General features: G+C 37.6%; 6 protein-coding genes and 1 pseudogene across 8 annotated transcripts; 6 read left to right on the top strand and 1 right to left on the bottom strand.

Annotated features, from left to right (window-relative positions):
• Positions 1-6,122: 6,122 nt before the first annotated feature.
• LOC107805051 (thaumatin-like protein) lies at positions 6,123-8,327 on the top strand. The gene is made up of 3 exons (XM_016629028.2): positions 6,123-6,308; positions 6,395-6,772; positions 7,800-8,327. The coding sequence occupies exons 1-3, from the start codon at positions 6,242-6,244 to the stop codon at positions 8,099-8,101; spliced, it is 747 nt and encodes a 248-aa protein (XP_016484514.1). The 5' UTR covers positions 6,123-6,241; the 3' UTR covers positions 8,102-8,327.
• A 36,691-nt stretch (positions 8,328-45,018) lies between these two features.
• On the top strand, positions 45,019-47,670 carry LOC107805054 (uncharacterized). Its single transcript, XM_016629030.2, has one exon. It carries the CDS (start codon positions 45,077-45,079, stop codon positions 47,165-47,167), a length of 2,091 nt encoding a protein of 696 aa, XP_016484516.1. The 5' UTR covers positions 45,019-45,076; the 3' UTR covers positions 47,168-47,670.
• Positions 47,671-72,440: 24,770 nt separating this feature from the next.
• On the top strand, positions 72,441-77,059 carry LOC107805053 (uncharacterized). The gene is made up of 9 exons (XM_075251437.1): positions 72,441-72,866; positions 73,383-73,431; positions 73,640-73,728; positions 73,859-73,915; positions 74,010-74,072; positions 74,254-74,319; positions 74,839-74,925; positions 75,942-76,035; positions 76,365-77,059. The coding sequence occupies exons 1-9, from the start codon at positions 72,762-72,764 to the stop codon at positions 76,838-76,840; spliced, it is 1,086 nt and encodes a 361-aa protein (XP_075107538.1). The 5' UTR covers positions 72,441-72,761; the 3' UTR covers positions 76,841-77,059.
• A 4,555-nt stretch (positions 77,060-81,614) lies between these two features.
• LOC107821840 (calcium-binding allergen Ole e 8-like) lies at positions 81,615-82,274 on the top strand (annotated as a pseudogene).
• Positions 82,275-105,392: 23,118 nt separating this feature from the next.
• Positions 105,393-108,177, top strand: LOC107821852 (ras-related protein RABA6a). The gene is made up of 2 exons (XM_016648310.2): positions 105,393-105,805; positions 107,667-108,177. Exons 1-2 carry the CDS (start codon positions 105,588-105,590, stop codon positions 108,115-108,117), a joined length of 669 nt encoding a protein of 222 aa, XP_016503796.1. The 5' UTR covers positions 105,393-105,587; the 3' UTR covers positions 108,118-108,177.
• Positions 108,178-124,434: 16,257 nt separating this feature from the next.
• On the top strand, positions 124,435-130,844 carry LOC107792264 (golgin candidate 2). 2 transcript variants are annotated; one of them, XM_016614457.2, is made up of 10 exons: positions 124,435-124,697; positions 124,856-125,998; positions 127,167-127,277; positions 127,439-127,498; positions 128,155-128,212; positions 128,698-128,741; positions 128,854-128,946; positions 129,511-129,636; positions 130,081-130,128; positions 130,223-130,844. In XM_016614457.2, the coding sequence occupies exons 1-10, from the start codon at positions 124,644-124,646 to the stop codon at positions 130,586-130,588; spliced, it is 2,103 nt and encodes a 700-aa protein (XP_016469943.1). In that variant the 5' UTR covers positions 124,435-124,643; the 3' UTR covers positions 130,589-130,844. The 2 variants fall into 2 exon arrangements, with proteins under 2 accessions (XP_016469943.1, XP_016469944.1); XM_016614458.2 differs by lacking the exon at positions 127,167-127,277 and having other exon boundaries at positions 124,453-124,697.
• Positions 130,845-131,308: 464 nt separating this feature from the next.
• On the bottom strand, positions 131,309-143,577 carry LOC107792265 (uncharacterized). Of its 2 annotated transcripts, none has more exons than XM_016614459.2 (10): positions 143,422-143,577; positions 143,261-143,330; positions 134,879-134,946; positions 134,378-134,439; positions 133,479-133,560; positions 133,076-133,309; positions 132,731-132,859; positions 132,595-132,656; positions 132,401-132,517; positions 131,309-131,573 (listed from the first exon to the last, which is right to left on the bottom strand). In XM_016614459.2, exons 1-10 carry the CDS (start codon positions 143,458-143,460, stop codon positions 131,525-131,527), a joined length of 912 nt encoding a protein of 303 aa, XP_016469945.1. In that variant the 5' UTR covers positions 143,461-143,577; the 3' UTR covers positions 131,309-131,524. The 2 variants fall into 2 exon arrangements, with proteins under 2 accessions (XP_016469945.1, XP_016469946.1); XM_016614460.2 differs by having other exon boundaries at positions 131,309-131,567.
• Between the last annotated feature and the right edge of the window lie 602 nt (positions 143,578-144,179).

The following is a 144,179-nucleotide window of genomic DNA, read 5'->3' as shown; positions in this document are numbered from 1 at the left end:
TTGAATTAATCTCTTGATTGAAAGTTTATTTTCTTGAGAACTTTTCAAATTTTGGAAGTAATTTGAAGGAATAAAAAACCAACATTCTCTTAGCCGGAGTGATTTGGATTCTTTTGTGAATATGGATTGCTGTGAAATTATCTATTTTTTTGACTATTTCTGCCACAAAATTTGAGCAACGATCTTTGACTAGACTAAAAACTCGTTAGTGGGGAAACCTATAACATACATCATATAGAGCCTGTTTGGATGAGCTTAAAAGTTGGTCAATATGTTTGGCAGCCAAAAAAATGGCTTAAAAAAAGTTAAAATCTGCTTTTAAAAAATCAAAACCAATAAGTTGAAAAATTCAACTTTTTCGAAATTGGCTTAAAAACCATATTGTTTTGACCGAGGATATTACATTCTTTTCCCTTATAATTTTTTCTAATCCCGAAATTACCCCTCAGTAGAAAACCTTAAAACATACTATCTTTTCTTTTCTCTATTTTTGTTACAGCATCCTCTGCTTTCTTCTTCGTCTTCTTCCAAAACTTTCCTCTCTTTTCCTTTCCTTTCTTTCTTTACACTTTCATTCATTATTTTTCCCTCTTTTTCCTTTCCTTTCTTTCTTCCCGAGTGTTGCTCCCTTCCACGTCATATTTCTTATGTCAGTTATAATCTTCGTTCTTCATCTTGCCTTGCTACTGTCATTCTCCAATATTTGTCAATTTCTTGAAGTTCTTAACGTGAAGCAAACAATAGTTTTTTAAATAATGTTTGATACATTTCAATATTTTATAAATATTGTTCTTTTAACTTCTTTTTTTGGTTCCATAACATTTAATTTTTTGGTCGTTGAATCCTTCTTCTTTTTTTAATTGGTGTAATTATATTCTAAAATCAAATAATTCAATGAATTTATGTGTTACCCCTGCATTTGAAGCTATGAACGGAAAATATAATATTATAGTCATCATCTTCTTTATAATGTTAACAACGTTAAGGATATTTCAGCCATTTTAATAAGAAAAAGTGCTTACCAGCACTTGTTTACCAAACACTTCATCAGCTTGTTTTCAGTTTCAGCACTTTTATCCAAACACGTAACTGTTTATTTATAAAATAAGTTTTAGCACTTATACACTTAACTTAAAAGTCACTTTTTTAAGCTAATCCAAACGGGCTCATAATGTACGTTGTACATTCTCTCGTATCTAAAGTCTTAAACAGAAAAATGAGTAATCTTGTGACCAATAAAACGTCAAATGAGCTATTATATGAGTCTACATATCAAATCGAAAACCAGAATTCTTTTTGGATAAAAAAAATCCAAAAAAACATTTCCTAAATGTTGTCCAGAACATTATCGTAATCGGTCAAGCTACTCGTGAATATTTGCAAAAATACCGTTTCCCCATTCAATTAACGTGAGACTATGTTTCTAACACAAACCAAGTTAAATCAGCAATGGACTAGTTGTGGTGCGAGATCTATGTCAGTCATATTTTAATTAAGACTAGTCCAATGTAAAGATTTATTCCAGACACAATTAATGGTATACTTAAAGAAGTCATTAGATCTGGGCTCAATAAGGACAAGAATTCCTATAAGAATCTCTTTGGAAAATGGGAAGTTCAGAATAGAGAAATCACAAAACCTGACTACTTAAGTGCATACAATATTTTATAGAGTGCCGCTACTGCTCAGTGCAAATGTGCATCCACACCGTCATTCACTATATCGTGATGTGGAAAGGTACGTACTCATTTTACTTTCTCGAAATGTTATATACTCCCTAACTTCGCCTTTCATTTTTTACCTATTTAACTCAGTATCATTTATTTCTCCTTAAAAAAATATTACGATAATTTATTTAGACAAGTATTGCAATAACTTATTATTGGATCATTTACTAGAGCGATGATTAGATTTGAAAAAAGATAATTAATTATTTTTTCATTTGATTTTTTTAGTAGATTGTTAACTAAATGAATATTTGAGAGAGATACAAGGTATTTTAAATAAATACTTTTATAATTAAGACCAGAAAAAAGGCCAATAATGCCCCTCAACTATGGGAAGTTGAGCAAATTTGACCTTATTTTGAATTTAGTCTCAAATATGTCCTTATCATTAGTGAATTGATTTAGATTTGTTCTTAACTATGACAAATAAAACAAATTTACAATTCGTTTGATTATACATGTAAATAAACACGTAATATGAATCGGAGGAATTAGTACATTCTTCTTAGAAAAAGTTTGTAGATTTTGAATTTCATCGAGAAGACAAATAAAAATTTGAAGTAACATTAAGTTTAAATATGAGATAAATTAAACATTAAACAGACACAAACTCACATATAATGAAAGTTGAACGTAGGACGAAAATGGACTCTACATTTGATATTAGTTTAACTTATACCTGTTACTCGGGCCGGGCTGACCCGTTTACAATCCGGTTCAGCCCGGTACTGTAGCATGGGGATGGGTTGGGCGGGGAGCGGGTTTCAAACGAACAGTTTTTTGATACCGGTGCACCGGAACCCGCTAAGCCCGTTAACGGGTTACAACCCGGTTCTTAATGTTTTTTTTTTTGTTTTTTTTTGTTTACCGTTGCCAACGGTCAAATTCAAATATGACCGTTGGCCAACGACCTTTTTTTGCAAAAATGGTCATTTCGGCCTACCCTTAAGAAAATAACCCTCACACCCCTAATATTTGATAAATTATAATTTTAACCTTTTAAAAACTATAAATAGCCCCCTTCTTCTTCATTTTTCCTCACAATTCACTCTCTTACTACTCTAATTCTCTCTCAATTCTCTCTTGATATTATTGATTATTGTTCTTAAATTCTCAATTACTTATTATTTCAAGTTTCATCAAATATTTAGTTTAGCCATTACAAAATTATTATTATTATCAAATATCAAGTATTCAAGTGAAGTGTGGTATCAACTATCAAGTATCGATCTATCAATTGAAGTTTGGTTTTTTATATCAAATTTAGTGCGGCATCCGGAATTCCGGTACACTCGTTCTATATCTTTCTCTTCTTTGGTGTACATTTATTTTATTATTTAGAATTATTAATTTAATTTACATAATGGATATATTTAGAGCAGCCAAAAAAGCTCGCACTAGTAGAGGTGGTAGAGCAACCAAGAACCTCATGTTGACATGGATGAACTTACAAAAATGATGCATAGCATGTGATGTACTATTTCTTTTCTTTTTTTTATAATTGTTGTAAATTTTTAATTTGCAAGTTCGAAAATAACAAAATCAAAAAAGAACTTGCAAATTAATTTGAAGTATTATATATTATTCAATAAAAATATTAAATAAAAGTTTTCGGAGCTTGATCCTTACATATTGCCTATTGGTCTTATTAAATAATTTTTTGTAGCCACTTACTTTCAAATTTCAATTTTAAAATTGTAAAATTTAAATTTTAAATTTAAAACTTTAAACTTCAAAGTTTAATTCTAAGCCTTAAAAGTTTGCAAACACTTAAGTATCAATAACATTGAATAAGAAAAATAAAATTTACTTAAAAAAAAAAAGCACGGTCCAGTCCAGCCCGCTAAGCCCGAATCCGGACGGACAAAAAAACCCCGAAAAAGTACAGTCCACTAACCGCCCGCTGACTCAACCCGCTAACAGACGGGCTGATTTTTTTTGTGTCCAACCCGCCCGTTAAACACCCATAGTTTAACCCAACAATGTGGTAAATTTTACACCGTTAAACAGGAGAAAAATATCAGAGCGTGTGATGTACTCGCTAGTGATGAATTAGTCCTTGTTTAGAAGTGAATGTGGCAAAAAGTACAGTACAGTATTGATCACATTCGTTAGTACTTAATCAGTTTTAATCGTTAGTACTTAAACCTATTTGACTTGATATGAAATTTATTTTTTTTTATAAAATTTGTAATGTAAAATACTATATATATATATATATATATATATATATATATATATATATTATATGACTTTAAATTATTATATAAATATAAATTATTTTCAAATATAAAAAGAAGTAATTTTTTTTTATGGAGTACGAACGGAAAAGGAAATAAATTTACAGAGATTAAAACGGAGGGAGAGTATGTTTTGTTTTTATATATAGGAAGATTTTGATTTGATTTGCCAAAATGGATGGTTGTGGTTGGGGGTTGTGCAATTGCATGTCTAGGAAAATGAGTGAAGTTGGAAAGAGGGAAATAGAAATACTCTCTGCTTCAGTTTATACTAACTTATTTGGTTAGAAACGAAATTTAAGAAAATAGAGAAAACTTTTAAATTTATAATATAAAATGAGATATATATATTTTGTGTGGTTATAGATTATTATATAAAATTAAATTATTTTTAAATACAAAAAAAAGTTATTTTTTTTGACATAAATTAAAAATAAAATATGTTCATGAATTGAAACGGAGAGATATAAGTGAAGCATAAGAAATGCAGCAACAGAGTATGAATGATTCCTTGAGGCATGTGATTTTGCTAACTTTTTTTCCCCCACTCTGACAACCCTCGATGTTCGTGCACTTTTGTCATACCCCCCAAACCCTCTCACTCACTGCCCCGCTCTTATGGCTACTCATCCCCTCGAATGGAAAAGGATACGGGAAAACTCTTAAGTTATTTTATGATAAATTATTTCGTGCTTACTTATTTTGGGATAAATTATTTTATTATTTTATAGGAATAAAAAAATATCATAATTTCAAAATAATTAATTTTAGAATTAATAATATTAAAATTTTATTATAATTAAATATAAATAAACTCATATTAAATTTAATCTCGAAATTAATTATCAATCCGTCTACCAAACAAACCTATTTAGTATTAATTAAGAAACAAGGTTCTGCGTCCTTCTTATCAAGACAAGGACAAAGTTAAGAAATATCATGTTTAACATTAATTAATGTAAATATGTTTTCTTTGAAATAGTTTAAAATACATTGGAATAAATTAGCAGGTACTAATGTTAGTTTTTAGGCAAATGGAATTGTTCCAAAATAATTACTCTCCCCGATCCTTAAGAAATGATTTTTTTACCTTTTTATTTTGGCCAAAACTAAATATCCTTTTACATAATCAAGAAAGAATTCACTTTATTTTTTCAAATTTATTCTTATTTATTTATCCATAGAAAATCTATGACAACATTAAACAGGTTCAGCAACTAATATACTATACACTAAGACGTGAGAATAACTTTCTCACATTTTTATTACGTTCCCATGCTGAATTTGTACTGTAGTCATATTTATCAACAATATAGAAATTAAGCTTCCGTTTATAAGATAATTTTTTGGGGGTATATATTCAAATTTTTAGATCCATTTGATTTTTCATAGACGTTTTTAAATTGTAGCAAAATTTAAAATTATATTTTGAATAATGAAGTGACTTGAGAAGAGAAGTTGAAAAGTTTACGTGTTTCTTCTGTGAGTGCCATTGTAAGTTGGAGTATAATAGAGCTATGACAAGTGCTACTATAACTACATGCAAATTTTAATTAAGACTAGTTTAATCACTATGCCTATTTTTTTTAGGAGTTAGTATTTTTTTTAATGGATAAATTAAATATAAAAAATTCACTTATTATGAAGAGGAAATAACATCTCAGGAAAAATAAGAAGTTGTCTAGCTAGTACAGATGTACAATTGTCTCTCCCGTTTCTCCTCCCCCGGATTGAGCTCTCCTTTCTACCAATGATTTGAGGATTAGGTAAGAAATTGAAGAAGGAAAAGTAGAAGAGTAGATAATAAGAAAGCAGTTTTAATTCCGTTGCTTTATGTTCATCGTTTATTTTGAAGAAAGAACAATGCAGTTAAATTTGTATTTTGAGTTGAAATGCCTAAACATAGGATACCATCTCAATAATTTTCCCTCTCTCGAGTTAATCTCGACGCAATTTTTTATTCTGATTACTCTTAAAAGAAAAATAAATTAAAGAGGACTGGAGGGCCTCCTGAGGTCTTTAATCTATTTTTCCGTTTTTTAAACTTTTACAGCTAGCAAGTTCACCTTATTCATTCACAAAAGGCCCACTTATATTACCACTTACTAGCTTTTGCTATATCACTCTACCAATTTTATTCAGTCAGTATCCAAAGTAACCCTACTTTAGTATCTGCCCGTTTTATTTTGTTTCTTATTGGTTTTCTATAAAAAGACCCATTTCTATTAACCATTTCCACTGACTCACATTTTTTCTCACAGCTCCAGCTTAGCCATGGGAGAATTTCTAAGACCCTTCTTCATTTTGGCCTCTGTCACCATTATTTTCTCCCTTATTTCAGGTACACAACAATTTGTTGTTCAAGTAACTGGGTATTTGTTTTAATTTTTTTTACTAATGTCTTTTTTATTTTATTGTTTCTAACAGTAGAAGTAACTGGTACAACAATGACAATGTACAACAAATGTAGCCACCCAGTTTGGCCAGGGATACAGCCAAGTGCAGGCAAGCCGATTCTGGCTCGTGGAGGGTTCAAGCTGCTCCCAAATAAGGCTTACAGGCTTAGCCTACCGGCTGGGTGGTCCGGTCGAGTCTGGGGTCGACATGGCTGCTCTTTTGATGCATCTGGACAGGGGCGTTGTGCTACTGGGGATTGTGGTGGTGCGCTCTTTTGTAATGGTATTGGTGGGACCCCTCCAGCTACACTCGCTGAGATTACTCTGGGTAATGACCAGGATTTTTATGATGTGAGTCTCGTAGATGGCTACAATCTTGCCATCTCCATTACTCCATTCCGAGGCAAAGGTGAGAATCCCTCCTATTTCTTTTGACATGTCTGACATTAAAGTGTTTGATTGACTTATTTGTCCTGGATTAGTGCTTTTATGCTTCCTATCAGTCCAAGTTATGTTAGTTTCGTAGCAGGTGTACTTTCGACATTACATATTATTAGTCCCACTCCATCCCCTTTCCGTTTATTTTTTCTCGAGGATTAGGTGAGTAGTTTTAGATTTACGAATCTATGACTGAATCTTTTCTGGGGTTTCCACTGTCACCTTTGATTTCGTCTTTACTAGTAACGTTAGCTGGTATATTTCGTGAAAATAGTGTAAGCCCGCACATATGTCAAAATGTAACACCAATCCATCGGTTTTCACATTTTTCCTAAAATTAAGTGGGCGTTATAATTTTGGGTTGTTTTTGAAGTTTTATGAGTGATTTGAGTGAATTTTAAAAAATATTTTTTTTTTTTGTAGTTTTTCAATTTTTTGAAAATTTTCAAAAATGCATCTTCCAAGTTAAAATTGGAAATTTTACGAACAAACGCTAATTTCGGAAAAAATAATTTTTTTTGAAAAAAAGAAAAAAAATTTCTTATGTCCAAACAGACCCTAAAAATAAAAATAAATATTAGCGAAATCTCCAGTAGTAGAAGTGGGGACTAGTAGAACAGGCAACTCAATTTCCCATCTCTTTGAGCTCCTTAAAGGGGCAGCCATTTGCACTAAATTTCCATTATGCGCGGGATCCGTCAAAAGTTCAGACCAGAAGTGTCTATTGTATCTCGGCTAACCCTACCTTCCTGCAAGAGTCCTTTAGAAAACAATCTCATGTATTATCACTTTGTTAAGCGACAAAATTTATGGAATCTATATAGAGTCCCTATTCAATTCACTGATGTGGCAGTGACAAAGCTTGAAATTGCTTAAAATGCTGTCTAAAATCTTTGCAGTCACCATCATGCTTTAAAAATCTATTTGATGGATTGTGATATTTCACTTGTCTAAGTAATGTCACTATTAGAGCTTACACCAAAAATATTTATTTGCAGGGAAATGCAGTTATGCAGGGTGTGTGAGTGACTTAAACACAATGTGCCCAGTGGGTCTACAAGTGAAATCTCATGACAAGAGGCAAGTGGTTGCTTGCAAAAGTGCCTGCGCTGCTTTCAATTCTCCAAGATATTGTTGCACTGGTACTTTTGGCAATCCACAATCTTGTAAGCCAACTGCCTACTCAAGGATTTTCAAGACTGCTTGTCCTAAAGCTTATTCTTATGCTTACGATGATCCCACTAGTATTGCCACTTGCACTGGCGGTAGCTATTTGCTCACTTTCTGTCCTCGCCATTAGTACTCTTGTTTTTTTCAACTCTTATTATTAGTAGTATATCAAGTTAAAATATATAGTCGTCATTTTAGTCTTCAACTTTTCTATCTAGGTCAGATTCCTAGCTACGTCTATCTTACTACTAGTACTAGTATATTGTATTATTATCATCATTATCACTTGTGGTAGACTTTCTATTTAAATTGGTAGCAGTTAATTGTTTTTGATATCATTGGTGCAATTATTCCTCGACGCTTTAATTTCGGATTGATATTTGGAGCTTTGACAGTTTTTAAAATATCAACTCACTTTACAAGAGTTTGACTTTTGAGCAAGACTATATAAAATATCAAATTAACATAGTCTTGCATAAAATTAACCGTTCATAGTTATTTTTTTTGTGATGATGGTGACTGGATTAGCTGGTGTTTCTCGGTTGTATTTTTTCAACTATTTTGTCAGGTTTTTCAATTATTTAATCGGTACATGCTACTTAGCATAAGTACCATGGTAACTTTTTCAATCAAAGCTTAAGAATATGAGAACTATTCATAGTAGAATTTGATTTTGCAATATAGAAAATGAATCAAATAACTTGTGTTAGACAATCACAGTGTATAAATTATTTACAAACATCAAGAATCTTTTAATTCATTTAATCTCATTTATAATGGTGTAAAATTAAATCAAACATTAACAAATTATCGATTATATAAATTTTTATTGTCCATGTTACTTATTTTATTCTCATTTATTAAGGTGTAAAGAAATTTCAAACCTCCATATATTCTACTTTGAAATGCTTACTCCTATTGAATAGTGGGAAAAGTAAGTTGAATATAACCAAAGAATCTTGTAACGTGTCATGTTGGGCTAAGGAGGGTAAAGGGCAAAAAAGGGACAGAATTGTTGTAGTAATGGGGTCGCAGTTTATTTCATCTGGAAAATCTTCTTGCCTCTGCCTTTCACTGTTCTTCTCGTGCTCGTTCAGAGAATCAAATCGTTGGCGACTTGCAAACATCTTTTCCTTTTTCTAACTTTATTAATTAAAAGCTATAATAGCTCTAAGGCTTTTTCTATCTATTTCTTGTGCGAAACTGAATTTCGTTGGACTCCCGCCTAGGATGGTATTTAAATTTTCGTTAAGTTAAAGCTAGTTGAAATTTAAAAAAAAGTTTTTGAAATTGTGTTGAAAAATAATTTTTGGAAGTTGAAGTTAAATTAGATATTATATAACGGAGTATCATTCTTTAACTGAGCTGAATACTAGTAACATTTTAACAAATTCAGTTAGTGGTTTTTGTCACAAATTACACCCTTATCCTACACCTTCAATTTTCTATCGTTGTTAGTTTTTATTTTTTATTTTTTATTTTTTTGGGTGGAGGTATTACAGGCTTGGTGTTTGGGAGGGTTGTTTTTGCCAATAAAAATAGGTCGCCGAAACTAGTGGCGACCTACAGTTAGGTTTATTTCCTCCGACCCAGGATATAATAAGCTTAGATTTACTCACACAGGCTTCACTAATAGGAGTACTAAATTAATAATTTTAGGACTTGATTCTGGTATTTAATTTATCAATCTGTTTTTGTAAAAAAAAGTTACATAACTAGAAACTAGATGTTTATGAATGATTACTTAAGTAATTAATAATTACCAATAAAAGATATTTATAATTATTTTAATTTTTAAAATAGAAACCCCAAAAGCAGAGACCAAAGAACCGACATGTTGTTGAGGACACGTCTCAAGACAGAGCCAACTGATTCAGTGGTCTTCAAACATTGTGGTAAAAGAAAAATACATTTCACCGACCTACTAACCACACTAGTAGCTTGTTTGGTCTTGCTTTTTATTGGTCAAAAGTATTTTTTTGGTTGCCAAAAGTACCTTTATTCCAATATCAGCGTGTTTGGTCAAACTTTTAGAAGGAAAAAGTGTTTTTGAATAGAAGCATAAGTAGTTTTTGAGAAATAAAAAAAAAATAGTTTCACAAAAAGTAGTTTTTTAAAAATACTTTTGAGAAAAATATATTTAGAAACACTTTTTAAAAGCTTGACTATACACTAATGACTAATTGCTACTCAAAAATAATTTATTAATTGATTAGCCAAACACAAACTGCTTCTTACGAAAAATACTTTTTTGAAAATCACATTTCAAAATAAGCTTATTTTAGAAGTACGACCAAACAAACTATAACAACTTGTTTGGATGATTGTTACCTATTGTATTGTATCGTATTGTTACTTTAAATACAATATTTGTTTTGGTTGTTATTTAAATTTTATTTTGTCGTCTCGTTCAATCCGTCGTTACGTCGACGAAATATGCCACTTTATTAACAACCGATTTGATGTGGTTGCGTCGTTATCTTATCTTTTTCTCTTATCTCACCCTTCATTATTACTAAATAATTTTATTTTATCATTTACACTACCTTTTTATATAATAAATTTATCCTGTATCATATTTTTTCTTTATAATATTCCAAATTTATTCTTCATATTGTTGGTGCATGATATGAAACAAAGGTAAACGATATAATCTATTCAAAAATTATATTCATAAAACGATATAGTACAATACAATATGATATATTATGAAACGATGCGTAACAAGGAGGAAGTGCACAGTTGGCCAGTAATAAAAGATATATTTACTTTTAAGCCATTGTTTAAAATGTCTTTAGTATTTAGCCACTACTTTAATAAACTATTACCCGCCCGGACGAAAATACCCCTCTGCTATAATAATTTCGCTGAAACCTACGCTCCTTATTTACTTGATAACTTCACTCAGCTTATTTACGTGCATAGAACATAAATAAGCTTTTTGGGATTGCAGAGAATTTCGCTCAAACTTTGCCTGTGATCGTCCAAATTACAGAAGGTTTTCTACTCCTTTCTCCTCCTATTTCAAACTAGAGAATTCAACTTTCTCGTCCAAATTTCACTATAAAATTACAGTAAGTTCTAAAATTTCAGATATCTCTATAGGCTTTTGTATGTTTGTGTAGATTTTATTTGGTTGATGGAGAATAAGATGCAAGGGATTTGATATTTTTTTTTCCTTTTCTGGATTGCATTGTATTGATAAAATTTTCTGTATTTACAACTTGTATTGATAAAGTTAAGGACATCGTGTCCTTAACTTTATGACTGTTGTTTAAATATTGAGGGCAAAGTGTCTTGTATTTGTAACTTTTATTGATAAAGTTAAGGACATTGTGTCCTTAACTTCATGACTGCTGTGTAAATATTAAGGACAAAATATCCTGTATTTACAACTTGTATTGATAAAGTTTAGGACATCGTATCCTTAACTTTTATGGCTACTGTGTAAATATTAAGGACATAGTGTGTCACACCCCCTTTTTTCACCTCACTTAACCCTCTTAAGATAATAAAAAGATTTTGAAGCTCAAAAGGGTTTTTAATTATGAAAGTGACAAAAGATCGTGTTCAAAAAGATTTTTCAGAGTCGCCACCTGACATTTGATTTCGGTGTGCCAGGTCATCGTTTCTTTTAGAAATGATTTTTCTTTAAAACACTTTTAGACTCTAAAACTGACTGCACCGGAGATTCTAAGAAAGGGGGTTCATTTGACTCGGGGAGAAGGTGTTAGGCATTTCCCAAGTCCCGTGAAGGTCACGGTTGCGACTTGATCGAGTTGGATTTAAAATATTCAAATTGAGGTAAAAACACACAAAAAAGTAAAAATAAACACATAAGAGGCTCGAGGTCGTCCCCACCTAATAAAATAAAATAAAATAAGTCTTACTATCCTATCTTATGCCTCCAACAATGATTCCACGACCTCCATTTACATTTACTTCGGGGCATTCCACGGATAAAAGAGTATAAAAATATATACAAACTCTGCGAGGCATTTCCCGGATGAATTAATAGACTAAATGGGTGACCACTCACCTCAAAAGAAAATAAAACATAAACGTCCTAAAAGTTTGCCTACCCAGATGTGGTCGGCCTAAGCATGCTACTAGCGGAGAAATAAAGAATTAATAATAACTGAATCGAAATACTAAAACACGTCACATTGAATGCAGTTCTGTTTTCTTTCGATTTTCAATTCCATAGCATTTTTTATTCAACTTAACTAATAACTCATGATTTGATTCATTTATCACAAATTATGCTCTATCATAGTTGTTAATTTAAATGAGCAATTTGACTTTTGAGTATCACTAAGATGTCCTAGTGAGGCAACTTCAAATCATCCCAAAAGAGAAGAACAACAGTCAAGTCAGAACCATATAAATTGCAAACACACGCATCATATTAAGAAGGATGGAGTAACAAAGAAAGAATTGGACCTTCTATTGACGAATCCAAAGTTGTGACTCAAAAGACAAACCGAAAAATGATCACAATCTGAGCAGCAGGCAGGAATTCGACGACCTCGAATGTCTTCAACACCCAACTTCGACCAACTCAGCAGAAAGGGATTTAAGTATTCTTGAGCAGCAGAAATCTTTCCCGATGGAGTAATAAGAATCTCCAAATCAAATCTGGAATTTAAAATACGAAAGAACAACCTTCTTGATAATGAAATTAGAACCTAGAGGGAGGTTTCTCACGGGGTTTAGGCAAATAAAACAAAGAGAATAACAGGAAGGAGTTCAGTTGTTGAAGGTGTTGTCTTTGGTGTTATGGTTGGAACAGTGGTGATATAATTTAAGTGTAAAAGCAATGAAGAGGGTGGAAGATTTTGAGTTGTTGCAGCCGTGTGGAATTTATGTATGTGCACTCTCTCAATAATTGAAGGAAATGAAGGGAAGTATAGACATTGCTTGTGGCTTGGAGAAAAGTAATCTGCCGGTTCTGATTTTTCTTCCTCTGTTTTTCGTCCGTGTTCTCCTCTCTGTTCGTATCCTTTATCTCCCTAATTGTCTCTCTATGTTTTTCTATCTTCTCCCTCTGTTGTTGGACTCTAGTCTCTCCATCTATGTCTATGTGTAACCTAGGTCCTTAGTTCTAGGTGGAGGGATCCCCTAGGGTTTCAATAATTGGATATTTATATGGAGGTGGTAAGGGATGATGGCCATTGGATTAGAGAAAAATAGATGGCTAAGATTAAATCTTGCATTTTAAGTGGAGAGTGGGCTAATGGGTTGGAAAGAATGGATCTTTGTCTTGCTGGGCCGCTAATATCCGAAAATGAGCTCCTAATTGACCCAAATTCAATTCTTTCTCAATGAGCAAAAATAAAAATAAAAATAAAAATACTACCAAAATATACTAATTAATCTTAGTTAATAAGAATAAACTATTAAAGTGAAATATATATTAAAATAAAAATATATTTAGTATTTTTTAAATGTTATAAAAAAGGTAGAGAAAATTATGTTAAAGTAATGGTAAAAAATTAAAAATATTATCTTTATAAAATACTAATAAGCTTAAATAAATAAATAAAAAGATAAAATAAAAAGATATATAATAAGAGAAGAAATATTATAAAACTATTTCTTGTGTTTTTAAACATATGTTTTAAAATAAAAATTAAAAGTTGATTGAAATCCTATTAAAATAAAAAATAAGTTAATATTTTTAAAATATTGCTTTTAAAAGTTGCGCGGGGTCAAAACTTATGTGCTTACAGCTGCCTCTCTTTGCTTGTAAACACGAAGAGTTTTAGGAGCAAAGAACAATAAGCAACGTAATTGATTTATGACCCGACACTTATTCAAAAGAAAATAAAGATTGCTAAAAAGATTGTGACCGAGCCCTGGTATTGAGCTGCCTACATATCCTTGGCCATAAAGGAATCAGGCCACATGTAGTTCAGAAGTAAGAAGAGTGATGGAGTATACCGAGGTGGAGAGCCGATTGAGGCGCCGTCGAGGTTCCGATCCGCGGTTCCTGTCATTACATTAAAAATAAAAGGAAAAATTACTACGAAAATAAAAGAAAAATACAAGATCATATCTACTTCTTGTCTCGAATCTTCCTTGAATATCCACTTGATCCTTCAACATGAAACTGAAAATTCACCCTAGTCTTCAGGTGGGCATCCTGCTGACTTGAATTTGAAGAAAACTAGAAGATGGCCCTGTTCTTCAGGCGGGTATCGTGCTGCTTGCACTTGAAATAAACTTGAACTTGGAGTAGACTTGAGCTTGCAAACCTTATCCTTCAAGCGGCTCGTGCTACTTCTGATTTTACTTAAAGACCGGAGGTCGACCCTATTTTTCAGGTGGGTTCCTGCTGCTTCAGACTTAAATTTGAAACTGAAAATTGACCTTGTTCTTCAGGCGGGCTCCTGATGCCTCCCTAACTTGAACTTGTAAACTGAAAGTTGACCCTATTCTTCAGCCGGGCTCCTAATGCCTCTCTGACTTGAACTTGTAAACTGAAAGTTGTCCCTGTTCTTCGGGCGGGATCCTGATGCTTCTCTAACTTGAACTTGGAAAATGAAAGTTGACCCTGTTCTCCAGGCGGACTCCTGATACTTCTCTAACTTGAACTTGAAAACTGAAAGTTGACCCTGCTCTTCAGGCGGGCTCCTGATGCCTCTTGAAAGTTGAAAGTTAAAAGTTGACCCTGTTTTTCAGGCGAGCTCCTGATGCTTCTCTAACTTGAACTTGGAAAATGAAAGTTGACCCTGTTCTCCAGGCGGGATCCTGATGCTTCTCTAACTTGAACTTGAAAATTGAACGATGGCCTTGTTCTTCAGGCGAGCTCCAGATACCTTTCTAACTTGAACTTAAAACCGATTTCTGACATATTGACCCTCGTTCTCCAGGTGGGCTCCTGATGCCTCTCTGACTTAAACTTGTAAATCGAAAGTTGACCCTGTTCTTCAGGCGGGATTCTCCTGATGCTTCTCTAACTTGAACTTGAAAACTAAACGTTGGCCCTGTTCTTCAGGCGGGCTCCTGATTCCTTTTTGATTTGAACTTAAAACCGATTTCTGAAATATTGACCCTCATTTTCCAGGTGGGTGCCTGCAATCAAAACAACACAACAAACAAAATTTTCTGCCCCAGTTTGCACTAGGAAGATTTGTGAGTTGTTAGCAAAACTATAAATCACCTATGCTATTGATGCAATGATGAGAGTAAAACTAAAGACTCGACTAGGATGTGTGTCTCCTGTGAGTAAAACCAAGAAAAGTTAACTAGCAAATGCGTCTGCTAAAAATAAAACCTGAATGACCTAAACTAGGAAGTGTGTCTCCTAAAAGAATAACCTGAAAGATCCAGATTAGGAAGTGCGTCTCCTACGGGTGAAACTTGAATGAACCAAACTAGGAAGTGCATCTCCTAGGGGTGAAATCTCAATTTAGAAGTGCGTCTCCTAAAAGTATATTCTGAAAGACCCAGACTAGGAAGTGCGTCTCCTAGGGGTGAACTTAAAATACTCAAACTAGGAAGTGCGTCTCCTAGGGATGAACTTAAATGACCCACACTAGGAAGTGCGTCTCCTAGGGGTGAAGACTTTAACATAAAATTAGGAAGTGCACCTCCTAAAGAAATAGAATCTGAAAAACCCAAACTAGGAAGTGCATCTCCTAGATTTGAGGTTGAGCTTGAGAAAAACTATAAACTGAGCTTGACTAAACTTAAAATTGACCCTATTCTCCAGGAGGGACCCCTGAACTCAAGCAAAACTAAAGATTAACAACTTAAGAAAACTAAAAACTGACCCTATTCTCCAGGTGGGACCCCTGAACTCAAGGAAAACTAATGACTAACAACTTAAGAAAACTAAAAACTGACCCTATTCTCCAGGCGGGACCCCTGAACTTAAAGAAAGCCAAAGATTAATAACTTAAGGAAACTAAAATTGACCCTATTCTATAGGCGGGACCCTTGAACTAAAGAAAAACTAAGATTAACAACTTAAGAAAACTAAAAGCTGATCATATTCTCCAGGCGGGAACCCTGAGCTCAAGAAAAGCTAAAGACTAGCAACTTAAGGAAACTTAAAACTAACCCTATTCTCCAGGCGGGACCCCTGAACTTAAGGAATGCTAAAGATTAACAACTTAAGGAAACTAAAAACTAACCCTATTATCCAGGCGGGACCCCTGAACTTAAGAAAAACTAGAGATTTAAAACTTAAGAAAACTAACAACTAACCCTATTCTCCAGGCGGGACTCCTGAACTTAAAGAAAAAACAAAAAACTCTTCCGGCTGGGGAGAATGCCTAGGAGGTATGATCTTCTCAACTAGGGGAATGTCTAGCAGGTAAAACCTTCTCAAATAACCTTTGTGCTGACAAAATTTGGGCACGCCACCTAAAAGTTTCAAGCTTCCAAGCTTTGATTTGGACATAGTCTTCGTCCCTCTTTCAAACAAAGAAAACTTGTGAGTTTAAAATATAGTGGTTGGTTTGTGGCCTTGATGTTGAGGGAGATTGCTCCTACACTTGCCATGATAACTTTGATTTCAACTTGGAAGACCCTGCTTGTTATTGGCTAACCACTTTTCTGTCAAACCTTACCACAGAAAACACCTCTGATCTATTCGAGCCCTATACACTTTGCCCGTTGCATTGTGCTCATGAATTGATATTTACCGAACCTTTGCACTTCATATGAATCCCAAAGCACGTCAATTGTCACCAACTCAGTGTGCATACTACTCTTTCCTGACTTATGCCACTTTGGTGTGCTAGCGAGACTCCGCTTTGTGCAATTAGAAAGTTGTAGCAAATTTTGAAGTTATTTCTCACTTGTTTTGACGAAACACACTCAAAAAGAGGACGTGAACAAAGCAAGAGGAACGGAGTAAGGTACAATGTAAAGAGATGATATCTAACAAGAAAATTACAAAGTAGAAACTCATCATATGTGGATACCAACTCTAATGGCCACGACATGCACTTTTGGATTAAATAGCCTAATCTGTCAAGCAAGTCTAATCTTCCACTCTTGTCCTACCTCTAAGCTGTGAAACTGGGCTTCAATGCTCCAATTGTCCTATCTAATTCACGATCCTCAGTTGACTTGTAGTACCCTGAAGGGTTTTCACCATCAAGCCTCTCTCATTTTATTCTTTCTCTCGACTCACTGTCGCCTTATGGTGCCTATGAAGGTTTTCACCGATAAGATTCTCTCATTTTGTTCTTTTCTTATTATTTCCTCTGGTTCTGCAGATGACAAGGCATTAACCATGGTAAAAATATCATATGCTCCTGGCATGTCCAGCTCAGCACTCTCAAAGATTATTTGGAAGGTCTTTTTTGGACTGTAATGTGGCTTTTGGACAGGGTTAGAAGGAAAGGATATCATAAAGGCTCAAAATAACCAAGACAACAGGGTTAATTTATTTACAACTTTTGGAATCCATTTTAAAACTTTGCCCAGTTTCTAAAACAAAATAATTTGAATCTTTTTTTTTTTGAACATGGAATTTCTAAGAAAACTGGCTACTCTTGACTTCGTGGGATTATAAAATATTTTATTTGATGCGACCGAACCGTAAGACTGCCTACGTATCTTATGATGACAAGAATCAGGTCGAACGTAGTTCAAAAGACTACTCTTTGTTGTTGCTATTTTTCTTTTTTCTTCTTTTCCCTCTTTTTTTCCTCTTTTCTTTTTTTTTTTTGAATTTTTCATTTGGAATGAACTTTCTGAAAGAAACCTTACGGGAACATGACTTTTTTTTTTCCCTTTTTTAATTTTTTTTTAATTTTTAAAATGTCTCTAACTTGATTCCAAATGAGGGGAGGTCAAAGAAATCAACACTGGTTCAAAAGGGTACCGAAGGGTATAAAATATTTGGGTAGCTGAAAGAGGGCCTCCCAATCTCTTAAAATGTCAAGTACAACACATGCAACTTGAGGGTGAAAAATGAAGATCATACACAACATTTCTTTTGCCGCTTCGGCATTAATATCACTGATATGCCTTTCATCTCTCTTTAGTGCCCTGTCAAGTACAGAACTCTCGATGGGTGACTTCTTCCTCACAATGGATACCCTCTATCAGTTTGGGACAAGCTCCCTTGGCTTTATCTTGTAACTTGAGATGCACTTGAACTCAAAGTTCCTTGCTTTAAATTGTCCAGGACGCACTCTTTTGTAACAAATTCTTGCTGTCCTCTTAATTGACCAAATTGTCTGCCTCAGTCTCACACAATTTGGGATTTAAATGATCTCAAAATGTCTGAATCTTTACTTATTTTCCCTCAAATGTCCTTGTCATCTTCAAACATTGTTTCATTATTTCATGATTAGAATAACTTTTAAGATCAGACTAAGAATTACGCGTGCATGTCGTGTAACTAGAGTCACCATGAAAAGAACTATAAAAGAAAAAGAGAACTAAGCAAAAACTGACTAAATATAACAGAAAATATGAGATTGTATTAGACAGAAGGTGAAAGGGTTTGAAAAACAAAACAAGCAAAATAGACATGGGCTACATCCCTGGAAGGCTCTTATATAACACTAGACGAGTTACTACAACTAAACGAACTAGGAAAAATATGAGGAAGAAGAGTTTGAGCCACAAAACAATATCCAGATTACAACCCTAAAATAACCCGGACGACAGAAACGACGACAAAATAAACTACCAAGACTCCTTCATGGCTAACCAAGAAAGCACTGCCTTTCCAATTTCCAAGCCCGACATTTTAGCCATTGAGTCGCACATCAACATTACTAGGACCTTCACAAATCTCCATCACATTGACCTCAGAAAATTGCTTTTGGGTCCCTTTTGCCACCTCGTTCTTAAGATCAACTTCTGGAACCGAGACTGATAGTGTTGAAAACTTTGCGGTAAGTGGCCTTCCAAGAGATTTAGAAGAGTTCTCACATTTCTTTTAAACACAAATCATGCCCACCATATGCGTCTCATTATGAACAGGCAAAGGACTTTGTCTAGTATCCGCTGTATCTGGATTTTACACGGTAATGTCACCTGCATCAATAAGCTTCTGGACTGTTCTTTTTAGATACCAACACTTTTCTATACTGTGCCCCGGGGCATTAGAGCAATATGCACACCTTTGAGAATAATCAAAATTCTTTGGGAGGGGGTTCAATATTTTTATCTGAATCGGCTTCAACATGTCCAATTGGCTTAACCTTTGGAACAAACTAGCATATGATTCTCCAATAGGAGTGAAAGCCTTTTCTCTTTGCTGTTACCTTTTCATTTTGTACTCCGGCCTCGGTTGGAACCTCTTGCGGGTAGGTGGTTGACACGCTTGAGGAGGCGGGTAAAACATTTATGGAAGTGGTGTAGGCCAGTGTGAGTCATGTGGATGTGGAACATATGGCGGTGCATTATGGATAGAGTAGTAGGAAGGTAAGGTATGACTTTCGGGATTTTGTGGAGAGAAGTAGCATCGGAGAGGATTATTTGGAGTACGGGGATATTCATGGGGTCGATGTTGAGGTTGAAAGCGTTGAGCAGGAACGCCCATTGGGACTTGTCGTTGGAAGGGCTCAACAACATCAGGAGGGCTATTTTTGGGAAAGGTAGTTGGAGGACGAACGGTGGAGCTACTAGGGAGGTTAGGAAAGTTGTGATAAGCGGGCAAGTCCAGAGAATATTGCGGATCATTTGACACTATGGCCGGAGCTTAGGTAAGGGTAGCATCTAGGAAGCTAGGTGGTGGCTGGGGTGGTGCCTTCCCAATCATCCAAGCCTGATACATGTCCGCCATGTATTGTCTTAACATCCTTACCTCTTCAACCAACCCAATGTCCTGTTCAACCAACTACTTTCGGGTACCAGTATCGACCAACTCAACTCTGTTGTCGTCCGCCATTGCCTTTTGACTTTATGTTGTAGGGAAGAGTTACCAGTTTAAGAACCACAAACCAACCACCCTTCTGCTATAATGAAGCAACAAAGAGGAACAAAGTGAAGTCATCATGTTAGTGTTAGGGCATTTAACATAAGATAATCTCACATTATGTGCAATGCACCTAGTCACAGTTAACGGTTCTAAAATGACTTCGAGGGTACGAAGGTCATAGGGCATCATCCCAATTTTCTTGTTCTAGCCTCCCTCTTTTCTTTCCTCTTTAACACTCCTTGGTTTGCTCATTTTCTTTCCTCTTTTTTTTTTTTTTTTTTTCTGATTATCACTCTTTTCTTTCCACTCACTTCTCACATCCCCCTTTTTTTCTTCTTTTTTTCTTTTAATTTCTAAAATGATTCGATCGAACCCGATGTAGGTTGCCTACGTATCATGTTCCACATGAATCAGACCAAGCGTAGTTCTAGAAAAGTAATGGACAGAATAAACAAAAAAACAAGAATCTTTTTGGATTTTTTCATTTATAAGTTTTTTTTGGTTTTTACATACAAAATAGGAAATACGATAACAAAAGACTCGACGAGCTCAACTAGACTATGACAGACTCCGACACCCCCTAAAAGACTAGATACTACTGTACAAGACTAGAAACTAAAAGACAACATGAATGACAGACTCAAAACATAAAAGTATCTTCAAGCAGCTTAGGTATGCAACGACCTTGATTGGAATGGTCCTGAGGTGTCTGTCATGCTCGAGCTCTGGTAAATGGATCTATACCTGTATGAAAAAAATAAGACCAAATAGAGTTAAAGACTTAGAACACTATGTGAGACAATAACACTTCCTGTTGGACACATGCAAGACATGATTAAGGATATTTTTGCAAAAATAACTTATGTGGCCAAAAGGTGGCTAGAAGTGAAAACTTAATTAGGACGATCTAAAACATGGAAACACCTCATGAAGGCCCATAAACTCTCAGTAATCACGATAATTGCTTTGTGAAAATGACCCCACTTTGCAAAAATGGCCTATGTGGCCGAAAAATGGCTAAGCATGCAAATTCAATAGGAATGGACCTTAGACAGAGAGGACACATTGTGATAGACTTATGACTTTAAGACATGGGTTAACAAGCCACTTTTGCAAAAATATTCCTATTTTGCAAAAACGATCGATGTGACCGAACGTGTCTAGACATGCAAGATTTGGCTAAGACCCCGCGAAGCCAAGAACCTAAGACTCACTAGGAAGACCGGACCCTATGTGGGCTGCCTACGTATCCCGCCCCGAAAGACGAGAATCAGGTATGCGTAGTTCGGGAGGATTGGATATGGGAGAAAGCTTTGAAAAATACAATTAATTTGGAAAAACTATGTTTTGTCATTTTTGAAAATGATAAGAAAGTGTAAAATCTTTTTGCTTTTTTTCTTTTAGAAAACGGGGTAAGAAACTAAAAGTGTCAAAACCCTCAATATTCTCTCTTGCTTCATTTTTCACCCTTCTTTCCCAAACATCAGTCCGCCAAATGACCTTTCTACCCTCAAAGATGCAATATTTAGCACATAGGATGATTGAATGTCTTTTTGGGCCAGCAGGCCCATTTGACACAATTTGGACAGGTTTCCTACAAAGTACACGACACCTAAGATCAGGCCCTGCTAGGTCATAATGATATGATGCAAATAAAAATGACCTAACGGCTGACCTACGTTTGGGGTTAACTAACAAGGCAATTCGGGGGAGCGTATGGTCGATAGTGGCTGCTCAAGCTTTCCACCCACTCCATACGTCCGACGGCTCCCCCTCCTAAAATAAGGGTGACTCAACAAAGAGTTCGTGTACGCAACGCGTACTACGAGACTTGTTGCAGAAAGAATTGACCGGGTGATGCATATGATGACAGTTATAAAGCAGTAACACATAAAGGAAAAACTGTAAACACATAAAACAACTAGCAAATAAAATAACATAAACAAAATAAAAATAAAGTAAAGCAAAAAAACATAAAAACCTCAACCGAATATTCTAAAAAGCCAACAAGATCAAGTACTAACTCGAACCTGCAAGTACTTAGCAGAGTCGCCAAAGCTTTCACGCCCCTTTTTTCACCTCACTTAACCCTCTTAAGATAATAAAAAGATTTTGAGGCTAAAAAGGGTTTTCAATCATGAAAGTGACAAAAGATCGTGTTCAAAAGGATTTTTCAGAGTCGCCACCTGATATTTGATTTCAGTGTGCCAGGTCACCGTTTTTTTTAGAAATGATTTTCCTTTAAAACATGTTTAGACTCTAAAACTGACTGCACTAGAGATTCTAAGAAAGGGGGCTTATTTAACTTGGGGAGAAGGTGTTAGGCATTCCTCAAGTCCCGTAAAGGTCACGGTTGCGTTCTTGATCGAGTTGGATTTAAAATATTCAAATTGAGGTAAAAACACACAAAAAAGTAAAAATAAACACAGAAAAGGCTCGAGGTCGTCCCCACCTAATAAAATAAAATAAAATAAATTTTACTATCCTATCTTATGCCTCCAACGATGATGCCACAGCCTCCATATACATTCACTTCGGAGCATTCCCCGGATAAAATAGTATAAAAATATATACAAACTCTGCGGGGCATTCCCCAGATGAATTAATTGACTAAAAGGGTGACCTCTCACCTCAAAAGAAACTAAAACATAAACGTTCTAAAAGTTTGCCTACCCAGATATGGTCGGCCTAAGTATGCTACTAGCGGAGAAATTAAGAATTAATAAAAACTAAATAGAAATAATAAAACACGTCACATTGAACGCAGTTCTGTTTTCTTTCGATTTTCAATTCCATAGCATTTTTTATTCAACTTAACTAATAACTCATGATTTGATTCATTTATCACAAATTATGCTCTATCACAGTAATTAATTTAAATGAGCAATTTGACTTTTGAGTATCACTAAGATGTCCTAGTGAGGCAACTTCAAATCATCCCAAAAGAGAAGAACAACACTCAAGTCAGAACCATATAAATTGCAAACACACGCATCATATTAAGAAGGATGGAGTAACAAAGAAAGAATTGGACCTTCTATTGACGAATCCAAAGTTGTGACTAAAAAGACAAACCGAAAAATGATCACAATCTGAGCAGCAGGCAGGAATTCGACGACCTCGAACCTCTTCAACACCCAACTTCGACCAACTCAGCATAAAAGGGATTTAAGTATTCTTGAGCAGCATAAATCTTTCCCGATGGAGTAATAAGAATCTCCAAATCAAATCTGGAATTTAAAATACGAAAAAACAACCTTCTTGATAATGAAATTAGAACCTAGAGGGAGGTTTCTCGCTGGGTTTAGGCAAATAAAACAAAGAGAATAATAGGAAGGAGTTCAGTTGTTGAATGTGTTGTCTTTGGTGTTATGGTTGGAACAGTGGTGATATAATTTTAGTGTAAAAGCAATGAAGAGGGTGGAAGATTTTGAGTTATTGCAGCCGTGTGGAATTTATGTGTGTGCACTCTCTCAATCATTGAAGGAAATGAAGGGAAGTATAGACATTGCTTGTGGCTTGGAGAAAAGTAATCTGCCGGTTCTGATTTTTCCTCCTCTGTTTTTCGTCCGTGTTCTCCTCTCTGTTCGTATCCTTTATCTCCCTAATTGTCTCTCTATGTTTTTCTATCTTCTCCCTCTGTTGTTGGACTCTAGTCTCTCCATCTATGTCTGTGTGTAGCCTAGGTCCTTAGCTCTAGGTTGGAGGGATCCCCTAGGGTTTCTATAATTGGATATTTATATGGAGGTGGTAAGGGATGATGGCCATTGGATTAGAGAAAAATAGATGGCTAAGATTAAATCTTGCATTTTACGTGGAGAGTGGGCTAATGGGTTGGGAAGAATGGGTCTTTGTCTTGCTGGGCCACTAATATCCGAAAATGAGCTCCTAATTGACCCAAATTCAATTCTTTCTCAATGAGCAAAAATAAAAATAAAAATAAAAATACTACCAAAATATACTAATTAATCTTAGTTAATAAGAATAAACTATTAAAGTGAACTATATATTAAATTAAAAATATTTTTTGTATTTTTTAAATGTTATAAAAAAGGTAGAGAAAACTATGTTACAGTAATGGTATAAAGTTAAAAATATTATCATTATAAAATACTAATAAGATTAAATAAATAAATAAAAGATAAAATAAAAAGATATATAATAAGAGAAAAAATATTATAAAACTATTTTTTGTGTTTTTAAACATATGTTTTAAAATAAAAATTAAAAGTTGACTGAAATCCTATTAAAATAAAAAATAAGTTAATATTTTTAAAATACTGCTTTTAAAAGTTGCGCGGGTCAAAACTTACGTGCTTACATAGTGTCCTGTATTTGCAACTTGTATTCATAAAGTTTAGGACATTGTGTCCTTAACTTCATGACTGTTGTGTAAATATTAAGGACAAAGTGTCATGTATTTGCTACTTGTATTGATAAAGTTTAGGACATCGTGTCCTTAACTTTTATGAATACTGTATAAATATTAAGGACATAGTGTCCTATATTTGCAACTTGTATTGATAAAGTTTAGGACATCGTGTCCTTAACTTTTATGACTACTGTGTAAATATTAAGGACATAGTATCCTGTATTTGCAACTTGTATTGATAAAGTTTAGGACATCGTGTCCTGAACTTCATGACTACTGTGTAAATATTAAGGACAAAGTATCCTGTATTTGCAACTTGTATTGATAAAGTTTAGGATATTGTGTCCTTAACTTTATGACTACTGTATAAAAATATTAAGGACATAGTGTCATGTATTTGCACCTTGTATTAATAAATTTTAGGGCATCGTGTCCTTAACTTTTATGAATACTAAGTAAATATTAAGGACATAGTGTCATGTATTTGCAACTTATATTGATAATGTTTAGGACATCGTGTCCTTAACTTCATAACTACTGTGTAAATATTAAGGACATACTGTCTTGAATTTCCCATTTTCTTGACTTGCATGATGGATACAATATGTATTATAGTTACTTTTAATGGAAGATGGACTGCAGACTATAAGTATCTAGATCATCAAACAAAGCTTGTTCTAGTAACTCAGGCAATTCGATTTGAAGATTTCGTCAACCAGGTCTTTGAAGTTATTGAATTGGATTGAGACAAATTTGAAGCAATGATATGATTTGATATCAACCTAGGAACAAGATAGTGAATGCTTGTATCCAAAGATTTAGATCTTCACATATGTATAAAGTTACTAAAAAGTCATTCACTCTTCAAGGGCTGTCGTTTCATTGTTGATATTTCGGTAAGGGTTTGTGGCTGTACAAGCACCTTTGAACATGTCAATATAGAAACTCAATAAGACAATCAAGACAAATGCCAACAGATAATGAAAATAGATGTGGTTGAACCTGAACCAATAATTGAAGAGGTGCTTCAAACATTTAATTCTATTCAAGTGAAAGGACAAAATATTATAGAGATTGACAACCAACAAGCTTTGGGTATTCAAGTCTTAGAGAGTGCACCAGTAATAGAAGAAGTTGCTGAAAGATCCTCTACTCAACTAACTAGGCGAAGGTCAAAGTCGAAACAAAAAGAATCCCCAACTACAATATTAAGAGAAAATGCTTCGTTTGATGAAATATGACCAAAAAAGAGAGGATAATTAACTGTTTTTCGAATATACCAATTAAAGGACATTTTGAATTCAAGGTTGTTAGATCAATCTCAACAAGATATTCTTTAAAATGCAATGATGAAAAGTGTGGGTGGTGTGTGGGTGCTTTCAAAATTAAAGATTCAACACTATGCAAGATAGTAAAGATTGAGAAACATCATGACTGCTCAGTTAACACTATGAAAACCGATCAAAGGCATGCAACTTCAAAGTTGATTAGTGGTTACATTATTGACAATTTTCGAGACCTAAGGTTTGAAGTTACACCAGCCTTTGTCATGGCAGAAATGCAAAAATTGCATGGACTAGATATTGGATATCACAAGGCGTGACGTGCTATTCAACGTGCTTCAACTTTAATAAGAGGAACTCCTGAAGAGAATTATGAATTGTTGTCTTCATATTTGTACACGATAAAAAGTAAAAACCCGGGAACATACACTAACATAAAGATAGACGACAACAACAGGTAAACAATCAAAAAAAGTTTATTAGTCTGTTTTAAACTTTAGGACATGGTGTCCTTAACTTTGATGTTTGTACTGTAAATATTTTAGGACATAGTGTCCTTAAATTTGATGTGTGCAATGTAAATATTAAGGACATGGTGTCCTTAACTTTGATGTGTGCAATGTAAATTTTAAGGACATGGTGTCCTTAACTTTGATGTGTGTAATGTAAATTTTAAGGACATGGTGTCCTTAACTTTGATGTTTACACTGTAAATATTTTGGAAATGGTGTCCTTAACTTTGTTGTGTGTAGTGTAAATGTTAAGGACATGGTGTCCTTAACTTTGATGTGTGCATTGTAAAATGTTAAGGACATGGTATCCTTAACTTTGATGTTTGCAGTGTAAATATTTAGGACATGGTGTCCTTAATTTTAATGTGTGCACTATAAATATTAAGGACATGATGTCCTTAAATTTGATGTGTGCAGTGTAAATGTTTAGGACATAGTGTCCTTCAATTTGATGTGTGCAATGTAAATGTTAAGGACATGGTGTCCTTAACTTTGATGTGTGCAGTGTAAATGTTAAGGTTATGGTGTCCTTAACTTTGATGTTTGCACTGTAAATATTTTGGACATAGTGTTCTAAATTTTGTTATGTGCAGTGTAAATGTTAAGGACGTGGTGTCCTTAACTTTGATGTGTGCATTGTAAAATGTTAAGGTCATGGTGTCCTTAACTTAACTTTAATGTGTGCATTGTAAATATTAAGGATATGGTGTCCTTAACTTTGATGTGTATAGTGTAAATGTTAAGGACATGATGTCCTTAACTTTGATGTGTGCAGTGTAAATGTTAAGGACATAGTGTCGTGTATTTTTACCTTTTGTTGTTAAACTGTATTTTCAGGTTTCTTTATATGTTTTATGCATATGGATCATCAATAGCTGGTTGAAATCATTGTAGACCGGTGATTGTTGTTGATGCAACCTTTTTGAAGTCAAAATATCGTGGCGTTTTAATGATTTCAGTTTCAAAGGATGCAAATAACCAAATATTCCCACTAGCCTTTGGGATTGCAGAATCTGAAAATAACAACTCCTATGAGTGGTACTTGTAAGGACCCGTAAAAATTTTATCCAAAAATTTGGGGTTTCGTGGTCCCAAGTTAGATTCGTGAGAGGAAAATATTTCGTAGAAAACGTATTTTTGCGGCCCATTATGCGGCCGCATAATCACTCTGCGGACCGCATAATGACCGCAGAGTGAACCAGTAAGTTTGGCCAACTTGAGGTCAGTTTTGCGGTCGATTATGCGACCGCATAATCGATATGCGGACCGCATATCGGTCGCATAATTCCTCTTGGGTTTCTGCGAAGGGAGTTCTACGGTGCATTACGTGACCGAACAAGTATGCGGACCGCATACTAGTCGCATAATGTAGCCGAAAGTTTAGGCCCCTGAGGGCCATTTTTACGGTCACTTTGCGGACCGCATAACCATTATGCGGTCACATATGCGACCGCAAACCTGTGTCGGGGCACCATTTTTCTTAATTTAAAACCCGACCCCCATTTCCATTAAAACACCCATTTAGCCTATTTTGAAGCTCATTTCTGATATTTCTAGTGTGAGAGAGAGAGAGTTCTAGAGGGAGGGCCTAATTCCCATAAATTAATCTTCAACCATCACTCAAAGCTTGGAAATATTCAAGTAGAGTACCAAATTCTTCATCCAAAAAGGTAAGACTTCATCACCCCAGCTCTTAATTTCAAACATAGCTATAATGGGGTATTAATAAGATGGTCAATGGGTATGAGGGTTGTTCATCTTGCATGCATGTGATAAAGAGTGTGGGAAAAATAAAAAGTGAACTAGAACCATGAACGTTTTTCTAATTTTGGGTTCAATTTGTATATTGCAAAAATAGATTGAGGTTGCTAAGGGTTCCGGATAATTTTAGAGTCTAAAGAAGCGCAATTGAGGTATGTATGGCTAACTCTCTTCTTCCTAGAATCGAACTCTTGGTGTCCGAATGATGGGTGTAAGTTCTAACTTGATCATACTAGAATTATTTGCCTTAGTGTGTTGGATTGAAAGATTCATGTTCCCTAATTGTTTTAGATGGTTACCATGCCATCATACTATTTGAGAACGTAATTATGATTTTTCAAGCTCCTTCCCTTATTTGAACAAATGAAAAAAGGAAAGACTTGAATTGTAAAATGTGCCCAAGGGCCAAGAACTACTTAATAAATGAGGCTGTTTGTGCCATGTAATGAAGATGGGAAAAAAATGTGAATTGAGTGGACAGTTGAAAGAGGTTATGTCTCAAGTGAGATGACTTAGCCGATCGGGCCGAGATCGGACGCCATGCTGTACACATGGTGGCATTTGTATTGGGATTATTGAATTACATTGTGGATATGGATATGTCTCACTTGAGATGGCTTAGCTGGTCGGGCCGAGACCGGACTCCGTGTAAAAATACGGTGGCATTGTGAGTTGTGGCTTTGGCACTAAAGATTATTAATCTAAAAAAATAGAAAGATTGAATTGGAAACTACGTGATCCTTACTTGGTGTATTTTTTGTATTTCTATGAAGTACTTATTGATTATTATGACTGCCTTCTCTTTGTTTCACTGTTCATTCTACTAAGATTGGTGTTTGCCTTACATACTAGTACTATTCGACAGTACTAACGTCCCTTTTGCCAGGGGCGCTACATCTTTGAATGGATGTAGGTGCTTCCATCGCAGATAGTGCCGATCACAGATAGTGGTGCTCTCTTTCTCTCCTCACAGCAGTCTTGGTGAGCCCCATTTCTCCTAGGGGTAATGTAGTCCTTCTTTTGTATAAGTTTTCATATTTTGAGGTATAGCCGGGGCCTTGTTGCCGGTATTGCCATGCTGCTCTTTTGTACTCTTAGAGGCTCCGTAGACGTTTATGTGGGTCATGTATGTATGTTGGGGTGGTCGTTGGATCGAGTTGTATTTTGGAAACTCAACTATGGCATAATTTATATAAAAAAAATGAACTAGCAATGTTTATATGTTTATATAACTGATCTCTCCCCGGTTTTTACAAATGGTGATGTGATCCCTTTTTGGATTATGAATGAGTTGGGTAGGAAAGGTTTAATAGGCTTGCTCGACAGGGTTCACTCGGTTGAGCGTCGGTCGCGCTCCCCGAGGTTGGGGCGTAACAGTACTTTAGTGAGTTTCACAATGCAATTGGGAGCCGTGACAATTTAATTTTTTTTATCAGATAGACATCAATCTATTGCACATGCTATCGCAAAGGTATATCCTGAAAGCCACCATGGGATTTGTATCTATCATTTGGAGAAGAACCTAAAGTGAAGGAAAGTGAAAAGTGAGGTCATAAAACTTTTTCAAAGTGCTGCAAGAGTATACAGGCGCAAAGAATTTGATCTATACATGTCAGAGATAGCAAAAGTTGATAAGAAGACTTTTGACTACTTAATGGAAGAACCACCGGAAAGGTGGGCGCGTTCTTGTTATCCACGACGAAGATATGACATGCTCACAACAAACATAGTTGAGTCAATGAATTATGTGCTATTAGAAGCAAGGGAGCTGCCTATATTGAGAATGATTGATTTCATCCAAGTGAAGCTACAATGTTAGTTTTATGAAAGAAGAAATGAAGCGGAAGGAACTTTTTATGATGTTTCATGTTGGGTAGAAGAGGAATTGAAGAAAAAGATAGATTTAGCTTTTACTTTAAATATAAGTGTTATGTTCTTACTTTAGCTTATTATTTTAATAATAATTTAACATAATTTACTAACTTGTAGTTTTTCAACTTTGAAGGTCTTCCCTGTTGATTCATGGCGTTCTAGAGTTGAGGAAGAAGGAAATACTTTCTTGGTGGACTTAAACAAAAGAACATGTGATTGTTTTCAGTTTCAATTTGATGAATTACCATGTATACATGCAATTGCTTTCAGTTTCAATTTGATGAATTACCATGTATACATGCAATTGCAGCTGTCGAGAAGAGAAATATCAAGATGTCCAATTTCTGCTCAGACTGATACTTAAAGGAATCTTGACTGAAAATATATGAAAGACAAATACATCCTGTAGGACATACAGATTCTTGGATTGTACCAGAGAGTGTTAAGTCATAAATTATTAAACCTCTAGATTTCAAGGTCCCGCCAGGTAGAAGGCAGAAGAAAAGGCATATTCCAGCTACGCAATCATCAAAAATAACATTCAAATGTGGTCTTTACAGAAGAATTAGTCATAATAGAGCATCTTGTATATATTCTCCGACAGTCCACCTATTTTCAAGAAAGCATATAGAATTATAGATATTCTGGTCCCGCCAGGTAGAAGGCAGAAGAAAAGTCATATTATTCCAGCTACCGAATCATCAAAAATAACATTCAAATGTGGTCGTTGCAGAAGAATAGGTCATAATAGAATATCTTGTATATATTCTCCGGCAGTCCACCCATTTTCAAGGAAGCATAGAGAATTATAGATATATCCACTTATGTTTATCTAGTCTTTTAAGTTTTGATATAAATTGGATTCATTTAGATTATTTTTATTTGAGCAAGTAAACTTTAGCAGATGGTTATATAAAAAATGTCCTGAATTTTCAAAGTTTCTTTGTGTTTACGTGCTCTTTGTTTCTTTATAAAACTTGATGCTTGCAACTTGCTACATCTTATTTTTAAAATGGGATTGGTACAAGTAAACTTCAGGATATAATTTTTTGAAACGTCCTGAAAGTTTGAAGTATGAATCTAATATTAAGGCCAAAATTTCTAAAATGTTCTTAACTTCTGGAAATCTCAGTTTAGTGTCTAGATTTTCAGAAGTTTAGGACATTTCAGAAAAATATGTCCTGACTATTATTTTCATCCTGCAACAAATCAGGACATTTATGAACATTATGTCCTGAAGTTCTACAACAATCAATATGTGTTGCTTTGTCTATTCCACCTTGGAAACAAATAGGAATCTTTTGCAATAGCTCTACTGTAGCCCCCCGAAACATTTTAAAATATTTAAGCGCTATTAAGAAAGTTGATGTGCTCTAATTATATTATTTTATGTGCAGACAAGGACTATTAATATGATGGATATCAATTAGATATGATAATAAGTATATGAGATATATTATAAGTAATCTGGGTCTAAGGAGAGCCCTATGTCTAAGTCAAGTTAGAAATTACATGATAGACTAAAGTTCCAAATGAGTACGCACAAGACCAAACTTTGGATGAGCATATCTACATATATATAAATGGTTATGTGATGTAAAATCTATAATCGTTTGTCATTTGGACATTCCTACATGAAGTTATGACCAAATTACCAAAGGCTGACGGAGGAGCGTGCGGATGCGAAGCATCCGAGGCCACGTCTGAAAGAGAGGCTGACAATAAAGTATTGCCACAGCGTCCAAGTCCACATCTGAACTTCAAAGAGGAGTGAAGTGGGGATGCGAAGCATCTAGGGCCGCATCCGAAACCCAGAATTCTGGGCTTATAAATACAAAATCGGGGGAAGAGGGTATTTTGTGTATTTGGGGGTTAGGGTTCTTAAAGTGAAGGGGTGATTTTGAGCTCAAATCAAGTCCAATCAACCAAGGTAAGTTGTTAATTATGTTTTGGGATGATTATTACTCAATATACATGAGTTCTAATATCATTCTTACATCCAAATACTAGATTTCTTCATCAAATCCTCAAAAACACAAAAATCACCAAAGTTGTAATTTTTCAAGATTGATCTACTAGAGGTAATTCCAATGCTTCAAACTCATTTATTATGAGTAGTTACAAGTATTTGAAGCATTTGTTATAAGTTTTAATGGTTGAAAGATTGGATTATAAAACTCTAGTTCGTGGCATGAATAGTACTTTTGAGAAAATAAGGGAGAAGATGAATGGTAATCTTGACGATGAAATTTATGAATACGATGAACCTATGGAATTATTTGTTAGCAAAAGATGGAAGTGATCAACTAAGTAATCACCCGAATTGTATATTTTTCAAGTGTTGATTATGGAAGATGATGAACAGTAACTTGGTGGCAATGGACAATTGATATAGTATCATTAAGGACTCTGAATGGGTATTAAAACATAAGAATGAAGTTGAATGGTCTAGCATGTAAAACTATTTGGCGATTTGAGTTGTTGGAGGTGTGTAGCCAACTTGTGAGCCATATATGGATGTTGATCAATATCTTAGGTCATATTTTGATATAATTAGGATATCTAATTATAGATATCGACTTGTTGGTGATGTTGAGCATTTTAATCAACATTGGAATGATGAGGGAGGATTGAAAGCTTGTGAATGTTAATAAAGCGAAAGCGAGGTAAGTTGATTAAAACTTACTCTTCTTGAGGGACTTTCTCTAAAAGCATGTTTCGAGTTAATACTTAAGTTGTTTGCAAATGTTCTTTCGTGCTTGTGGGGATAAACAAGTACGGATGTATCCATGTACTAGAATATTATGTTGCATATGTAGTGTCATGCCATTTTATAAAATTTTATTTTAAATCTTGTTGGCAAAGTGACAACCAAGGTAAATGTTATAAGTTTTTATCAAAACTTACGTATTGACAAGAGTATACATATTTGAGTGCTAAAGATAAGTTTTCATGGAAAGTATTTCTTTTGAAAATTGACGAACAGAATAGCACTTGTGGTATCTTTTAAAGATTGATGTTAAATTGATAAAGGTTTTAGCATGTAAAAGGTTATTTATTTAAATTTTGTTCAAAGGATTTAGATTTTCTATAAATGCTATGATTTGATAAAAATAGATCATTTGAGGCTACTATGTTATGAATCTAGTTTGAAGTATCAAATGTTTTGGGAGTTACTTGTGTTCACCGAGATTGACTTCGGATATATCGTGTTCGTTGTCATGAAACTACACTTGCCGGTGTAGGCGTAGATGGCCACTTTGTGTTATAGACTACGATAGAGTGCTCTCCCTCGAGAGAGTACTATTTTGTACTATTATTAGCATGGCTGAGTCGATTCGTACGGCATTACGATGAGACGACCTAAGCAAGTAGGCTATATAATACTTGCCGCTAGGTACATAACCTAGTTGACCTTCTTGTGTCGGTGATGGTATAGTGCTCTAAGTGAAAGGTAAGGATGATTTCCTCATGTTTATGCCTAAGGAGCCGAAAGTGATTTCGATGACTTAAAGCAAATGGAATGATTTTGTACAATTTTATCCAAAATCTTGGATTGATGTAAATATTTTAAAAGTTTATATTGTGCGTTATATCTCACTTGATTATTATTTAAAATAACAAGGGTCGTGAATGGATAAAAATTCTTATCGTTTTATATCAAATATTTGTGCATTGTTTTTATAAAGTTTGTCCCAAGAACTTAAGTTAGACAGAGTCTATGACACTTATTGAGTACCGATGTGGTGTACTCAACCCTTAGGGGCCCCCCTCCAGGGCCCTGCTTACTTTTCATGTTTCAAGATGATGTATGATACATGGCATGTGGTCAGACCAGGATGACTCTCTTTCCGAGGTATTATGAAGCACCACTTTTATTTCGTGGTAGCTATCATGTTCTTCCTTATTTTATTTTGTTGGAACTACTCCAACTGTTGGTTCTATTCTTTGGTATATAGACTCCATAAATAGTTATGAAAGGTAGTAGTAACGGAGTTGTAAACGACATACATGAAAGTATATTTATTTTACTTAGTCTCATTGTTATTATCATGAAAGGCTTAATGTGTGATTTTGAATTGAAAAATATTTTATCATTTAACTTGAAAATGTATATGATTTTCAAGGATCTTCTGCAGTTAAATTGGTTTTCATGCATATGATTTGGGTGAATCACATGGTTTGATTCGCTCGGGTCGGGTACCATCTTGAAAACATATAGGAATCTTTTGCAATAGCTCTACAGATTTGCAAGACTGTGCAAATCAACAATAACTGGACGGAATCTGAAAAACTTCTGGACAATTTAATCAAACATTGGCAGTTTAAAACTGTGCAAAAATGGACATACCAGTAGTTAACAGAAAGAACCAAATTGGACTAATGAAATTGTCAATTATCAAGCTGCAAATTTCATTAAAACTGGGCAGAACTTCTGAACTGGGACAGTTGAGTAGACAATAGCCACTCAACTGGGACACATTGACCTGTTTCAGCAATTAAAAATTCAAAAGGCTCACATTAACCAACAACAATATATATAAAGAGAGAAATTAATAACATGATGCCTTCATATTACTGCTGAAGCTGTTATTTGCCAAAGCTGCGACCAAAAAATTATGCTATGCAAACAAAAAAAAGTGGCTTATGAACAATTTACAGGACATTTCATAAATATACTATTAGCAATTCTACTACAGTTGACTTTTTATACTACTACACTACAGCTCCTTCGGGCAAAAAGTTTTATTTTCACTATCATAGTCGTTGCTGACTTTTTCTGGTGGTGTTTCATAACCAGAAATTCTTTTCCACTCTCCATGTGCCCAAAGATTTGCTGCAAGTTCTTTTCTGAAGTTTAATATGTCCCCAGGTTGGAATTTCTCCACATCCTTTCCCATCATCAACAACTCGACATACTTGATTAGGAATGCACCACAATCAATCCTAAAAAGAACGTTAGCATAAGGAGTCAATTAAACAATATCTTTAATAAATAAATCTAAACTACATATAAATTATATAGCAAATGATAACACTTACGATCCAGTTTGTTTCGGTGATCTTTGCCACTGAATGTCAAATTTATTGAATGCATTTCCAAAACACTTATGATTTTTCTCAAACTGTGAGAACTTTAGCAAGTGGGGGATCATGCGCGCATACATTTCAATGTATTTCGATCCACCCTCATATGGTTCACTATTTTTGGAATCGTACACATTAATCTTTTTCTCATTCAAGTCCAATACCCCCAAAAGAAAATGTGTCACATCATCATTATCTGTTGAAGGTATCCGACATGGAAAAAAGATTTTATCAGCCTCTATCCAAGTAATTCCACATCTACGATTGTCACCCCACACATATGGTGTGAGAACCAATTGATTATTACCACACCAAAACTCATCTGAAGCATCTTCACTGAAATCCTCATACACAAGTAGCATATAGTTATAAAAAACTATATTTGTAGTTGTGCAACGAAATGAATGGGCGCAAGGGTGATAGCATTCCTTCTTTCTCAAATAATACAAGTCAATGTCAATATGCTTCGTAAAAAGGTAAAAAAAAAGAAAAACAAATCCACCAGTCATAAATAATTAAAAAATAATAAATTAAGAAGAAAGAAAAGAAATGCCTTGTAAATTATCAAACCTTATCATCAAGTACATAGCTACTATCTGAAAGCTCAAGGAAGAACATTTTGCTACTGATTTTTTGATTGTACAATTTATATGGATTCTTTCTCACACCATTATCCTCGGCATATATATCAGTTTGTCCCCTGAAAATTTGAAATAATAACAAAGTTAGAAAGCTTATAAATTAGTCCTCAATTAAAGACATTTGGTCCTGAAGTTAGAGTTGGAAGTTCAAAAATTAAGGACAGGTAGTCCTAAACTTAGAGTTGGAAGCTCATAAATTAGAGACATTTAGCCCTGAACTTAGAGTAACAAGTTCATAAGTTAAGGACACTTGGTCCTGAACTTAGAGTGGAAGTTTAAAAATTAAGGATAGTTGGTCGTGAAGTTAGAGTTGGAAGTTCAAAAATTAAGGACAGGTAGTCCTAAACTTAGAGTTGGAAGCTCATAAATTAAAGACATTAAGTGTTGAACTTAGAGTAACAAGCTCATAAGTTAAGGACACTTGGACCTGAACTTAGAGTGAAAGTTTAAAAATTAAGGATACTTGGTCCTGAAGTTAGAGTTGGAAGTTCATAAAGTTAAAGACACTTAGTCCTGAACTTAGAGTTGGAGGTTCATAAATTAAGGACAGTTAGTCCTGAACTTAGAGTAACAAGCTCATAAGTTAAGGACACTTGGTCATGAACTTAGAGTGGAAGTTTAAAAATTAAGGACACTTAGTCCTGAAGTTAGAGTTGGAAGTTCATAAAGTTAAGGACACTTAATCCTGAACTTAGAGTTGGAAGCTCAAAAATTTAGGACAGTTAGTCTTGAACTTAGAGTAACAAGCTCATAAGTTAAGGACACTTGGTCCTGAACTTAGAGTGGAAGTTCAAAATTTAATGACACTTGGTCCTGAAGTTAGAGTTGGAAGTTCAAAAATTAAGGATATGTAGTCCTGAACTTAGAGTTGGAAGCTCATAAATTAAGGATAGTTAGTCCTGAACTTAGAGTAACAAGCTCATAAGTTAAGGACACTTAGTCCTGAACTTAGAGTGGAAGTTTAAAAATTAAGGACACTTGGTCCTGAAGTTAGAGTTGGAAGTTCATAAAGTTAAGGACACTTAGTCCTGAACTTAGAGTTGGAAGCTCAAAAATTTAAGACACTTAGTCCTGAATTTAAAATTAGAAGTTCAAGACACAAATGTAAGCAATTAAGAAATAATGAATACATTTAGAGACTTACACTTTTTTGCGACCTTTCCTTTTCTCCTTGCCCAACCACCCAATGAATTTCTTCAATAACTTTTCATCATCTTTGGCATAATGAAAAATACATGTACGAGTATATTTTGATTTTATCCAGCCCGTGTACTCGGTAGTATTTTCATTGTGCGACATCGATGTTCCTCTTTTGTTTATCTGTTCAAAAGGAGATTTCAATTGCCAACTAAGCTTTTTATTCCTTTTCCCTCGACCAAGTTCTTCTTTAACATTTCCTTCAATATCCATAGACAAACCCCCATCAATGCTCATTTGTGAAGTCAGGGGAGTAGGAGTAAGAATAGCAAATGATGGACCATCAAAACCAATACTATCTCTCTTCTTTTTTCTAGTATATTGGTTAATGACTATATTTTTTTTTGCTCTGCAAGCAACACTACATATATATTAGTTTGCTGCAAGTCCTCAATTCTAGGGCAAATTATCAAATGAAGAAACAAAAAATCAGGACATAATTTTTGAAATGTCCTGACAATTTGAAGTATGAATCTAATATTAAGGACACAATTCTCCAAAATGTCCATAACTTTTGGAATTTCACCTGAAGAAATGAACTTAATACCTGTGTTGGCCACCCTGTCTTCTTGTATTTCTTTACCAGACAATGGAGCTGAGATATTTCTTATGCTTGTTCCATCCATTGTATTTTCTTTATCTTGCAATTGTTCTCTATGTTCTTCGTGTCACGACCCAAAATCCCACCCGTCGTGATGGCGCCTATCTCAATACTAGGCAAGCCGACAATTTCAATAAATCACGTATTCTTTTAAATTTGAAAAGAGAATGATTAAATTCAGCGGAAGAAATCTCACAAGTACAAATATAAATACTCCCAAAACCTGGTGTCACTGAGTACATGAGTATCTAATATGATTACAAGTCTGGAAAATACGGTCTATAATAGTCTGAGACCAAATACAGTAAACAAGGAAATAGGGAAGGACAGACAAGATCTACGAAACATGACAGCTACCTCAGAATCTCCGAAAAATCAACTGCGCAAAAGGATCAACAACCGCTATAACACCTGGATCTGCACACGAAATGCAGGGTGTAGTATGAGTACAACCAACTCAACAAGTAACAATAATAAATAAGGAACTGAAAATAGAGACCAGCTACACAGTTATAGTTCATTTTCAGTAATTCCAGCAGAGAGTAGACATGCTTTCAATTTCATAAGTTTAAGTCAAATCAATTCTATACAGTTCAAGTGCATGTATTCCGGTTATAAAATCTTTCAGAAAATTTCACAACAATGACAGATAGCAACTAAGTGCAACAACAAATGGAAAGCAAGTACAGCCTCCCAGGACAACAATCACTCACTAGGCTCCCAGCCCTCATCACTCACACTCAATGGGTACCCGCGCTCACTGGGGGTGTACAGACTCCGGAGGGGCTCCTACAGGCCAAGAGCTACAATCCGCACGGACAACTCACGTGCTGCACGGATAACTTACGTGCTATAATATCCAGTACAGACAACTCACGTGCCATAGTATCCTTACCTCACCGACAGGCCCTCGTCCTTACTCAGTCCTCAACCTCCCTAGTCTCTCGGCTCTCGAAAATTACAAAGATCAGCCCAAACAAAGATAACATAGTATATCAACCAAATCAAGAAAGACTGAGGTATGATAAGCAAGTAAAATCATGACTGAGTACAAGACAACAATTAGCAAATAATTCAGCAAGTACACGACCTCTGCGGGTCCCAACAGTACTATCACATAGCCTAAGCATATTTTCTAACATGATTTACAGTCAAATTTCTTCAATACATAGAGAGCATATAGCTAACAACAAGTTATTCAACTTTACAGTTTCATGAGACGGACCAAGTCACAATTCCCTCGGTGCACGCCCACACGCCCGTCACCTAGCATGTGTGTCACCTCCAAAATAATCACATGATACAAAAATCCGAGGTTTCATACCCTCAGGACCAGATTTAAAACTGTTACTTACCTCAAACCGTGAAATTCTTATTCCGCTAAGCCTTTGCCTCATGAATTGGCCTCCAAACGCCTCGAATCTTGACACAAATAATTCGATTTAGTCAATAAAATTTATTGGAATTAATTCCATAAGAAAATACTAATTTTCCATAAAATTCCAAAAATTAGCTCAAAATCATCCGTGGGGCCCACGTCTCAGAATCCGGCAAAAGTTATAAAATATGAACGCCCATTCAACCACGAGTCCAACCATATAAATTTTACTCAAATCCGACATTAACATGACCCTCAAATCTCCAAATTAAACCAAGACGATTTTCACAATTTTCCAACTTAATTCACCTATTAAATATTAAAAACAACCATGGATTCGGGTAATTTAACCAATATTGAGTTAAGAACACTTACCCCGTTATTTTCTCTGAAAATCTCCCAAATATCGCCTCTTCCCGAGCTCCAATCCGTCAAAAATGCAAAATGGGACATAAACTCTCTGCCCAGTCATTTGCTCTACGCGATCGCGAACATTCCCATGCGATCGTGAAGAATAGTTTTCCACAGCCCAGTTTTAACCCTACGCGATCGCGGACTTTCCCACGCGATAGCGATGCACAACATTACAGACCTACGCGATCGCGGACTCGTCCACGCGATGCGAAGCACAGAACGAGTGACTTCTACCTCCGCTCCACTTACTCTACGCGAACTCGACCTTCTTCACGGGTTCGCGAGTCACAAAATCCCAGAGCTACGCGATCGCATCCCCCTTCACGTGATCATGAAGCACAAAACTCAACAGACCCAATTAACCCTACGCGATCTCGGATATCCCCACGCAATCGCATAGAACAAAACTCCATTGCCCAACTAAGCCTACACGATCGCATCCCAATATTCGCGATCGCGAAGAAGGTTTGAAACACCAGAAATCAGCAGCTACCAGCAGTGCAAAAATGAAGGAAAATAATTCGAATACCATCCGAAATACGCCCGAGCCTCTCGGGACCTCATCCAAATATACCAACAAGTCCTAAAACATCATACGAACTTAGTCGAGTCTTCAAATCACATCCAACAATACTAAAAATACGAATCACACATAGATTCAAGCCTAATGAACTTTGAAACTTTTCAATTCTACAAACAACGCCGAAATCTATCAAATCACGTCCGATTGACCTCAAATTTTGCACACAAGTCATAAATGACATAACAGACCTATTAAAATTATCAAAATCGGATTTCAACGCCGATATCAAAAAGTCTATCCCCCGGTCAAACTTCCTAAAAATTTAACTTTCGGCATTTCAAGCCTAATTCCTTTACGGACCTCCAAATAATTTTCCGGACACACTCCTAAGTGCAAAATCACCATACAGATCTATCGGAATCATCAAAATTCAAATCCGGGGTTGTTTACACACAAGTCCACATCCAGTCAACTTTTCTAACTTAAATTTTCAATTATGAGATTAAGTGTCTTGTTTCACTCCGAATTCCTTTCAGACCCGAACTAACTAATCTGGTAAGTCATAAATCAACCGTAAAGCATAAATTGAGCAGTAAATGGGGAAATGGGGTTATAATACTCAAAACGACCGGCAGGGTCGTTACACTTCGCTTGCAAGTTCACAAGATTCTGCAAATATTTACAAGAGCTAACACAATTAGTACTTGTTACTAATCTTTGACTAAAACTAACATGTATATGATGAAAAAAACTTCGTCTAACCTTTTGCAACTGTCAAGATCATGCCAGTTAAATCATTATCTTGACTAGCATTATTTTGACTTCCAAAATTGTCTCTAAGAGAGAGAGGTGTAAAGACATCATATGTTCCTTCTACACATGTGCAAACAATCTCAGTTATGCTTGTTCCTTGGGTATTTTCTATATCTTGAGATTGTCCTCCACTTCTCGCTTTTGAAATTTCATCATCTTGATATTCCATTCCATCTTCCTTTCTTTTAATTTGCTCTGCAAGCAAAACTGCAATAATTAAGAAGGGAAAAATTAGCAAATCATGCCAGAATGCGGCCTTGTTGAGAGTAAACTCGGTACTAATTTACAATCAAAACAATCAGAGATTCCTCACAAAATTGGGGCAGAATTTCTGACTCTTAAATCCACACACAAAAATCTCAGTAGCAAGATAGCAATGGAAACCCAGTTACCGAGCTTCTCTAGTTAGAATTCAGTTGTCGATCAAGGTTTCTAAAGACTATAAATCAACTTCAGTATATCAATTTGAATACCAAATTTTCAGCTTCAATACATACAGAGAAATCAACTTAACTCAACAGTCCTTAAACCAAAAATCCCAGTCAGTTGAAACAAAGAAGAAATTCACTAGTTAACAACATCAAGGAAGAAATATTTAAGCACTCCCATAAAATCCAAACGAGCATCCAATGCAGCTGAAAGAACAAAACTATACTTCTACCACCATTTCTTTTTGTATCATATATTCAAAATAATCTAATTTTCCAAAGAAAGAACTTAATACCTATGTTGTCCACCCTATCTTCTGATATTTCTTTAAGAACTGACGGAGTTGACATATCGTATGTTCCTTCAGTATATTTATCTTAAGATTGCACTCCATCTTCTTTCCTTGCAGCTTCAAAAGATTCTGTAACATTTACAATTAATACTTGTTACTAATAGTTTACTGAAACTAACATGCAATAGATCATGAAAATTTCATCTAACCATGATTAGCATCATTTTGATTTCCAAAATTCTCTTTAAGGGAAAGAGGTGTAGATAGATCGTTGTAACGACTACATATTTGCATACAATCTCACTTATACTTGTTCCCAATGGATTTTCTACATCCTGAGATTGCACTCCAGATTTACAAATTATTTTTATTACACTTCTCTCTTTTGGATTTTCCTGATCTTGACATTCCACTCCATCTTGAAATTCCACTCCATCAAAAGATTCTACACACATTTGTAAGCGCAAAACAGTTAATATTTATTACGCTATTGAATATAATTTACAATGACAACAAATTCAAAAACTCTATCTAGCCTTTCCTAATTCTGATGCCCATATCAGTTTCATCTTCTAGATGCATATCTCTATAAAAGCTTTCATAACGATCTTCTAGATGTACATCTGTATCGTCACATTAATCATTAACTGCATCTTTGCTAATTGGAACACTAGGTTCTCTCTCTTTATTCCTTTCATGAGGTTTCTCAAGAAGCTTCAATAAAGTATCAACCTTTGACACTAGGTTTTTCTTTAAATCCTGTGAGATAGTATTCAAAATAAGAATCAGAATGTTTGCTGCTTATAAGTTAAGGACACTTAGTCCTAACCTTAGAGTTCCAAGTTCAAAAAATAAGGACATGTAGTCCTGAATTTAGAGTTACAAGTTCAAAAATTAAAGACAGGTAGTCCTAAACTTAGAATTACAAGCTCAAAAATTAAGGACAGGTAGTCCTAACCTTAGAGTTACAACTTCAAAAATTAAGGATACTTAGTCATGAACTTAAAGTTACAAGCTCAAAAATTAAGGACACTTAGTCCTGAACTTAGAGTTACAAGCACAGAAATTAAGGACATGTAGTCCTGAACTCAGAGTTCCAAGTTCAAAAAATAAGGACATGTAGTCCTGAACTTAGAGTTACAAGTTCAAAAGTTAATGGCAGGTAGTCCTAAACTTAGAGTTACATGCTCAAAAATTAAGGACAGGTAGTCCTAACCTTAGAGTCGAACACGCAATGGAAGAAGTTGAATCCTTTTTTCTAATAAAGTTATTTTTTGATGTATTCTAACACTTTCTGCCTACAAATCCTTTTTGAACTTCTCCGATAATCTCTAAATCAAAAACCATAAAAGCAAAAAAGTCTCTTAAGCAAAAATAAGCAAATAAAAAATTAATGGTATTCAAAGAGAGAAAACTTACATTAACAATTTCTTTAAGCAAGCCTTCATCAAATTATGTTGAAGGCATTGAACTTTGATCTTGAGATAATTGCACATGCACATTAGCGGGCTCCGCATCTTCTTCAGAAGAAATAAATTGTACCATCTCGAGCAACTGAAACACCTATTATATTTGGGGGGGGGAGTAAGTATTTAGAACCAAAATACATAAACAAAAAGATAGCTAATAATCCTATTAACTTACTTTTTCATTATGGAAATACTTTTTACATAGGTTTTTGATGTATTCTAACACTTTCTGCCTACAAATCCTTTTTGAACTTCTCCGATAATCTCTAAATCAAAAACCATAAAAGCAAAAAAGTCTCTTAAGCAAAAATAAGCAAATAAAAAATTAATGGTATTCAAAGAGAGAAAACTTACATTAACAATTTCTTTAAGCAAGCCTTCATCAAATTATGTTGAAGGCATTGAACTTTGATCTTGAGATAATTGCACATGCACATTAGCGGGCTCCTCATCTTCTTCAGAAGAAATAAATTGTACCATCTCGAGCAACTGAAACACCTATTATATTTGGGGGGGAGTAAGTATTTAGAACCAAAATACATAAACAAAAAGATAGCTAATAATCCTATTAACTTACTTTTTCATTATGGAAATACTTTTTACATAGGTTGTCATAATACGGAGAATTCATATCTGAATAACATAGCATCCGAGGGAACCCACATTTTCTGAAGTTCACAAATGGTTTTTCCTGAAAAATTGAGAATACTTCCATAATCCAAACACAGAAGGCGAAAGGGAAGCCAAGTATAGTATAATTGTTCTTCTCTTTATCTTTCTGTTTCTCTCTTTCATTCTCATTCTCATTCTCATTGTCTGAAGTATTTTGTTTGGGCTTCAAGTAATTCTTCAATGATTTGAGTAACTTTTCATAACGAAGAGAGCCCCAATTGAAAGAAGAGCAGAGTTCATCGTCATCAATGATTTCCATTACTCGCTCAGACACATTCCGAGTCTTGCGTTTCCCCATCAACACAGATTCAACAAAATAAATTATTGCCAACTTCACCGCATCGTCGTCACTGCCTACAAATGATGCAGTTGTTCCGGATGGGTGACTAGTAATAAAATGCCACAAATTGCCTAACTCAATTCTATCCTTTCCAGAGAAGTAGACTTTAGAAAGCCTATTATCTCTTTCACTAAAAAATTTGAAGTCCACTAAAGAAGAACACATCAACCCAGTAATTATCCGGAAGGCTTCACGTGTAAACTTCACTTGATGATCAAAAACCTTAAATGTCATTGAGTTTGTGTCATTGCTTACAATTTCAGAAAGCAACACACAATGAATAAGTTTGCCACATAATTTCACACCTTCCAATCGAAAAAAGTTTTCGAAAACACCATCTCTCAACTTCTTTCATTGCGTGTTCGACAAGAAATTTTTTATTATTTCTTTATACTAAAAATATCCTTTCCAATAGCTCATCAAATTACGCCAATCATCAAACTCGAAAACACGATCTCCTTCCATTAGCACACTACAAAGAAAGAAATAGAATGTAAATATTAGGACTATTTTTCTAAAATGTCCTTAATATTTAAACTAAAAAATAAAAATTCAGGATCTAACTAGATGCATCTTTAATAGAAGCATAGTTAAAAATACAAGTATTTAGCAAAATTCTTAAACACAGTTAGCATACAAAATTATCTTTAGCCAAAATTCTCAATGACTGAACTACTCTGATTGCATATTACATAATCAATATATTGACTGAACCACAAACACGATTCTATGTCAAAAGGTTCTCAATAACTTTCTCAGAAAATTCACTTCGTATTCCTCAGCGAATCAAGTTATAATCATTATTTTGGACATTTTTACTTTTACTGCTAAGACGCATATACTTGATCACAAACACAGCATTATGCCCCAATGTTATCGCTGAATTAGAGATATACAAAAAAAAAAATACATAAAAGCAAAATAGAAAACATACAATTCGATTCACGAAAAATATCGACAAGTTCATTGTAGAGAAGATGACAAAGGAGTACAGATGACGTTGGACAAAGGATGTGAGCTCAGGACTAAACCCAGTACTGACACAGCTGCAATCTTCGGGACTGAAATTTCTCCTGTGATATGGCTTATCTTCCCTCCAAGAATGAAATTTAATGTATTTGATGCAGAGAAGATGGCAAAGACTTACTGCATGTAGGTAGAGAAGTAACGAGATGAAGTTCTGGAGAGAGAAGCGTGGGTTTTGAAATTTTGATAAAGGGTTTGGGAAAGAAAAGAGATAGAAGAAAGGGTAAAAATATCTTTTCATATTAATTTTAATAGAGTAGCGGTTATTTTTGCTCAATATTAGAATTGTTGGATAAAAATAAATACCGCCTTAAATAGTGGCTACCCACGCCATTTTTACGCGTAACAACCATCCATAGAAACTGCAAATTGAGCATGGGCCGACCTCATGGGCCGAAGGAGCGAAGTAGACTTTGAACATTGGACCAACAAGGTTCATTTCTATCTTACAGTATTACTCATTTTTAAGATCATTTGAACAACTAAACTTCCGGAGGAGCGACCTCATGTGCATTAGTACTGTATAATGCGCTTTTGCAAAATTCCATTTTCTGGCAAAACCTGCACTTCATCTCTTTCGCTCTTCTCCACCTATCTTTCACCTTTTGTAATTCAGCCCAATCAGCTCCATTTAACTCCTCAACAACAACAACAACAACAAAGCGCTGAAACACAGGAATTTGAAATTGGTCGGAACTTGATCGATGACAGAACTTACTGGACCAGACGAATTCACAAGCTTTGTGCTATTGACGGAAATGTTAACGAAGCTCTCCGACTCCTCGACGAGCTTCGACTTCACGGCTACCGTCCTGACTCTCTTAATCTCACCAGCATCGTTCACGCTCTTTGTGATACTCACCGCTTTTCCGAAGCCCACCAGCGATTCCTTTTCGCCGTTTCCTTCCATTATACTGTCCCCGATGAGCGCACCTGTAATGTTCTCATTGCTCGCTTGCTACATGCGGCTACTCCACAAGTGACTTTACGTGTTATCTCCGCTTTGTTCTGCCAGAAACCTCAGTTTGTGCCATCGTTAATGAATTACAACCGTCTGATCCATCAGCTTTGCGGTTTTGGGAGAACTACAGATGCCCATCAGTTGTTTTTTGATATGAGAAAGAGAGGGCATTCTCCTAATGCTGTTTCTTATACAACTTTGATCAATGGGTATTGTGACGTTGGTGAGGTTGGGGAAGCAGAGAAGCTGTTTGATGAAATGTCTGAGTGTGGAGTTATACCTAATGCGCTGAGTTATAGCGCTTTGATTCGCGGGGTTCTGAGAAAGAGGGATGTGGACTATGGAAAACAGCTGATTAGAAAGCTTTGGGATGTGATGCTCACTGAAGAGGATATGCATGTTCAAAATGCAGCATTCTGTGATGTGATCAATTCCTTGTGTAGGGAAGGATTCTTCCATGAAGTGTTTAATATTGCCGAAGATATGCCTCAGGGTGAAAGTGTGGCCGAGGGTTTTGTATATGCCCAAATGATAGATTCTCTTTGTAGATTTGGAAGGTATAATGGGGCTGCTAGGATAGTTTACATGATGAGAAAAAGAGGGTTGAATCCTAGCTTAGTGTCATATAATTCGCTTGTACATGGTCTCGTCAAAGAAGGTGATTGTTTCAGGGCGTATCAGTTGTTGGAGGAAGGGATCCAATTTGGCTACGTACCCTCAGAATTTACTTACAAGTTATTGGTAGAAGGTTTGATTCGTGAATATGATCTTGTTAAGGCCAAGGAAGTCCTCAATGTCATGTTAAATAAGACATTAGACCTTGACAGAACAAGGATTTATAACATATATCTCAGAGCTCTTTGTGCTGTTGATAATCCAACTGAGCTTTTGAATGTCCTTGTAACCATGCTTCAAACTCAATGTCAACCGGATGTGATCACCCTGAATACTGTTATTAATGGCTTCTGCAAAATGGGAAGAATTGAAGAGGCTCAAAAGGTTTTCAAAGATATGAGGACGGGGAATTTTTGTGCGCCTGATGGTGTGACATTTTCAACTGTTATTAGTGGTTTTTTAAAACTCGGGAAAGTTGAAGAAGCTCTTGAGTTATTGCATAGAGTTATGCCTGAAAAGGGTTTGAAACCCAGTGTTGTGACATATAATGCAGTTATCCAAGGGTTGTTTAAGTTACATCGGTTAGATGAAGCTATGGAGGTTTTCAGTAGCATGGTAAGTGGTGGCACCACTGCTGATTGCACGACGTATACTATTATTATAGACGGGTTGTTTGAGTCCAACAAAGTTGATGAAGCCAAAAGATTCTGGAACGATGTTGTTTGGCCCTCGGGAATTCATGACAGTTACTTATATGCAGCCATTCTCAAGGGGCTTTGTCGCTCTGGCAAATTGAATGATGCTTGTGATTTCCTATATGAATTGGTAGATTGTGGGGTTACTCTTTGTGTCGTCAATTACAACATTGTTATTAATGGTGCTTGCATGTTGGGTTGGAAGAGAGAAGCTTATCAGATTCTTGGTGAAATGAGAAAGAATGGACTAGAACCTGATTCTGTAACATGGAGAATTCTAGAGAAATTGCACGGCAATGTGGAAAAACAGTTCTCTGAGGATTTGACATGTCAAGTTGGGGTGTAAGATAAGTCACTCGTAGAAGAACTTTGGTTTTAAATATTGAGTGAAGTGGAAAAAATACGAAACATGATATATCAGTTGTCTTAAACTGCTCTCTCTGGAGTATTATGATGTAATAGGATGTCGTTGATAGTAAAAGTTGTATTGGTCATGATGAAATGAGATGGTGCTCCTGATACATATCTAACCCTGGAAATATGTATGGAGGGAGCATTGGATGCTGACTAGTTATACCAAATTCAAATTGGTTAGCAGGAGGTTAATCATTTACAAGGAGCAAAGTAAAAAAGAAAAGAAACTGCAACATAACTATGAACAAGAAGTCAGAAGGGTATCGAGAAGATGGTTCATCATATCTCTGCTATATATTACTCATAGCCACCATGAAATCGTCTTATATGTTTTATATTACACATTAATCTCAGTGAACTCAATAATGAGATGTATTCCCTTCTATCTGAATGTACTATTTATAATGGTCAGGCAAAATTTGATGTTTCATTATCTGAGAGTTAATAATTACTTTAGTTTTTAGTTTATTACAGTATTGCTGAATGTGACACCCTTCAATATCTTATTTATTATTGATATTTCAATTGAACAGATAGCTATTTTTCTTCCCAAATATAAATCTGCAAAGTTTTTGCCACAATACTTTGGACTTTATGTGTTGAAGAATTTATGTTCCAAGTTGATCTAAGCACCCAACATTCCTGTACCTTTAAGCTTCTCTCCCTTTTCTTAGCTAAATAGAGAGGTATGTAATGAGACTAAGATGATGATCATTTTTATTAAAGGTGTTGCTTGTATATAAGCCATAACTGGCTCTTTTGAGGTGTTGAACATGAACAAATCAGCTTTGAGTTAGTGCAGTTATATTATAGCAGGTATATAAAGGAGAGGCAATTAAATTGCAAAGGAGAAGAAATTAAATTGCTGCTGCTGCTTTACAAACTATTCAACCGAAGAAAACTTGCAAGTAGGGAAGTAGCTGTAGTCTTAGTTCTTAATTTGCACCTGAGACATTGTTCTCTGCCTTACATTGAAACCCAATGTTGTGACATGTAACCAAAATCTAAAGCTTGGGACAAAATGTCATCCCGATAAATTACATGGTGATCTAACAAGTTCAACGAATCAACAATGTGTAATGTAATATGGTACTATGAGAAGAGCAGCGCGAGCTTCCTGTTGAGAACATGGATGTACAATCGCAAGTAATGTGGTAGATTTCACGTGAATTTTGACAGCTTGTTTGGATGGTTGTTACATGTTGTATTGTACCGTATTGTTACTTTAGATATAATGTTTGTTTTGATTATTACTTAAATTTTATTGTATCGTATCATTAAATCTTTTATTACATATACGACGAAAAGTGTCACTTTATGGAATGACCGATTTAGTGTGGTTGCGTCGTTACCTTTTTTTGTCTCATCTTGCCCTTCCTTATTATTAAATAATCTAATTTTATTTTTTACCCTATTTTTTATATAGTAATTTTACATTGTACCTTACTTTTTTTAATAATATTGCAAGCTTTTTGTATCTTGTATTATTGGTGTATAATCTAACTATATTTATTATAAAAGTATGAATATAATGTTAGTTTACAAAAATAACATATTAATATTAAGCATAATAACTCGCAATAAAAGGACATAACCGGAATTCTAGACATTAACCTTGTAATTCTATTAGTTTTAGAACATAATACACGTGAGGAATCATATATGATTACCTTTAGGAATCCTATTAGTATAATCCTAATACCTTTAGCCATGTAATCCTATTACTTTTATAATATACTTCTTAAAAATTTCCTATTACAAATTTAATTAGAAAACGTATTACTTTGTCCTATTATTAATTTAATTTGAGAATGTATTATATTATCCAAATCCATTTAGAAAAAGGAGAGCCTATATTTATTATAAAAGTACGAATATAATATTGATAGACTTAAATAACCCTAAAATATTAAATAGAAGAACTCATAGGGAAAAGACATAACTATAATAACCTATTTTTTGGACTACAATAACTTCTATGTTAATTTTTTTAATATTTAAGATTATAAAATAATAAAATTTTGTCTATTGAATTCTTCTTAAAAATATGTAGTAAGATTTAATAAAATCAATTTCGTAAGAATCCTCTATATTGGTAATATATTATCACGCCATAATATACAATACCAAAAAAAAAAATGTTAAATGGACTGCATAAAGCATTGAAATTGAGGAAAAAAATCCCCATGATAATATATTTTTACTATTATTTGAACTGCTTTCCTACTCAAATAATATTTTGTTATTATTATTATTTTGTGTAATATTGAAAAATATATCCAATTATAAAAGAACAACTAAGAAAATTTTTAAGAATATAAATATATGAGAAAGAGAAAGAAAAAGGTTGGTAAGAGTCAATACCACTAATAATTTTGCAAACATAAGGATCTAAAAGTGGAATGTCAAATCGATCTTTTTACTCTTTGAAAATAAAATTTATGGTGGATAAAATTATAATTACGGTTAAATATTTAAAATAAGAGATGAACTAATATTAAGAATCTGAATCAACAGAAAATAAATTATTTTTTATCTTAAGACCAAATAATCAAAAATTTAATTAATTATTTAGCACGAGAATCCATCTTAATTATTTTTAAATTCATCATATGAGTAAAATTATTTCTCAAGTTAAAAATAAATAAATTTAGGGTACATAAATGTATTCTATAACAATAGCGTTAAAGATTAAAAAAAGTAGATCACAAAGAAAAAAGATTAATATAGTATTAAGAAGGCCATACAAGATCCTGAACAAAAATAAGTTTTCAAGACTATATTATAAAGAGTTGACTATGGTATAACGGGATTACCCTTTGTAGATGCCTTCGCCGGAATCGAATTAATATTCATATGTCATGCGTTACTTACAAATGTCAGATCAAGAGGTATGATACTGTTAGCAATAAGAACAAGTGGTGTACCATCAACAATTTTATTATGAAGTCGTACAACTCACTTTAGATTTAATATACATCTTCAAACAACTGGAATAATCATCACAAAATATATCAAAGCAGAGCAATAATACTAAAATTTATAAGGAAAGCCAAATTGATAATATGTGATGAAGCATTTATGGCTAAGCGTCAAAGGATCGAACAATTTCCTAGAGTATTAGAGATATATTGGATATCAATGAACTATTTGGAGGAAAAGTAATAGTTTATGTAATGACCCTATCGGACGTTTTGATCTCTAGTGCATCGTTCAGCGGTTTTGAGGCCTTGAGTAGCTTCACTTCATGTTTTATGACTTGTACACGTAGTCGAAATTGAATTTCGGGAAGTTAGTAGTTGATTCGGATGGAAAATTCTCAATTCGGAAGCTTTAAGTTGGAAGAGTTGACCAAGGTTTGACTTTTGAGTAAATGACCTCGGAATCGAGATTTAAAGGTTTCAATAGGTTCGTATGGTGATTTCGGACTTGAGCGTATGTTCGGGTTGAGTATCGGGTGATCCGGGAGCATTTCAGCGCTCATTGTGAAAAGTTAGCATTTTGATGTTTTTAGAATTTTCTAAGTTTGGTTTGAAGTGAACTTTGGTGTTATCGATGTCCGTTTGAGGTCCCGAGCCTTGGAATAGGTTCGTATCGTGATTTGTGACTTGTATGTAAAGTTTGGCGTCATTCCAGAATATTAGTATGAATCAGACGCGTTCGTCGAAGTTGGAATGTTTGAAAATTAAAAGAAGGATTTTGATCATCAATTCGTAGTTTGGATGTTGTTTGGTGTTATTTCAGGCCTCGATTAGGTTCGTGTCATGACTTGGGACTGGTTGGTGTGATTGAACGGGGTTCCGGGGATCTCAGGTGTGATTTGGGGTAGTTTCGGACCAAGTTTAGGTGTTCTAATGGTGTTGGTTGCTCGTTCTGGTGTCGTGCTTTGCGATCGCGAATTGACTTACGTGATCGCGAAGAAGGAAATTGGTGACTGCCTTTTTGTGCTTCACGAACGTGAAGAAAGAGTCGCAAACATGAAGAAGGACTGGGGGTCAGGGGGACTTTACCCTACGCGAACGCGACAAGGTAGTCGCGAACGCGATAAATTGCTAGGCCGGCAGCTTGCCCTTCGCGAACTCGGGAAGACAACCATGAACGCGAAAGAGGAGTTCTAGGATAGGGGCGAGTTGTTCATCGCGAATGCGATGCAGTGGATTGCTAGGTCTTCGCGAACACGATGAAGGTCGGGCCTGGGCAGACTTGTTTTAAACCGATATTTGGCTCATTTTCATATCATTTCTTCCATGGGAGCCGACTTTGGTGCGCTTTTTTGAGTGCCATTTTCATCATCATCAATCATGTGGTAAGTGATTTCTACGCGTTGTGAGTTAAATACACGAATTTAGGCTTGTAAATTCAAGAATTTAAGTGGAAAATGTGAAATTTTTGGAGTTTGACAACGAAATTGGACATAGAATTGAGAATAAATTATATATTTGAGTTCGTGGCGTTATAGGTAATGTTTATTTTCAAACGATTTCGGAATCCGAGCACGTGGACCTGAGGGTTGACTTAATTGACTTTTCGAGCAGAGTTGGGAATTGTTATAAATTGATTAATTATGAGTATTGGAGTATATTTTTATTAGTTTCATGTTGTTTGACTAGTTTCAGATCGATGGGCATCGGTTTGATGTGTTAGAGAGGCGTTGGAGACGGTTATGAAATTTTGGAGCGAGGTAAGTCTCCTGTCTAACCTTGTGAGGGGAATTTACCCTGTATGTGTTATATTTGTTATGTGCTACATGTTGTGAGAGCAACGCACGTATGAGGTAACGAGTATCTGTGCGTATGCTAGAATTCCTGATTTGGTCCGGGTAGACTTACATTCGCGCTATGCTTTATTTGCAACAATTGAGTTATCATTTCTTGTTTAATTGCTTTAATTTACCTTCAACATGAGACTAGACTCGCGTAGAGTATCGGACTTGCCATTTTAGGTATTTAACGAGCTACGTGATTAGCCGTGGAAAATTGTGCTTCCCTTACGAATTTCTTCTGCATTGTGCGTATTCATCGGGAAAAAAAATTAAATTTCATAACTCACATGTATATTCGTGAGTGGGGTCAAGGACACATTAAGGCTTTTTATTCTAAGGGGATCAGGCCGTTCGTCTCGACTGAATTATTGTAACGCGGTCTTATGGGATCGGGCCGTTCGCCAAGGCAGGATTATTGTAACACGCTCTTATGGGATTTGGCCATTCGCTTCGGCAGGATTATTATAACACACTCTTATGGGATCGAGTCGTTCGCTTCGGCATGATTATTGTAATACACTCTTATGGGATAGGGTCATTCGTCTCAGCATGTTTATTGTAGCACACTCTTATGGGATCAGTCTGTTTGCCTCGGCATTTCATAACATACTCCTATGGGATCGGGTAGCTCGCCTCGGCAGAATCGTGCGTATTATTTGACAAGAAGCCGATGTAATCTGTGAGTTTTCCTGACTTGAGATATGAGGATCTATCTGGTGGTGGCCTTTATATACTCCTTTAATGAAATAACCGATATTTGAGGACTTATCTTTACTGTTTAGTTGAGGATCGTATCGTGAACCTATATTTGTTTTCACTGTTTAATTACCATACTTCATACTTGTCTACTTTATTATATTGATTTATTGGACCACTAGTAACTGTCGATGTCGACTAGGGATGGGCATAAAATTCGAAAAATCGAATTTCGAACCGAATTAATTTGGTATTTCGATTTTGATTTTTTCAGTATTTCAGTTTATTTCGGTATAGAAATTACCGGTATTTCGGTAGTTCGGTACGGTATACGGAATTGAATTTTTGATACTTCGGTATTTCGGTATACCGAAATAGTTTAGTCCAAGCCCAACTTTATTTTTATTTTTTAGCCTAATAACTTTAAGCTCACGCCCCAAAAGTCCAAAACCCCTAATTCCCTAATCCCTTACCCTTAGGCTTAGTCGCTTAGAGACAGACAAGAATTTCAAGAAACCCTCACGACTTTGCTTGGTTGTTGCGGCGGTCGGATTCATGAGTTACGACTCACGACTACAACCTCGGCGACAGCGATTCCTTTCATCGGTGATTGCTTGTTTGCTCATTGTTGACCTTTATTCAGGTTCTTAACTTCTCCATTTTTCATTCAGTTATGTAGCTATACTTAAGTCTAAATAGCAGTACTAAAGTGAGAACAAGTGGTTGCACTAGTGACTCTGACTCAAATAATCAGTTGGATGGGCTAGTAGAGGTGGCGTTGAAAGGGTTAATGGTAAGTTTAGAGAGGGTGATGAAAATGGCTGATTGCGTTAGGCTTAAGACGTTGAAGGGCTTGTTAGATATCTTGAATCCTACACAGTGTGTGCATCTCTTGGCTGATATTTCAATGCTTCAAATACAGATGAAGAAATGTGGTAGAAAAAGAGAAAATTTTTGCCGTTAGTTTGAAAGTTTAATGAAAAAATGTGAATATTAATATACTATAGTTTTCTTGTACAATTTCGTTAGGTTTAGCTAGTATGAGAGTAGAGGATAAGCTTCATAAAATTTGCTATAGAGTATTAGAGCTTTTGTTACTACCAACAGATTACTGTGTAATTCTACCTATATTTTTGTATGATATTCTAAAGTTTTGGTTTTTTTCCAGCCCATTCGCCTTTATAGTATTTTGCTTGTAGTGTTCTATTTAGTGTTTTGGTTTTAACAATTTGTGTTTATATTTGTTTTAATTTTGTATAGATGGCGGATGAAAGTAGAGTAAGTGATGTTGGTTCAACTGAAAGCTTACCTATTACTAATGATAGCAATGCCAACACAATTGATAGTGATACTCAATATTCTAAGAAAAGAAAAGCCATGCAACCTAGATCCGAAGTTTGGCAACATTTTGATAAATTTGAGGTAAATGGGGTCGGTAAAGTAAGGTGTAGATATTGTAAGCAAGCTTATGCTGCTAATACATCTAGGAATGGAACAAGAGGATTGAAAAATTATTTGACTAGATGCAAAGAATACCCACCTAACATTGATAAAGATAATAGTCAAATAAAGATAAATTTTCAATCTTGCCAAAATGATGGAGGAGTACTTTGGAAATTTGATCAAGAAGTGGTTAGGAGGGCCTTAATTGAGATAATAGTTATTGATGAACTACCATTTAGCTTTGTAGAAAAGGAACGCTTTATGAAGTTTATGAGAATAACTTAACCACTATTTCATCTTCCTTCTCGTAGAACAATAACAAGGGATTGTTATGAAGTTTACGGTGAATTGAAGTAAAATCTAAGAAGTTCTTTTAGAGAAGCACAACCAAAAATTTGCCTCACAACAGACACATGGACTTCATTGTAAAGAATAAATTATATGTTGACAGCCCACTTCATTGATAGGGATTGGAAGTTGCATAAAAGAATACTAAATTTTTGCCTTATCACTAGTCATAAGGGTGAAGAGATGGCAAAAGCTATTTGTAATTGTTTGCTTGAATGGAAATTATACAAGGTGTTCACTACTACTGTAACGACCCGACCGGTCGTTTTGAGCCCTAGCGCATCGTTCGGCAGTTTGGGACCCTGAGCAGCTTCACTTCAGGTATTACGACTTGTACGCGTGGTCGGAATTTTATTTCTGGAAGTTCGGAGTTGATTTGGAAAGAAAATTCTGATTTCGGAAGCTTTAAGTTGGAAGAATTTGGCTAAGGTTGGATTTTTAAGTAAATGACCTCGGAATTGGGATTTGAAGATTCCAACATGTTCGTATGATGATTTTGGACTTGGGCATATTTCCGGATCGGGTTTTGGATGACCCAGGAGCATTTCGGCGCCTATTATGGAAGTTGGCATTTTTGGAAGAATTTCCTAAATTTGGGTTGAAGTGCATTTCAATGTTATTGACTCCCGTTTGGGATTCCGAGTCTGGGAATAGATCCGTATGGTAATTATGGTATTGAGAGCACGTCCAGATGTGGATTTGGAGGTCCGAAGGTCATTTGGCGAAAGCTGGAATTTGAAGGTTTTTGAGAAGTTTGACCGGGAGTGGACTTTTTGATATAGGGGTCGGATTCCAATTCCGGAAGTTGAAGTAGGTCTGAAATGTCGAATGTGACTTGTGTGCAAAATTTGAGGTCAATCGGACGTGATTTTATAGGTTCCGGCATCGAATGTAGAAGTTTGAAGTTCTAAAATTCATTAAGCTTGAATTGGGGTATGATTCATGATTTCGATGTTGTTTGATGTGATTTGAGGCCTTGAGCAGGTCCGTGTTATATTATGGGACTGGTTTGTGCGATTGGACAGGGTCCCGGGGGCCTTGGGTGTGTTTCGGGTGGTTTCAGACCAAATTAGAGCAGTTTTGGACTGTTGTTGATGGTGTCTGGTTTCCTTCTCCGCGAACGCGAAAGAAGTCCCGCGTTCGCGAAGAGGAATTTGAGGGGTTGCTGGGTTTGGCCTCGCGAACGCAAGGCAGTGGATGCGAACACGAGGCAAGAGCTGGTCAAGCCTTTGCGAACGCGGCCAAGGCGACGCGAACGTAAAGAAGAAGGGGCAGGGCAGCTGGCCTTCGCGAACGCGATCAGAGGGTCACAAACGAGGAGAGAGATTTCTGGGCGTGAGTTTGTTGAGCTTCACGAATGCGAGGGATGTGCCGCGTTCGCGACAAAGGGTCGGACTGGGCAGTGAGTTGTTTTAAAATGGGAGTTTGGCCATTTTCACTTCATTTCCTCCATGGGAGCCGGTCTTGGAGCCATTTTGGAGCTCCATCTTCATCATCTATGTCAAGGTAAGTGATTCCCACCTGATGCAAGTTAAATGCTTGGATTATATATGAATTTAGACATGAAAATTTATAGAAATTTGGGATATTAAGAGAAAAATGTAGAATTTGGTATTTTTGGATTTTGACCACGAATTTGGGCATGAAATTGGAAATAAATTATATATTTGAGTTCGTGAGGTTATGGGTAATGGTTATCTTCGAAAATTTTTGAAATTCGGGCACGTGGGCCCGAGGGTTGTTTTATCGATTTTTCGAGCGGAGTTGAAAATTATTGTAAATTGATTAATTATGAGTATTAGAGCATATTTTGATTGAGTTGCATCTTATTTGACTAGTTTTGGAGCGACGGGCATCGGTTTGAGTTGTTGGAGCAGATTTGGAGCCGGTTATAAAATTTCGGAGTGAGGTAAGTCTCATTTCTAATCTTGTAAGAGGGAATTAATCACATAGGTGAATTGATTAAATATATGCTTCTACTTGCGGGGGCTACGTACGCACGAAGTGACGAGAGTCCGTACGTAGCTACTAGCTATGCCTATGTCCGGGTAATTTTAGGTTTGCATCATGCCTTGTTGATATTGTTATTTGATTTGTGGTTACCGTTTGCCTTGAAAAGAAGAAAGATTGAGGTTTGCGTATTAAATTGTCTTAAGAAGGATTTAAATTGAGGAAAATTAAGTTTTCAAAAAGCTTTTATTTGGACTTCGTATTTTTGAAAAGAAATTGAGGAATATTATATTAACTTAATAAATTTATATTTGACTGCGTCGCATGTATGATCCGCGAGCGGGGTAATAGATGCATCTATGGTTCGTGCCATTCGACCCTCGGCAATGCACCATTTATATTTATTTGTTGGATCGGGCCGTACGACGTCGGCATGACTTGCGCATGATTGTATTAATTGCTTCGGAAATTATAATAATTGATATTGCTTCATTGGCCGGAGATATAAATTGTTAAACGATGAAAATGAATTTGGAGAAATTTCTTATTAACAAAAGAATTGTTTACTTATTTTATGATATTGGGCTTACAGCAGTTCTACGTGATCCATGCTCAATTATATCATTGGTATATTAATTATAGCCCATAGTAAGTGTCTGAGTCGACCCCTTGTCATTATTTCTTCGAGGTTAGGCAGGATACTTACTGGGTACGCGTTGATTTACGTACTCATACTACACTTGCTGCATATTTTTGTGCAGGTATATATATGTCTAGAGGCCTTGTGGGCGCAAAGGCGGGGTCATTGCTGAGACTTAGGTGAGTTGCACTCTCTACTATGATCCGCAACCAGCAGAGTCTCCTTCAGAGTATTTATATTTCTCATGTCCAAATTTATATTTCGGACACATATTGTATTTTATTTTTCTTCCTAGTTGATGCTCATGCACTTGTGACACCAGGTTTTGGGATGATTATGGGTTGTCCTGTATTGAACTTGTTGAAAATATTATTATTTACCCTGTAAATTCAATCTTTTACTATTTAATTGAAGGAAATTATGATTTCAAAATACTAAAATGAGAACCAAATTAAGTATTTATTTTTAGCTTGCCTGACAATAGCGTTCGGCATCATCACGACCTTTAAGGGATTTTGGATCGTGACAATTACTGTGGACAATGCTTCTTCAAATGATGTCACAGTCAAAGAATTGTCTAAAAAGTTAGATATATGGAAAACTAATATGAAGAGTGGTAAACATCTCCATGTGAGATGCATGGCTCATATAATAAATCTAAATGTGCAAGTGTCACGACCCAATATCCCCTCCGTGTGACGTCGTGACGGCACCCAGTCTCTACAACTAGGTAAGCATAACATTTTGCGAAATAATAAAATGAAAATATAAATTTAACCAACTATTCAAAAATACACAACAATCCCAAAAATCGATACATCGTGAATCACAAACTACAGGAAGAAAAGTCTAGTGTCTCTATATATCAGAGTCTATCAAAAGAAAATACAAAAGATAATGGACATGAGGAAGAGTAGAAAGGGGACTCCGAGGTCTGCGGACGCGGCAGATATACCTTGAAGTCTCCAAAACTATTCCGGCTCACTAATAGTGCGGCTGATAAGGAGCACTGGATTTGCACACGAAAAACATGTGCAGAAGAGTAGCATGAGTACACCACAATCGGTACCCAGTAAGTGTCAAGCCTAACATCGGTAGAGGAGTGACGAGGCTATGTCCGGGCCCTACTAGAATATGATAATAAAGCAAGGCAAAAATGAAATATCGCAGTAAAAATAAAGACTGAAATTTAACAAGAAAGAATTCATAGAAGGTAACAGCTCAATACACAGAAATACAACAGGGGATCTCCCGAGATACCATCTCGTAGTCCCAAAATAAATATGCAGTATAGGGGAGAGCTCCCGGAATATCGTTCTGTAGTCCCAAAGTAAATATGCAGTACAGGGGAATCTCCCGGAATACCGTTCCGAAGTCCCAAAGTAAATATGTGGTACAGGGGGATCTCCCGGAATACGGTTCTATAGTCCCAAAGTAAATATGCAGTACATGGGGATCTCCCGGAATATTGTTCCGCAGTCCCAAAGTAAATATGCAGCGCAAACAATAGAAATACAACTATATCACGAAATCTTACGATTTAGACTAAGTACCAATCAAGGAAGAAGCAGAAAATTCACTAAGCATGCTGCACAAAGTTCACATAAGTAGTTAAGACACGTAGACATGCTGTATTAGACTAAACAAGATAGCTACACATATTGGAATAACTCAATTAAGAATAAAAATAGATTAATACTCATTAAAATGGTATAACTCAAATAAAAGGAAAACAGGTTAATGCTCAGTAAGAAAATCGGGTTTTTCCACAACTATCCCGTGTACGTACTCATCACCTCACGTACACGACGCTCACATATCACAATAGTTCCAAATCTTAGGGGGATTTCCCCCGCACAAAATTAGGCAAGCCACTTACCTCGAGTCAAGCTCAATTAATCGGTCACAATGCCTTTCCCACGAATATCCGGCTCTGAATGACCCAAATCTAGCCAAAAGTAATTACGTATCATAAATACAACAATAATAGACTCATCTAATTAATGAAATCAATATTTTAACGAAAATTTTGAAATTAACTCAAAAATCGCTCGTGGGGCCTACGTATCGGAATCGGGAAAAAGTCATAAAATACGAACACCCCGTTCACACACGAGTTCACTTGTACCAAAATTCACCAAATCCGATGTCTAAATCCCAATCAAAACTCAAAATTTCGTTTAGGGAATTGTTCCCCCCATTTTCCCCAACTTTTCAATCCAAAACCAAAATTAAATGAAGAAAACAACTATAGATTAATGAAATACAACCAAAAACGAGTTAGAAATCGTTACCCCAAAGCTCTCTCTAAAAATCCCTCAAAGAATCGCCAATTTCCGAGTTCCCAAGTCCAAAAATGGAGAAATGACTCAAGCCCTTGAAACTCTCTCTTTTCTGCCCTGCGAACTCGCTTCTGTGAGCCCAGAACCGTACCTGCAGTACCGCTTCGCCGGCTAGGACGCCGCACCTACAAGTTTTCATAGAACTCCAGAGCCCGCACTTGCGTGCCTAACTCCGCACCTGCGGATGCGCTTCTGCGCTTAATCGTCTGCTTCTGCGGAACCTTGGGTCCTTCTCATCTCCGCATATGCAGCTTCCCTTCCGCAGATGCGGCTCCGCTCCTGCGGCTCACTCGTCGCATCTGCGACAACTGACTCCCCGGCCTAAAAACACACCTGCGATCCCAGCCTCACTTCTGCGAGGCCGCACCTGCGGACTTCCCACCACAGGTGCGAAAACACCAGAACCAGCAACTCAAAAATTCTTCTAAGTCCAAACTTTCACCCGCTAAGCACCCGAAACTCGCCCGAGGCTCCCGGTACCTCAACCAAATATATCAAAAAATCCTAAAAAACCATACGAACTTAGTTGAGTCCTCAAACCACATCAAACAACGCTAAAATCACAATTCATCCTCTGATTCAAACTTAAAGAACTTGAAATTTTCAAATTCGACAACCGACGCCGAAACCAACCAAACCACGTCCGATTGACCCCAAATTTTGCACACAAGTCATATTCAACATTACGGACCTACTCCAACTTCTGAAATCGAAAAACGATCCCGATATCAAAAATTCCACTACCGGCCCAAAACTCCAAAAATTCGTCTTTTGACATTTTAAGCCTAAATAAGCTACGGACCTCCAAAACACAATCCGTACACGCCTCTAAGTCCATAATCACCTAACGGAGCTAACGAAATTGACAGAATTCCATTCCGGAGTCGTCTTCATACAGTTCCAACTACGGTCCAAATCCTAAGGCTTAAGCTCCCGTTTTAGGGACTTAGTGTCCCGGAACACTCCAAAAATCAAAACGAAGCCTCCCGACAAGTCACAATAGCAGAAATAGATGTGGGGGAAACAATAAATAGGGGGATGGGGGCTATTACTTTCAAAACGACCGGTCGGATTGTTATATCCTCCCCCTCTTAAAACAATCGTTCGTCCTCGAACGAGCATAGAGACATACCTGAAGTGGTGAAAAGATGAGGATAACGGCTGCACATATCCTGCTCGGTCTCCCAAGTCGTCTCCTCGACCGGCTGTCCCCTCCATTGAACCTTCACAGAAGCAATGTTCTTTGATCTTAGCTTTCTGACCTGCCTGTCCAAAATAGCCACTGGCTCCTCAACATAATATAGATTCCTGTCTAACTCGACTAAGCTAAAATCCAACACATGAGACGGATCACTGTGATACTTCCGGAGCATAGAAACGTGGAATATCGGATGAACTCTTGCTAGACTGGGATGCAAAGCACGCTCATAAGCAACCTCCACAACTCGACACAACACCTCAAATGGACCAATAATCCTTGGGCTCAGCTTGCCCTTCTTTCCTAACCTCATAACGCCCTTCATAGGCAAAACCCGGAGCAAGACCCGCTCTCCAACCATGAATGCAACATCGCGAACCTTTCGGTCCGCATAACTCTTCTGTCTGGACTGGGTTGTGCGAAGTCTATCCTGAATCACCTTAACCTTTTTTAAGGCATCCTGAACCAAGTCCGTACCCAATAATCTGGCCTCACTCAGCTCGAACCAACCCACTGGGTACCGACACCGCCTACCATACAGAGCCTCATATGGTGCCATCTGAATGTTGGACTGATAACTGTTGTTGTAGGCAAACTCCGCAAGTGGCAAGAACTGGTCCCAAGCACCCCCAAAATCTATCACACAAGCGCAGAGCATATCCTCCAGTATCTGAATAGTGCGCTTGGACTGTCCATCCGTCTGAGGGTAAAATGTTGTGCTCAACTCAACCCGAGTACCCAACTCATGTTGTACAGCTCTCCAGAATCGTGATGTAAACTACGTACCTCGGTCAGAGATAATAGATATCGGTACGCCATGAAGCCTGATGATCTCACGGATGTAGATTCGAGCTAGCTGCTCGGAAGAATAGGTAGTCATCACAGGAATGAAATGAGCTGACTTGGTCAGCCTATCCACAATCACCCAAACTGTATCAAACCTCCGTTGAGTTCGTGGGAGTCCAACAACGAAATCCATAGTGTTCTGCTCCCATTTCCACTCTAGAATCTCTAACTTCTGAAGCAACCCACCTGGCCGCTGATGCTCATACTTTACCAGTTGGCAATTCAAACATCGTGCCACATACTCTACTATGTACTTCTTCATCCTCCTCCACCAGTAATGTTGTCTCAAGTCCTGATACATCTTTGCGTCACCTGGATGAATAGAGTATCGCGAACTGTGAGTCTCCTGGAGAATCAACTCACGCAAACCATCTACGTTGGGCACATATAGCCTGCCCTGTATCCTCAATGCACAATCATCTCTAATAGTGACCTCCTTAGCATCACCGTGCTGGACCGTGTCCTTAAGGACAAGCATATGAGGGTCATCATACTGACGCTCCCTGATACAATCATAAATAGAAGACCGAGAGACCACACAAGCCAATACTCGACTCGGCTTATAAATATCCAATCTCACAAACTAGCTGGCTAAGGCCTGAACATCCAACGCCAATGGCCTCTCTAATGTTGGTAGATATGCTAAACTCCCCAAAATCTCTGCCCGACGACTCAAAGCATCGGCCACCACACTGGCCTTCTCAAGGTGGTACAAAATAGTGATATCAGAATCCTTAAGTAGCTCCAACCACCTCTGCTGACGTAAGTTAAGATCTTTCTACTTAATCAGATGTTGCAAACTCCGATGATCGGTGTAGATCTCACAAGGAACACCGTACAAATAATGTTGCCATGTCTTCAAGGCATGAACAATAGCTGCTAACTCAAGGTCGTGGACAAGATAGTTCTTTTCGTGCACCTTCAGTTGTCTGAACGCGTAGGTAATCACCCTACCGTCCTGCATCAATACCGCTCCGAGACCAATCCGCGATGCATCACAATATACAGTATAAGACCCCGAACCTATATGTGATACCAATACTGGGGTTGTAGTCAAAGTTGTCTTGAACTTCTGAAAGCTCTCCTCACATTCCTCTGTCCACCTGAACGGAGCACCCTTCTGGGTCAGCCGAGGCATAGGTGCTGCAATAGACGAGAAACCCTCTACAAATAGACGGTAATACCCCGCAAAACAAAGAAAACTTCGGATATTTGTAGCTAAGGACGGTCTGGGCCAACTCTGCACTGCTTTAATCTTCCTCAAATCCACATGGATCTCATCTCTCGATACTATATGACCCAAGAATGCCACTGTGTCTAGCCAAAACTCACACTTTAAAAATTATGCATATAATTTCTTTTCTCTCAAGGTCTGAAGTGTAGTCCTCAAGTGCTGCTCATGATCCTCCCGACTTCGGGAGTATACTAGAATGTCATCAATAAACACAATGACGAATGAATCCAGATAGAGGCGGAACACACTGTGCATCAAGTGCATAAAAGATGTTGGGGCATTGATCAGCCCAAAAGACATCACAAGAAACTCACAGTGACCATATCTGGTCCTAAAAGCAGTCTTCGGGATATCTGGCCCCCGAATCTTCAACTGATGATAACCTGAACGTAAGTCAATCTTGAAAAACACTCATGCACCCTGTAATTGATCAAATAAGTCATCAATACGAGGCAATGGATACCTGTTCTTCACTGTGACTTTGTTCAACTGGCGGTAATCAATAAATATCCGCATAGAACCATCCTTATTCTTCTTCACAAATAAGACAGGAGCACCCCAAGGTGACACACTGGGCCGAATGAAGCCCTTATCAAGCAATTCCTGTAATTGCTCCTTCAACTCCTTTAACTTAGGAGGAACCATACGATACGGAGGAATAGAGATGGGATGAGTGCCCGGCAACAAGTCAATGCTAAAATTAATATCTTTGTCAGGTGACATGCCCGGAAGATCAGCTGGAAATACATCTGGAAATTAATTGCTCCTTCAACTCCTTTAACTTAGGAGGAACCATACGATACGGAGGAATAGAGATGGGATGAGTGCCCGGCAACAAGTCAATGCTAAAATTAATATCTTTGTCAGGTGACATGCCCGGAAGATCAGCTGGAAATACATCTGGAAAGTCCCTCACTACTTGAACTGACTCAATTGTAAGGGTATCAATACTGACATCTCTCACATAAGCTAGATACGCGCCACACCCTTTCTCAACCATTCGTTGAGCTTTAAGAAATGAAATAACTCTGGTGGGAGTATACTCTAAGGTACCTCTCCACTCTAATCGCGGAAATCCTGGCATAGCCAGCGTCACGGTCTTAGCGTGACAATCAATAATAACATAATGGGACGACAACTAGTCCATGTCTAAAATAGTATCAAAGTCCACCATGCTGAGCAATAATAAATCGGCTCTGGTCTCAAAACCACTAAGAGCAATCAAACACGACCGATACACGCGGTCCATAATAAGAGAATCTCCCACAAGAGTAGACACATAAATAGGGGAACTCAAATAATCCCGAGATACACCCAAATACGGGGCAAAGTAAGAGGACACATAAGAATATGTAGAGCCTGGGTCAGATAATACCGACGCATCTCTATGACAGACCGGAACAATACCTGTAATGACAGAATCAGAAGCAACTGCCTCTGTATGAGCAGGAAATGCATAATATCTAGCCTGGCCTCCCCCTCTGGGGCGACCTATACCTCCCTGACCTCTACCTCGGGATGGATGAGCAGGTGCGGTGGCATATGGCGCTGTAATCATAGCGTGAGGACCCGGTGGAGCACGCTGTGGCTGAGAAGTATATGGAGGTGCACCCTTCCTAATCCTGGGGCAATCCCTCACCACATGGTGAGTGTCGCCATACTCAAAATAAGGTCTGGGAGGGTGTGGCTGCTATGACTGGCTCGGGTCAGGTCTGCTGGACTGGCCGCTAGGAACACCTCGTACATGAGGCACACTAGATACTGGCGGTGCATAATAATGCTCATAGGGTCTAGAAGGAGCTGAAACATTGTTGGCGGCTGGAAGAGCTGAATGAACGGAGCGGCTCACATAATCCCTACCATGGCGAGCTGCTGGGGCACGAGCCCCAGAATAATAACCAATCTCTCGAGACCTCTTGGTCTCTCTCTCCTCTCTATCCCGGGCAAGCATGCCCTGCAATCTCCTGGCAATACTCACAACCTGCTAATAAGAAATATCCATCTCTAACTCTCTGGCCATACTAATCCAGATACTGGGGTGGAGTCCCTCAATAAGCCGTCGAACCCTCTCTCGAACTGTGGCAACCAATGCCGGTGCATGTCGGGCCAAATCACTGAAGAGAACTGCATACTTTGACACAGTCATAGCACCTTAGCGCAGCTGCTCAAACTCCGCGCGTCATGAATCCCTGAGGCTCTGAGGGACATACTCTCTCAAAAACATGTTCGAGAACTGAGTCCATGTAAGTGAAGCTGCCTTAGCCGGACTACTCAACCCATAAGCACGCCACCACTGATAAGTTGCTCCTCTAAGCTGGAATGTAGTAAAAGAAACCCTTCTCGTCTCCGCTACGCCCATAGTACGGAGAATATGATGACACTCCTCCAGAAAACTCTAAGCATCATCTGTAGCCAATCCGCTGAAGGTAGGTGGGTGGTACTTCTTGTACCTCTCAAATCTGAGTTGCTCCACCTTAGAAGTTGTTGCCCCAACCTGGGGATGAGCTGGAGCTGCCGGCTGCATTGGTACAATCTCTGGAACCTGGTCGACATGAACCCGTTGCTATGAAGTACCGACGATGGGAGTCTGTGCTCCTCCCCCGGCTTGAGATGTGGCAGGAGCAAGTGGAATCAATCCACCCCGAGCTAAGGTGCTGAACATGCTCAAAAACTGGGATAGAGTCTCATGGAGGGCTGGTGCATCAACATGTATCTCAGGTGTCTGCCCTCCAACTTGAGCTACTGGGGGCTCCTCTGTAGCAGCTCGTGCGGGTGCTCTGGCTGCACCACGTGGACGTCCTAGTCCTCTACCCTGGCCCGGCCTCTCACGGCTCTAGCAGGGGGCGCGGGTGCCTGGTCATCAGATCCGCTTGTACGTGTCCCTCACCATCTGTGAGAGAATAGAATACAGAAGTTTAGAATCTTTGAAGTCAACAATTTTCACATGACAAGGAATCAAAGTAGTGAAATTTTCCTAAAAATTCCATAGCCTACCAAAGATCAGTACAGACGTCTCTGTACCGATCCGCGAGACTCTACTAAACCGGTTTGTAACTCACGAGACCTATGAACCTAGAGCTCTGATACCAACTTGTCACGACCCAATTTCTTCTCCGTGTGACGTCGTGACGGCACCTATTCTCTATAACTAGGTAAGCCTAATATTTTGCGGAATAATGAAATAAAAATATAAATTTAACTAACTATTCAAAAATACACAACAATCCCAAAACCCGGAACATCATGAATCACAAACTACAGGAAGAAAAGTCTAGTGTCTCTATACATCAGAGTCTATCAAAAGAAAATACAAAAGATAATGGACATGAGGAAGAGTAGAAAGGGGACTCCGAGGTCTGCGGACGCGGTAGATATACCTTGAAGTCTCCAAAACTGTCTCGGCTCACTGATAGTGCGGCTGATAAGGAGCATCTAGATCTGCACACAAAAAACATGTGCAGAAGAGTAGCATGAGTACACCACAATCGGTACCCAAAAAGTGCCAAGCCTAACCTCGGTAGAGTATTGACGAGGCCAGGTCCGGGCCCTACTAGAATATGATAATAAAGCAAGGCAAGAATGAAATATCACAGTAAAAATAAAGACTGAAATTTAACAAGAAAGAATTCATAGAAGGTAACAACTCAATACACAAAAATACAACAAGGGATCTCCCGAGATACCGTCTTGTAGTCCCAAAGTAAATATGTAGTACAAGGGGATCTCCCGGAATACCATTCCGTAGTCCCAAAGTAAATATGCAGTACATGGGGATCTCCCGGAACACCGTTTCGTAGTCCCAAAGTAAATATGCAGTACAGAGGTATCTCCTAGAATACCGTTCCGTAGTCCCAAAGTAAATATGCAGCGCAAACAATAGAAATACAACTACATCACGAAATCTTACGATTTAGACTAAGTACCTGTCAAGGAAGAAGCAGGAAATTCACTGAGCATGCTGCACAAAGTTCATATAAGTAGTTAAGACACGTAGACATGCTGTATTAGACTAAACAGGATAGCTACACATATTGGAATAACTCAATTAAGAATATAAAATAGATTAATACTCATTAAAATGGTATAACTTAAATAAAAGGAAAACAGGTTGCTGCTCAATAAGAAAATCGGGTTTTTCCACAACTAGCCCGTGTACGTACTCGTCACCTCACGTACATGGCGCTCACATATCACAATAATTCCAAATCTTAGGGGGATTTTTCCCCGCACAAAGTTACGCAAGCCACATACCTCGAGTCAAGCTCAATTAATCGGTCACAATGCCTTTTTCACGAATATCCGGCTCCGAATGGCCCAAATCTAGCCAAAAGCAATTACGTATCATAAATACAACAATAATAGACTAATCTAATTAACGAAATTAACATTTTAACGAAAATTCCAAAATTAACTCAAAAATGCTTGTGGGACCCACTTCTTGGAATAAGGTAAAAGTTGTAAAATACGAAAGCCCGTTCACTCATGAGTTCACTCGTACCAAAATTCACCAAATCCGTTGTCTAAATCCCAATCAAAATTCGGAATTTTCCCCCATTTTCCCCAACTTTTCAATCCAAAATCGAAATTAAATGGAGAAAACAACTATAGATTAATGAAATACAACCAAAAACGAGTTAGGAATCGTTACCCCAAAGCTCTCTCTGAAAATTCCTCAAAGAATCGCCAATTTTCGAGCTCCCAAGTCCAAAAATGGAGAAATGACTTAAGCCCTCGAAACTCTCTCTTTTCTGCCCAGCGAACTCGCTTCTGCGAGCCAAGAACCGCACATGCGGTACCGCTTCTGCGGCTAGGATGCCGCACCTGCGAGTTTTCATAAAACTCCATAGCCCGCACCTGCGCGCCTAAGTCCGCACATGCGGATGTGCTTCTGCGCTCAATCATCCGCTTCTACGGAAACTTGGGTCTTTCTCATCTCCGCATCTGCGGCTTCCTTTCCGCAGATGCGACTCCGCTCTTGCGGCTCACTCGTCGCATCTGCGACCACTTACTCCCCGGCCTAAAAATGCACCTGCGATCCCAGCCTCTCTTCTGCAAGGCCGCACCTGCGGACTTCCCACCGCAGGTGCGAAAACACCAGAACCAGCAACTCAAAAATTCTTCTAAGTCCAAACTTTCACCCGTTAAGGACCCGAAACTCACCCGAGGCTTCCGGGACCTCAACAAAACATAGCAACAAATCCTAAAACACCATACAAACTTAGTCGAGCCCTCAAACCACATCAAACAACGCTAAAATCACAATTCATCCTCTGATTCAAACTTAAAGAACTTGAAACTTCCAAATTCGACAACCGACGCCGAAACCAACCAAACCACGTCCGATTGACCCCAAATTTTGCACACAAGTCATATTCGATATTACAGACCTACTTCAACTTCCGGAATCAAAAAATGACCCCGATATAAAAAATTCCACTATCGGCCCAAAACTCCAAAAATTCGACTTTCGCTATTTCAATCCTAAATAAGCTACGGACCTCCAAAACACAATCCGGATACGCTCCTAAGTCCAAAATTACCTAACGGAACCAACGGAATTTCATTCCGGAGTCGTCTTTATATAGTTCCGACTAAGGTCCAAATCCTAAGGCTTAAGCTCCCGTTTTAGGGACTAAGTGTGCCTCCCGACAAATCACAATAGCAGAAATAGATGCGGGAGAAACAATAAATAGGGGATCGGGGCTATTACTTTCAAAACCGACTGGGTCGTTACAGCAAGATGGTTTGAGAGAAATTGATGCTTCTATCACACGTGTTAGAAATATTGTGAGGTATGTGAGATCTTCGCCTGCAAGGACCTTAAAGTTTAAACAATGTTGTGCACATGTAAAGGTAGAATGTACCAAAACATTATGTTTTGATGTTCCTACTAGGTGGAATTCCACCTATTTGATGTTGGATATAGAACAAAACTTTGAAAAGGCCTTTGATAAGTTTCATCTTTTTGATGATGGATTTTCTGCTTATGTATGTTCTTATCTTTGTGAAGATGGTAGTAGTGCAAGTCCCCTTGAATCTGATGATTGGGTGAATGTGAGGAATGTGATAGAGTTTCTTGCAAGATTTCACGAGCTCATCAAAAAAGTTTCAGGTTCACGTTATGTCACTTGTAATTCTCATTTTGAGGATGTATCTGATTAATTAGTGAGGATGGGCATTTGAGAAAAATGGCTGAGCGAATGCAAGAAAAGTTCAAGAAGTACTAGGGTGAGCCTGAAAAGATGAATAAAATAATTTTTATTGCTTCCATCTTGGATCCACGTAACAAATTTGAATATGTTAGCCTTGCACTTAAAGAATTTTTTGGGGAGGAAAAAGGGAAGAAAATAAATGCTGAGGTGTATGCTTATATGAATTCTTTGTTTGAAGAGTATCTAAAAACGTATTCAACTGGATCTTGTCCTTAATCTCCATCTAGTTCTACTTCATCTAATAACACATCTAATACATCTAGTGGGAGTGTTATAACTGCATCATTAATAATGACTAAGCTTCACTTGAAGAAACAAAAAGAAGACAATAGAAGTGGGGGTGTTAAATCGGAGTTGGATAAATAAATTAGTGAAGAACAAGAGCCTTTTAGTGAAGAATTTGATATCTTAAGTTGGTGGAAAACACATGCTCCTAGATTTCCTATTCTTTCGGAGTTGGCTCGTGATGTGTTGGCCATTCCAATTTCTAATACGGCGTCGGAATGTGCGTTTAGCACCGGTGGCCGTATTCTTGATTCATTTAGGAGTTCATTGAATCCTAAATGTGTGCAAGCTCTTGTTTGTGTTCAAGATTGGCTTAGAGAAGAGAAGAATCCTATTAGTGTTGAAGAAGACTGAGAGTATCTTGAGGAACTCGAGCTTGGTAAGCTTTAATATTTTGTGTGTATTTTAGTTCAAAATAATATATCATACTTGTTTATTTGTATGACATATTTGGTCGAATTATCTTTAGATATGGAAAATAATGGAAGCACTACTAGCATTGTTTGATGTATAGTTGCAGCTTACAATTTGAGTGGTAAGTTTAATATTCTATTTGTTTGGTGATATACTTTTGTAGTTTTGTTCTATTATCATCAAAAAATAATATTCTAACTTATGATTTATCTTTTTTGTTTTAGGTTCAAGTGCAATCATGCCCCGTGCTCCTAAAGTACGCTCTCATATTTGGGAACACTTTGAGGTGATAGAAGATAATGGAGAAGTTCACAAAGTAGAGTGCAAGCATTGTGGTCGAGTCTATAATGTTCATCCAAAGAGGGGTGGCACGTATTGTTTAAGAAAGCATATTAGGCATTGTCTTGAGCGTCTTTCTGAAATCCATATTTAAGAATTAAGACTAAGTTGATTCGAGACTATTAGTGTAAACTCGAATTCTGTTTGGCAGGTTTATGCCCTCTCTGTTTTTGTTGCAATGTGTTTAATTCTGTTGCTACTCGTTAGTAGTTGTTACTATCTTAGCTTGCCGTGATATTTATTTACTTTTTTTCCCTTTCAAGTAGTTGCTGTGAATGTGATAATCAGGTGTGCATCTGCCATGTATGTGTTCCTGCATGTTGTTAGGCAGATTTGAATGTTTCTTACACGCCTTTTGTTAGGTAGAATGGCAGAAACCTGTTTTTGAAATTCAAGGTAATTCAGCTGTAGTTCAGGGAGTCGCAAGATTACAATCTGTAGGAGCTTCTTTTGCAAGTTCTACTTTTGTATTCTGAATGTGGTTTTTGATTGTTTTAGTTTCAACCTCATAAGACCAATTTGTTTGATGTTCCAAACAACTAAAGTTACATATTACTACCTGCTTTTTCCTTTGGATTCAATTCTCATTTTGTTTATCTAATGGTTCCATTCTGTTTGCCGCAGAATGGCAGATTGTTAGGCATGGCAGATTATTAAACCGAAATCGTACCGAACCAAAATAAGAAATATCGAACCATACCGAAATACTTTGGTACAGTATTTGGTATACACAATTGATAAATCGAATACCAAAATACCGAACCAAAATTCTTAAATACCGAACCGAAGTACCGAATGCCCACCCCTAATGTCGATCCCTCGTCACTACTTCTCTGGGGTTAGGCTAGATACTTACTGGGTACACTTTGATTTACGTACTCATGCTATACTTCTGCACTTATTGTGCATGTATATATTTTTGGAGGTCTTTCGGCCGCAAAGGCGCACCTATTGCAGAGACTTTACGGTGAGCTGCATCCCATGTTATGATCCGCAGCACACAAAGTCTCCTTCATATTCATTTATGTTATCCTGTCTATTTTACATTTCAGACAGATATTGTATTGGTATTGTATTTCTTAGTAGTTGCTCATGCATTTGTGACACCGAGTTTTGGGATATCTACTTGTTGTTTATGGGTTTTGCATAATATTGTCATCTTTTATTTTTATATCTTACTAATTATGTATGTACCTATCATTTTCAATGTGTAAATTCCTTTAGTTAATAAAACTCATGATTTCAAGTAATAAAATGAGTAATTATTTAGATAGTTCACTGTTGGATTTTCTAACGGTGACATTGGGCGTCATCACGGTCTATAGTGGATTTTGGGTCGTGACAGTTTAAGAGGTAATTTTTGTCAAGTACTATCAATAGTTCCAAAATTGACGAAAGTAAAGACTGTAAAAGCTAGCTTGCCAAATTTATACTTATGGCCTCAAGTGAAAAAGATTCAAATGATAAAAAATATAAAAGTAAGAACAGATCCAACATTCAACGACTTCTTGCTTTCAGTCGGAAATGAAAAAGAGCATCCAATAAAAGATGATTTGGTTCTTCTAGAACACTTGGTTATCAACCCAAAGGGTAATAGCAATGCATTTAATAAGAAAAATATTTTTCTCATTAGATTAAAAAATAATTTGTACGATAGAAATTAAAGAGATATCTTAGCTAGCAGAAATGAATGTGTTGATCAACTAAATAAAGGTATTGCTAAGTTTTATGGTAAAAATAAAAAAAAATTTAGTTTTGACTCAGCAGAAGATGATCGATACCAACAATTACTACCAAGAATGATACTTAAATGCTTAATATCAAATGACCTTCTACCATCTAGGTTTGTTGTCAAGTTCATTATTTCTTACGTATATTAGTGTCACCGTATATATAATAGATTGAGTTAAAATTGATCTTCCATTGCATATAAGTTGATTTTGAAGAAAAATATGCTCGTCATGCTACCGAAAATTATAGATACGCCGAATAGCTTATGTAATAGTACACATATAGTATATATAAGTTTTGACAATAACGTCATACATGCAGAAATTATGATAATGATCAATGTGCTTCTAAGTATGTGTTTATTCAGAAATCAACTTTAGTCTTCAGAAACTAAAGAATAGCCTTTTAATTTGTGTAAAGATATTAATATCGACAACAAGAGTTCTGGTTATGGCACAACAACCAAAGCATTAGAAAGAAACATACACACAAAAAAATCATCTACAAAGAGGTATTCGATAAGATACCATCATATTAGATACATTTAAACTACAATATATAATTATCTAACTAACATGACTAAATTGATCATTTGTGTAAGTTCTAATGATATTCTTTCATTTTGAATTCACGTATTATGCTAATGTAATAATATTTTTCAGCATTTACATGATTGTTGTATTATTATATATAAAAAAAATTCATCAATTAAATTTTTTTCTTCATTAATATAAATAAATATTTAAATCATCATATTTTATTATTAACGTGAAACAAACCGATACATTGAAACACAACACGACAAACAATAAAATTTATCCGATCATTGTATACTGATACAATGCATAACACGGTAACATACCGGAAATGACGTCGGAATACAAACCGGAGTCGGAAAGCAATTGATCGGCCTTCTCACGTAAGCCTATCTCGCCGGCCGGAGTGGGCCCAAGCCGTTATTCTGGAGGATAGCAGAAGCCGTACTTATAACCCGACCCGATTGAGATTTTGGATATTTGGCCCTTTATTTTTGGGGCCTTTGTGTTGTTTAGTTTTTCCTTGCACAGAGCATTCTTCTTTCTGAGTATGACGACTCGTATAGCTCCGGGAGTTGGAGCAAACCTGCTGGGCCAACACGCAGCGGAGCGCAACCAAGATGCCACCGCCTATGTCGGCAACCTCGACCCTCAGGTATCTCTTTCCTTCCTTCTAATCCCCTAGGGTTTTTTCCTTCTCCACCACTCTATTCGAGCTTCCTTACCTAAATAGAAAAGCAGTTGATTCAAACACAACGCGAAGGCTCAGTGTGACACTAGGAATACATGTAAAAGCTTTTCCCTTAGCTTCTCGAAAGTATAAAATGGGTTAACTCAGTTTTAACCCCGCCCAAAATCAACCCAACATGTCCATTTGCCACCGTTAATGCTGAACATTTTCTATGGTGCGAATAACTATCTCCCGCAATAGATTCTGCTTCTCTTTCCTTTTATGCTGACAGATTTGGTAATTTTCCCTTCCAATATCATTAACCTTAGTATGACTGCTTCCTCCTATACACGAAACATCTTTTTCCAGTTGATGCTCCAATTTGATGCTGGTGTCCCTTCCACAAACTCCTCCCTGCTTTTCTGCTTTTGTTTTGTTTTGTTTTGCTTTGCTTTCAGGGTTGAATTACTCAGAAAATTGAGAATTTTTTCCTGGATTCAGGTTTCTGAAGAGTTGTTATGGGAGTTGTTTGTTCAAGCAGGTCCAGTAGGTATGTCTTAAATTTTTAACTGAACCCCCTGTCCCCATAAAAAGGGAGTAAATCAGTGGAGCTTCTTGATAAATTTTGTTTAACATCCACTTTGGTTTTAAATTTTTAATCAGAATCTTCTTATCCCTTTTTTTTCCCCCAATCTTTTGGGAAATTTAGATTCTTTTAAATCTCACTTGTTCGCTATATAAATCATTATGTGTTGCAGTCAATGTTTATGTCCCTAAGGACAGAGTTACTAATGCTCATCAGGGATATGGCTTTGTGGAATTCCGAAGTGAAGAAGATGCTGACTATGTATGTGTTAGTTGTTTTTCTTGTTACTCTCTTTTTACTTGCTAGTGTCTTGTTATCCGTTATATTCTTTTACCATGGAATTGGTTTTTGCTATTCCTTGCTTTCTCTCTCTAAAGCACTACCAATGCAGGCAATAAAGGTACTGAATATGATTAAACTTTATGGGAAACCAATACGAGTGAATAAGGTAATGATATGCCATTGATGCATCTCCCCTTTCTATAATGAATTGTCCCACATATTTCACATTTTATTTAATCTAATAAGTTATCCTCGTACAGGCATCACAAGATAAAAAGAGTGTTGATGTTGGTGCCAACTTGTTTGTTGGGAACCTTGATCCTGTAAGCAGTAGATTTCTTTGACAGTATTTTACAAACTCTTGTGCTATTCTCATCCAAAGTGTCTGGACGTAGACATAGGATATCAGCTTTTATTTAGGTGTATAACATCACCTGCATATTATCACACTGCTCATGCTAGCGGTTCTGTTAGCTTATAAATCCACTTCTGTTTTATATGCAGGATGTTGATGAGAAGCTTCTATATGACACTTTTAGTGCTTTTGGAGTTATTGTCTCAAATCCAAAGGTTAAAGTCATTTCCCTTCTACTTTCATATGATTCATGATTCTTCATTTTGCTGCTTTTAAAGATGCGTGTCTGGACTTCCTAGCCATCCGTGCTGATCAAGTCTCGTTTATTTTGTGTCCATGCTTCAGATTATGTTTTTAAATCCTAACAATCTGCTAGAGATATTGTATTTGTACATCCTCTAAACAAACATCTAGCCCTTTTAAAGTTGATTCCTACAGGTTCTCTCTTGTCCTTTCTTTTCTTTCTCCAGGGGGTGTGGGAGGTATAAAGAGATGGTCCCTTCATGTTTGCAGTGTTATTAATGATTGCCCTCCTTACTTAGCTAGTGATTCATGTTAACATGCTAGACCAGTTTGAATGATAAACATTTAAACAATGCACATATTGTTTTTCTCTATAACTATGCGTATATTGGTTCATATAGCACTCTACATTTTACTAGGACCACATAGTTTACTTGCCATTTAGAGGTGGTGGTTGTTGTTATCTTCTGATGTATTATCTTTTGTTCCAGATAATGAGAGACCCTGAGACAGGGAATTCCCGGGGTTTTGGTTTCATTAGTTACGATTCATTTGAGGCCTCTGATGCAGCAATTGAGGTAACTGTCCGTTTACCTCTTTGCTTACCAACCATAACATGTACAGATACATGATATGTTGTGAGTTACAAGTCCAAAAAGTTCAACTGTCCATTTAAGTATTAGCTATTGTTCGACTTGAAGCCTGTGCTGTGTATGGAGTCCTATCTTCTTTTAAAGTCGATTATAAATTAGGATACATTTCTAATCAGATTGGAGAAGATAGCTATTTGCATGATATGGAGCTGTACTGGGTTAGAAGTGGAGTATTTTCCTGTTTGGTTTATGCTATTAATTTATCTGGTTTAGTCATAATACAATCGCAACGTTTGACGCTTTCTTTCAATTCCAGAAAGACAGGTCAACTGGTTAAATAGTTACGACAATCAATTTTTCAAATATGATCTGAGACTGATGCATCTCCAAGTTGGTAATAAACGGGCTGTGTCTGGAAACCTTTAACAGTAAAATATTTTTGTCTGACATGACATGGGAGATGGAAGCTTGGCTTTCTTAAAAAATGTGTAATTTAACAACTGCATAGAAATAAAAAATGTACCCGTAGATATATGGTAACATCATTTTGGATCAGTGGTGCTAGTATGTGTTTTCTCTCTATTGTGCGTAAAATACTTGAAACATATACATCTTTCCTTTCTCCTCCCTACGTAGCCTCAGAGTTTGCATATGTGCTTTATGGTCTTAGGATTCTAGTAGTGCGTTCGTGACACAAATGGGGTCTGGGGAGGGTAATATGTACGCAGACCTTACCACGACCCCGAAGTATGGGTTATCTCACTGTAGTGCTAAAATACCTTAATCCTCTACATGTTTCCTTCTCTTTCCACACTCCTTGGCTTCAGAGCTTGCATTTGTGTGTTAGGTCCCAGGATTATAGCTTGACCTTGCATCCAAGGGACAGTACAACTAAAGGGAAAATTTATATTGGGCAGTCTTGAGTCTAAGAGGCTGAACAACTTAACTCTCCCTTTAGCTGATGAATCTGGACTGTGACTTACAACTTGGTGTTTCTGCAGGCAATGAATGGTCAATATCTTTGCAACCGTCAAATTACAGTTTCCTATGCCTACAAGAAAGATACAAAAGGGGAACGTCATGGCACCCCTGCTGGTAGGAATCTTCTGTGTTATAAAAAAATGAAGTTGTGAATGCTAGGATGTGGATAATTGTCATTCAATCAAGATTGTTGAACTCTGTTTTGCTTGTGCTATTCCAACAAATTTGATATATCAATTAAATTTAAGATAGCTAATATTTTGAAATTCTTAAAAGTAAGTGACAAGGTATGAGCGAGGTGGTTTTTTTAAAATGCACGAGTGGCTATTGTGCATCTTCTCTGCTGTTTGAAATTTCAGGAACTTTATTTTCTCTTTGAATTATGTAATCGTTACTTCTCCAACCACTTCTAGGAATTCTAATTTGTTGTTGATGATATGCAGAAAGGGTTTTAGCTGCTAGTAATCCAGGTACTCAGAAAAACAGGCCTCATACCATGTTTGCAAGTGGACCCCCCAGCGTTCCACAAGCCAATGGTGCGGTTGGTACTCCAGGTCCCCCACGGCCTTTTGCAAATGGTCCTATACCTCCAGCTCCTATTCCAGCAATCCGGCCACCACCTATGCAGCCTAATGTCTACCCGCCAATGCAAATGCCTGCACCACAAGCTTGGCAGGGACATCCTATGCAACCAGGTGCAGCTGGCATTCCGCAGCAGCAAATGCAATTCAGGGGAATGCCACCTCCACCGCCCCCACAGGTAGCTCCACCCCTAAATAGGCCCCCTCCACCACCAGCTGCAATGGGCGCTCAGGTTTGGCGTCCTCCACCACCACCTCAGCACCTTAATGGTGGCCCCTACCATTTGATGCCACATATGTCGATGCAGCCTCCCCCTCCACCTCCTGCACAAGGTTGAAAACTTGAGATGCCAAATTTTATACTAGCTTGGATGTCTGTTTCCTTTGACATATTTTTAAACTAGTGCATTCACTGTAAAAGGTACGTAATTGTGAGTGTCAATGTTGGGATTTCAAACTTTTAGTCGAGGATTAGTTCGACGTGGAAGTAACTTTTGCTTTTGGCGTCTGTTGGTTGTCATAAACAGAGGAAGATAGATAGTTGGTTTTAGCGTAAACACCATATGCAATCTCTGAGACGTCTGATTTTAACAATCTACACGTATATCACGAAGCGAGATAGTTAACAGATTGCAAGATCTGTCATCCGTACAGGGATCTTCTGAACATTATCTCCCTGTGTTGAAAGACATTTACAATAACATTTCAAATTATGTCAGGGCAGTTAAAAGAGTTTGTTGTGGCCCTTCATTCAGCAGCAGCTTCATGCTTCTGTTGACCACTTGATTGCAGAAATTTGCTTGTTTTTCCTAGCTCTCATACTTCATAATTGAATGAATAGTCCTTATTTATATATACACTCAATTTCTGAATGCAATAATGCTCTATGTTATATATGGTGTAATCATAATTTGCGGACCTTTGGAGTGAGGGGTGAGGGGAGAGGTGGTTTCCCGACACATATTTTAACTTACTTTTCACTTTTGTGTTTAGAAGTTACCAACTGTTTAGACAGTACATGCATATGGGCGATTTAAGTACTGGGAACTAGTTGAACGAACATAGCCAAATGCGTGAACCCATATTTTTAGGTTCTCAAAAGGATAGATTAAAGTAAAAGCCGTTAATTACGTTGTTGGTAAGGTCATCTTCCTTGCCATATATTAAGCTTTGATTCTAAAGCAGAGAATAAATTACTCTTGTAAACGTTTGCATTTTTTGGGCAAGCCTAAAGAGAAATTCTAACTTGAAACTCATTGTTTGACTTTTGAATAAAGGCGTCGGCATAGTTCGGAGGACCATTTATGACATGAGTTTTGTTATTTCAGTTAAGTTGATAAAAAAAATAGGTATATTTAAACAGAGTACATATGGTCGCTCAAAATATCGCCTAAAATTAGGTTGTATTTGTTATCTTAACAGTAATTTCTCCAATTTGCCTCATACAGCCGTGGGATACCCATATTAAGTGAGAAGACCGTGTGTAAATATATGTCACGCATATATTAAATTGATGTAAATATCGAGTGAGGTAAGCTTTTACATTATTATTGTTTGACCAAAAAGTGTAACTTTCGATTAAACTATTAAATTTATATAATGATGGGTTAAATCTAGTTAAGGATAATAACTCTGGATATAAATCTTAAAAACGTGCGGAAGGTGGGGACAGATCCCGTAAATGATTGATGACAACAAGTGCAAAGTATTCTTAAAGTAAGAGCAATAATGGAGGTGTAACTGACAATAAATAGCAATAAATGACATTCAAGTAAACAAGAAGAATGATTTACCCAATAATGGATGGATTAGACGAATATTTCTCCTAACAATGATGAGTGAGAAAGATCCAAGATTTGTTTGAACAATCCTTGGTGGAAAGATATGGAATAATATGAGCAAGAATTTTTGTCAAAAGGCAATCTTTATATTTTTATGTTTGGGAGAAAATCTTCTAGTGAAAAGTGTTCTTATCAAATGAATATTGCGTACCTCTATCATTATCTTTTCTCTTTATATATATGAGATATTTTTCTACGAAACACTAGTAGTACAAGTAAAGAGAATATGCATTAGAATATTCCCTTTTAATATCCTACCCTAATAAACTAGTCGTTACAGCTCCTGTCATCAATATTCAATCTCGACCTCGACCCTTGTCGACATTTCAATTACGGCTCTCGTCGAGTCTCGTCGTCATTTCGACTACGGCTCATGGCTGACACCTCGGCCAATGACTTTGCTGCATCCTGATCGACCTCGATCAACTCTTTTCTTAATGCCTAAATATTCTCAGGGCAGATTTTGGCCTATACAATCATAAAATCAAATGTAAACATGCGCATGATAGATTTCTTACATGGTCAAGAAATCACGTCTTTTGGATATAGTTTTTAAAAACTATATTGTTCCCAATTTACCTTTAACTTCTTCCTCGAACTGATAAAGTTCTTTCTCGCCTAAGAAATTTTATTTGATTCTAAGAACATCGTTACGTACTTAACTAAATTGAATATAGTAGTTGTCTTTTTCTTTTGTCCTATTTACTGTTTGAAGAAGGTCAAATGCTATTCAAACTATACTATACCAAGTTGGAGGTTGGAACTAAATACTAGAAACCTCATACAAAGCATTATTCTATCATTAAGTCCCTTTCATTATTTTAAATGAAAAAATTTCCTTATCATTTGCCTTGCCGCAATTGAACTAGACAGTAGACACAACACTCGAAGACCAAATTGAGCGAACGTATGCTGCTTCTATAACTCAAAAGAAATAAATTATGTTCTGATTAGAGTTGTTTGCTTGAACTTGAACTTTAGCAATCATACATTCTAAAGGGTCGTTTGATTGCGGGTTAAAATTATGTATGTATAAGTTATACATATATTAGTTATGCAGGTATTAGTTATGATGAAATAAATAATGCAGGAATTAGTTATACATGGATTAATTACGCAGAGATTATATTTTTTGAATATTTGATTTATTGTTTTACAAATTGATATACAGTATATAAATTTTAAAGTAAAATACTTATTTACTGATTTTGTCTCTAATAGATTGAGAAGAGGAAGAGCCTAGCAGTGAGGCATCACTATCTCCATGCTTGTTCTCCAAAGGGTTTGATACAGATCAATCTATAGAAGGAAGTCTTTATGTGTAAAATAATAGGGGTAAATTTATCATTCCAATATTTTATCCATGTATTACTAATACATGTATTAGCTATTCCATCTTCTACCCCGCATAAAATAATACACAGATTGACTCATAACTTATACATGTGTTATTTATGTAGAATTGTAAAATGACAACCAAACATGGTATTAGTTATGCTGAATTCTGTATAAAATAACTAATGACTATCAAACATTGTATAAGTTATGTTGCCCCCAATACATGAATAACTTTTCTCCTAACCAGCTACCAAACGAACTCTACGTGTTGATTAATAGTTGAATGGTCAAATACATATACAACCCATTCAACTTGACTCCGTTTTTTATTTTGGCACTATATCTCAACCTTGTTTCATTTTAGCCCTCCAACTCTATTTCTTATGTTTCATTTTAACACAAAACCTGAAACTAGTGCAAAAAAATATAGTGCGTGTGTATACACAAATCTGATGTGTAATAAATATCCAATTAAATGTTGCCACCTGATTTTTTCATCCTTTATTTCATATAAGCTTGAAATTTGAAGTGAATCCATGTCTCAAAGAAAATTATTTTTTCGTAATGGAATGGATATTTGTTTTTGTGGATTTCAAGTTGAACCGAAAGTATCATGGACACCAAGAAATCTGGGTCGGGTATTTTAGTATTGACCCATTTGATAAGGATGAGCAACGTTTAATTGGATATTTATTATACTTCAGATTTATATATACACACGCGCTATATTTTTTGCACTGGTTTCAGCTTTTGTGTTAAAATGAAACATAAAAAATAGAATTGGAGGGCCAAAATGGAACAAGATTGAGATATAGTGCTAAAATAAAAAATAAGAATAAGTTGAATGAGTTGTATATGTATTTGGCATAGTTGAATTAGAATGGCATAGTCAACGGACAAGTATTGAATAACAAAACAGTGGCCAAGTTAGAAGTTTATAAGGCAATAGTGATGAAAAAGAGAGGAGGTCGCTTTCCTCTATATTTAGGGCCCAACGCGTCTTACACACGCCTAATGACATGGGCATCCACTTGGCAGTCCTTCTGTCATGAAATTTCCTATCTTTTCTTTAAGGATGCCTTTATTATCATTAAACTATTTCTGGCTAATTAATCAAAGATTGAATAGAGAGAAAAGTAAAGCAGAATATAACGTTTTAGATTGCAAAGGGAGAACATATTCCATCTCTTCTTAATCATTAGAAAAGTCCGATATTTGGAAAGGTTTTTCAATCATGTATTATTCAAATCAAACACGAGTATATCAGTAATGAGAGACGGAGGGATATTATCCCACTCCATCGAATCATACATTGAAACAGATGCTCTAGAAAGACAATGAGCAATCTAATTTGTTGATTTCTTAACGGACCACAAAGAAAAAAAAAGGATCCCTTTGAGAAGAGTTTTAAAAAGAAAAGAAAATAGTTAACAATTAAAATGCTTAACTATAAGTTTCGGGTTCAAATAAAAAAAAGAAATTCTAAATCCGAAGTTCTTTATCCGGTAATGGGTCTCTACTTGAATCTACGTTACTCTTTCCGTTCCAGTTTATTTAAACTTATTTCCTTTTTGGTTCGTTCTAAAAAGAATGACCCCTTTCTAAATTTGAAAACAATTTAGCTTAAACTTATAATTTTACCCTTAATGAGAAGTTTTTATACCCACACAAATACTCTGGACTACTTTTTGATTTGTTTAGGACTACAAATTTTAAAAGACTTCATTTTTTCTTAAACTTCGTGTTCAATCAAACAAGTTCACGTAAATTGAAACGAGGAGTAATATAAAAAAAAATATATCAAAGAATTAAAAAGGGAAACAATTGAACCATTAATTAATATTAGTCTTTAAAAGAAAAGGAAAGAATTGTAACCTTTGCTATTCTTTACACAAACGCAAAGTCTTCTCGCGTGGTTCCTCATATGCTTTTACCATTCCCCTCCTATATATACACACAAACCCCGTATTTTCATCATTACACAAAGCCCACCACTACAAGTCTTCTCTTTCTCATATTCTTCTTTCAATCAACGGCAATGGCTGCTACCAACAATGGCAACAACAACAATAACTCCGTTTCCAAGCCTTCCCTTTATCTTCAGGACATGGACGAGGTCCAGAAAGTGTTCAAACGGTTCGACACTAACGGAGACGGCATGATCTCCGCCGACGAGCTCTCCGGTGTTATCAATGCCCTTGGATCTGATACATCTCCCGACGAAGTCGCTCGTATGATGGACGAAATTGATACCGACAGAGACGGTTACATTAACCTCGATGAATTTGCCGAGTTCTGCAAGGGTGACGTTAATGGCGTCGGTGACGGTGGCGTTAACGAGCTTCGTGAAGCCTTTGACCTCTACGATCAGGACAGTAACGGCTTGATCTCCGCCGCTGAGCTCCACCAGATCCTGATTCGTTTGGGCGAAAGCTGCTCGGTTCAGGACTGTACCAAAATGATCAGCTCCGTCGATGCTGACGGCGACGGTTACGTTAACTTTGATGAGTTTAAGAAGATGATGACCAACAGCAAGTAGGCCCTGGGTTTTTATTTTTATCTTTGTTTACTTTACTCTCCTTTTAGCGGCTGATAAAGGTGAGGGCGCACGGATTGTAGTGCGTCCTTTGGTAGGGTATAGTTTCTACTTCTAACTGATGATAGACGGAGAAACCGTAAGTAAACCTTAGGTTGACGACGTTAACAGTATACGTAGTGGAATCTGAATTCACTACTTGATCTGTTGTTAATGAAATTTATTTTTTATCTTTCTGTTTTTTCGTTTATTGTTAAATTAAAGTAAGCTTTACATTTTATAATCTTCTCCTATAAGGTAATAGAAAATGCAAGGAGAAATAGTTTTTAGTACTGAACCTAAATGATTTGTTTTAAACTTCAATTACCTTACAAATTTGAACTGTCAATGTTTTTTCTCACAATAAACACATCTATGTTTCACATGCTCTAGAGTCCAAATAATTATTCAACTGTAATGTAATAAAATTAGCATTACTTTAAATTTATACCTTACGGTTTTGAACTATCCAATAAATAGGAGAAGAAATTAGGGGAGTGCTATTGCACAAAAAGATACGTGTCAAGTACTACATAATAATAATAATAAATTTAGTACTTTAAGATGATTAATGCACAAGAAAAGGACACAAGCAGACAACTTGCTCTAGAGATCAAGTTTGTGAGGTAGACGTTTTCCTTATGAAACAGTGATAACTTTATGTAGTAGCCGAGAAATGTCTAACCAGTTTAGGCAAGCTATTTTTTGGCTTAAAATTTTTTTTTCGTCTAAAGTTAATGTGTTTGATCAAATTTTTCAGGGAATTTTTTTTTTTTTTAAAGTTACATATTTGACCAAAGTTTTCAAGAAAAAAAATATTTTTGACCAGAAGTAATATCTGGACGGTTTGCCCAAACTTTTAGATGACCGAGAAATGTGGTCGCGAGCAATTAAAATCTCTGGGGGCGGTGGTATGTCTGTACATATCATAACCTCACACTATTGCGAGTTAGGTAGAATTTGAACAGTTACCTATGGTACATGAAAAATACTCTCTCCATTTCAATTTAGGTGAACTCATTTGATTGGGCATGGAGTTTAAGAAAATAGAAAACTTGTTTGAATTTATAGTGTAATGAGGCACATATATTTTGTGTGGCTATAAATCATTGCATAAAGGTAAATTGTTTCTAAATAAGGAAAGAAGTCATTTTTTTTGGCACGGACTAAAATTGAAATAGATTCACATAAATTGAAACGGAGGCAGTATATGAATTATGATCCAATCTGTCCAATTAGATTAATTGAGGTTGGGCCAAGAAAGAGCTTAGGTGAGTACACCTTCTGCCATCATTATCAAAAATGCAGATCAAACAATTATAGTTTCAAACACCGAGTGTAATCAATTAAACAAAGTAGAAGGAAAAAATGAAACAAATATGGGTGTAATGAGCTGAACAAATGCAGTGGATGATGACTGGAACGACGTCAAAAGAATGCATATGTTTTTGGACATTCTCGGGAAGACGAGTTGGAGATTATGAGTGCGTCAATAAAGAAGGCATGATAAAGATTCATGGGTTAATTTGGGTTGGGCTAGAAATTAGAAAATGTGAAGGTGAAAACCAGATATCGAGCAGGTCAAAAGTGACGCCACAATGGAAATTAGAAACTATAGCAGTCATCCAATCCGTGAATATGTAGAGGGGTTGTACGGATTACATGCTTTTGACGCCCATATTATCTAGCAGCTTGTTTAGATCATGGATATGGATAGATTGTATCTTAAAATGAAATTTTTTATTATTCCGGAACAATAGATTTAACAATACAATACAATAACAATAACAATCCAGTATAATTTCACTAGTGGGGTATGGGGAGGATAATGTGTACGCAAACCTTACCCCTACTTTAGGGTAGAGAGACTGTTTCCGATAGACCCTCAGTTTCCTCCCTCCAAGAATTTCCCCACCTTACTTACCAATACAATACAATAAATTTTAAATAAACAATCAAAACAAATATTATTTTGGGATAACAATACACGTGAGGGCTAACAACCATCCCAACAAGTGGTAAGACTTCAACTATTAATGCCAATTGGTGGTAAATTAAATTAAGCGAATTGATTAATATAGCAGGCAAAGACGACGAATACTGAAAGCGGCAGCTCTAACAGAGCAGCCCGCAAGGTCAAATTAAAGGATTCCTCGAAAGCGTAACTTTCTGCTGAATTCTGCCGCACCAATTTCTTGAAAAGGTCTACCAATTGCTTATTCTGTTACTACTTCACCTCTGCGTGCTTTGAGCTGCTGAGATCTTTCTCTCTACTGTTATTAGCTGGTAAAATGTAAAACCGAACTCGGGATTTGATCGAGCATCCAACACGACAATTTGGGATCGAGAGATGGTGATAAAATTCCAGAGATCGATTCCTGCCTTGCCGAATTAGCCACCGGAATCACTAGACTTACCTTCGAGTTTACCGAGGTCATAACCGGTCCCGGGTATAACGGTCTCAAGGAACATATTATCAGCTTATTCGACAAGGCTCCGAAATTCCCGCAACTAACCGGACATTACGGCAGAAATCACGGAACATACCAAAAAAGAGAACAGTCAGCAAATCAGTGTCCTTTTTACTTTTTATAAGAACAATAGAATAATCTATATTATTATAAAAGTATGAATACAATGTCGGTTTACAAAAATAACCTTCTAATATTATGCATAATAACTCATAATAAAAGGACATAACCGAAATTCTAGATATTAGCCTTATAATCCTATTAGTTTTAGGACATAATACTATACGTTAGAACTCCTACATGATCACCTTTAGGAATCCTATTAGTATAATTACTTTTCGGCTGTCTAATTCATATAAAATTGAACAAGTAAATATATTTTATCATTTAATCCTATTACTTTTAGGATATACTTCTTAAAAATTTCTATTACTAATTTAATTTGAAAATGTATTTTAATGTCCTATTACTAATCTAATTTGAGAATGTATTATATTGTCCAAATCCATTTAGAAAAAGGAGAGCCTATATTATTATAAAAGCATAAATACAATATTAATATACCAAAATAGCCCAAAAATATTAAACGGAAGAACTCACAGGGAACGGGCATAACTGCAATAACTTATTTTTTGGACTACAATACCTTCTATGCTAATTTTTAATATTTAACATTCTAGATTTAATAAAATTTGTCTATTAAATTCTTATTAAAAATATGTAGGAAGGTTTAATAAAATCAATTTCATCAGAATCCTCTGTATTGGTAATACGTTACCACTCCATAATGTCCAATACAAAAAAAAAGTAATATTAAATGGACTGCATAAAAAGTTGACATTGAGAAAAAAAATGCCCCTACAATAATATATTTTTATATTATATTTGAACTATTTTCCTACTCAAATAATATATTTTTTTAATTAATTTTTTGTGTAATATTAAAAAATACCCAATTATTAAACTATAACTAAGAAAATATTTAAGAATATAAATGTGAGGAAGAGAAAAAAAATGGTTGGTAAGAGTCAATACCACTAATGATTCTACAAACATAAAGATCTAAAAGTGAAATATCATATCAATCTTTTACTCTTTGAAAATAAAATTTATGGTGGATAAAATTATAATTAAGATTAAATATTCAAAACAAGAGATGAAGTGGTGAACTAATATTAGATCTAAATCAACATAGAATAAATTACTTTTTATGTTAAACTCAAATAATTAAATATTTCAATTAATTATTTAGCAAGAGAATCCAATTCAATTATTTTTTTTAATTCATCACATGAGTAAAATTCTTATTCAAGTTTAAAAAAATCTTAGAGTACATAAATTTATTCCATAAAAAGAGCGTTAAAATAAAAAGTAAAAAGGATAATATACTATTAAGAATCAAAATGCTATACAAGTGTTTTAAGAAGCACAATCAAAGCTAAATACTCCCCATGTTTCAATTTATATGAATTTATTTTCTTTTCGGTCCGTGGCAAAAAGAATGACTCATTTCCTTATATGACAACAATTTACTTTTATACAATGATTTATAACCACACAAAATATATGTGACTCATTTTACACCACAAGTTCAAAAGTCTTCTCTCTTTTCTTAAACTTTGTGCCCAGTCAAATGGGTTTACATAAATTGAAACGGAGGGAGTATTAAACAAGAACAAGCTTTTAAGACTATATTATAAAGATTCAACTCTGCTATAACGTGATTATTCTTTGTAGATGCCTTCGGTGGAATCGAAATAATATTCCTATGTCATGCATTACTTGCAAATATCATATCAAGAGGCATGACACTGTTAGCAATAATAGCAAGTGGTGTACGTGTACCAATAACGATGTTATTGTGAGGCCACCCACTTTAGATTTGATATACCTCTTCAAACAATTTAAATAACCATCACAAATATATCAAAGCAAAGCAATGGTGCTAAATTTATAAGGAAATCAGAATTAATAATATGGGATGAAGCACTTATGGCTAAGTGTCAAACAGAGTTCTAGAGATATATTGGATATTAATGAACTGTTTGGTGAAAAATTAATGGTTTGGGAGGTAATTTATGTCAAGTACTACCAGTAGTTCCAAAATCGACAAAAGCACAGACAGTAAAAGGCAGTTTGCCAAAGTTATACTTCTGGCCTCAAATGAAAAAGATTCAACTGAGAAATATAAAGTAAGAACAAATCCAGTATTCAGTGTCTTCTGGCTTCGTGTCGGAAACGAATAAGAGCATCCAATAAAAGATGATTTGGTTCTTCCTAAACACTTGGTTATCAATCCCAATGGTAATAGTAGTGCATTTAATAAGAGAAATATTTCTATCATTAGATTAAGACGCAATTTGTGCAAATCGCATGATAGAATTAAAAAGACATCTTAGCTAGCAGAAATGAATATGTTGATCAACTAAATTTATAGTAAGAACAAAATATTTTCCTGTTTTTGACTCATCAGAAAATGATACCAATAATTACCACCAAGAAGAATATTTAAATACTTTAATATCATTTGATCTTCCATTGTAATAGATTGATTTTGAAGAAAAATATGCCCGTCATGCTACTGAAAAATTTAAATACGTCGAATAGCTTATGTAATAGCACACAGATGGTATATAGAAGTTTTGACAATAACGTCATACATGCAAAAATTATGATACCGGTCAATGTGCTTCTAAGTATATTCTTATCCCTGAATTCAACTTTCGTCTTCCGAAACTAAGGAATATCCGTTTAAATTTGTGTGAAAATATTTTTTAGTATGTTTATGTTTTGCAAATAGAATAAATAAAGAACAAGGACAAACATCCTAAATATTGGACTATATTTACCGCAATATATTTTCTTACACGAACAACTGTATGTTGCACTTTCAAGAGGGATATCAAGATCGACAACAAGAGTTCTGGTTAAGGCAGAGCAACCAAAGCATTAGGAGGAAATATACACAAAAAAATATTGTCCGCAAAGAAGTGTTCGTTAAGATACCATCACATTAAATTCTTTAAAACTATAATACATAATTATCTAACTAACATGACAAAATTGATCATTTGTGTAAGTTTTGATGATGTCCTTTTATTTTAAATTCATGTATTATGCTAATGTAATAATTTTTTTCGGTATTTAGATGATTGTTATTATACATAAAATTTTTCTTATTAATTAAATTTTATTGTTCCTTCGTATAAATAAATATTTAAATCATCACGTACCATTATTAACGTGCAACACACGTTCATAGATACTAGTATCTTAAAAGTAGGTTCCTCTAATATATAAAGGAGGTCTCACAATTGTAACATACACTCATAAGCAATACATTATCGTTATTCTTTAAGTTCTTATTCTTTGGTATTTTGGTGTCAATCAAAGTATATTCATTTCGAGGGTGGACAACTTTCCTAGGCTAAAATTATTCAATCCGTATGGTTTGCAGTTAATTTATCGTTTAGTATCAAATTAATCTGTATATCCTTTAAACCACTAACAAATTTAATTGTTATCCGATTTTGAGGGTAAACATTTTGGCGCCCACCGTGTGGCTAAGGATAATAGAGGCATTTTGATGCAAATTATCATAACACACCCCATTTTATACTTGCTCTCTGAAGTATTTCTGATTTCAGGTTAGGGTCGAAAATTTCAAACCCACAGTATGTCCTTCTAAACATAGACACAGAATCCGACCACCATGGCAGGAATAACAATGCAGCGCTCGGTAACGAGGTAACACCGGTCGATCTTGGTAGAATCCCGATGGTGGTTACCATTGACGCCTATTCGCATATTGCCATCGACACAAACCAGTCCACCGACCCCGAAAACAACGTGCGCAGGGAAGTGCGTTCGATTGCCCAAAACACGCACGACGGCAAAAATTATGGGATCAACCTGCGTATGATCTTTGAAATGCTACAGGCTCAACAGATGGCGATAGCTCAATTGCAGAACCAAGGTCGAACACCAAGCAGGAATGAACCCGAGCTCCCCCGGGAAGCCATCCGCAGGAACGAACCAATCTCGGAAAGAACGAGCGAGAGTGAATCGGGGACTAACCCCGAAATCATGAAATTGCTCGAAGAATTGACGAAACGAATAGAATTAAGAAAAAATAAAATCGAAGCCAACGATAAAAAGGTGGAAACCTACAATTTAAGGGTCGATCAAATCCCGAAAGTGCCCCCAATACTGAAGAGCCTGGATTCCAAGAAATTTATTCAGAAACCTTTTCCCCCAAGTGCGGCTCCAAAGCCGATCCCCAAGAAGTTTCGCATGCCTGATATTCCTAAGTACAATGGAACGACCGACCCAAATGAGCATGTGACCTCCTATATATGTGCCATCAAAGGAAACTACTTGGAGGATGATAAGATCGAGTCTGTCCTGTTGAAGAAATTCAGGGAGACCCTATCGAAAGGAGCTATGATATGGTATCACAACCTTCCTCCTAATTATATTGACTCGTTTGCTATGCTTGCAGAATCCTTTGTAAAGGCACACGCCGGGGCTATAAAGGTCGAGACGAGGAAGTCAAACAATTTCAAAGTAAAACAGAGGGATAACGAGATGCTCAGAGAATTCGTATCCCGATTCCAAATGTAACAGATAGATTTGCCCCCGGTCGTGGACGATTGGGTTGTTCAGGCTTTCACCCAAGGACTCAACGTTCGAAGCTCGCTGGCTTCATAGTAGTTAAAACAAAACTTGGTAGAATATACAGGAATCACTTGGATTGATGTCCATAACCAGTACCAATCAAAAATTAGGGTCGAAGATGACCAGCTTGGGACCCCTTCCGGATCCATACACCCCGTAAGGATCATCGACCGAGTCAAGAGAGACACCGATCACGAACCTAAATCAAACATGGATCGGTATCAACCATACAGTAGGGACCGGAAAAGTAGTAGGTCCGGGATAAACCCTATGAGAAATGAAAGAAGAAATGACCGAGGACAGAACAACCGAGGACTGATGAGCAAAAAGAGCTTCGACAGCCCCATCGGGTCTAAAGAAGCTCCAAGGCTATCAGAGTACAATTTCGGCATCGATGCCTCTGCTATCGTCTCCGTCATTGGACACATCAAAGACACCAAATGGACATGACCTTTGCAATCTGATCCAGCCCAAAGGGATCCTAACCTAATGTGCAAATATCACAGCACTCATGGTCACAAAAGGGAAGATTATCGACAATTAAGAGAAGAAGTATCCCAGTTGTTCAACAACGGACATCTCCGAGAATTCCTCAATGATCGGGCCATGAACCATTTCAGGAATAGGGATTCTAATAAATGAACCGAACCATAGAAACCTCAGCATGTCGTAAACATAATCATCGATGGGGTCGACATCCCCCAAGGACTGATGCTGAAGTGTACCAAACTTTCCATCATAAGGGAGAAACGGACTCGAGATTACCTACCGGAAGGAACCTTGTCATTCAACGACAAAGACGCAGAGGGGTCGCACAGCCCCACAATGATGCACTGGTAATATCGATACTCATAAATAAATATCGAATTAAACGTGTGTTGATTGATCCAGTTAGCTCGGACAACTTCATCAGATCGAGGGTCGTGGAACAACTCGGCCTACAAGATCAGATCGCACCTGCAGTCTGTGTCCTAAATGGGTTCAATATGTCCCGTGAAACCACTAAAGGGGAAATAACATTACAGGTGAACGTCACTGTAACCATTGAGTAAGGCAAGTTCTATGTAATCAAAGGGGATATAAGATACAACGCTTTGCTCAGAAGGCCATGGATTCACAACATGAGAGCAATACCCTCAACATTACACTAGGTGTTGAAATTCCCGATGCCCGAAGGAATCAAAACGGCTTACGTGGAACAACCAGACGCTAAGGAGATGTTCGCGGTTGATGAGGTGATCTCGGTAACCATACTCTCTGTGTCTAAGAATCTGAATCCAGTGGTCGAAAATGGGGCCAAATAGCCATCACCGATATCAACCTCAACAGAATCAGAGGAGCAAGGGATAGACGGGGACAAGGACTACGGAGTCCCCAGGTCTTTCATAACCCCCGATGATTCTGACGCTATAAAATCAACGGTCGAGGAACTAGAGCAAGTCATCCTAAGTGAACATTTGCCTGATCGAAAATTATACATGGGCACGGGGTTAAACCCCGTGCTCAGAAAAAAACTTATTCAATTTCTTATAGCTAATAAAGATTGTTTTGCTTAGTCCCACCTCAATATGACAGGGATACCGCCGGAAATAACCACTCATAAGCTAAGCTTAGATCTGAAGTTCCACCCGGTTAAGCAGAAGAGGAGGCTCCAATCCGAGGTCAAATATGCTTTCATCAAGGATGAAGTATCTAAACTCCTTAAAATAGGGTCCGTTCGGGAAGTTAAAAACCCAAATTGGTTAGAAAACGTAGTGGTAATTCCTAAGAAAGGTATAAATTAAGAATGTGTGTAGACTATAATGATTTGAATAAAGCATGTCCCAAGGACTTCTTCCCTTTGCCCAAAATCGATCGCATGATCGATGCAACGGCCGACCACGAGATCCTCAGTTTTTTCGACGCCTACTCCGGGTACAATCAAATACGGATGAACCTGGGTGATCAGGAAAAAACCTCTTTTATCACTAAATACGGCACATACTACTATAACGTAATGTCATTCGGGTTAAAAAATGTCGGTGCCACTTACCAACGCCTAGTAAACCGGATGTTCGAAGAACAAATAGGAAAATCAATGGAGGTTTATATTGACAATATGTTGGTTAAGTCCATGCGAGCAGATGACCATTTAAAACACTTGCAGGAAACCTTCAACGTATTGAAAAAATACAATATGAAGCTAAACCCGGAGAAGTGTGCGTTCGAAATTGGATTGGGTAAATTCCTCGGATTCATGGTATCCAACCGGGGAATCGAGATCAACCCCAATAAGATCAAAGCCATCGAAGATATCACGGTCGTAGATAACTTAAAGGTCGTGCAAAGTCTAACCGGGCGTATAGCCGCTCTGGGGCGATTCATCTTGAGGTCCTCCGATAAGAGTCACTGATTTTTCTCAATATTAAAGAAAAAGAGTAACTTCTCATGGACTCCGGAATGCCAATGGGTCTTGGAAGAGCTCAAGCGATATCTATCGAGACTGTCGCTGCTCCACATGCCTAAGATAGATGAACATCTATACCTGTACTTGTCCGTCTTGTAGATAGTGGTAAGTGGAGTCCTGGTCCGGGAAGAAAAAGGTATGAAATTCCCAATTTACTTTGTTAGCCGAACTTTAGGTGAGGCCGAAACTAGATACCCTCACCTAGAGAAATTTGTGTTTGCCTTGCTAAGTGCCTCTAGGAAGTTGAAACCGTATTTTCAATGCCACCACATACATGTTGTGACTACTTACCCATTGAGAAATATAATGCATAAACTCGAACTCTCGGGACGGTTAGCCAAGTGGACCATTGAGTTCAGCGGGTACGATATTGAATATCGGCCCCGAACCGCCATTAAATCTCAAATTCTTGCAGACTTTGTGGTCGATTTTACGCCGGTGATGGTACCCGAAGTCAAAAGAGAGTTATTATTGAACTCGTGGACTTCTTTGGGGAACTAGGACCTCTTTTACAGATGGCTCCTCGAACGCAAATGGGTCCGAACTTGGCATCGTGTTAAAGCCATCAAAGGGAAATACAGTTAGACAATCTATTAGAACTATAAAATTGACTAACAACGAGGCCGAATATGAGGCCATGATTTAAGGTCTCGAACTAGCCAAAAGCTTGGGGGCGGAAGTGATCGAAGCTAAGTGTGATTCCCTCCTTGTGGTAAACCAAGTTAATGGGACGTTCGAGGTAAGAGAAGAATGAATGCAGAGATACCTGGATAAATTACAGGTAACATTACACTGGTTCAAGGAATGGTTTATATAACACATGCCTCGTGATCAAAACAATGAGGTTGATGCTCTCGCTAATTTAGGGTCGTCGGTAGAAGACAATAAGCTCAATTCAGGGGCAGTCGTACAACTAATGAGGTTGGTAGTCGAAGAGGGCCATGCCGAAACAAACTCAACGAGCCTAACATGAAATTGGAGAAACAAATACATAGAATACCTGAAAACTAGAAAATTGCCCTCGGATCCAAAGGAATCGAGGGCCCTACGTACGAAGGTAGCCCGATTTAGTTTGTCCGAGGATGGAACCTTATTTAGAAGAACGTTCGATGGCCCGATCACGATATGTTTAGGACCGGGAGATATCGAGTACGTTCTAAGGGAAATTCACGAAGGCACCTGCGGAAATCATTCAGGTACCGAAGCATTGGTCCGTAAAATAATCAGGTCCAGTTACTACTGGATCGACATGTAAAAAGATACGAAGGAATTCATACGAATATGTGATGAGTGCCAAAGGCATGCTCCGATGATTCATCGAGCAGGAGAGCTGCTGCATTCGGTGTTGTCACCATGGCCATTCATGAAATGAGGGATGGACATCATTGACCCGCTTCCACGAGCACCTGGTAAGGCCCAATTTATTTTATTTATGACATGACTATTTTTATAAATGGGTGGAAGCCCAGGAATATGAGAAGGTCAGGGAAAAGGAGGTCATCGATTTTATCAGGACCATATCATATGTCGGATCGGAATACCAGCCGAGATCGTATGCGATAATGGGAAACAGTTCATTGGCAGCAAAGTAAGCATGTTTCTCGAAGACCATAAGATCAAAGGGATATTATAAACTCCCTACCACCCTAGTGGGAATGGACAAACAAAATCCACCAATAAAACTATAATCCAAAACCTCAAAAAGAGGTTGATCGACGCCAAAGGAAAATGGAAGGATATCCTACCCAAAGTCCTATGGGCATATCGTACGACTTTGAAATCTAGTACCGAGGCAATCCCGTTCTCACTAGTTTACAGCGCCAAAGCTTTGATACCGGTCAAAGTCGGAGAACCGAGTTTCAGGTTCCGATATGCTGCCGAAGAAATAAATAACGAAACCCTGAACACAAACTTAGAACTACTAGACGAAAGGCGTGATGTCGCCCTCATCCGAATGGCAGCCCAAAAATAACGAATCGAGAGATATTGCAATCGAAGAGCCAACCTTCGACACTTTAATATCGGAGATTTGGTAGTAAGGAAGGTCACACTGAACACTCGGAATTCGAGCGAAGGAAAACTGGGACCGAACTGGGAGGGTCCTTATCAAATTATTGAGGTCACCGAGAAAAAGGGTCGTACAAACTCGGAACAATGAACGGTGAACAATTACCGAACAACTGGAATATAACCCACTTGAAGCGATATTACTGCTAAGGTACGACCCCGATCACCTTCTTTTACTCAGCTACATTTTTACTAACACTTGCAGGTACCCAACACAATTGTTTAGGCGCGAAAGCACGTGTTGCACTCTTTTTTCCTTGATCCAATTTTGTCCCAAATGGGTTTTCCGGCAAGGTTTTTAACGAGGCAACAGTGAAATCGTGCTAACTTAGAATCGAAGTCAACAGTATTCGAGGCTTATCTATGACAAACCCCGAACACTGGGGGGCATAATCTGGGGGAATGATTTTTTATTCTTGCGCTCGAACAATCTAGGCTCGGTCAATAAAATTCTCTGTAAAGTCCAAACAGTTTATTGAACCATGCTCGCGTAGATCACCTAAGCACAGACACAAAATACAAGTTTAACTTTGTATACTACACACAAAATTGAAATAAAGTTTATGCCTTATGGATAAAAGTTCTTGTCCTTTCAAAGATTTTCTGTTTGATTCCCCGAAGACATCGACCCCAAGAGCCACTTCACTCGGAGACTGCCACCTAAGGCATTGCCTAAATTAAAAGGCTACATCTATTCCAGGATAATGAAACCCGAGGGCACAAAGCTTATCAAGCATTGCTTGAATTAAAAGGCTAAGACCATTCCGGAATATAAAAGCCCTAGGGCACGAAGCCTATTTGGCGCTGCCCGAATTAAAAGGCTACGACCATTTCGGGATATAAAAGCCTGAGGGCACGAAGCCTATTTGGCATTGCCCGAATTAACTCAAGGTGTCAAACCCATTGGGCAACACCTGAACTAAAAGGCTACGACAATATCAAAATGGCTCGGAGACGTCCGAAGCCCGTTACAAAAGGTGCCTTCGGCAAAATTACAATCTAAGGAATTATAAGTACTTTGGGAAAGATTTTCGGTCATACCGAATTTTTGCATTGCCTTAAGAAAAATCAAAGGCAAGGCCTGTTCGAAACCCCGAACAGGACCTAACTATTTAATGTTAAGGCATTGCAATCTTTGCAAAACATAAAGAGAAAAATAAAGGAAAAACTCAAGAATTATCGAAAAACATGTATTATATATATGGTCTTTACAAAGGAATAACAAGACTTGAAAAAATTACAAAATACAAAAAAGGAAAAAACAAAATTAAACAGAAGCAGCCTGATCTCGGCCGGAGCACGCTTCGTCACCGGGATCCCCAGGGGCTTCTCCACCCTCGGGCGTGCTTGAGTCCTCAGAATCTTCCTCCTCGGGATAGAGGAGTGAGCACATTGGCATTCTCAATCTAAGATGATAAATCAAAACCCTAAGCGTGAACTTCCTCGAGGGCCTCCCTTCGGGATTTCCACTTCATATGCTCAACTTTATTTTTTACAAGGTCCTGAGCCGCCTCGACATCGGCCTTGTACTGGGCCACCATTTCATCAGCTTCGGCTTTGGCTATAACGACCTCTGACTTGGCCATTTTTAGCTCCTTGGCCATACTTTCCCGATCTGAGACAGCCAAACCTAACCGGGATTGGAGCTCCTCAACCTTTTTGATCTGAACCTCGGCCCTCTCCTTTGCCGCTCTAAGCTCGACTTCAGCCGAAGTTAGTTGTGCCCGAGCAACCACTTTTTCCGAGGCCAAACAATCTATTCTACCTCTCCATTCATCGGTCTCAGCTTTGACTATATCCAATTCAACTCGGAGCTGGTCAATCCGATCGATTTTTTGGTGGATCTTCGAATTTTGACAATCAATCACCGAATCAAATTCATCATCACTAACATTAAAAACTTTTACTTGCTCGACCAAACTAGCATATTCCTTTCGAGCAGCTTTTAGCTCGGCACAGAGGTTCTTAGCCTCCCCTTCGAACTGCTATCCAAGAAATTTAAAAGTGTCTCTCTTCTTAGTGAGCTCTCGAACTTCGGCTTCGAGTAGTTTCAGCTCTTCTCGGTAAATTAAAAAAATCTCGTGATGAAGCTGTGATGCCTACAAGCACGAAGACAAATGTAAATTAATCTATGAAATAACCTAAGTACAAAATTGTGATGACCCAAAAAGATCATCTTATGTTTTAGAACTCGATTTTGCGCTCTTAAGCCTTAAAAATCTCATTTTTTACTCTCATTGATTTGCATGCGCAACTTTTTTGGTAAACAGGCCCGTATCCATATTTGATGGACCCGATGGGTCCGTATCGAAATATGGGACCTAGGCGTATACCCAGAATCGAATTCGGAGGTCTTTAGCTCGAGTTATGAAATTTTGATGAAAATTAAAAGTGTGAAAGTTTAATGGTTTTTAAGAATTGGTTGATGTTTTATGACTTATCTGTGAAATTTGGTGAGAAACGTAGTTGGTTTGACGTGGTTCGGAGGTCCAGTTGTAAAAATAGGAATTTTAAACTTTCTTGAAAATTTTGTTGGATTTGGTGCTAAGTTCGTAGTTCTAGGTATTATTTTGGTGATTTGATCGCGCGAGCAAGTTCGTATGATATTTTTAGACTTGTGTACATGTTTGGTTTGGAGTCCCGAGGGCTCGGGTGAGTTTCAGATAGGCTACGAGATGTTTTGGACTTGGAAAATCTTGTATTTTTGTTGCAGCAGTTGTTCTGGTATGTTCTTCTTCGCGTTAGCGAAGGTACTCTCGCGAACGCGAAAGGTAAGCTGGTCAGGGTGAGTTTTTACTCTTAGCGAACGCGAAGGCTTTGTTGCGAACGCGAAGAGATGGGGGCTTTATCCTTCGCGAACACGACCAGCTCATCGCGAACGCGTAGTGTTAGGGACCTGGGGGAGGGGTCAGTCTTTCTTTCATCGCGAACGCGAGCAAGGTCTCGCGAATGCGAAGGCCAGTGGGTAGCCTTCACGAACGCGTAGGGGGACTTGCGAACGCGTAAGCTTGGAAACTCTGCTCTTCGCGAACGCGACAGTGTCCTCGCGAACGCGATGAACTCTGTCGTCCAGTGCATAAATAGTCCCAAAAATGGGACTTAAGCCATTTCTTCAACTTTTCAAAAAACCAAACGGGCTAGAGGCGATTTTCAAGAGATAATTTCTTCCCCAAAAGTGTTGGTAAGTGATTCTAAACTATTTTCTTTCAATTACACATTACATTTCCTGAATTTTCAACCTAAAATCTAAAGTTCTCATGGTAGAATTGGGGGTTTGGGGTAGAAACTAGGGATTTCGAAATTTGGGGATTTGGACCTCAATTTGAGGTCGGATTCCAAATCAATTATATATCCGGGATCGGGGGTGAATGGGTAAATAGATTTTAGTCCGAACCTCGGGTTTTGACCAAGTGGGCCTGTGGTCGATTTTTGACTTTATGGAGGAAGCTTGAAAAAATCTAAATTTATGCAATGTAATTGATTCCTTTAGTAATATTTGATTTTATTGAGTCACTTTTGAATAGATACGAGTGGTTCAGAGGTGGAATCTAGAGGAAAAGTTGTGATTGAGTATTGAGTGGCCTTCGGAGTGAGGTAAGTGTCATGGTTAACCCTGACTTGCGAGAATTAGGAATCTCAGACTATTTGCTATGTGAAATTCATGTGAGCGGCATATATGTGAGGTAACGAGTACTTATGTGCCGCCAATTTACCTGTTTTCCCTGTTTCTATCGTTTTCTCATATTGTCTCTTTTTCCCATGCCTAATTTCTACGTGTTTAGACTAGTGTTGTTAAGTTGATTTTTCTTATCATGTTTATGGATCTTCTGGTGATAATTGAATATTGACTCCGAAGTTAAGGTTGATATTGTGAAACCAAATGTTGAAGTAAGGCTTGTATTTATTATTCTATATCCCTATTGTTAATTGTTCATTACATTATGGAAAGGGAGAGTGTTAATGCACGAAGGGTGATGCCGTACCATATTGTGAGTGTTAATGCACGAAGGGTGATGTCGTTCCATACTGTGAGTGTTAATGCACGAATGGTGATGTCGTGCCATGATATGAGAATTAATGCACGAAGGGTGATGTTGTGCCGTTTCTATTGATTTTATATGAGGTTGAGAGTAAAAGCACGAAGGGTGATGTCGTGCAATTTATTTTTCTTTATTGTATTCGTTGTTCTTGTTGACTCATAGTATATTGGTCATTTCAGTCATTATTCTGCTGTAGTTCTTTATCTCGTATTTCCCTCAGCATGTTCCCCCTTCCGATATTATCTGTCTAACTTTTCATTGCTATTACTTGTATATACACTTAAATTGTACAAGTTGATTATAGGTGCCTTGTCTTAGCCTCGTCACTACTTCGTCGAGGTTAGGCTCGACACTTACCAGTACATGGGGTCGGTTGTACTGATACTGTACTCTGCACTTTCTGTGCAGATTTTGGTACCGGCTCGGGTTGATCGAGATTTTTGTTGTTGTTGGACTACTATCCGGAGACTCAAGGTAGATCTGTCGGCGTTCACAGACCTTGAAGTCCCCGTCTATCTTTTCTGTTTTACTGTTTCTCTCATTCAAAGAGTTGTATTTCTCCCATACTATTATTTGTAGTAAGTTCTAGAATGCTCGTGAATTATGACTCAGGATCCGGGTGGTAGTAATTAATGCATTTTTTTATATATTATTTCGCACTCAATATATTTAATCTTAGCTAATTGTTATTATTTACTGAAAGGAATAAGGATTAGTTTAATGATTCTCTAATGCTGGTTTGCTTAGCAAGTGAAATGTTAGGCGCCATCATGGTTCCGACGGTGAAAATTTCGGATCGTGACAAAAATTGAAAATCATCAAGGAAAGTACGAAGATTACCCGGTTAAGCGCATGTTGTGCTTCGTTGAATAATCAAGGTGCCTCCACCTCATTCATCTTGGTCCGGTTATCCTTGGTCACTAGACATCGAAGATAACTGGCCACCCCTACGGTGGCAGAAAGAACCTGTTCATCCTACGGAAGGGAAATAACAATGGTACGTTTCCGATCGGGATATGCACTCGGGGCAGGAAATCGATTGACCAATTTCGGGCTCGAGGAAGGCCTGCTTGCTTCAGAGGTTGATCTCTTCCTCCGTATCTTTAAATCGCCAAATCTGATGGCGTCCTCCGTGGCCATCGAATCCACGCCATCGAAAAAATCGCGAAAAGGGTCGTTCGCTTTATGGGACCCCTCTATGGGGCGTTCTTTTGCAGCTTGGGCCTCGTTGAACATAGACTCAGTGAACGAGGGGACTTTACGTCATGATTTTTGTCGCTTACGTCATGATTTATCGAAGTAGGAATCGAGAGCTCTTATCGTTTCTTATTATTTACTCTTTGAAAACGAGGGGACTATCTGTATACGAGTAAAATCGAACTCGGGATTTGACCGAGCATCCAACACGACAATTTGGGATCAAGAGATGGTGATAAAATCCAGGAGATCGGTTCTTGCCTTGCCAAATTAGCCACCGGAATCACGAGACTTACCTTCAAGATTACCGAGGTCATAACCGGTCCCGGGTATAACGGCCTCAAGGAACATATTGCCAGCTTATTCGACAAGGGTCCAAAATTCCCGCAACTAACTGGACATTACGGCGAAAATTACGGAACATACCAAAAAGGGGACCAACGATTATCAAATCAAGGGTCTTTTTACCTTTTATAAGAATAATAGAATAATACCTTAAAAGTAGGTTCCTCTAATATATAAAAGGGCCTCACTATTCATGAAGGACATTGTAACATACATTCATAATCAATACATTACTATTATTCTTTAAGTTCTTATTCTTTGGTATCTTGGTGTTAATCAAAGTACATTTAGCTCGAGGGTGGACAACTTTCCTAGGCTAAAATTATCCAATCTGTGTGGTTTGCAGTTGATTTATTGTTATTTATTTCAATTGCTATCAAATTTATCGTTTAGTATCAAATTAATCTGCATATCCTTTAAACCACTAACAAATTCAATTGTTATCCAATTTTGAGGGTAAACAGTTTGATTCAAAAGATTCCCTTTTTTTCTCCTAAAGTAGCATTTTGAGTTATGTCACGCCCCGACCTTGGGGAGTGCGACCAGCGCTCAACAGGGATACCCCGATCGAGCAAGCTTGCACAATGTCGGCTATCCAACTCGCACATAAATAAAGAGAAGAATACATTTCATTAATTAGATGGTAAGAGCTCATGTGAACAACACCAAATCATTTCCATAAGTTACATCATTAACAAATCTCCAAAATAGTACACTATACAATCATAGTTAAAGTGGAACATGTGATACAATTACAACATTTTTAGTTTAAATTTCCCAAAACAAGGTACAACCCATACTACGTCTACGGAGCCTCTAACATAAATAAAAGAGTGCTATGACAGTGCCGACAACAAGGCCCCGGCTATACCTCAAAATGCTATGTACAAAGGGTAAGATATGTAGGACCCCGAAATGAAGTGGGGCTCACCAAATCTGTTGGGAAGAGAGTGTGCTGCTATCAATGATCAATGTCACCTGCTGCGGAACCACCTGCATCCATTAAAGATGCAGTGTCCCCGGCAAAAAAGACGTTAGTACATAAGAAATAGTACTAGTATGTATGACTAAACACCCTATCATTAGAATAGGTTGCAATACAAGAAAGAACAATCACAGAATCAATGGAAGCATCAAACAATACTAAACATCAATTTAGGAGCAAGATAAGTTTTCAATTAGATTTTCATTATTTTAGGTTGGAAGATCTTAGCACTTAACACTGATATACCACCGTGATCTTGAGCACGGAGTCCGATCACGGCCCGATCGGCTAGGTTGTCTCACCCAAAGACATCAACCACAATCACAATTATTATCTCAGTCTTCAATCATTATCTCGATCAATATTTCAAACACAATCACCACTATGTGTGCGGCATGACGTCCAATCATGACCCAACCGGATAGGCCGTCTCACCACAATGCCATGTGAATCGACATCACCTTTTTCTAGCAATCATCTCATCCCAATAAAGATGAAAATTCTCATCACAATAATCTCATCCCAAATGAGGGGAATAATTACAATTCACTCCTACACCGGCATGTGTTGTTTCAGGTTTAGGCTATTTCAATATACCCTTCCTCAGTGACTAACGATACTCCCGAAGTGTTTATTATTAAAAGGATTTACCACTCATTTCAATATCTTTTACACTCATCTTTGTTTCATTGGCACTAATGGCCCCAAATGTAATATTCTTGGCACGTTGGCCGTATTTCATATAGCATGCTCACCACTTTCACTTTCAAACAACATCACAGATCATCGACAACAAAGCATTTATATTCAAGACTTTAAGTACACATGTGAGCAAGTAAGAGTCTTAAGCACATTGAGATTTCTTACACAATTTGGCATAATAGCTTTCATTAGAATCACGACTTGAAGTTATAATATTTAGATATGCATTCCATACCTTGAACACATTCTCAAATAGTAACACAACATAACAAGAACATTTGGAATACGTATTGAACACATATATCTTTTGACACAAGGCTTATTCAGAATAATCAATTTATAATGAGCAACTCGGGACTTACAAAGATATTATGGGGTTCAATTCTAAAAGAGGGGTTTAGCCAACATACCTTGCTTGAGCTTTCTTTATTTTACTACAGCGTTCCGAAACTCCTAGCGACTTCAATTTAATTAAAGACATGACAAAATTTAACTATAATTAGGAAGATTCTCGGGGGTTCAGCTCATTTGAGTATTTAATCAAGCACTAGGTGTGCATTAAGGTCTCAAGGTCCTCCTATGGTGGATTCATTTACCCCACAATCAATCCCTACTTCAATAAGCCACCCACAATTACTCCACAACCTCCCTACCACCTATATTAGTACATGCATGCATAAACAACAACCCTCATTATCAAAACCTTCCTCCACATTACCTAAATCCAAATAAAATTTTGAAATTAAAGGTTAGGGATAGAATCCTATCTCTTGGTTGAAGACCTTGTGAGCTTTCTTGTTGAATTTCAAGGCTTGAGCAAGATTTTGGATGAACAATTAGCTTAGGGATTTCTCCTCTCATTCTAGGGTACTTCATCTCTATAAAAAATATCACATATTCCCTTCAAAAATGGCCCTTTACGTCTATTTATCGAGATAGGGTCGGGTTATAAAAAAAGAAGAATGGACCCTCCGAAATCTGGATCGAGCTACACACCGGGCTAGGCGAGCTCTGCAGCGAGCTACAGACCAGGCTTCACGAGGGATATAGCATGGTCTAGCGCGCTACAGACCAGGCTTCACGAGGGATATAGCACGGTCTAGCAATTTACAGACCAGGCTTCGCGAGGGATATAGCACGGTCTAGCGCGCTACAGACCAGGCTTCGCGAGGGATATAGCACGGTCTGGCGCGCTAGGAGCTGGGCGACGCGAGGTCGAAATGATTTAACTCCCAAACGCACTGTGCAACCCAAAAAGTCCGAAAATATAATACATTAGCCTACCTAGGCACCACAGAATCTTAAAATTACTTGCCGGAAATTTACGGGGCCTTACATCAAACTATTTATAACTTATAGAGGTCGTTTGGTACGTGGAATAAGAGATAATAATTGTAAGATTAGATGCGACAATATTTTATCTCGTGTTTAGTTAAATTTTGAATTTAGTATTACCAATCCCGAAATTAATTAATTCCCCTAATTGGTATTATTTTATCCCACGGTGAGGGTGGGTTACTTATCCCAACTTATCTAGTATATACCAAATACATGTTTATATTATATCTTGTATATTATACTGCATTCACGAGTTCAACCTGTGAAATCAGTCACTGATACTTGCATTAGGGTAGGCTGTCTACACTACACCCTCTGGGGTGGGGTCCTTCTCTTGACCCTGCGTGAACGCGAAATACTTCGTACACCGGGTTGCCCTTCTAATCCAATCATTAATTAATTTTTGCATTATAATCTCATCATTATAATCCAGGATAACTTATTTCGCACAGTGGCGGACGCACGTGGTGGCAAGCGGGTTCAACTGAACCCGCTTCACCAAAAAATAATACCGTATACATGTATAAATTACGATTAAAGCAACGTAAATTTTGTATAAATATTTTATTTGAACCCTCTTGACAACTACTATTTTACGACTAAAGTTATGTACTTCTAAGATTGAACCCGCTTGCACAAAATCCTGGATCCGCCACTAATTTCGTACCAAATGATCCCATAGTGTTGGAGTACCGGACCTAGACTAATTTAACGCAACGACTGGAAACTGTTTTCTTCCTTTGGACATCTATATTATTATTACATTACTTGGAGGGGGGCATCTGGCATGTACAGTAGAGTTACTTCCAAAAATTAATGTACTTTTCAAGTCTGGGCGACTCGACTGGATTTAGTTTACATCTTTAATGGGCTTTTGGAGTCCGAATGGAATCCCTATCAATATCGGTGACATGTATTAACTCTTATTTTCATTTTGGGTAACCTAGCTAGGAATACAATTTCCATATCAAATTTGGTAGTTGATGATGGAAGAACTTTCATAAAGCACTAAATTTTAAGGCCTAATTACGATACATAATTATAGTTTGTCTAATTACCATTTATAACTACTGTTCGATTGTTACTCGTTTGCGTCACTTGTATTCATTTGTTCTAAATGGCTGTATTGACGCATACATACACTGAAATACAATGATACATACATTATATGTATCACTATATGTGATTCCATACACTGTTTACGTTGGAATTTGCTAAAAAATCCAAAGAGTAGCTACGAATTATAATTATTTTAAAGTATAGATACATATAATAAATACAGTGTATAAGTTAGTTATACATATAATTTTTCTTGATGTTATTGGTAAAATTTGTGCCCTAAGTAAGTGAACGTAAAACTTGAATAATGCAAACCATCACTTGGATTCTTGATTCTAATATTGACTTATTTCTTAGCCATCGAATTCTCTTTAATCTCGATATAGATGTTTTTTTTGTTGTTCTTTTTATATATAGGTGAGAAATTCTTTTTCTTTACTTTTGAGATAACAGCACTTGCAACAAAGCAGTCTAGGTTCAATCAACTCCAAGAAACAGGTTGCTGTGCTTTAGGCGGCTGGTCCAACATAGCTTGTTCCCTGCTTGTGCTTTCGCAGAAAAAATGTCTACGCACCAAAAATTGGCATGTGTACTTTTTTGGGCTGCTTAAATTATACGTAGGAGTACTATATTAGTATTTCTATATGTAGCTTTTAGGTCTGCTCTACTTGTGCGGGAGCCTGACTTACATTTCAATAATTGTTTTCCTTTTCAGTGCTAGCGTTTACCCAATCAATGCTGAAATGCCAGAAATAGGTAAATTTTGGGGGTAAAAACAAAGAGTAGAAAATGATAATGTTGGTCACATGAATACAGTGACTACTCATTTTGTCCACTTCGAAGTTTGGACTTTCGTTCAAATGCATAACATGTTACTGAAGAGAAAACAAACCATATGAGCAAGACGAACAGAAAAAGAAACTTATTTTCTAGTTAAATGCAAATTGATTTAAAATCATTGCGAGGTTAGAGGATTCTAGTTGTAGCATATAAATCTTTCGTCTTACTTTTCTCTTTTGTTCCTTAGATAATAATCCTTTCCTCTAATGACTTGATTTGATACCAAACACATTGATATCTTGATTTTGAATGTCGGGTGTTGAATTCATTACCAACAGTTAGGTCAAATCCTTTTAATTAAGAATCCTTCGTTTTCTCCTAAAAAAAGAACTAGGAATGATTATTCATTTTATTACTTTATTCTTAAGATGCCTCTAACTATAGGAGGATTGCCTATGCACCTTTTAGCCCCACTCCACCCCCACCTGGCCCATTGCTAATTTGACAGTTGGGTGAGGAAGAAAGTGAGGAAACCCCAATCATGAAGCATGAAATCGAGCAATTATTAACAAAATAAAAAATAAGGAGATAATTAGGGGCACATGTGGATCAATTTGGTTGATCACTACTAAAGCCTCTAGCAATATGGTTAGCAATACAAACTAAGTGGATGTCACCTAATAATTGTAAGGATTTAACTTAATAATGTAAAAAGTTTATACACTAACATTATATTTTAATCTGCCGTAGCAGATAAGATGTCATGTTCTTTATATTATTAATTCACTTTTTAGGAACGATTATCCTTCACTATCTTTTGGGTGATTAGATATTGAATTTTTAAAAAAAATATTATCGGTGTATAAAAATTAAACTCTTTAATATATTATATTGGGGCTTTAATTTCCATCTTTGTTTGCGATAATAATAATAATTGTATTAGTGAAAACTACCGGATAGGCTTAGAAAGACCATAATTAAAGAAACTCCATAATGTCATTTTCTAAAAGGGTATCACATGCTTTACACTCATTTTCTTTTTTCCTAGCCATTTCCAAAGGAGTCCTCATCGCTTTGGTTTCACATTTATGTCTGTGTGATTATGACTTGAGCTCATACCTGCCTTCTTCTTCTCCTCTTATTTCCTCTTTCTTTCTTGTTGGTCTTTGGTGTCTTATACATATTTTTAGTGTTCCTAAAAAGTAATAAATTCTTACGAGTATTATGGGGGATTCATTTGATGAAGAGTGTGATTATCTATTCAAAGCAGTTCTTATAGGAGATTCAGCAGTTGGGAAATCAAACCTTTTGTCAAGATTTGCTAAGGATCAATTTCAGCTGGATTCTAAACCTACCATTGGAGTGGAATTTGCTTACAGAAATATTAGAGTTGGCGATAAGCTCATCAAAGCACAAATATGGGACACCGCCGGACAAGAAAGGTTTTTATTAATCCTTCACTCTCTTTTGGACTTGTTTTTAATTCATATTCCTATTTCTGGATCCTAAAAACAAAGAAAAAATGAACAAGAATTAGTCTCCAAGTGTTATCTTCGCGAGTCTTAAGTTCACAATTTGTTAGACCCTTTAATTTATGTGTGTTTCTATTAGGATTGAAGATATTGAATAATACAAGTTTTACTTAAATGTTAGGATCCTCCCTTCAGAAATTTTATCTCTATTTTTTGGCCAGTATTTAGTAACGTGGCTTCTTAATTTGCTATAATCTCAAGTCCAACGAATATAATTAGGTTATTACAAGAATATCTCTGAAGACCTTTTTATAGCATTACCAAACATTTATGGATGCAAATATTGGTATTATTCTAAAACCAAACAAGACCTGCAAAGGAAATTAAATTGAGAGAGCAGTGATATTTGCAAGAGAGTTCCCAATTTGATGATATCAGGGCTAATTGCTAATGAAGGATATTCCCTCAACATCGGTCCAAACCGTCTCAATTAATCTATTAGCCTTATTCATGCCTCTAAAGTCTATAAAGTATACCAGCTCACCACTTTTGACATGATCGATAAATTTGACTAAAATGTATATTGAAATTTAATTAATGAAATTGACTCGCATGCGATTTCTTTTTTCTTTTGATGGGAAAAAAGATATTGCTGTACATTATCCGTTAGGTCAATTTTTGTGTTTGAATAATTGTTTCAATATATCTCCATTATTAAGTAGCAAGCAGCAAATATCAGAAAAGGCAGATGATAATGCAATACGATGTGTTATGCAGTCAATTATTAAAAGAACTGTTAGCATATTAGAAGTACAAAATATTTAATATGATCTCAAAGTATCATTAATGTTTAAAAGTGTAAACGTTTCCCCCCAAAAATATCCAATACTGCTCGAATCAAAACTTGTAGATAGATTTTAATTTTATTTTCTTTTAGCGGCTTTTAGTCATTTTAGATTCATAAATATACTCGATAAATTGCGTTTATTAAAAATAAATAAAAAGAAAGTTGCTAAATGATCAAGGCTAAAGATGCAAAATAAATTGCGATAAATTCCGTAAGTTCTATATGTAAGTACGTAAATGATCCAGGCTGTTAAAAAGTTGCTAACTCCAGGGTTTCAATTTATACGGTGTAATTTAACTAGGCACAAAGTTTAAGATAAAAATAGAGATTATTGAAAGTTGTTGTCTTAAATATTCATAACATTTATTTGGCTAGAAGACTTTTGAAACTTGTGATTTTAAATATGTCATATTATTTGTATATGGGTGGTAAACGGGCAGGTCGGGTTGGATATGAGCGAGTCGAAGACGAATACTGCAAAAATGGATAAAATATCCAACCAACCCATATTTAATATGGATAGAAAATGTGATAAACGACGGATAATACGAATAGATTCTTGAATACGATCACTTTTAGGAGAATCCCTAGTCTTCCAAACTTCAGGAGTCCCGAATTTGATCCTTTGCAAATATAAAAATTAAATCCATTGGTTATCCAGTGATTATCTATTTTTAAGTGGATAATATGGATTTTATCCATATTTGACCAATTTTTAAAAAGTTTGTTACGTTATCCAACTCATTTTTCAATGGTTAATATGGGTGGATAACTATTTTTTTAATCCATTTTGCCACCATTACATTTGTTTGACTGTAGAAACTTGTTATAAAAGGTAAAATAAGAAGTTCAAATTAAATTATTTTCAAATTTAGAAAGATGTCATTATATTCTTTTAGGAATGAACTAATAAGAAAACAACGTCATTCTATTTAAAATAGATGGAGTATTAATTTCTAACATAAATATTGTTTTTTCTTACAGGTTTCGAGCCATAACAAGTTCATATTATCGTGGAGCACTTGGTGCCTTGCTTGTCTACGATATAACAAGAAGAGCAACATTTGAAAATTTAAGAAAATGGCTATACGAGCTTAGGGAATATGGCAGCTCAGACATGGTAATTGTTCTTGTTGGAAACAAATCTGATTTGGCCAATTCTGCAAGAGAAGTCAATGTTGAAGATGGGCAAAGCCTTGCACAATTAGAAGGATTATCTTTTTTGGAAACATCAGCAAAGGACAATCTAAATGTAGAAGAAGCATTTTTTCAAATGATTACAAAAATTCATGAAATTATGAGTCAGAAAAGCTTGGAAGCTAAGATGAATGAAGCAACTACACCAAAATCTCTTCAAGGAAAAAAAGAAATTATTAACATGATGGATGATGAAGTAACAGCCACTAAACAAACTTCTACTTGTTGTTTATACTGAATTCTAATTAATTGTAATTTCTTTGACATTTATAGTTGGAGAAAAAAGGATCACACTTTACTTTTGGTTGTTGCTTCTTCTTTCTATTACTGGATCTAGGGATGTACATGGACCGGGTTGGTTCGGTTTTTATCAAAATCAAACCAAACCAACTATATATATCGGTTTAGATTAGTTCGGTTTTGTCCGGTTTTTTGGGTTTTCGATTTTTTTTGTTACATGAATATTATTTCAATTTTACTTTGTTAAAGTTATAGATAAAGTTTTGATAAGTGAATATATGTTTAGTAAATATTGAAAAAATTGGCAAGCATATGATCTATTAAAATATTCTAATGGGAGCATTTTTTTTTTTTTTATCAACACATGATAGTTATTTTCTTAGTCATCTAACAATAATTTTCGTTAATGTACGCTTTCAAGGTTAACACATGAGAGGATCCCAAATATTTCAATATTTTTTAAAGAAAATTCAATATAAAGTCTTAAAAAAAATATATAAATTATATATTTATATGTCAGTTTAGTTCGGATTTTTTTACTCAATACCAAACTTAGTCGGGTTTTTAAATCGGTTTGGTTTGAATTTTTGGTTTGGTGCGATTTTCCGGTTCGGTTGAACACCCTAACTTGATCTTTGTTCCTTTGTCAACTTAATCCACGGCAGAATCCTATTTTTAAAAAATAGTATTGCTTTTATATATATATTGATATGATGTAAACATTGTGTACGATTAACTTTCTAAATTTTGCCTGCTAAATAATGGTACATATGACAATTTCTCTTGAGTAAAGAAAAAATGATTACAATTAAAGTTCACTTTATATATTTGTAGATTAGTATATAATGTTTTGCAGATTTTTGAACTTTTTTTTCTTTAACATAGCTTTATTTCCCATTGAAGTAACATCTGAAAGCATGAAACATAGGGTTTTAGGCATTATGTCTGGTCAACAACATTAGTTATTTTTCATCTACTGTATGATATTTCGCTTGTACCTATACCAAATATATTAAAAAAACAAACTTGAGAAAACACAATTACTCACAAAGAGACAAAATTAAAACTTCACATGTTTTTCATAATAGCTTACACAATTAGGCAAAAGAATGTCACGAAAGTATTGATAAAATCACCAAATTATGTACGAAGACGAAAAAGAATCAGGATAAATAGCAGAATCGCGTATTTGATCAGTTGAACAAGACAAGATACGGCCATATAAGAGATAAAAATAATAATTAATTAACTGATGAAGCAGTTCTACTTATTTGATTTTAACTTGTTTACTCTTAAAATGGATGACAATTGAATTTGGACGCGATTTTAAGAATATGTGGATTGATTCAACACAAATAATTAAGAATATTAGGTAACAATTTAAAGACAAAATAAATAATCAACCAATTGTAATATTACGGCCCAGCTCGAACTTAGGTTGAATAGTAGTTTTGCCCTCGATCGGATCCTTGGTTCGAAGCCAATTGTAAATGAAAAACAAACAATAAAGTAAAAAATTTTCAATAGCTAGCAGAAAAATGAATTTGCATTTCTTTGGTTTGCGTGTTATAATGTGTGTTATAAAAGAAAAAATTTTCCTTTATAAAGTAAGAGAGTTTCATCCCTACTACAAGTCTAAAAAAGATAAAAATCTTTCTTTCTCGTTAATTACGAGATCTGCATCGTGATTTCCGGTTAGGTACGAATATCACGGCCCTCTGTTAGTCGTTCGTAACCGTTTGCCATATTTTCCGAGGTCTTAGAACCCGTTTCGAGTCCGAGGAGCGTTGCTTAATCACGCCCGACGATGAGCACATTGTTCACCTTTCATGGGTCTCGGTACGAAAGGCTCCCAACCTCGATTTTAACCTCATGTGTTCGTTCCCTTCTTCCGTCTTCTTCACCGGAAATCGGGGCATGCATTGTCCCTGATTTTACCCGTATACATAACTTTTTTTCTTTTTGAAGATCCAATAGATGAACGATAAAATCTGGAATACTGCTATCTGATTGGTTGAATGATGTGTTCTATATATTATAGTCTTTGGTTAGTTCTCAATACTTCTCATTAATCTCTAAAATATATACTAATGTCTCTTTCGTGAATTAGACGCAGGACTGCTATTTATAATCGTAAAAAAAACTAAAAGAAAGCTATAACTTCTCTAACAAATACCAAATATTTTATTATTAAACCAATAAACCACATGACCACAAAAAAGTTAAACGTAGTGAAGTTTGAGCAAGCTTAAGTAATACATCCAATTCGGGTTTCTCATTTGATTTTGACGTGACTATTGTAAATGAGTTAAAAGTACATTTTCTATAAAACATATGCTAATCTAATTTATTTTTGGAAAATGCAAATTGAAGAAACATCTACTATTATTTTAGGAGGTGTATACGGTCGAAATAGATTTCGGCTTTCGTAATTTGATCGAGTTCGAATGGTAAGCGATCGAAGTAAGACTTCGAGACGAGTTCCGAAGATAGTACAAATAAGTTTCGAGCTCCAAGACCGATCGAGGAATCAGCTCGGTATCATTATAGAGCCCATGATCAAATCGAACCGCAAAGCAACATGAAGGTTGTCAGAGATGTACAGACCAATTGACACTCACCCCTAATGTCAAACTCGAACCAAGGCCGAGGGCTCGACCCAATACCGAGCACGAGGCAGTATCAAGCTCGCAGACAAGAGCCGTTGCAACCGCATTAGGAGAGAGAATTTTGGCGGAAATCGAGGAAGAGACAATTCATCATGGGTTCTCCACTAAATATTTTTTATTATAAATAAAGTAAGATCCCTCTACTATAAGGGGGAAATCCTTATAAGCACAAGGGAGGGGGCGCATTGTAAGAAAAGGCTACTTCTCTTATTGAAGAATAAATCTTTTGAGCTTGTTTTACTCAACATACTCACGTTTCTTGTTCAATAATTTATATTCTGTTTTTATATTTGCGTCGCCGGCACGATGGCCGTGCGATCCGTCGAGTTATCATGAATCATCGCAGCATAAAAGATAGGCGAGAAACCAAATAGCAATCACAGCAACCAGTCTCGACCGAATCGGTGAAGCAGGAAATAGAAGATGACGAGGAAGAGTTTCCGACACCTCGAGCTCTCATCGTCCCTGACGACTCCGACGCCACCAAGTCGACGATCGAAGAACTGGAGCAGGTTATATTAATCGAGCGTCTGCCCGAGAGAAAGATATACCGGGGAATGGGATTGACCCCCGAACACAGGAAAAAACTTATTTAATTCCTTATTGGTAACATAGATTATTTTGCTTGGTCCCATTTAGACATGATAGGGATCCCACCGTCGATAACAACGTACCAGCTGAGCTTGGACCCTAGGTTCAAACCGGTGAAGCAAAAAAGAAGACCTCAATCCGAGGTAAAACACACATTTGTAAGAGATGAGGTAACTAAACGTCTCAAAATAGGGTCAATTCGGGAAGTAAAATATCCCGAATGGTTAGCCAATGTGGTTGTAGTCCCTAAAAAAGGGAACAAACTTAGAATGTGTGTAGATTATAAAGATCTAAACAAAGCATGCCCCAAAGATTCTTTTCCACTGCCTAGCATCGATCGCTTGATCGATGCCACAGCCGGCCACGAGATCCTCACTTTTCTTGACGCCTATTCCGGGTACAATTAAATTAGCATGAACCCGGAGGACCAAGAAAAAACTTCATTTATCACCAAGTATGGAACCTATTGCTATAATGTAATGCCATTCGGGCTAAAAAAACACGGGGCCTACGTACCAACGCCTAGCGAATAAAATGTTCGAAGAACAAATAGGTAAATCGATGGAAGTTTATATTGATGATATGCTAGTCAAGTCCCTGCGCGCAGAGGACCATTTGACTCATTTGCAAGAAACGTTCAAGATTTTAAGGAAATACAACATGAAGCTCAACCCCGAGAAATGTGCTTTCGGGATTGGATCGGGCAAGTTTCTCGAGTTCATGGTGTCGAATCGGGGGATCGAGATCAACCCTGACAAAATAAAATCCATCGAAGACATCACCGTCATGGATAGTGTGAAAGCAGTGCAAAGGCTAACCGGACGGATAGCTGCCTTAGACCGATTCATTTCAAGGTCGTCAGATCGAAGCCACAAATTCTTCTCTCTGCTAAAAAAAAAAGAACGATTTCACCTGGACCCCAGAATGCCAACAAGCACTTGAACAACTGAAGCGGTACCTATCGAGCCCACCATTACTTCACACTTCGAAGACAGATGAGAAGTTTTACTTATACTTAGCGGTATCGAAAATCTTGGTAAGTGGTGTCCTAGTTCGAGAAGAGCAAGGTACGCAGTTTCCTGTTTATTATGTAAGTCGGACTTTAGGAGAGGCAGAGACTAGATATCCACACTTAGAGAAATTGGTGCTTGCATTGATAAGCGCCTCTAGAAAGTTAAGAACATACTTTCAATGTCACCCCGTATGCGTTCTAACAACTTTCCCACTTTGAAACATTTTGCACAAGCCCGAACTATCGGGCCGACTGGCCAAATAGGTCGTCGAACTCAGTGGGTACGATATTGAATATCAGCCTCGAACGGACATCAAGTCCCAAATTTTAGCAGACTTCGTGGCTGATTTCACACCAACCCTCGTACCCGAAGTTGAAAAGGAACTCTTGTTAAAATCAGGTACATCGTCGGGGGGTTGGACCCTCTACACAGATGGTGCTTCAAATGTGAAGGGATCCGGGCTTGGCATCGTATTAAAACCTCCCAAATATGGCATTATTAGGAAATCCTTCAAAACTACTAGATTAACTAACAATGAGGCCGAGTACGAGGCCATGATTGCAGGTCTCGAGCTAGCTAAAAGCTTGGGAGCAGAAGTCATTGAAGCCAAATGTGACTCTTTGCTAGTGGTGAACCAAGTAAACAAAACTTTCGAAGTTCGAGAAGATAGGATGCAGAGGTAATTGGAAAAACTACATGTAACTCTACACCGTTTCAAAGAATGGACCCTACAACATGTGCCTTGAGAACAAACAGAGAGGCCGACGCACTCGCAAATCTGGGGTCGTCGGTCAAAGTAGATAAGATCGACTCAGGGACTGTCGTTCAACTTTCAAGATCTAAAATCGAGGGAGGGAATGCCGAGATAAATTCCATAAGCTTAACCTGGGATTGGAGGAATAAGTATATTGAATACTTAAAGAACGGAAAACTCCCATCGAACTCTAAAGAATCGAGGGTTCTATGAACCAAGGCTGCTCGGTTCACGCTGGTTGAAGATGGAACATTGTACAGAAGGATGTTCGACGGACCACTGGCAGTATGCTTGGGACCAGGGGACATTGATTATGTTTTACGAGAGGTCCATGAGGGCACCTGTGGAAACCACTCCGGCGTCGAACCACTAATTCGCAAAATCATCAGAGCAGGATACTACTGGGATAGGATGGAAAAGGACACTAAGGAGTTCGTTCGTAAATGCGATAAATGTCAAAGGTTTGCACCAATGATCCATCAACCCGGAGAGCAGCTTCATTTAGTCATTTCTCCATGGCCATTCATGAAATGGGGAATGAATATCGTCGGCCCTCTACCATCGGCCCCAGGTAAAGCTAAATTCATTTTGTTTATGACTGACTATTTCTCTAAATGGGTTGAAGTACATGCGTTCGAAAAAGTAAGAGAGAAAGAGGTTATATATTTCATCTGGGATCACATCGTGTGTAGATTTGGTATACCAGCAGAAATAACATCTGACAATGGTAAGCAATTTATCGGCGGTAAAGTGATAAAATTTCTCGAAGATCATAAAATAAAAAAGGATGATGTCAACACCATATCATCCTAGTGGGAACGGACAGGCCGAATCAACGAACAAGATTATCATCCAAAACATAAAGAAAAGATTGAACGAAGCCAAAGAAAAGTGCAGAGAGATTTTGTCCGAAGTCCTTTGGGCATATCGGACAACATCTAAATCCAGTACAGGAGCGACTCCTTTTTTTTTAGTGTATGGCTTCGAAGCTTTAATTCTGGTCGAAGCCGGGGAACCAAGTGCAAGGTTTCGACATACATCGAAAGAATTGAACTACGAGGCAATGAATACTAGCCTCGAGTTATTAGATGAAAAACGAGAAGCGGCACTGGTTCGAATGGCTTCACAAAAATAACGAATCGAAAGGTACTACAACAGAAGAACCAACCTCCGCCATTTCAAGACCGGGGACTTGGTCCTAAGGAAGGTCATCAACACTCAAGATCCTAATGAAGGGAAGCTCGGCCCAAATTGGGAAGGACCCTATCAAGTCGTCGATACAGTCGGGAGAGGGTCTTACAAACTTAGAGCAATGGATGGAAAACCATTACCAAACAATTGGAACATATCGCTTCTCAAATGATATTATTGTTAAGGTATGATTTTCTCTTCTTTATTGTCTATATACGTATATTCGACACTAACTCATTGCAGGAATTCGACAAAAAACATCAAGACCTCTGGTTTCAAAGCACGCGTTGTACTCTTTTTTCCCTTAGTTCGGCTTTTATCCCAAATGGGTTTTTCCGGCAAGTTTTTTATCGAGGCAACAACTATGTGCTACCCGAGAACAAATCAATAGTATCCGAGGCTCCTTCGTAATCAACCTCAAATACTGGGGGGCTACCAATCGAATAAATCAAGTTCGGCACAAGAAAGTTGTTTCATATCAAATTCATGTCGAACAGGGTATCGATAGAGAAAAATGTAAGGGCCAAATGGTCAAAACGAACCATGCCTACGTAGTTTTGCTCGAACTCTGGCACAAGATACAAACACATGTATAATTACTTATAAAGGAGAACTTCTTGTTTTTCAGATATCTCACACTTTGAAAAGATCTTCCTGCTTCATACATTCTAACAGGCTTAAATGCCAACCACCATCAAAAGGATTTTTGATACAAGCGATCATAAAAAGCCTACGGGCTAAGATATTTTGAGTTCGAGTTCGAAATAATCACTCACTCAATTATTAAAGCCTAAGGGCTATCTTACTTCGAGTTCGAGCAATCACTCACTCGATCATAAAAGGCTTACATGCTTAGATATTTTGAGCTCGAGTTCGAAACAATCACTCACTCAATTATTAAAGCCTAAGGGCTATCTTACTTCGAGTTCGAGCAATCATTCACTCGATCATAAAAGCCTACGGGCTAAGATATTTTGAGTTCGAAACAATCACTCACTCAATTATTAAACCCTAAGGTCTATCTTACTTCAAGTTCAAGCAATCACTCACTCGATCATAAAAGGCCTATGGGCTTAGATATTTTGAGTTCGAGTTCGAAACAATCACTCACTCAATTATTAAAGCCTAAGGGTTATCTTACTTCGAGTTTGAGCAATCAGTCACTCGATCATAAAAGCCTACGGGCTAAGATATTTTGAGTTCGAGTTCGAAACAATCACTCACTCAATTATTAAAGCCTAAGGGCTATCTTACTTCGAGTTCGAGTAATCACTCACTCAATTATAAAGGCCTACGGGCTAAGATATTTTGAGTTCTAGTTCGAAACAATCACTCACTCAATTATTAAACCCTAATGGCTATCTTACTTTGAGTTCATTAAAACCTAAGGTCTATCTTACTTCGAGTTCAAGCAATCACTCACTCGATCATAAAAGGCCTACGGGCTACGATACGTTGAGTTCGAGTTTGAAGCAATCACTCACTCAATTATTAAAGCCTAAGGGCTATCTTACTTCGAGTTCGAGCAATCACTCACTCGATCATAAAAATCCCACGGGTTACGATACTTTAAGTTTGAGTTTGAATCATTCACTTGACTGCTAAGCCTACGTGCCACTTTTATTTCGAGTTCGAGCAAGCACTCACTCGACCATTATACCTACGGGCTACTTTACTTCGAGTTCGAAACGTTCACTCGACTACTAAGCCTGTGTGCTACTTTTATTTCGAGTTCGAGCAAACACTCACTCGGCCATATCCCGAATGGTTAGCCAATGTGGTTGTAGTCCCTAAAAAGGAAACAAACTTAGAATGTGTGTAAATTATAAAGATCTAAACAAAGCATGCCCCAAAGATTCTTTTCCACTGCCTAGCATCGATCGCTTGATCGATGCCACAGCCGGCCACGAGATCCTTACTTTTCTCGACGCCTATTCCGGGTACAATCAAATTAGCATGAACCCGGAGGACCAAGAAAAAACTTCATTTGTCACCAAGTATGGAACCTATTAATATAATGTAATGCCATTCAGGCTAAAAAAACACGGGGCCTACTTACCAACGCCTAGTGAATAAAATGTTTGAAGAACAAATAGGTAAATCGATGGAAGTTTATATTGATGACATGCTAGTCAAGTCCCTGCGCACAGAGGACCATTTGACTCATTTGTAGGAAACGTTCAAGGTTTTAAGGAAATACAACATGAAGCTCAACCCCGAGAAATGTGCTTTCGGGATTGGATCGGGCAAGTTCCTCGAGTTCATGATGTAGGATCGGGGGATCGAGATCAACCCCGACAAAATAAAATCCATCGAAGACATCACCGTCATGGATAGTGTGAAAGTAGTGCAAAGGCAAACCGGACGGATAGCTGCCTTAGGCCGATTCATTTCAAAGTCGTCAGATCGAAGCCACAAATTCTTCTCTCTGCTAAAAAAGAAGAACGATTTCACCTGGACCCCAGAATGCCAACATGCACTTGAACAACTGAAGCGGTACCTATCGAGCCCACCATTACTTCACACTCCGAAGACAGATGAGAAGTTTTACTTGTACTTAGCGGTATCGGAAATCTTGGTAAGTGGTGTCCTAGTTCGAGAAGAGCAAGGTACGCAGTTTCCTGTTTATTATGTAAGTCGGACTTTAGGAGAGGCAGAGACTAGATATCCACACTTAGAGAAATTGGCGCTTGCATTGATAAGCGCCTCTAGAAAGTTAAGAACATACTTTCAATGTCACTACGTATGCGTTCTAACAACTTTCCCACTTTGAAATATTTTGCACAAGCCCGAACTATCGGGCCGACTGGCCAAATGGGTCGTCGAACTCAGTGGGTACGATATTGAATATCAGCCTCGAACGGACATCAAGTCCCAAATTTTAGCAGACTTCGTAGCCGATTTCACACCAACCCTCGTACCCGAAGTTGAAAAGGAACTCTTGTTAAAATCAGGTACATCGTCGGGGGGTTGGACCCTCTACACAGATGGTGCTTCAAATGTGAAGGGATCCGGGCTTGGCATCGTATTAAAACCTCCCAAATATGGCATTATTAGGAAATCCTTCAAAACTACTAGATTAACTAACAATTAGGCCGAGTACGAGGCCATGATTGCAGGTCTCGAGCTAGGTAAGAGCTTGGGAGTAGAAGTCATTGAAGCCAAATGTGACTCTTTGCTAGTGGTGAACCAAGTGAACAAAACTTTCGAAGTTCGAGAAGATAGGATGCAGAGGTAATTGGACAAACTACATGTAACTCTACACCATTTCAAATAATGGACCCTACAACATGTGCCTCGAGAACAAATAGTGAGGCCGACGCACTCGCAAATCTGGGGTCGTCGGTCGAAGAAGATAAGATCGACTTAGGGACTGTCGTTCAACTTTCGAGATCTACAATCGAGGGAGGGAATGCCGAGATAAATTCCATAAGCTTAACTTAGGATTGGAGGAATAAGTATATTGAATACTTAAAGAATGGAAAACTCCCATCGAACTCTAAAGAATCGAGAGTTCTATGAACCAAGGCTGCTCGGTTCACGCTGGTTGAAGATGGAACATTGTACAGAAGGACATTCGACGGACCACTGGCAGTATGCTTGGGACCAGGGGACACTGATTATGTTTTACGAGAGGTCCATGAGGGCACCTGTGTAAACCACTCCGGCGCCGAACCACTAATTCGCAAAATCATCAGAGCAGGATACTACTGGGATAGGATAGAAAAGGACACTAAGGAGTTCGTTCGTAAATGCGATAAATGTCAAAGGTTTGCACCAATGATCCATCAACCCGGAGAGCAGCTTCATTCAGTCATTTCTCCATGGCCATTCATGAAATGGGGAATGGATATCGTCGGCCCTCTACCATCGGCCCTAGGTAAAGCTAAATTCATTTTGTTTATGACTGACTATTTCTCTAAATGGGTTGAAGCACATGCGTTCGAAAAAGTAAGAGAGAAAGAGGTTATAGATTTCATCTGGGATCACATCGTGTGTAGATTTGGTATACGAGCAGAAATAACATCTGACAATGGTAAGCAATTTATCGGCGGTAAAGTGACAAAATTTCTCGAAGATCATAAAATAAAAAGGATATTGTCAACACCATATCATCCTAGTGGGAACGGACAGGCCAAATCAACGAACAAGATTATCATCCAAAACATAAAGAAAAGATTGAACGAAGCCAAAGGAAAGTGGAGAGAGATTTTGTCCGAAGTCTTTTGGGCATATCGGACAACATCTAAATCCAGTACAGGAGCGACTCCTTTTTTTTAGTGTATGGCTTCAAAGCTTTTATTCTGGTCGAAGTCGGGGAACCAAGTGCAAGGTTCCGACATACATCGAAAGAATCGAACTATGAGGCAATGAATACTAGCCTCGAGTTATTAGATGAAAAATGAGAAGCGGCACTGGTTCGAATGGCTTCACAAAAATAACGAATCGAAAGGTACTACAACAGAAGAACCAACCTCCGCCATTTCAAGACCGGGGACTTGGTCCTAAGGAAGGTCGTCAACACTCGAGATCCTAATGAAGGAAAGCTCGACCTAAATTGGGAAGGACCCTATCAAGTCGTCGATACAGTCGGGAAAGGGTCTTACAAACTTAGAGCAATGGATGGAAAACCATAACCAAACAATTGGAACATATCGCTTCTCAAACGATATTATTGTTAAGGTATGATTTTCTCTTCTTTATCGTCTATATACATATATTCGACACTAACTCATTGCAGGAATTCGACAAAAAACATCAAGACCTCTGGTTTCAAAGCACGTGTTGTACTCTTTTTTCCCTTAGTTCGGCTCTTATCCCAAATGGGTTTTTCCGGCAAGGATTTTATCGAGGCAACAACTATGTGCTACCCGAGGACAAATCAATAGTATCCGAGGCTCCTTCATAATCAACCTCAAATACTGGGGGGATACCAATCGAATAAATCAAGTTCGGCACAAGAAAGTTATTTCATATCAAATTCATGTTGAACAGGGTATCGATAGAGAAAAGTGTAAGGGCCAAATGGTCAAAACGAACCATGCCTACGTAGTTTTGCTCGAACTCTGGCACAAGATACAAACACATGTATAATTACTTATAAAGGAGAACTTCTTGTTTTTCAAATATCTCACACTTTGAAAAGATCTTCCTGCTTCATGATTCAAATAGGCTTAAATGCCAACCACCATCAAAAGGATTTTTGATACAAGCGATCATAAAAAGCCTACGAGCTAAGATATTTTGAGTTCGAGTTCAGAAAAATCACTCACTCAATTATTAAAGCCTAAGGGCTATCTTACTTCGAGTCCGAGCAATCATTCACTCGATCATAAAAGCCTATGGGCTAAGATATTTTGAGTTCGAGTTCGAAACAATCACTCACTCAATTATTAAACCCTAAGGGCTATCTTACTTCGAGTTCGAGCAATCACTCACTCGATCATAAAAGGCCTATGGGCTTAGATATTTTGAGTTCGAGTTCGAAACAATCACTCACTCAATTATTAAAGCCTAAGGGTTATCTTACTTCGAGTTTGAGCAATCAGTCACTCGATCATAAAAGCCTACGGGCTAAGATATTTTGAGTTCGAGTTCGAAACAATCACTCACTCAATTATTAAAGCCTAAGGGTTATCTTACTTCGAGTTCGAGCAATCAGTCACTCGATCATAAAAGCCTACGGGCTAAGATATTTTGAGTTCGAGTTCGAAACAATCACTCACTCAATTATTAAAGCCTAAGGGCTATCTTACTTCGAGTTTGAGTAATCACTCACTCGATCATAAAAGCCTACGGGCTAAGATATTTTGAGTTCGACTTCGAAACAATCACTCACTCAATTATTAAAGCCTAATGGCTATCTTACTTCGAGTTCAAACAATCACTCACTCGATCATAAAAGCCTACGGACTAAGATATTTTGAGTTCAAGTTCGAAACAACCACTCACTCAATTATTAAAGCCTAAGGTCTATCTTACTTTGAGTTCAAGCAATTACTCACTCGATCATAAAAGGCCTACGGGCTACGATACGTCGAGTTCGAGTTTGAAGCAATCACTCACTCAATTATTAAAGCCTAAGGGCTATCTTACTTCGAGTTCGAGCAATCACTCACTCGATCATAAAAAGCCCACGGGTTACAATACTTTAAGTTCGAGTTCGAATCATTCACTCGACTGCTAAGCCTACGTGCCACTTTTATTTCGAGTTCGAGCAAGCACCCACTCGACCATTATGCCTACGGGCTACTTTACTTCGAGTTCGAAATGTTCACTCGACTACTAAGCCTGTGTGCTACTTTTATTTTGAGTTCGAGCAAACACTCACTCGGCCATAAAGGCTACGAAGGCCGAATTTGATGAAATCGCCTAAATCCTTATGAAAACATTCGCGAGGCTTGCAGAAGCAAGCCAGTAAAAGAAAAAGATATTAGTATAAATATACAAAGATTATTTACATGAATAAATGCAACATAGAAGCTAAGGGCTAAGCTTATGGGTTATCATCGAGAGCGGTCTCTTCTCCACCGGGCTCCCCCCGTTATCAAACCCGCTATTGCTACCATCATCATCATCATTATCATCGTCGCCATCAGAAGCCAAGGCTTTAGCATCAGCTTTGAGTTCTTTGGCCCTTTTTATCTCTTCAGCAAGATCGAAACCTCTAGCGTGTATCTCCTCGAGGGTCTCCCTCCGAGATCGACACTTAGCAAGTTTGGCAACCCAATGTCTCGAGTGTCGGCAGTATCCGCTGCCTCTCTTGCCTCCATTTGAGTAGCCCCGGCATCGGCTCGATACACAGCAATAGACTTGTCTGCCATGACTTTCGATGACTCAATCTCCGCCTTGGCCTCAACAAGCCTTGTTTCAAGCTCCTCGATCCTCTTGGCCTGAGCCAAACCTTTTTGCTTGACGCTTCGAAGCTGAACATCGGCCGATGATAATTTGGCCAAGATTGTTTCTTTTTCTGCAGCCAGACGGTCGATAGTCTCCTTCCACCGATCACATTCGGCCTTGATTTGATCAACTTCTTCCCGAAGCAACCCGATCTTTTCAACCTTTTGTTGCAGCTGAGATAACGAAGGGTTAGCTTCCGCAGTTGGGTCAAACCCATACTCTAACAGAATGAAGCTCACATGCTTATCTAGTTCAGCCTCTTCTTCACGAGCCTTAGCCAAATCTGCTTGGAGGTCCCTTATAACCTCGTCCTTTTGGCCGCAAAGAGGCCGCAGAGCATCTCTCTCCCCCAAGACCTTCTGAACCTCGACCTCACACTGGCTGAGGTCGGCTCGAAACTTGCTAATAGCCTATACAGAAGGGAAAAAAGACAAGTCAGGTTTAGAAAAGAACGAAGAAACCAAGCGCATTAAAATCATTACCCGAGAAATGAAATGTTGGGCCTCTTCTAGGAGAAGAGAAACGTCACTAATATCGGATGCATCATCGACTCCAGTAAAGCAATCCCGAAAAGGATCCCCTACACTAGAATCTCTGCCCATATCGGGGGTCTTTAGTTCTCGAGCTTCCTTTAATGCCTCCTCAGAAAAGGTCGGAAGAGAAGGCGAATGACCCACTATCATGGTCCCGAGAGAATCGCTCGGGACGCTCTGATCGAAACTCGGGGTATCAGAACCGGCCCCGACCGATGTAGCCGTCATCGACTCAGAAGGTCTGGCGACCTCGATAGCTTTCGCGAATCGGACCACCAAAGTCAGAGCATCTTCTTCTTCTCTCAGTCGTTGGACCGAGTCCATCGGAAGAGCGATTGCCTTCCTCCTCACCCTTAGAGTTTTGGGCTTGAGGTCCTTTGACCGAGAGACAACTTTTCGCCTTTTATCTTTCCCTAGTTTCGGGACCGGGGACTTGGTTCCTTCCTCACCACTCGAAGGCCTCAAAACGGCATCATTGGTTATGCCTGCATGAAAGGAAGTCAATAACGAATGGAGCATAAAAACGTTTTGAAAAGCATGAGAAATGACCCTTACCGTGATTCTTGGCCTCCCACCTACCTTTCGCCAAATCACGCCAAGCGCGTTCGACATAAGAGAAAGTCGAAGCTAACTTTCAAACCCAATCCTCGAGGTCGGATACCGCTTGTGGCATCCAAGGGGAAGCTGTATATCGGAGGGAGATATCAGATAGAATCAGAAAAAGATACGAAAAGCAATGCCTTATGAAAATCACTTACGGTCGAAATTCTATTCCTCGGGGAATGACATCTTCTCTTCTGGGATAAGGTCATGGGTCCTCACCCGAATATAATGGCCCATCCAACCCCGATCCTTATCTTCGTCGATGCCCGACGATGGAGCCTGAATAGTCCTCGAAAGATTTGAGGCCGATACAATCGTATGAGGTGATTTAGGGTAAAATCCAGCCCCCGACTTTGTTGGAGAAGAAGCGAAGTAAGGTTACTATGAGCCATAGAGAAGGATGAATTTGATCGAGGGTGACCTGATATCTTTTGCAAAAATCAATGATCACTGGGTCGACGGGACCCAACATGAAGGGGTACGTGTAAACACTTAAAATCCCCTCCACATGAGTGATGACGCTCTCTTCGGGAGAGGGAATTTGCAACACAACCTTGGGACCCCAGTTGCAGTCTTTTCTCACAGCCTCGAGATGTCCCTATGTTATCGAGCACATGTACATCGACCCGGAACCGACGAAGGATTTTCAACCTTAAAATCGATCTTTAGAGTACACGGGCCAGGAACATACTCGTGGGGAGGCGGCTCCACCGGCGCCTTGTCGCCGGACGATCGTGAAGAGGAAGCTTTCTCCTTCTGAGGTACGGTTTTTGAAGTTTTTGCCATTGATGTAAGAGAAAGAAAAGCAAAGGAAGATGAAAGGTTGATGGTGCCAAACGCTGATGAAGGTGGCAAGCGGCGAAATAGAGGCAGAAAAAGTAAGAAAATTTGGGAGATTGAAGATGTAAAAGTAGTAAATAATAAATGGAAGGGTTAGTTATAGGTTTATACCGTGGCGGTTCAGTATCAGTGGTGGCCGACCACCATCTGACGTGCATTAAATACCTTGAAAGACTAAATCGACGGGACAACTATCACGTACGTCATGATCGAGCCCAGTAAAAATGACAGCTTATAATCCGATCGAGCCGTTGAAAATCATATCGCTTCTCACCACACTCTTCCCGAGAAATGAGGGGACTATCTGTATATGGTCGAAATAGATTTCGGCCTTCGTACGTTTGATCGAATTCGAATGGTAAGCGATCGTAGTAAGACTTCGAGACGAGTTCCGAAGATAGTACAAACAAGCTTCGAGCTCCAAGACCGATCGAGGAATCGGCTTGGTATCATTATCGAGCCCATGACCAAATCGAACCGCAAGGCAACGTAAAGGTTGTTGGAAATGCACAAACCAATTGACACTCACCCCTAATGTCGAACTCGAACCAAGGCCGAGGGCTCGACCCAATACCGAGCACGAGGCATTATCGAGTTCGCAGACAAGAGCCGTTGCAACCGCACTAGGGGAGAGAATCTTTGCGAAAATCGAGGAAGAAACAATTCATCATAGGTTCTCCACTAAATATTTTTTATTATAAATAAAGTAATATCCCTCTACTATAAGGGGGGAATCCTTATAAGCATAAGGGAAGGGGACACATTGTAAGAAAATGTTACTTCTCTTATTGAAGAATAAATCTTTTGAGCTTGTTTTACTCAGTATACTCACTTTTCTTGTTCAATAATTTATATCCTCTTTTTATAGCCAAGAATCTAAACATTTTCACTTCTACGTACGATTTATGTCAAGCTATATCGCATACCCTTAGAACTACTTATAAATTTAACTATATCCAACTTTCCGGGTAAACAGGAGGGTAAGCAAAAATTTAGGACAATTAGGATAAATATTTTGTGAAATGATTAACTAAAAAAAGATTAATTAAATAGAATTTCCAAATTCTAAAATTGGAACAAAGAGCAAAATGGAGGAACATTGAGAAATTGAGCAAGAGAGCATATACAATATTTGTTCCCTAATTAATAAATCCATCAAATATTATCTCCCGATTCCTCATTCTTAAAATCTTCAAGTCCTCTTTTAGTAAAATTTTGCCCCCGAGTTCGGACCGAGGAGAATTCGACTTACTCATGAAGAAGTGGTTACCAAACGGCCCGGACCATTGCACGCTTTTCTCTCTCAGACTCAGTTCCTCTTAACTGAAATCAATCAAAATTCGCAGAGGCATTTCGCTAACAATGCCTTAATTTTGTACATAGTCACTGTTCTGATCTACACCGACAAGACAATACACAAATCTACGGCTATGGCTCACTGGATCTCGTCGAAGCTCAAAGTCGCTGAAAATCTACTTCAACAGGTTCCTTTTTGTTCCATCTTTTATTTCATGAAAATTGATTGTATTTGTGTTAGGATTTTAGTGGAATTACTTTTGATATTTTTGTTCATTTTTACGAGTATTATTCAGTAGTAGTGTATCTAATTGTTTTTCCCTAATATTTCATTCGAGTGGTTCAGATAGATCAGCAAGCAGCTGATTCACTCCGTAAGAGTGATAAGCAACGATCTGATGACCTAGATAGCGAAAACATAGCTAAAACCAATGAAAATAAGCCACTGATTAAGGACCAGCTCAAGAAGAAAAGCCGCGAAACTGATGATTTAATCGCGAAAACCAGGACTGATCGAAATTCAACTTCTATTAGCCTGGATAAGAATAATAGCTTTGGTAGCAATAGTAATTTTAAGCCTCAAAAGGAGGCAGTCACACCAATAGATTCGAGTCCTAAGTCGAGTACCAGTGCTCTTACTGATACTGATTGGACTGAATTGCTAAGTGCACCGAGTTCAAATGCCATTGCTGGGGCGAGTAATGGCGTGGGAAGTGCCCGTAGTGGTCGGAGTGATGGTAGAAAGCAAAGGATTTTGGGGTCCGGGTCAAATTTGCTGGGTGTGGAAGGGAAAAGGAGTCAGAAGCCTCAAAAGGTCGCTAAGAGTGTTAAAGGATCAAATGGTCATTCAGAGAATGAGGTAGATGGTAGCAGGTTAGAGAGAAGAGCTACCAATGTGGGCAATACAATGCCGGTAACTTCAATTGATATCAAAATTGAAGGAGAAGGTTTGGACAGAGGGGACCTTCAGCGAAAAGGTGAGAATGTGCAGTCCTTGCGTGGAAATAAGGTTGACCAAAATAAAGTGAAGAATGAGCATTTGGAGGATGTTAAGGGTGTAGAGAAGTCTCTAGCGAATAGTCGTTCTGGAGATAAGAGCCTTGGCATAGTTGCGGGGTCTGCCACTCTTGATAAGGAATTGGACATAAAGAATCAGCTGGATGAAAATAAGAGGATTAGGTCAGCGAAGGCTATGGTCGACAGACAAAAAATGGACTCTCAGAGTTCAACTTCTCTGAAGATGAGTTCTTCTTCACCTAGCAATGGAGAATCAGATTCTGAGACGGATTCAACATCTTCATCAGACTCGGAAAGTGAACGTGAAAGAGAAGAAAGGAGAAGAAGAAGGCAGCAAATCCTGGCAGAGAAAGCAGCTGCGAAAGCAATGGAAGCTATAAAAGAACGTGAGAACATGGTTGCTAAATTGGAAGGGGAGAAACAGAGCTTAGAAAAAATACTTGAAGAGCGGGCCAAGCAACAAGTTGAAGAGGTAAATTCTCGATCTTTCTGTTTCCTGTTGTTATGTAGTTTACTTTCCTGGTTATATCTTGTGCTGGAAACCAATTATTTTATATCATAAAAGTCAATTTGTTATCTTAGAGGAAAGCATTCACCTCCCCCAACCACATGACTGAGCAGTCCTGACTCAAGATGTAAAGACTTGGTCACAGCAATCAGTTCTTTCTCTTTTTGATAAGTAGTGGCAATAATCAAGTTGTTCTGGAGTTTTAGATAAAATGTGCATTTGGCACAGGAAAGTCTTTCAGAAGAAGCATCAACCTCTATGATTCTAGTTACATAATTTTGACTGGAAATTTGTCCATTTTTTATAGGCTTCTATTAACTTTCTTCCGGAAGGATATAAAGGTCTCTGGTGTTGAAGTAAGATTTGGACAATTTCAATCAAACTCCATAGGATGTTACCTTGATAAGCTTAGACGCTTAGTTGCATTCTTGACTACTTCCCCCTTCTGATTACGCTTTGATTTTATATCATATTAAAGTTCTGATCACTTCATTTGATATTGTCCATCGGTCTGATCGTACCTTTTCCGTAGTCTCCTAAGAACTTGTTAGATCAACTTTTTGGTTATTCTTGTTCTTGTTAAAATAGAAGTTGGAAAAGTAGAACAATAAAGAGATTATTTCCGTTATGCTAATTCCCATGCTGGCTTAGCTTGTGAAGATTTTCCAAAAGTTGCTCTTGGTTTATTTCTTCTAAACTGGATTACATTTTGGTCCACCTGCGTTTTCAGTTTTCTCAGAGCACCCCACTCTCTAAAAAGGGGGGGGGGGGGGATGATGGAAGAAAATTTCCTTTATTTTCTTATAATGTGGCCTGCATGAACTAGAATCTGCAACCAAAGGTATACGTTGTTTCTCATTCGCCTTGCAATTATAACAACTTGACACCAAACGAAACTGTATCAGGTCTTTGATTAGTTAACGAACAAAATCGTTTGGGGGAACGTCGGGAATGAAAATACTGCCTCTTCTATCGCTAATTTTCTCTTCCCATGTATAAAATTGTACTTCTCCCTTGTCATTTCTTACGTCCACCAACATTCTTCACTGTTAAAAAGTCAGAATTTCAGAGAAGATTCATAAGGTATTTCAATGTTATGGCCAACACCATGCTTATGACTACTTTGTTATAGGCTTCTGAGTTACAGACTAAAATGATGGAAACAATGGAAGCTGTTGAGTTGGAGAAGCAGAAACATAATAGTACTAGAATGGAAACTCTTACACGATTAGCAAAGCTTGAGGTACTTTGCAATCTGCTTATCATTCTGCTTTTACATATTTTAGGTACAATTGTTGGGCAAGCTGGCAACGGATTTGGATAGTTATTATGGTTAAAGCATTCCTCCAGATAATCATATATATTTGAAAGTGCAGACTTTAACGCCCTAGCTATTTCTTGCAGACTGTAAATGCTGAACTTGCAAGGTCTCTCGCCTCTGTTCAATGGAATCTTGAAGTAGAGGTATATGAAATTTTAACCCTTGTTTCAGCAGAATTTGGAAATCCTATTGTACTTTGCTTCCACGAGACGAAAACAAAACACACATTTTCTCTCGCACTTTTTGGGGGTTGATATCATGTGTGATGTGGTTTCAAAAGTAAAGAATATTTATGACTCCTTATTCGTAGTTGTTTCATTTTGCAGTTCTCTACCTTGGTCCTGTGGAATATCTATATTCTCTCTTTTATTTTCTTTTTTTTTTTGGTGTGTGTGTATTGGGGGGGGGGGGGGAGGATGTCACTTCAGGTTGTTGCCATTAAATTTTTTCCCGCCTCCCACCCCAAAAAAAATAAAAAGTAAAATAAAGGTTGTTCCCAATAAACGTGAATGAAGGACAAATAAGTGAGTTCACCTAGAAAGACAATATGTTGCTTTGAGCAAGTGAACCAAGACCTCATATGTTATTTGCACCATAATATCGTACTCCCCTATTTTTTCTGTTTCTAAAAGAATAAAGCAGCTTGAAGAAAGTATTACTAAATTGGACTTTAGTATGAAGCAATTACTTTTTCAACTTCAGATATTATTACTTCTGATTGAATCTGCTTGAGAATCAACACTTTGGAAAACTGTAAAGGAAGCATGTTATTAACTAGTGTTTAATATTTATGTTTCAGATTAATCAGGTTGCTGAACTACGCCAACAAGTTGAGTTAAAAGAAGCGGCTCATGAAGGTATGCTCTTGGTGTGTTTACTGAGTCAAGAGTTGTTATCTCGTCACATTTTTTCTTAAAACTAGTTAGAAAAAGGTGATACCCATACTTGTGTTGTGGATGTGCATTCGTAAACTGAACACATCTGTGGTTATGTGTGATAATATGAATTTCTGACAACTTGTGTTGTCAAAGTTTTCAATGTTCAATGACATCATTATGTGGCATTCCCTGCTTGAGAGATCAACATTGTATAAATTGCATTGCAATATTTGTGGCTGGTTGATTTAATGATTCATAGGACAGGAAGGCCGGTTTTCTTGTCAGCTTCTATAGGATCACATCTTTTTCTTGAATAAGATCCATTGGTGGAAAAAATAAAAGCACAAAAGATTGAGATTGACAAATAGTTCGTAAAAGTGATTTTTTTTTTTTTGGTTGCTAAGATAGGTTTCTTCACAACAAATATATCAATGAAACTTTTTAATAATCTTCTTGTCTTGCAGAATTGAGAAGGAAGATATCTAGGACACAGGGAAGTGGTGAAAAAGTAAGCAATGCTGGCTTCTCTTTGTCTTTAAGCAGATTTATCTCTAAGATAACTAAGTTTTCCTTTTCCCTATCTTTTTAACTTTTTCCGTTTCACTGAAAATTACTTGTAGTTAGTGGCTTCAAAAGGGGTTGAAGTGGAGAGGGAGATACTTGAAGCAGAGCACTCTTTTTTAACAGATAAATTGGGATTGTTGCAGGAAAAGGTGACCCAACTTTTTGCACCATCCAAATTTACTTCTCTGCTGGATCTTTTGAAATAATATAGGACCAGGATAGCATAATATCTTCGCAAACATTGGATCTGAGTGGATCGTGTATTCACTGTATTCCATCTTTATTTAAAGCACTTCTGCTAGCACATTTTAATGTTGGAATATCGCTACTATTTGGGTTTTGGCCCAGAAAATATGTCTACTTTGTGAATACCTGATCGTTACTGCTGCCATATGAACCATTGTGTTAGTAATTAGTATGTAAATGTTTTTTTATGATTCTACAGCTATGAGAAAAAGACCATTTTCTCTGTAGGGTATTTGTATTGTATATGGTGGGTCCAGCATAACTTATATTTAGAGGCTGCAATCATGAAATTGAAACACTGTTTTAGTATGTCGGAGATGCTATCGGATATTATTTTAAGAAATTGTTGTAAGAGTGCAAAAGCATGATTGAGTTGTATGCAAGATCGAAAATATAATGGCTATTGCTTTGCTTTCTTTATGATGTTAAACTCATCTAATTCGGTGGATGTGACCGTTGGATCTCAGGCAAAGACACTGGAAAGAAGCATTGAGACAACACAGCACGAACTGGAAAACCCAACTGCAGTGGAGATTGAGCTCAAGCGGAGGCTTGGTCAATTGACCGATCATCTGATTCAAAAACAAGCTCAGGTTCCTCCTCTTAATTAACTGTGACTCGAATATAGAATCTTATTGGGAAGAAGTCTTGCTCTCAATTTTCTAAATGTTCGAGCTGTCTAGTATTTCTTATATTTGCTGGTTAACAGAACAAATGAATCTGTTCTATATTCAATATGCCGAAATGCAAACATTCATATTAGTAGATCCCAGAATATAACAGATACTGCAGTTTATCTTAGCCACTGACCTACATGTCCAATTGAACTATGAGCTAAAAGTCTTTTGACTTTTGTTTAGGCCATGGCGGCCAGTGCTCCTAAGACCATAAAAGCAATGTTGCAGACAGATGAACTATCTTTTAGTCCTGTAAATGCTCACAAACATGCTAACTTCCAATAGGGAATCATTACCTGGTTTCTGCAGATGATAGTACATGGATAATAGACAGTTTTTGAAGTTTACTTGTTACTGTAGGTTGAGGCGCTGTCTTCTGAGAAGGCCACAATGACGCTTAAAATTGAGGTACATTTATATCCTTAAATAAGATATTTCCATTACAATTGTAATAGCAGATAGTTCACAGAGTGCTCAATCCAATTTTTCATATAATATTTAGGCGGTTTCAAGGTCGCTAGAAGAAAACAAGTCTACGTTAACTGATTTTCCCAGTACCTCATCAATTGGTGATTTGGAGTCTGGGTTGTGGGAGCTCTCCAACTCAAAGTTGAGGCCTTTGTTTGAAGAAAGAATGCGATCTGGCCAGCAGCATTTGGGATCACTGATTCGGCAGTTGGATTCCATCTTCTGCGCCGGAATGGTGTTTCTCAGAAGAAATCCAACCGCAAAAATATTGTCTGTGGTTTACCTTGTATCCCTTCATCTTTGGGTCATATACATTTTAATGTCTCATGCTCCTGTCTCTGAGGACACCACTGGTGCCGTTATTTCCTTGGAGAATATCAATAAAACGGGAGGCATGTGATATCATTTCTTGATGCGTTGAGTCATGCTCATTGGATCCATCATTTTTGTTTTGGGGTCCTTTCAGTATCTCCATCCCACCTCAGCCAAAAACACAGATGTATAGAAATGCACCAATTTGTCAAACAAACCTCAGATGATTATGACATCTATGGATGATCCTCCTTGTATATCTAGGTCAAAGAATGTATAAGTTTTAAAGATCGATATGGCTTTCATGGCAAATAGAAATTCAGTGATCTAGATATGGTAATAAACTCGAACAGCTCCTCACTGTTATATATAACTCTCTCCCTCCTCCCCTCAGAGTTGCAAATATTGATGGAAAATACTTGTATCTGGCGTTCCACACTAAATCAAATTATTAACCGTAAGAGTTAAAAGTTAAAGTGAAATCTTGTCACTTGACCATGGTTAGGTGTTAAGAAGTTTATATGAAAAACACATTTAGCAACACATTTCTTCAATGACACATATTTTAGGTCTTTTGCGTGTATCAAATATTACTTATAACATGCCACTACAAAAGGCACAAGTAAGAAAAAGGTAGGATGGCGCCGAGAGGGGCAAAGTTAAAAAAACTCCAACAAGCATTAAACATATGAACTTTGAACTGCGGCTTTATTGTCAGTGAACACTAAGCAAGCTATGTACGAGTTTACTCGACTATGCGAATGCAATGATCAATCCAAAATACAATTGGGGAACAAAGCAAGAGAAGTTTGGAGACATTTAACTAACACAACCAAAGAGATCGGGTTTGATCAAAAGATTTACATTATTGAACAGAAATACACAATGAGGAAGAGGTTAAATAGGGAATTTGAGCAGCCAAAAGAGGACGTGGTAATAATTAAGTGAAACAGTTTTCCAGCATATGTGCATCGACCAGCTAGCAAACTTTTTGCACTAGTATGAAATCCTAGAAATTAAGCAGTCAACTAATCTTCGGTTCTACTCTGCTTCCTTGCTGGCTTCTTCTATTCCTTGCAAACAACAGAAATTTCTTTACAATTCCATAACAATGTCTTCGAAATAAAGTTGAATCTTGCAAATAAACAAAATCACACATGCATATGCGCCAGAGGCTCTAAGTGAAACCAATTGTAGCTGCGTCGGTCATATTTGCAAGGTGCAACAAGCAAAACAGTATAGTACAGGAGGAAGAATCCTTGTGTACTCAACTTTACTGAAAAATAGAAGGCAAAAGGGGAAAAAAAATGAAAGAAAAGCTGGAAACCATTATCACCCACTGAAGGAAAAAAGACATTTTTTCTCGAATGAGGAAGTCCTTCAAGGGGAAATAAGTCAGAAACAAGCCTGTAGGATAATTAAAATCTCATTATTCGTATATCTTCAGGAATCGTCGAGAATAGACAGAAAAAAGAAACAACACAAAACAAAGAGAAAGAGAATCACCATCAGAAAACTATCTTTTTATTGCTTATGAGGCAGAAATCTTGCAATCGTCATACTTAAAACCTGACGACCCATATTTCCACTCATGAAGAATACATGAAAGAATCTTGATCTAACCAATAAAAAGGGATAAACAAAATACACGTCCAGTTAAGGTTTAACCTTCTGTACTACAGAACTTGAGATTTGAGTCCCAGCAAACGAGTAGTTATGACACACATACATTTACATATCAACAAAATGTTAAGAGTGAATTAAGTTGACTTTCCAGAAGTTCAGAGAGGCTGCTTTCACTAAACTGAAGAAAAGAAGCACCTAAAGCCAACATATATCATATGCATAAATAGAAAAAAATGGGAAGGACAAACGTTTGAGCACAAGACTTAAGTTTTACCAGCTTAGCTCTTCTTGGGGAAGATTGCGACTGTACAAAGGAAACTCAAAAAGAAGTATGGCTTTGAACCATTGAGGAAGATTCCCATACACTCCAGGAGGCAGCAGAATAAGAGGGCTGAAACAGTAATTATATCAATTTAACCATTTTACGTTGATAATCAGAGGAAATAGTACTGAGAACTATAAACCGACCTAGTTTTTCTCTTATATGATCTGTATGCAGCAACATTTCCAAACTTCTTGTCAGCTGATGCCTGTTTAATTAGGTATGTAACAGCATGAGTTCATGTTTATAGGCAAATGTAGTAAGACAAAGGAATGATTATACCTCAAGTAAGGGTATGCCACTAACAAAAAGAAGCAGCAAGGTAAGGAACACTGGTCCAAACACAACAAGCCATTTAGCGCCCTCCAACACCGGTGTGGAAGCCAGGAAAACTCCCCACCAAAGAAAAATCTGAACAGCAGTATAAAATGTTTAACCGGTCTAGTTAAAGGTGAAACTGGAAAAATGTGAAAACTGAAACCAAGAAAACAAGCAAGTCATCACTAGTTCTATCAGGTTGAGCCTCACGGACATCAAAACTCACAATAACTTCTACAAACTCAAACACCATAGAGGGGACAAGTCAAAGGACTTTTTTTAAATAAGAAGACAATTCAAAGGACTAACCTCACCAAAATAGTTTGGATGACGTGAATATTTCCAAAGGCCAACAGTACACCACTTTCCTCTGTTTTCTGGGGAGTTTTTGAATGCCAACTTTTGTTGGTCAGCTGTAATCTCAACCAAAATCCCAATAGACCACATAATCCAACCAATGATGTCTTGAGCCTGAAGAGGAGGCTGCTTGTCGCTTGCACTAACAACTGTCACTGGTAAACTAACAGTCCATACCCAGATTGCCTGCGATAAAAAATATGTTGTCATTCACAAAAGCAAGATATCTCATTCTGCTGTTGCCTGCGGAAGATAGTATTCATTCACCAAAGCGAGATATCTTTTTCTGCTGAGAGCACAAAACCAAAATAAAGCAAGACAACTTACAAGATGTTTGGACAAAAGAAAACAAAACCTGAAGTATCCAAAATATTGCCAGTTTTCCAAGATTGTCACGTTTGTCATCAAAACGTCTGTCCTCCCCCCACTGTAATATCCTGTTATGAAGAAGGGAAAAGACAAAGCTAATGTAAGTCTAATTTTTTTCTTTTTGTTTAAAAGGTACTATATAGACCATCCATAGATGTGAAAAGATGCTTAAAAATAAAGAAGGTATTGTAACTTGAAAATTCTTAATGTTGAGTTATCTTCACTAGGAAGTCACAAACTTTCTCTTTCTATTCAAGATTTTCAACATCACATAATTATGGAAGCTTCAAACAAACTCAAACCAGTTACAGAACTTACATGCGCACAATTCTCGATCGGGATCTTTTTAGTTCTTTTTTCTTTTGCGGGAATTTTCTCCATTGTTGGTGAGCCTGACCATACATTTTCCCTTATACTTAGCCTTCCTCACCCTAACCAGTTTTCTTTTAGCTTTCTCTACTGTTCTCCTATGTTTTCTTCTCTTCCTCCCCGGATTGTTTGTAGATCTCAAAATAACAATTCAAGTTCAGACGAGACGGAAATAGATTGGCCATATTGTAGTAGTAGCTGAGAAAACGTATTGGAAGATTTTTATAGAGGTAGTATAATATTAGGAGTACTTATCATAGTGTTCTTTTGTATACTTATTCGAACAAATGATTAAGACAATTGCACCAAAGTTGGAAAATGTTATACACAATTAGAGTATTGAAAGGATCATAATCGCATAGGGATTTTATAATTCTACGACATTGCGAGCAGGAGAATCTGGAATAAAAGGACCAATATTAGCTTCTTATTTCTTTGTAAATGATGATAATAGTTACGCAAAATAAGGAAAAAATATAGACAAGTTTAATAGTGTATAGTATATACTGGCCTTACCTCATTAATAGAAATAGCCCCAATCGAAGGCCCCATATCACTACAAGCAGAGACAAAATCACCTGAAAGACAGAATGAGCAAACAGAATAAATCTTATGCAACAATATCCTGTGCACTTTCAATTACATATTCGAGCACAATGCAGATTTCAATAAACATGAAATGACACCAATACGTGGGAAACAAAAACAAACAGCTCAAAAACTAAGTTCTCTGGTCGAATACTAGGAAGTTCTAAAGCCAATACTTCCAATTTCAACTTATTAAGAATAAATGGTCCCATTTACAAAAATGGAAATGGTTGTCCGAAGCTCCTGGTAACTGACTAACTGTACATGGGGCCTAGGGGAGAGGAAAGGAGCTCGGGGAGGTAAAGTGTTTTTTTCTGTTCTCCGTAGGGGAAGGAAAGTAAATACTGGCAAAGCCCTGGGCTGGAAATAACATTTTAACAAAATAACCAAATGTTAAATAAGTAATCACAAAATGATGCAATATCTTACCTGTCGAAAGTACCATGAACCCTTTAGTACCAAGGTCAAAATAGCAAGTACAATGAAATTTGTACTTCCTGTATCAAAATAATTGACAGGAAACTAGTTAAAAAGCATCCCCAGAAACCGGCACAATATAAGTATAAAATAAATTTTAAGTCAGAGATTGGAAGTCATAATGGAGCTGCTCCATCGAAAATACTACCATGGTGCACGATGAATGGATTGGTTAAGGTACGTAAAGTAGACATGCCTTGAGAATCTATTAGTGTAGTAGGTATCTAAAATTTATCCCCAATAATGATAACCTTGTCATGAATCTAAGGCCAAATTTTGGCATATCCCACTGTTTTAAGAGGCAACTTGTGAAGTATGAGTGAACTCATGGCGCCTATAAATAGGAAAATCGAGTCTGAATTAGTCCAATAATCGCTAAAATTAGAATCAGAAAGCTAATGCACTTGCGTGTGTGTGTGTGTATCAGTGTGCGAACGCGTCCAAAAGAATTGATTGACAGCTCTAAGAAATTGTATCAGAAAATGATTCTGCTTCACTGTTCCAGTAATTAAACAAAGATTACGATAAACAAGAAATGCTATGACACACCGTCTATAAAATACTGATTATCATGTATGATAAAGAGTGTCAGATTAACAACACTGCGTGTTATGAATCAAAATGACCAAAAGACTAAGGCTGAGGTCACATTTGGGAACTTATCAAATTACATTTGGGACCCGGGTTAGATGGAGCATATACCTATATATACAATAGGAAACATTCTATTAGGCTTAAGCTATGAACTTGGTTTATTTTATTTTCCTTAGTTTCTTAGAGGATAGATGTGGAACCTCCCTCCCTTCTCCCTTTTTTATTTCTTCTTCCCATGGAAGATTTGGTTACTTGTTTTAAGCATTTGTAATTATTTGAAGATGAACTCTTATATTGGTGTATGTGGTTCCCATTATCCATTTCAATATAATATGGGTTCACTACATTGGTGCTCTCGTTGTTCTTACTCCATGCCTCTCTACCTTTCTACCATGCATAACGCTCAATTCAACAACCTCTTCGAATCGGCGAAGGCGCTGCAAGAATTGGTGACAGTGATGCAAGAAAGTAATTCTCGTCTGATCTCTACCATTTGCCGTATACAATCACTGGTGCAGGAGGAGCTGAAATTGGACTCCATGGCTTTGGACAATGCAAAAACAGAGGAGGTCACTGTAGAAGATACAACGGACAGTACTGGGATAGTCTGTGTCGGCGACAATGATTCTGATTTGATCGCCGAAATCTCAGGCTTGCTGGACAATTCCAAGGTACCTCCTGAGATGTTGGAAAATCCCATAGCAGACTGTCTCCGGGGTATTGTGCAAGTCTTGGACACCAGGTGCTCGACATAATGTCCAATGGAAGCTACTGCCCCAAGTTCTGGGAAGTTGTTTATAATGAGCATGGCATTGATTCCACCAGCCAATGTAATGGTGATTCTGCTCTCCAGCTTGAGAGAATCACTGTCCATTATGATGACAGTAAGGGTGTTGCTGAGGTACACGATGATCTGAAGGAAATTGTTCACTACCTACGTGACCCCAAGCGTTGCACTCGTCTTCGTGATCCGTTTGTAAATACAGTATTATTTACTGGTCTCCTTGAAAGTGGTAACACTGTGTTGGCTAGAACAATAACGGTCGATGTGATTATCCGTATGTTGCTTCATTTTCCATTTGATCCCGATTCAGATGATGGACACTCACGCGATGTTGCCAAAATGTTCGATAATAGTTTTCAATCGGATCTCCCATTTATTGGATGCCCCACGAGTGAAAGTAAATTGTTTAATCGGTTCTACCTTGAAAAGAGGTTGGCAGCTGGTGACTGGTTCACAGTTAGAGTTCCTGCTTGTGGACTTTCTCATATTGCTTACTCAAGTGCCCCAGATATGTTGACGGCAGAACTTCGATCTACTTACGGTCAAATGTGTCAAGAGGACATGCCGATGGTGCGAATGTTAGTTGCAACACACTTGCTGAAGTTTGCTGCTATTGTTGCACATGCTTACCTCAAGACTGACATCATGTCAATGTTTGATTATCATACACATGATGCTAAGATTCAAGTACGCTTATTAGCCCTCAACATTCAATTTTCTAGGCCGCTAGTAAGCCTTGGAGCGAAACCTTATTCTAGAATTTGTGAGAAGACCTTAGGCTCATTGAAAGACCAATTGGACGCTATCACACCAGCGCTGGAAAAAGTTTCATATGCTCTTGTTTCTATTAAGAATCACGAGTTCTTGGAGTATTTAAAGAAGTTCCTGAACTGGAGGGTGCAAAGTGAAGCTATTAGAAATATTGCTAGCTTGATTGGTTGTAGTGTAAATGACTTCATACTAGCTTTATCAACGCATCAAATTCAAGTTGGCAATGGCAAGCAACAAAAGAGGGGTGAACATTCTGTGGAGGTTAGTGAAGAAGTCTGCGGGGATGAGGTTACTGTGATTCTTGAGAATGGACAGCAAATCAGCAATATACAGGTGATCTTTTGGTTGGTGCTGATGGCATATGGTTTGAGGTGTCGGAAATACATGCACGGATATGCCACAAAGATGGAAATTCTTTCCAAACTGATTTACGCAGTAAACGAGGTACCTGGATTACAGATAACGGAGACTTGAATGACACGGAATTCATTGACACTAGACAGAGACTCGACTACTGGTGTCACATTAAGATCTTGTCCTTTTCGGAAAAAGACCATTTGGAACCTCGTGCTACTTGGATACATACAGAGGTTCTATATGTTGTTGGGCTTCGACAAGATGAAGTCGATGCCGTGGTGTCTGTCATGAAGGTTGAAAAACCTCCTTAAGAGTTATATGCTGATTTTGGTGGATCAGACGCGCAGAATCAGGAGATTAAAGAAGTCGTTGAGTGTCCTTTGACTCACCCCAAGCTGTCTGAAGACATTGGTATCCAGCCTCTTACATAGATCGTTCTATATAGAGAGCCTGAAGTTGGCAAAATAATATTTGCAAAGACAGTTGCTCAACCTTACAAATTAGTCCAGCTCCATGCCACAAAAGCTGCTAAGAATGCTAATGTGGTCTTGTCCATTGTTTCCAATTTGAAGCTATTGGCATCAGGTGCTAGAAAAGCTATCCTTGGCATATGTGAAAATGCTAATATAATTAAGATAGGTGAAGAGTAGAATTACTTTTTGGCACAAGGAGAAGATTCACATTATAACGTTGTTCTTCCTAAGTTGTGCCGTCCAAATCTGAGGTTACTTCTTGTCATGAAAGGCCGTGAAGTTTGTTTCCATTATACCAAGGAATTATGTGGACGAAGTTAAGGTTTTCAAGTTGGATTCCGTGGACACCTTCAGTGTTGGAGATGCTTTTGTAGCTAGAAGATTGTTACAACTAGCATATGATATCTCTCTGCACCAGGATGACAACAAACTAAGAGAGGCCCTCAACTTTAACTTTTCGTTTGACGTGCTCAAGAAATTTCATCATGTACTTTGTTTATTCAAGTGTCGTTTCTTGACTAAATTTAAATTTCCATCAGATGCACCAGTAAAAATTCTGGAAAACTTTAGCAGCATTGAGGAGGCAAATCAACTTATCATTGGCACATTTGATGTTACGCACAAATCAAGTGAAAAGAGAGTTCAAAATGCTAATGTCGCTTTGGATTCCTTGTTGAATGTTATCATCGTCATCCAGATATTTCTATATTTCCTCCGTTGGATTGACCAGGAAGACAATGATGACATTTCTCTTGTTGCAACAACTCTCGACAAATGTTTGAGTCTTGACAAATTCAGTTGTAGTGTTTTGCAGCTTGACACTACTGAGATACTCACATTGATCCACTTGAACCTTGAGGACAAGGTTCTTTTTTTGAGGGCGGAGGAATTGTTATGAATCAAAATGACCAAAAGACTAAGGCTGAGGGCACATTTGGGAACTTAGCAAATTACATTTGGGACCCGGGTTAGATGGAGCATATACCTATATATACAATAGGAAACATTCTATTAGGCTTAATGTCACAGAACCGTTTTTCTGGTAACCCGTGAGGACAGCAAGATAGCCTGACTACTACTCTTGCTTCAGTCCGTCCCAACAAACAAGTACAATATCGTGCTTTGGACCAAGGCAATCACACAAACTCAAAGGTTGAAAGGATAACGAAATGAAAAACACACAAAGATGGGAGGCCAAGGCCAATTTTCGGGGTTTAATTCATATACAAAAGAAGGAAATACAAGTAAAGAGATATGCCTTCTAACAAGGCTTATACATGTGTATATATACAGAAAATGTCCACAAGCTAGGCTGGTTGTGGACCCGTCTAGCTGTGGTGCACTGCTTTGTGCTGGCATCATGTGATTTCCAGGAAAGTGTTGGCAGCCCATGTGCCAATTGACTTGTCCAGCTGTTGTGCCCCAGTTCTTGCTGGCAGACAGTTGCTCCCATGTTCACCCAGACAGTATGTGGCCCTACCCAGCTGTGCATCACATGCCCTTGCTGGCAGTGAGATGCTTCCATGATTGTCCTGGCAGACTGTGGTCCTGCCCAGTTGTGTTGTATGTGACTTTGCTGGTAGAATGTAGCCCCTAGGAGGGCCCGGACAGCCTGTCGGATTGTTGCCTCCACGTGCAAAGACCTTCTGGTCTTTGCCAGCCAAGTTTGGCTTGTGTTGCAGCCCTTTAGGCAGCAAATTTGGGCCGAAAATATGCGGGTCGGTGCACTCTCCCCCACTTGAAATGGCGACGACCGCGGCGCCACAACGGTTCAAGTAGTCGTGAACTTGATCTTCGAACGGCCCTAACGCCTCATATTTTTCCCACGATGCCCCCTTTGGCGGTTGCCCCTTCCAACGGACAAGAAATTGGGCGCTTGAATTGCCCCAACCTACTCCTTGTATCACCCGATGGTTGATAATGGTCTCGACTTCCTTGTTGACGACCGGAGGGGTTACAAAAACATTTGGTCGCCTGGATTGCCTCCGCTCCATATCACCATTGTCTCTACAAGGTGCCTTTAACGGACTGACATGCCTCGACCCAAGCAACTTTCCAGGTTGCTTCCTTGAATCCTCCAACTTTGGAGGTGCCATGTACGAACCCATGGCAGGCGGCTTTGCCCACGGAATGAAGTCCTTACCCTTAAGGACTCGCTGTTCACAAGGAGTCAAGGCTTCGTCAATCTTGACCTCCTTAGTCTCTGTCCCCGACTGCCAAAACCGGTGCTCCCTCTTCCTTGAAGCCTTTCACGATTTGAATCGCGGACAACAGACTAACAACTTGCGGCACCCGAACTGTCGGTACCACACATGGACTCCTTGGGTCATAAATATAGATATGGTTGAGAAATGGGCATATGAACGCCTTCACTGCATCCCAATAGTCCAGCCCCAGTACCAGATCAAATATGTCCAAGGAAGCGACAAAGAAACTCACGTTTCCCTGCCAAGCTCCTAAGTTGAGTTGTACATTGCGAGCAATCCCTTTCACGTTGGTGGGTTTGGCGTTTACCGTCTTCAGTACAGAACTGCTAGGACCGAACACAAGGCCAAGTGACTTAGCCTTTGCTTCGGACACAAAATTGTGTGTCGCTCCGGTGTCTACCATGATAAGGACATATTGTCCGTTCAATTGTGCATCCACGAACAGTGATCCTGGCTCCCCTGATTGGCACTCCTTGCCAATCACATCGTCGCCTAACGCGTGAACCAGTTTGACAATGTCATGCTTCCCTTGGGCGGCTTGCTTCAAAGTAGGCTTTTCGGCTACTACTGCGCCCAGTATCATGTTGCCAAGATGAGCTATGGCTGGTGGTTGTTCTTTGGCTTGTTCATCTGCTTGGATTCTTTCCGTTGTTAGCCTCCGCTCGGCCGTAATTATGGCACCGAGTTTCTTTAAAGAAGGACAATCCTTGTAGCCATGATTAGTGTCCTTGCAGATGTAACAACCATTGCGGGAACCAGCTTCCTTCCTCCTTTGGTTGTACCGGTCGCGCCAGTGCGCCTTGTTGCCTTGTTCTCTGGAATCGCGGTCAGGGGCAGCAACTTGCTTGCCCTTGTCCCGATATCCATGGTCTCCATCCGGTTGGAAGTTGGTGTCCCTTGCCTTTGTAGCTTCTATCCTATAATCATTTAAGGACTCAGCCACCGCGATAGCTTCATCGACGTCTTGGACTTGACGTCGCTGCAATTCCTGTCTGGCCCAGTCTTGAAGGCCATCAATGAAAGTGAATAGCAAGTCATCGCTTGCCAGGTTCGGAATCTGCAGGATGAGTTTAGTGAAATCCTTCACGTACTCGCTTATGGAAGTTGTTTGCCTGAGCTCTCTCAACTTCCTACATGCCTCATTGACAACGTTTTGGGGATAGAACTGGCGCTTCAGTTCGAACTTGAACTGTTCCCAGCTCTTGATGGAGCAAGTTCCCTTTTCCATGTCGGCTTTCTTCCTTCTCCACCATAGCATGGCGGTATCGGCAAGATACATCGTCGCTTCCCGGATCTTGGCAGCCTCATCAACGATGCAAAGGTGCTCAAAGTAGTCTTCCATCTTCCAGATGAAGTTCTCTACTTCTTAAGCGTCTTGTTCGCCCCTAAACTCCTTCGGTTTTGGATCCTCGATTTTGGTCTCACGCACTATCACATGACCAGTGCCACCGGCTAACTTTACTGCCTTCAGTTGTTGCTTTAGGATCTCAATTTTCCCGTGCAACGCCGATACAGCCCTGGTCAGCTTAAGCTCAAGGTTGGTCAGTCTTTCCTTGTGCTCATAAATTGCTTGATCTATCGTCTCTTTGACTTCATCAAGTCCATCTAGAGTAGTAGACTCAAGCGAACGGAAGTTGTGTTCAACATCTCCCATGTGCCGATTTAAAGCATCTAAACCAGCTTCTGTGAGATCCATTCTCACGCTTAAGAGATTTGAGGCAGAAGCCTCACAATCTTCACCACGGCTAACCCGTTGTGGGGGTAGCTCAGGAACTGGCGCCTCACTTGTTACGGCTATGGCGGGATCTCGCACTTTGCTTGTTCCTCTCTTCTTCGATTTCTGCCGTTTTGTTGGTGACTCGTCTCTGCCACGAATGTTGTCTAAATTAACGTTATCTCCATCAGTTGCCATGGTCGATTAACCTCGCTCTGATACCAATTGTCACAGAACCGTTTTTCTGGTAACCCGTGAGGACAGCAAGATAGCCTGACTACTACTCTTGCTTCAGTCCGTTCCAACAAACAAGCACAATATCGTGCTTTGGACCAAGGCAATCACACAAACTCAAAGGTTGAAAGGATAACGAAATGAAAGACACACAAAGATAGGAGACCAAGGCCAATTTTCGGGGTTTTAATTCATATACAAAAGAAAGAAATACAAGTAAAGAGATCTGTCTTCTAACAAGGCTTATACATGTGTATATATACAGAAAATGTCCACAGGTAGCTAGGCTGGTTGTGGACCCGTCCAGCTGTGGTGCACTGCTTTGTGCTGGCATCATGTGATTTCCAGGAAAGTGTTGGCAGCCCATGTGCCAATTGACTTGTCCAGCTGTTGTGCCCCAGTTCTTGCTGGCAGACAGTTGCTCCCATGTTCACCCAGACAGGATGTGGCCCTACCCAGCTGTGCATCACATGCCCTTGCTGGCAGTGAGATGCTTCCATGATTGTCCTGGCAGACTGTGGTCCTGCATAGTTGTGTTGTATGTGACTTTGCTGGTAGAATGTGGCCCCTAGGAGGGCCCGGACAGCCTGTCGGATTGTTGCCTCCACGTTCTGGTCTTTGCCACCCAAGTTTGGCTCGTGTTGCAGCCCTTTAGGCGGCAAATTTGGGCGGAAAATATGCGGGTCGGTGCATTAAGCTATGAACTTGGTTTATTTTATTTTCCTTAGTTTCTTAGAGGATAGATGTGGAACCTCCCTCCCTTCTCCCTTTTTTATTTCTTCTTCCCATGGAAGATTTGGTTACTTGTTTTAAGCATTTGTAATTATTTGAAGATGAACTCTTATATTTGTGTATGTAGTTCCCATTATCCATTTCAATATAATATGGGTTCACTACACTGCGGTTCACTGATAAAAGAGCACTTACCAAATCTCAAAAGAATAGCCCCATTCCACACCTCCCCTCAACCAAAACATAGGAGAAAACAAGAGCAGAACAATACCAGAAAGTTGTACAAGAACGAAACAACGTGTCTTTCCAGGCCATTAAAGTTTAAGTCAGTAATGAACCTTTCATTGAATTCAAAAAATCCTAAGTATTATATTCTTTTCAATTTGTACAAGGTAAAAATTCATGAACTTGAAAGAGAAAATTCAAAGAAACATCAAGATAAGGTGATGAAGATATAATAATAGTTACCCGCAAAGTCAGTAACTTTATCAAACTTGAGGAGTGCTGTGATAACGAAAAATATAAACTGATAACCCAACTGCAAAACAATTAAGAAAATATCATATCATCAGGAGAGAGTGCTCCTATAGAAACAAACAAGGAAGAAGAAGGGGAAAGGAAGTTGTTACGGTAACAATGGCAGTGAGGCCCAAGAAATTGGAGTCCATTACTGTCCCCTTTCCTCTTCCAACCTCAACCCAACTACCTTTGCCTTACCGCCAGTGTAATTGATTTCGCTTTATTTATACCGTGTTGTTCAATGAAATCATCACTGTCGTATAATTCCTTACTTACTGCGTCACCACTTGGGTTGTGTGGTTAATATTTGTTAATTTGTTATGCTAACCTTTTTTCTTAGGTAACTTTCAATTTGTATTTGACTAATTAATTTAAAAGTATTCTGAGCAGTAATTAGTTTTTGATCAAACTTTTAAATTTTAAGTGTATTTTTTTCAAAAATATTTTTTAAAAAAGTGATTTTAAAGATAGCTATTTTTTTTCTGCTTCTACAAATAATTTTTACTTCTGCTCAAAAATATTTTATTTTCTTTCAAAAGCTTGGTCAAACACTTTCGCTTTAAAAAAAAAAATACTTTTAAGATTGGAAAAGATTGGCCAAATAAGCTATTAGACTGTGAATACATTACAGCCATTATATGTGTGTGCAATTATGAAATTCGTTGCCAAAGTACAAAACTTATATGTGTATGCAATTATGAAATTCGTTGCCAAAGTACTTAAAGTTTTGTACTGATTAAATGATTCTCATCATTCCTCATTTCCTCTTTGTAATGTAAACATTTTCCTCTTCCTTTAATACATTATAGATGTATTTAACTCATGTCAGGAATAAATTAATTAACTAATAATTTATTACGTAATTGTT

The sequence above is a fragment of the Nicotiana tabacum genome, chromosome 4 (genome assembly GCF_000715075.1).
Source record: "Nicotiana tabacum cultivar K326 chromosome 4, ASM71507v2, whole genome shotgun sequence".
Taxonomy (NCBI): Eukaryota; Viridiplantae; Streptophyta; class Magnoliopsida; order Solanales; family Solanaceae; genus Nicotiana; species Nicotiana tabacum.
Note: the sequence above shows the minus strand (reverse complement) of the source record. Positions and strands in the feature narration are given on the sequence as shown.

What these genes read in the sequence shown, in the direction of transcription:
- LOC107821852 (XM_016648310.2), top strand. Translation starts at nt 105,588, where the DNA reads ATGGGGGATTCATTTGATGAAGAGTGTGATTATCTATTCAAAGCAGTT. An exon ending in GACACCGCCGGACAAGAAAG is followed by an intron (nt 105,806 to 107,666) that starts GTTTTTATTAAT and finishes TTTTTCTTACAG; the next exon opens with GTTTCGAGCCATAACAAGTT.
- LOC107792265 (XM_016614459.2), bottom strand. Translation starts at nt 143,460, where the DNA reads ATGGACTCCAATTTCTTGGGCCTCACTGCCATTGTTACC. An exon ending in TAAAGTTACTGACTTTGCGG is followed by an intron (nt 134,947 to 143,260) that starts GTAACTATTATT and finishes ATTTTGATACAG; the next exon opens with GAAGTACAAATTTCATTGTA. An exon ending in ATCCAAACTATTTTGGTGAG is followed by an intron (nt 132,860 to 133,075) that starts GTTAGTCCTTTG and finishes ACTGCTGTTCAG; the next exon opens with ATTTTTCTTTGGTGGGGAGT.
- LOC107805054 (XM_016629030.2), top strand. Translation starts at nt 45,077, where the DNA reads ATGCGCTTTTGCAAAATTCCATTTTCTGGCAAAACCTGCACTTCATCT.
- LOC107792264 (XM_016614457.2), top strand. Translation starts at nt 124,644, where the DNA reads ATGGCTCACTGGATCTCGTCGAAGCTCAAAGTCGCTGAAAATCTACTT. An exon ending in CACGATTAGCAAAGCTTGAG is followed by an intron (nt 127,278 to 127,438) that starts GTACTTTGCAAT and finishes TATTTCTTGCAG; the next exon opens with ACTGTAAATGCTGAACTTGC. An exon ending in AAAAGAAGCGGCTCATGAAG is followed by an intron (nt 128,213 to 128,697) that starts GTATGCTCTTGG and finishes CTTGTCTTGCAG; the next exon opens with AATTGAGAAGGAAGATATCT.
- LOC107805051 (XM_016629028.2), top strand. Translation starts at nt 6,242, where the DNA reads ATGGGAGAATTTCTAAGACCCTTCTTCATTTTGGCCTCTGTCACCATT. An exon ending in TATTTTCTCCCTTATTTCAG is followed by an intron (nt 6,309 to 6,394) that starts GTACACAACAAT and finishes TGTTTCTAACAG; the next exon opens with TAGAAGTAACTGGTACAACA. An exon ending in TACTCCATTCCGAGGCAAAG is followed by an intron (nt 6,773 to 7,799) that starts GTGAGAATCCCT and finishes ATTTATTTGCAG; the next exon opens with GGAAATGCAGTTATGCAGGG.
- LOC107805053 (XM_075251437.1), top strand. Translation starts at nt 72,762, where the DNA reads ATGACGACTCGTATAGCTCCGGGAGTTGGAGCAAACCTGCTGGGCCAA. An exon ending in AACCAATACGAGTGAATAAG is followed by an intron (nt 73,916 to 74,009) that starts GTAATGATATGC and finishes ATCCTCGTACAG; the next exon opens with GCATCACAAGATAAAAAGAG. An exon ending in ACGTCATGGCACCCCTGCTG is followed by an intron (nt 76,036 to 76,364) that starts GTAGGAATCTTC and finishes GATGATATGCAG; the next exon opens with AAAGGGTTTTAGCTGCTAGT.